A 144,179-nucleotide genomic window follows, 5' to 3' on the forward strand; every position below is an offset into this window, starting at 1 on the left:
AAAATCCTCAGTCCCAGCTCACTCTTGACAGCAACACTCTTGCATGTGGTTCCAAGCAGCAACAGTCAGCAAGCCAAGGGCAGGCTCCCCAGCAGAATTCACCCCATGCCCCCTGTGGCAGAGTTCCTTGTGCTGTTGCACTCCAGAGGTGTCGGAGCACCCCTGCCCCAGGAAAAAATGGACACACATCTCAGGGTTAAGGAGGTGATATTTTCTAGCAATTCCCTTGAAGGAGAACAAAGGGCAGCAACAGCTCAGGTGTTCAAGCAACAAATGAACCACGATATCTCAATTATGGGACTTGACAATGTTGGCATGGAGATAATTGAGGAAGTTCTAAAATACTCTCCAAGGAAGAAATGGGCTTTCACAGCCCCATTTGAGTCTTCTCAAATGATGTCTTCCCTCAGTCATTTTTTCTATGCTTGCCCAGAAGAATGCTATGGCATGGATGGCCAAAACTCTACCTTGACAGCTGAATATATTATCAACAGGAAACTTAGGAAAATGGACGGACTTCCAAGTCCCCATAGGTCTGTGCAGGAATCAACAGCTCTGTCTCTCTAGAAAATCCAGATGTGACAGATTATTTTTGAAAGGACTACTAAACAGTGTCTCCATATTGACACATTCATCTAATTTCTCTTTAAAATCCACCAAAGTATCTTTTCTGCAACACTTGTAAATGTATTTTACAAAACTTTTGCCATGATCTGGATATTCCTTGACTCACGAACAAGGTGAAACCAAAATCTACAGGCAGTCCAGGAGGTGCTTCAGCTGATATCTTGGAGCAGCCCATATGCATTCCTCTGTAACCCTCCAAAACAAGCTGATTTGGGGATGAAGTTTTACAAACTTCTACACCTTTGACAAAATAAGGTAAAGAGTTCAAATTGCAAGAAAGATTGAAAAACACCCCTATACCTATCATAAAGAACTTCAATTTTCCACAATATCCTCTTAACATGTCTACAGGTTCACAGTAGAGGTACTGCGCTTCAACCCTCAACTGAAAATGTTTATTTCAAGGGACATAGCAAAGGCTTGAAGAAAAGTATTGACCAGAAGAAAGCCACTCCAAATAATGTATAAACAACGAGAGAAGGAGATATCAACAGTGAAATTTCTTTACTGTAAAAGTTCAAAACTAACTTCTTACAACATCTAAAACTTCCTAAACATCTTTGAACTAATCCTACATTTTTAACAAATAACTCCTCAGTGCTATGTGCTAACATATCTCAACTATTCAATACTAACTAAAGTAATCCAAAAAGCCTAATCTTCTAGTTCAAATAAAAATCCAGAGGTCACTGATTTATAAGGCTGAAGCAGATGTCTGGTGCCAGGACTCCGCTACCTGCTTGTCAAATTCTGATATTCAGCTCTGAATATGGGACAGCTTTTTATGGAGGTACTGGCACCTGCTCTTCATTTCAGAGTAGCTGGGGCTACCCTGTGAAGGAGGAAGAAAAAGAAAATTAGGGCATGCAAGCATCTCTGCAGAATTTAGAATCTGTTGTCTTTTGATTTAAAAAAAAGCCTTGAGCCAGTCTCAGCAGTAACCATGGCCCTGCAGGTCTGGTCTCACACATACCTCTTGTAACTGCTGATAATCTGCTAGGATTTGATGAAGCAGCATCATCAAGATAAAACCATAAAGCATGTTTTACTACCACCATAAAATGCAAACCTAGGTAAAACACTAAAACTACTCTCTGTTTGACTCCAGAAATTTTCTTCCCTGTCAGCCACTACTCTTCCGGAATGTTTGCAAAAACAAGTCCCCAACTCCCAGCATCACCCAAAATCTGCAATTAAGCCTCTCGATAGGGAACACAAGGAGCTCATGCTCTGAGGCTCTGCTTGGGACACATCTCACCTTCCTGTTTGTTCATAAACACCTCAAACACAGTTTTTTGGGCAGGGCCTTGCAAAAACTCAGACCCAGCCCAAGCAGTGACTGAGCACATATGCCAATTCTGCCGTTTCCATTTGTCCCACTGAGCAGCTCCAGGGAATCCAAAACAGTGCTGTGATGAAGTACAGCCTTCACAGTTTAATCCTTCTTTACCTGGTAGGCTTTGGAGCCTCGATTCAGAGACTTCCATTGTTCATGAAACCATCTGAAATTCCTGCTGATCTTGTCAATCTGAGTATGTAAATCCTGGTATTCCTCATAGTCTGCATTGAAGTCATCCTTGTAGTGCTGGTGTTGCTCCCAGGAGACTATGGCTATATATTTTCTAATGGTAAAAAAATAGATCATTTCTCTATGAATGAACTCTGAGAGAACATTCTAATGTGTTCCTATTCCATAAAGCACATGTGTAGTTTTACACCAAGCACGTGGCAAATGTCAAGCACAGACCCCCAAGCTCTGAGTCAGTTCCTCTGGCCCTCACTGTTTCTACATGCAAGTTCATGTGCTTGAAGAGAATGTAGACAGGTGACTCTAGAAATCTGTCACATGTCTATGACACTTAATTACTACAAGTTTACATAGTAGAGGTTTTCTTCATTAGCAAGTGGAACCCATTCAGAATCATTGGGACTCATTTCAAATGTCAAAGGAACAACAGAGACCACGGCCTCAGGAAGAGAAGACCCATTGCTAAAGTATATTCTCTCTGTAGTTAGGAATACATTTGAATTTACATTTCCTTTTGAAAATCCATTTGTAATTCATTTTTGGCAGGGACTGCATTTATGGATTTGGTTGCACAGAGCTGGACTTCTGAGCTACATTTATGTCTGCCTGTCTAACAGCAAAGCAGAGGTGATGATAATATTTGATTCTTCTACTGGACAGCAGTTACAAAACTGAGCCTTGAACTGAGGCACTTGCAATACAGCCATTAGAAAAAAAAAAAACCAACTCTACACAAGTCTGAAACTACAACAACAAAATCCCAAACCACACCAGCTGCTCAGGAGGGCAAAACCCATTAATACATAAAGACACTGATGGGAGAAATTTTTTCTTCATTCCCTTCTCCCTCAAACTAACATGAGTTAATTTTGCAAAGATCATTATATAAATCCAAAATGATGTGGCAATGAAAATAACAGACACCAGTTCCTAACACTGACACATCAATGCTTCTGCTCCTCTGAGCCTGAGCCTCTGTCCTGCCTCTTTTGCACGACAAAAATTCCCTCCACATGGAAATGAATCCTTCAAAGCCTCCTGAGATTAATTGTTGCAAGCAGTAAATACTTGACACTCTGAAATTCAGTACCAAGACAAAAAACAGCTTGTGCCAGGGATGTGTCCCAGGCCAGATGCAGCTGCCTGGTGTGCTGGTGTGTTCTGGAAAGGAAAGTACAGATGTCTTTGCAGGTTTTGGCAGGTGCCTCAGAAGAAATAGCCTGGACTTGTGCCATGTGCCCAGTGCCATTTCCTAGCAAGAGCCCTAGCACAGGCCTCCCTCAGCTGCTCCCCTGCAGGGCCAGCCTTGCCCTGAGCCTTGCCACGGAGCATCCCTGGCTGTATCCAATGTGAGCCAGGGCCCTGCCGCGCCTGCTCCAAAGGCCACAGCTGCCCCAGAGCCCAAGGGCTGCAGGAGGCCTGACTGCCCTTGCCACCATCAGTGCTCTGACAGAAGCTCTGAGCCATTCCCAGCCTTTCATACCACACACACGCACACAGACACACACATGCACACACAAACACATGCACACACACACACACACACACATGCACACACACACACACACACATGCACACATGCACACATGCACACACACACACTTGTGCAGAAATGCTCTTTCTTGCCCACTGGCACATGGAATTGCTCCTGTTTTGTCGCCCTGTTTCCCAGACAATCCTGCCCAAGTCCTTGGAAAAACAGGTGGGATCCCTGACGTCCTGACTGGCAGCTGCAATCTCATCTTCAGACATGTGAGTCTCACTAATCACATCTCTGAGTGCCTCCATCCATGTACTCCATCACCAGCCAGCATTGCTTATCCTCAAGGTGGCTGAAAAAGGAAATAGGGGCATGGAGATCAATGTGCAATACAACATTGCTGTTTGGAAAATAGAGTGATTCTTGATTCTTCTTTCTGGATCCCTTTTTAACAGGGATAGAGAGAAGGAATTGTTTTTTTTTCCGGCACCTACTATTTTGTATCCATGGAACTAAGGCATATTCACTACTTTGCACAAACACATAGGCTAAGCATTTCTGCAGATAATTTTACTTTTATAAATCATTTCCACAGAATTATTTGTATTAGAATAAAGGTCTCTTAAAAGTCCCTGGTGGTCATCTGGGGAACATCCCATGTCTTAAACTATCCTTTGATGGTCAAAAGCCTCCTAAAACCAGTTGATTCCCCTTAAATACATTGCAGCGATCTTCTCAGAAGGCCCACTCTATTCTCAAGACTAAGATATCCACTTGCACACATCAATCATTGGTATGAGGGAATACAGGACTAAGAACTCTCTGGTAAAGTTTCAGGAATTCACAGGTTGTTACAGTCAAACATTTTTTTGACATTTTCCACTGCACTCCATTGCCAGCAGATGTCCCCACCCTGTTCCATTCCCCCTGCAGAACCCTGTACCTACTATCCATGGGCACCAGGGAAGGAGCAGCAGTCGCAGAGGACACGCACCCGCTGCGCTGGGCAGGAACCAAAACGCTCTCGAGTCACAGCTGCAGGCCTGTATGTGCACAGGATGCTCCGGCTGCCCCACTCCTCATCGGCTCTTGGCCTTTGGAAATGCAATTGCACTTTCTGCCTCCTGGAGAAGTACCACGGTTGTGAAAAAATTGGACGGTGTGCCGTGTTCCGCAGGCACTGCAGTGTGGAGGACGCGATGCCCTAATGATTGAGAAACAAAAGAACACACTTTTGTGACAATATTACGCAATAGGAGGTAATATCAAATCCGGTCTCTAACTGGAGGCCTCCAGGGGCAGATACGGAAAAATGTCCACCCCACATAGGGCAAATTTGGTTTTATAAGTTTTGAAAATTAGCATAATTGACAAGAATTCCCAATTAGAAGCACAATAATGAGGATATTTTCCCCCTTTTCAATCCACCTCCTCTGGAGCTCCTCTTTCTTGCTAATAGCGGTATGGGCTACACTCATTTTATGAGAAAGTGTCCTGACAATGTGTTTTAACCTTGGTTCCCAGAGGAAGCAAGATAGGATAGGAGCCTTAGGAATGTGTTTTGTCTTTCTGCCTATCAGGGGAGGAAAAGTACTGAAGTTACCTAGGAACTATGTAACCGTACAGCAATAGTCTATACATCTATGAATATATATGAAGGAAATAAAAAAACAAAAAATAATTTGGGTGGCAGAAGGAGAACCGTCACCAACTCCTAATCACATCACAACCACCATAATCAGAACTTTCCAAATTGAAGAAAAAAAAAAACCATTGGACAATTCAAAAAGTTAATGTAGAGTTTATTCAGAGGATGACAAGGAAGGGAAGCTTCCAATGGAGTTCAGGTTTAATAAAAGTTGTTATTCTGAGTTCTACTCAGGGCCTGAACTGGAGAGAGCCATCCTGAATTAGTCATCACCACCTCCTGAACTCCCTCCATTGATTTATTGCAATGATCAGAGGTGCCAGTCTCGAGAGAGGTTCAGCTGTCTTTAAATATGGATGTTGTCCAGAGGGAAAACAACAACAACAAAGGAGCCATTACTTTGCAAACTCAGCGCCTCACAGGATCAAGAGAGATTCCTTGGTTTCCAGAAATATGCAGAAATAGGACTGGACGGGACCATCTGCACCTCTGCCTTCATGACCTCGCTATCACAGGCCAATATGGCCCATAGTCCCACTAGTTCATTCATCAAGGTGTCTTCAGCAGCAGCAGCAGAAGCGCAGCTCAGAAAGCCACAGGCAGCAGTTCCCATTCCCTGTGAGTGCATGGCTGCGGGCCAGGACTGCCGGGGCCAGGGCGGGCGGAGAGCACGGGCAGCACCGACCCTGACGAGCCACTGCTCTGACACTGCCAGGGGGACCCCACTGAGACCAGGGGTCGGGAGGTGCCACTGAGCACTGAGATGGTTTTGGCCATGCAGCAAGGCAGCTCAGGCGCCTACCTGAGCCTTGAGTAGGCAGCAGCCAGCTCTGCCTGCAGCACCGTGTGGGCCAGAGAGCTGCTGTGCTTCAGACTCACAGCCAAGGCCACCCAGCAGGACAATTTCCACGTCAGAGCTGCAGAGACCTTTCCTCTTACCTTGGTGGATCCCAGGGAAAAATTCTGTACACTGTGACAGAGAATCTGCTTGTCCAAGAGACTGATGACTCCACGCACAAGGAGCTCAGCACATCCAGAGCTTGAGCAATCCCTGTGGGACCAGATGAGGATTCCATTGCAGCTGAGGGGACAGGATCACTGCCTGTAAAAGGACAATTCCAGTGAAGTACTAAGGCTGAACAACAAGCTCTGAGCCAAAGATGACCTCCAGCCAAACATTATATATATATTCACTCATTAGCAAAATATGGATGATCATTACCAGTATATGTATGAATCTGCTTGTCAGCGCAACAGGCATTTACCTCTCTACACTTAGAAGCCAGACAAGGCCACAAAATCACTGTCTGTTTTTTCCTGAAGTTATATGGTCAAAGTAAACTCCCTTGGTTCCTCCCTGAGCCCTAGCCAAGAGGAAGATGAAAGCAGATGTTCCCGCAATACAAGTTATGGTGGCTTGTTTATTCAACAGTATAAAATCTGTGCCTCTCACAGCAAAGGTGGCGACCATGCGTGAGGGTGGGCAAACTGCACAGGAGTTTCCAGTTCCTGGCAGTGCCTCTCCAATCCTTTGCTGTGACAGGGGCTCCCCAGGGGACGGGTGTGTCAGGATGATGGTCAAGTATTAGGGCCACTGGTGATGTACCTTTCCTAGTGTCTACAGACAATCTTTTACAGTAATAATTGGGTGCATTGCTTAGCTTATCCTTTTGTATTTCATTGCTGCTTTGCACTTCATTAAATGACACTTATTCCATAAGTTGGTGTTGGTGTCTTTGGTGCTGCCCCTGCCTGCTGGCAAAACAGCAACACATTGCCTTCAGAGCTGGACTTGGTGGAGGCACAAGATGGTGGCGGGGGCTGAGGCAGACACACACAAGACGGTGACCAGGGCTGAGGCAGACACACACAAGACGGTGACCAGGGCTGAGGCTGTCCCTCCCTGGGTGCTCTGCAGCCCCTGCCTGCCCAGCCCCAGCCCTGGAGCAGCACAGGGCGGGCAGAGCACACCTCCCCCCCCTTTCAGCCCTCTGTTTAAATGGACGTTTACAGACACCCAGGGTGTGGGGAATGGAATCCCCAAACACAGGTCCTTTGTTGAAGAGCTATTTAATTGTTAAAGGTTTAATTCTTAAATGCTAATGTTCCAAGATTGTTAAGGTATAATTGTTAAATGTTAATGTCCCAGGATTGTTAAGCTTTAATTGTTAAATGTTGATGTCCTAAGATTAACTGTTAGTCAAAGCTTGTACCCCTTCTGGAACCTACCCTGTCACTGTCTGCCCCTCCTTGGGGTATCACTTCTGCTGCTCCCAAGAGGCTGTGCGCCCAAGGCTACATGCAAATTCGAGACATCCAGAATTGTTTAGGAATAAAAGGACCCCAAGAACAACGAGCCAGTGTAAAACTAAAGACTGAAAATGACATTTTTGAGTCAGCAAAACAGTGAAGAACATCAAATCAGCAACCAGAGTGTTCTTTGTCTTGTTGCTATGACTTGAATAGCAGCTGATTACTATGACAGCCCTTGGCGAGGACTTGGTTTGTGTGTTTGATGTGGTGTGGGTGGGAGCCCTAGGGGAGCTGGGGGGCAGAGCTGAGCTGGTGTTGTCCTTCAGGCTGTGCTGTGGGAGCAGCATTGGTGTGTGTGACCTCCTGGGGCCCCAGGTGGAGCTGTGATCGGTGAAGGCTTTTGAAAGGGAGCTGGTTGTGGGCGGTTGGGGGCACCTCGGGGGCTCGTGGAGGAGAGCTGCCCCTGCAGAGGAGCTGGGAGCAGGCGGCTGAGCTCCCTGTGGGGACAGCTGGTGGAGCTGGAATGTGAGGAGAGGTGAAGGAGCACCAGGAGTAGGTAAGAAAGCGGTGATGGGAGTAAGGTGGGGGGGGCGGGTGGCGAAGAGTGGGACGGGGGCTGGTAGCCCGGAGCCCTGAAGTGAGGGAGGTGTTGTGAGCACTGAGGTTCAGAACTCCTGTAGGGAGGCCGGCCACGAGGGAAGTGAGAGAGGCCTAACAAGGCCCTGAGGAGTGGGTGACCCATCTCCTGGGGACAAAGGAAGGCCAACACACACTGTCTTTTCTATTCCCTCCACCCCAGGTCCCCTGGAGATCCTTAATGTAAGCTGGGAGGCAAAAGGGGTAAGGCCTCCCTTGTAAAGGCTACGTGGCTGGGTGGCTCTGAGCATGTGGAGGCCCAGCCATGAGTGAGAGTCACACACAAGGATCCATGCTGCTCCTGTAGGCCTGGTGTGAGTGAATTCCATCCTTGCCCTAATAGCGTGTTCCTGGGGAGAAAGGAAATCTGTGTGTAAAACTGAGTAGGTGAAGAGAGTTTTAAAGAGTCTTAATTCCTGCATTGGATGTCTAGAGGTTCCCGAGTTTAAGGAAAGGGTAAATTTTTAGTTCAACAGTTGTGTTGCGTGTCTGTAGTTTTCTGTTTGGGTAAGGGCACCTTAAAATTTTAGTAAAAGCCTGACTTGAGTTACTAGGTAGTGATTTTCTGGTTAGGCAAAAGGAATAGATACCAGAAAGCGTTGGAGAAAGGCAGAGAGTTGCCAGAAAGGAAACCGGAAGAAAGTAAAGAGTATTCCACCTAATTGCTCTCTTGTACAGATACTGCATTAATGGGACACTCGGGAGGCCACCAACGGTCTAGACCAAATAAAACTGATTTTTTATTGTCCAGAAGTCTGGTCTAACTTAGACCTACAAAGGGAGTGGCCTTGGTATGGAACACGGGATCCGTGGATGTGTTCTCAGTTAAATCTATTTAAGAACCTGAGAAACTCTGGACATGGAACAGTTTTCCTACACAGCCTGTTGGGAAAAAAGTGCCACAGTCAATGAAAATCAAGCAAACTACAAAAGCAAAAAGAAAGGGGGAAGATAGAACTAGTAGTAGATGGTGTCCCCTCGATTACTTATCTTTCTCCTTCTGGTTACTCAAAAATGCCTCAACCCCTCTGCCAGTTGCCCCAGGTCTCCCCTTGGGCACTTCAGTTCCCCCTTCAGTCTCTTCTGTTGAGCCCTCGGTGTCATTCCTTTCAAGACCCGCAACCGCTTTGATCCCCCTACTGCCTCCTCCTCACTCCCCTGTCCCAGTCTCAAATCCCTCACCCACTGCAGCAATTCCCCTTCTGTTCTCCCTGATGTGGGTGTAGTCTGCCTCCCTCAGACTTTCCAGCAGTACCCTCAACCATCACAAGTGCATCCTGCACTCACGAGCACTGTGGTCTTGTGCCATCAACTTCTCAAGTTAATGATTGTGAATGTCATTTTAGGTGGCCATAAAGAAAATTAATCTCCACCAACTGAGGAAGAGGGAACTAAAAGTTGATGAACTTATGGTCATCAAGAAGAATAGGAATCCCAACTAGGTCAAATATTTAGACTGGTGAGTTGTTGTGCTTTTGTTCCATGATTGTTTGTTTACGTACTGCAAACACACAAGGTAAAAACCCACTTTGGTCCCTGGCAGAAAAGACAGCTGTTATTATTAGTAAATTGTTATTGTTCTGCTCACCCTCACTATGGATGGGAAGAGAGTGGATCTTGTCTGCATGAGTTTTCCCTGGTCCACGTAGTTTAAATTTGCTAAAAATCCTGGATTAACCGTATCTTACTAAATCAATATCCTGTAAATTCACTGCCACCCCATTGTTTTGGGGCTTGGTTGTTTCAAGTGTCTTCTTACATGCAGATAAACTAACAAGGATTTCCCTTGGATTGTGTTCCCTCTTTTCCATTACTGTGCATGCCAGGGACACGGACACTAGGTGCTTTTTTCCAGAAACACACAGTGTGACAGGTTCTTGATCTGTTAGTAAACTGCATTTTTCCCTTACTGGTCATCTAACACAACTCTTTTTTCCCAGATGTGTCGTTTTCCTTAAGCCTGGTGGAACCTACAAAGCATCACCACAACTGCCTCTGCACGAAGCACTCCTCCCAGGAAAAGGAGCAACCAAACGTGGCCAGCACAGGCTCACACCTCTCATCCTCACTAAGGGAGAAGACTTTTTCATCCTTCTCCTTTTAGAAATCCTACCTTACCCAGAATAATTAGATAGCTATACAATAACAAAACAAATTCAGTTCAAGAAGCCTTTGCTTCCTAGTCCAGCCCCTTTTCTTCCCATCCAATGGGCTTACCTGAGCAGAGGGAGACCTTTGAGGCAACGATCTCCTGATCTCCCGAATCATTTTTTCTATTTCAATGCCTAGATCTGCCACTGGTGATTGCTCTTCCGCAGGTGCATTCTGTGCTGAGCTGGAGGCCATCGATGCTGCACAACCAGCACTACCAGGTGGAACACTGAGGGCTGAAGTGCCTGGGTGGGAGGCTGCAGGAATCCAAAAACATTGGTCAGGTTCCAGAATGAGGCTTTGGGACACAGAGCTCTATGGCTGCCTTGGATCAAACATCGCAGGAAGCACACAGGAAAACCAGGCAGAGAATCTTTTGGCCTTCTAGGTGCCCCTTCCTAACAGTCTTGACAATTTCTGTCTCACAATGACAGAGCAGTGCTGAAAACTACTTCAAGCGCTTGCTTTTCATGACCTTCTGGAAAAGCAAGGCTACAATTCTTTTCCTACCTGGCTCACCGGATGCTGGGAGCTGCTGCTCCCTGTGCAGCTGCTGGAAGCTGCAGGGCTGGATCCTGAGCACCTCCTGCTCGGCCGGAGGCAGCTGCTCCCCGCAGAGCTCCGGCAAGCGGCTGGGGGGCCCCTCCCGGCCGAGCGGCAGCGGTCGCTCCCCGTGGAGCCCGAGGAAGTGGCAGGGCGGCAGCCGGAGCACCTCCCGCTCGGCGGGCAGCGGCCGCTCCCCGTAGAGCTCCTGCAAGCGGCTCGGCCCCTCCCGCCGGGCCGGCAGCGGCCGCTCCCCGTGCAGCAGGTGGAAGCCGCAGGGCGGGCGCCGGAAGAGCAGCGGCCCCTCCCTGGGGGGCTGCTGGAAGCGGCCGGGCCGGGGGCTGCGCAGCTCCCGCCCGTCCGGCGGCGGCCGCGCCCTGGGGAGCTGCTGGGAGCCGCGGGGCGGGCGCCTGCGCCCCTCCCGCCCCGCCGGCAGCCGCTGCCTGTTGGCCGCGCTCCGGCGCCGCATGCGGAGGAGCAGGTCGGGGCGGTCGCGGCGAAAGCAGGGGTTGGCGTAGTGGAGCCAGGCGCCGGCATCGCCCGGCACAGCCGAGCCGAGCCAGCCCGGCACCTTGCGGAAGCCGTAGCGGTAGAGCTGGCGCACGAAGCTGCGGAACCGCGTGGCCCTGAAGGTGCGCGGGGCCGGAGGCCGGGCGGCGGCCGGGCTGAGCAGCTCCCGCTCGAACAGGCAGCGGTCGACGAGCAGCCCCTGGGCCCGGCCGTCCCAGCGCACGGACACGACGCGGGGGCTGTTCACCAGGCGCCACAGCTTGGCGGGGAAGGTGTCGGCGTTGAGCCCGGCGGGCAGCGGCAGCTCCGCCATCTCGCCCATCGCCGACTGTCGCCACAACGCCCGCGGCGCAACGGCCGCGGCTGCAACGGCGGCGCGCGGCCTGAGGGGGGCGCTGCGCTCGGCCCCGCTCGCGGCCCCCGCGCGGGCCGGACTTGGCGGGGACGAGCGCCGCAGAGCCGGGGCTGCGGGACCAGCGCGGGCGGGGCGGCTCCCGGGGCTGGCCGGGCACCGCAGGGCGGGCCGGGGCGGGGCGGGGCAGGGTGAGCTGCAAACCCTTTGGAGGTCAAGTGCGAGAAGGGGAAACGGAAAGAGAGAATGGAAGACGTTCTTTTTGCCCCTTTTTCCAGCCAGCTGATTGCTTCTTTCTCGCTGTCTCTGCCTGTCCTCAGCAGATTTGGCACATTTCTCACTCTCTGGAGATAGAAGCAGCAGCAGCAGGAAGGGGCAGCAATTTTGTCAGTATTTTCATCAGACCTAGAGTCCTGCCGCCTGGAAGGATGTTGCTTTAGCCGAGGCATTCATTGCTTACAGTGACAGTGAACTCATGCTGCTGTCTTCACCAAGAGGTTTTGCATTCTTCTTTCCTCAGAAATGTTTTCTTCTCTTTTTTTTCCCCACAATCAGGGGAGAGTTACAATGTAAAAATCCCTCCCACCACCATGTCTCTTCAATGTAAATGGCAAAGGTGATCTAGCAATGATCTGCTCAGTGTCACTTCTTCTTTTTATTTTAAACGCTCTCTTGAAATGGAAACATTTTTCAGAGCAGGGAAATATAGACCTATTTCTCCCATCTCTTTAAATTCATGCCCCTTCTTTTATGTCTTTCCATCATTTCACCATGAGGCCTCACGTGAGTATATTGGGTGGAATGGCAGAAGCTCACCCCCCACACACAGTGGGTATTTTCCTTATGTCCAGCTTGCCTGGAGTTCTGGCTGACACTGCCTTCTCTTGCCCTCCTTCCAGGTCCCTCTGTGAGGAGCCCAGCCCTGTCACTTCAGCCACTGCCCTGTGGGTGACATGCTGACACAAGGATTGTTTGTCCCATCACATTCTGGAGCAGTCTTTTGGAGTGAGTGTTTCCAAGATGCCCTGTCATCTTTTCCTCTGTGTGCTGGCTTTCTCAGAAAAATTGAAATGCGCTGCCTAAAAAATCTCTTCCCGTTTCATCTTAAATAGCTTCAAACAGAACCTGAATTACAAATGTTGCACCTTGGCTGGATGGTGTTGGTCTTTTTTTCAACGCAGTGTAAGAAACCTGCCAGAAAGTAAGCCAGCAACTGAATTACAACAAAATTCCTGATGAATAGGCCAGCAGGAGAAGAGGGGAGTTCAGAAAAGAGGGGACATCTGTCTTGATGTTGCATGGCCCTTATTTCCCACATGTCCCTCTATGTGCTGCTGCATCAAGCAAAGCCTCTTTTTTAAGGCTTCCTCTGTAATCTCTGTGAGTCATGAGACCCACAGGAATAGTGGCCCTGTGGCCTGCTGGAGATGAGGAAGCAGGTGGTTGAAAAGTGCATTGTCCATTGGAGTGTTTAGTCCCACCTGTAGTATAGTTGTGGTTACATGGACTTTTCCACAGTACTCTGTGGCTAAGAATGAGAAGTTACCTTTAGCTGTGTTTCAAGGATGCTGAAACTCATAAAGAAATTATTATTGAGAAGTTGTCAGAAACGATTGATCTTTTCAATATATCTGTGATACACTGGTGTGCGTTTCAGCTGGAACTCTCCTGTGTGCCCTAGTGCTAGCAGGTGAGATCTCTTTGCAGTGTAGGAAGACACAGCTTTCCCTTTCTGATTTGCACACAGCTCTGTCACTGCCTTCACCTTTTCATCTCCAATGCTTAGATAGTTTTCCCTCCAACACCTGTGCCAGCAGTATTCCTTGAGGTGATGGAGGCGTGGTGGGCATGCAGGATCCAAAGTGTTCCTGATTTTCTGGGAGCTAACTCTTGATCCCTGAATGAATCCTTTCCTGTTGATTTCTACATTAGACTTGTGGCAAAGGGTGTTCCTGCCTGTGTTTTTAGGTTACTTGGTCCAACCACAGCACCGTGAATTGGAAAAGCTGAAGAAAATAGTGTGTCTTTTTCTGACCACTTTAGCTGGAGTCTGTATCTGGGGCTTCCATTGCTGATGAAAGGGAGAACTCTTGGTAAGCTGATTCCTGGAAAGCAAGTGATGAGTCATTGAATTTAGCATGTATTTCATAGATTTCTGGGCTACAGAATGGGAAAGAGAATGTTCATTGTTTTCTTCCTTTTCACAGGTCGGCTCTTTACCATGGATGGGAAGATTTAGGCTTCAAATTTTACCTTTGCAGAACTGAAAATATTTGCATAGGAGATAGAATGCCATCAGAAAAAGGGGCAATCTTACTGCAACAGCAGGTACAGACTATGGTGAATGGAAGAGAGACAGATAAAAGTGATGAAGGGGTCTGGTATCTCTAGGCCTTACAGAGCAGAAACCATGGGGGAGGTGGACACAAGGTAAGTGCTCCATGGGCAAGAAGTGACTGAGAAACATGTGGTGAAATTCTGTGATAAGATAATGTTACCAGGTAATGTGATGTCATGAAGAATGTGTAACCAGTGGGAAATTGTTACCAAAATTAGAGCCCTCTGTGATTGCCCTACAAGGTAAACCCCATATAAACACCTTGTATACTCAATGAAACTGGCTTCAGGAGATGTTCCCCATCTGTCCATTCACTCACAACAGAGTAGCCATACTCTTCAGTCTAGTGAATTCAAAACACCTGAAACGAACACTTAGGGGGCCACCTTAGTCTCTGGACTTGAGCGTGTAGGGAGAGAGAACGTCAGGCCTGTTATAACAAAAACAAGACTGCAAACAAAAAGTCATGGTACATGCCTTGAAAATGCATCTCAGTTTTGGAACAAACTTGGCATGAAATGGTTCTTTGTTGAACTTCACCAGCAACTTCTGCCTCTTTCTCTGCTTCCTTACTTGGGTTTGTTTTGTCTGCAAACACCACTTCAGGTTGTTGTAGTGCCGCTCCCGCCTGACTCAAATGTCACTGTACATTCCCCAGTCTCAGCTGAATATCTCCATGAAGTGTTTTGTGTGATGACTGCACAAGTCTTGTTAAACCTGAAGCTGGGATGCTTTGGTTTGAGTCCCCCTGCCTGCTGGACATGCTGCTTAGGTCTGCCAGGATCGTTATCCCCCCTCAAGTGAGCTGAGCTAGTGGAAGTGTGTCAGGGACATTGAAGAGCCCAGGAAGCTCAAGTGGAAGAAATTCTCTTCATGTGTGCCCATTCAAGCTGGCTGTGACTCTGCCAGGGGGGAGTGGCATTTGTTGCCCGAGTAGCTCCAGGAGGACTGAAGGTCAGGATGAGATGTTGTGGTGAGGGCTGTGGCAAAGGAGCAAAAGTGGGATTTTTCAAGTAATAATCACATCGCATCCTGGCTGCTGTCACAGGTCGTTTAATCACTGCCCTAAGGTAGTTCAGAAGTGGTTGTGGAATACTGCCCTTGGTCTTGAAATGGTATGGAGTACTCTTCATCCAGATGGGTGGCTGTGACCCTGTGTGTTTATCAGGGACACGCAAACTGAGAGAGGCAGACAAATTCTGCAGGGCTCCTGGGATTCAGGTGTGCCCTCCTGCAAGATACATCTCGCTGTTCTTGTCCAGGAGTATCACCTTGACCATCTGCATCTTGCAGCTCATGCCAAGGGAAGTACGGGGGACCTGGACATTTCATGGACTCTGTTGGGGTTGTGGGTTTAATCTTCAAAAGAGCTGAGCTGTTCAAAAGAGCTGAGCTGTTCGTAGTTGCTATAAAGTTGTTTGTTGGAACGGCACATGGGTCTCAAAAAGGAAAGGGTACCAAGGGTTCAAGTCCCTGCTAAAAGCTTTTGGCATAGAGTCCAGACCAACATGGAGCATTTTTTTTGTTATGTCAGGGCATGGTTGCCAAATAGTTGTGGTGACATAAGAAGGTTGCTTTGGTGCACCCAAGACCTCAGTGCCAGAGCAGCTCTTGGGTGTGCCCAGCGCAGCAGCATCCTCCAGTTTGTCAGTGGGCAGCTGAGCACAGTGACAGGGGCCTTGTTTTTTCTGGTGTTTCTGAACTGTCTGCAAACTGCACAGGAGCGCTACAAAGATTGAGCAAGTCATTGCTGCAGTTTGCACGGTTTATGGCAGTGGTTGTTCAGGATATTACCTGACTAATGTGGCATGTAAGTAGAGATTTTCCGTGGGTATAACCTAATTTGTCTTTTAGATGTCTTTCTGTTCTTTCTTAGTGACTGGGTTGATTTTGAAACAGAAAGAGCATTAGGATGTCACTGGTTTGGTAAAGCTCCTTTCAACCTGTTCCCCTAAACACGGGGTGTCTGTAGCCAGGGGGCTGCGGGCAGCATTTGCAAGGGAACCTGCAGGGGTTGCATTCCCTCCCCGGGAGAGTCTGTGGCAGCAGAGTCTGCCATTTCCTCAGTTTGCTGGGTCAAGCAGGACAACTTTGAAAATGCAGACTGGAAGACCTTCTCAGAAGCCCTTCTAAAGACTTTGTGGTTCTCCCCAGCACTGAGCAAAAGCTGCTTTTATTCTGAATTGTGTCATGAAAGGATTTGACTATCTAACCTGACCCTTTACTGAGTGCTTAATAGCGATTGCCTTTACAATGAAGTGCAAACTGCAAAGCAGTGAGTGTCTGCTCCTGAAGCCTGGAGCTGCTCCTGAGCTGTTTCACAATAGAACTGCCATAGCTCAGGGGGATTTGGGGGAAGTTTTTCTGGGCAACTGTTTTCAGCAGCTTAGTGAGAATTAGTGCATCCAATTTATTTGAGGAAAAGGTACATGAAAGAGAAGAGAACAAAAGGTGCTTTATCTGGTGGACATGAGCATTGAGAGTTAAAAAACCAATTGTGTTCTCTTCCTAAGTTAGCATTCATTTACTGTCAAAACAGGCCAAAGTGTAGGCAGGACCAAAGATATTGTCCTATTCTCTTTCTGGCTGTGTGAAAGAGCTGTGTCTCCTGGAGGGATGTTGTGAAATGGAAATGCCCTCTGTTTGGCTTGAGCTGTTCTGAGGGATTCAGCAGCCCAGATTTCTCAAGGAATCTGGTTCATTTTTCCCTTGCCCACTGCAGGTCACCTGAGGCAGATATTGAGAGGTGAGTGAGAAAGGAAGATTTGATGTTCCTGGTGTTTAGGAATTGTGCAGCAAGCTGTGAACTTGACCTGTGGCAGTTGAGGGCCAGCTGAGTAGGCTGAAAGAAAATCCATTTCCATGTCTGCAGCAGCAACAGCAAAGGCATCGCTGGCTATTTCCTAATGCTGCATTTCAGACCTCTTAAGGAACTGAAATCCCAGTTTTGCAGAGAGAATGTTGCTTCCTGACAGTAGTCAGGGTGGATTATGGAATTCAGAGCAATTTGCAGTTCTGTTGAAGAAGAAGAAGAAAAAGAACAAAAACAAGAAGAAAAACAAGACAAAAACGTAAAAGGAATAGAAAAAATAAAGGAAAGAAAAGAGAAAATGAATAAAAATAAGGAGAAAAAGAAGAAGAACAAGGAGTAGAAAAAGAAAAATATGAAGAAGTAGCGAAAGAAACAGAATAAGAACAAAGACAAGAAGAAGAAATAGAAGTAGGACAAGAAAGAGAGGAAGAAAAACAAAAAACAATAACAATAAGGAAATGCAAATGAAAATGAGAAGAAAGTAAGTAAGCACCAGAGAAATCCTCAAGCAGTTGTGCTTGCTTTTCCCTTCATTAACCAAAGCACGTCAATTTTCCTGCATACTGTACCATCTTTTCCAAATCCTGTGTCTCTTCAAATCTTTCAGGCTTTCAAATCATCTGTACATTGTTGTGTCATGTCCCTGGGTGACCCGGCTAAGTTTAGGATGTGTTTTTCTCTGACTGCAGTTAGAATTGCCCACCAAAGCCTTGGGTGTTTCTTGGTACTTTAACAGTAGATGAGCTGCAGTCAGGTGTGTGGCTGGGATCCAAGGGCTGTGGTTGATACCGGTGCTGTGTTCCTTTACTGCAGGAGCAGGGCCATCCCTGACTTGCACAGTTCCAATGACAGTGAGCATTTCAGCTCCCCACCATGTCCAGAGGTTGAGCTCAGCTGCAGAAGGACGGGATCAAAGCCCCTTTGTGATCTCTGGGGTGTGGGTGAAGTGAAGGAAATTTTCCTCTGGCTTGAAAAGGAAAGTAACAAAGTCTCTGGTCCCCATCTGTTTCAGTGCCAGCAGCACCCAGCTGTTACTATTGCAGTGGGCATTTTCATGGAGAGTCCTAGGCCTCTTCCCATTGTTCTTTCTCTCTAGTTGAGATAGATTCTGCATCTGCATTTTTTTTTTCTAGAAGAGAACAAAATCTTGATTTTTGTTTAGTGGGAGCTGTGCTAAATGGACCAAGCACTGCAGAGATTCCTTTCGTGCCATAATGCTTGGAAATAGTATAGCTAGAGCACACTGCCCTTCCAAACAGCTTGTCAAGCTGGTGTGAATCGTCAGAGAAATGAAATGTGCTTTTGCTGATGTAGCTGCCACTAAGAAGGTCAGTCACTGAAATCAGCTGCCAAGGCAAGATCCCTTGAATGTTGGAAAAGCTGTGGCTCCTTTTGGGTTTGGGTGTTTTGGTGGTGTAGGAAAGTCATCTCTGCCTCTCTGCCAGGGCAGAAACTGCCACTGCAGAGTGGAGGTTAAACAAGGACATCTGGGAGAGCAATTACAGATGTGAAAGAAGCAGGTGGAGCCTCGTGTTTCCTTTTTCTGCAGCCTCAGCTCCTGATAGCCACCGGAGGGAGACCAAAGCTGCAGCAGCCCGACCTCTTCTCTCCTTTGCTGCGGCACCTCCTGAGCCGCTGCCTGCAGAGAGACGAGGCACAGTGCTGGTCTGCCAAGGAGCTCCTGCAGGTAAAATGTGAAGGGGCTGCAGGTGAAACAGTGTGCCAGGGATGGGTTCCTCCTCCTCCTCCACTGAATTCCAAGGCATCAGATGAGCCCCTCTCCTCCCCACCTCTAGTCTTGGTGCTGTTGAAAAGAAAAGGGCAGGGAATCCCTAGACTGGGCTGGGCTGGCAGGAAGCTGTAAAGGTCATCTGGTCCAAGTGGCCTGCAATGAGCAGGGACAACTTTCAGGAGGTCAGGTTGCTCAGAGCCTTGTCCCACCTGAGCTGGGATGGTTCCAGGGATGGGGCACCTCCCAGCTCCTGAGGCAACTTGTGTCAGTGTTGCTCCATGCTCCTAGTAAACAACTTCTTCCTTAGGCCTACTGGGACTTGATCCCCTTTTTGTTTCCAAATGGTAGCCCAGCAGTATTACACTGTATTGTAAGTAGACATTTTAAAGGAGGTGTCCCCCACTCTCTCAGAAACCACACGGAAGTTTTGGAAAGTGGCACTAAAGTCTCCCTGGGGCCTATTCTTCAGTTTGAATAACTCTAGGTCTCTCAGTCCCTCCTCAGGAGAGAGGTGCTCTGTCCTCTGACTGTTTCTGTTGCCCTCTTTTGTAATTTGGTGGTGGTTAAGTAGAGCAATGCTGGGTGCAGAGGCATGAAACAGTGTTGGAAGAAGCCAAGGAAGCCAGACCTGACTGAGCAGTCTGAGATTTGGCTGCGGGAAGGAGGGGCTGTGGTGGGCTCAGAGTGAGCCTCTGAGGGGCCGTGCTCTGTGCCCCCCACCCCACTCTTAGAGGTTTCTACCAGGCAAACAGGGACAGCTGAGAGGGACTTGTCCCAGCCCCATCTGCTGCCTGGCCTGGTCAAGCAGATAGGAACTGCCCCAGGGTTTCTGCCAGGCTGTGGGGCAGAGAGGGAACTGCAGGACCCAGTGCCACTTGGCTGTCCCTGCTAGGAAGGGAGGGAGGGAGGATTCCAGGAAGGAAGGATTCCAGGAAGGATTCCAGGAAGGATTCCAGGAAGGATTGCAGGAAGGAAGGAAGGCATCCAGCACAGGGAGGCACATGGCATGCAAACACTGCTCTGTCTCCATGTGGAAATTAGCATGATGCCTGTCTTCAAAGAGAGGCACCTACGTGAGTCTTTGGAGTTTCCTGAAAGGAAGAAACCTCAGAGACCGAAAGCACCATTTCCAGAGCCCTGGCAGAAGAAAAATCGCAGCGAGGTGAAGACAACCAGAATTAAGAGATGAGTGGGATTCTGGGCCAGGTTTGCTTGTGATGGCAAGGTCCTGCACACGAAGGTTGAGGTGCAGATGACCCCACTGGTCCTCTTGCTGCGTCTTTCTATGAACCACAGGAATCCTGATTGACCTTGTGAAGCACTGACCTTGAAAACTCATGGTTCATTGGTTTTCTGTTGTTTGTTGTTATTTGCTTTGTTTTGGTTTTGTTTTTTTCTTGTGGCCAGCATCCATTTGTGGCATCGGTCAAGCCTACTTCCTGCCTGCTGCCACTGATTGTTTCTGTGAAGAAGAGGATGGTGGAGAAGAGACTGTCATAATCACATCTGTATCATTTACTCCCCAGGCAGTTTACCGTTTTAGAGTAGGACTGTAGAGTAGGACTGCAGAGTAGGATTGCAGAGTATGATTGTAGAGAAGAATTATAGAGTAGCATTGTAAATAATGATATTTTCTGAAACGTCAACTCATCTGGACGATTCCTTTCTAGATCACCGTGTGTCAGAGACTGAAATATCCGAATTTTAGACTGAAACATTTTCTTGAAGGACTTGTAGAACTGTATTACAATAGCTGCACAGAATATCACCTTATCCTTTGGAGTGAGCCCCTGGATTGTTGCACAATGAAGATAAGATAAAACTCAGGAACTGGGGACATTCACCAAGCACAAGCTTAGCACCTTTGGGGAGGAGACAAAGCCACAAGGCTATCAGCTGCCAGACTCACACAGAGCCTCACCCCAAAGGATGGGCAGAGAGAGAAGCTTTGGGGGTGTGTTGGAAAGCCTCTGGTGAGAGGGTCATGATACGAACCCAAGATGAAGTGGCAATGGGAATGATAGACACCAGTTCCCAATACTGACACAGCAATGCTTCTGCTCCTCTTGGTCTGAACACCTGCTTGTCTTGGAGGACAAAAAATCCCTCCACATGGAAATGAATCCCTCAAAGCCTCCTGAGATTAATTCTTGCTAACAGTAAATATTGAACACAATGAAATTCAGTACCAAGACAGAAAACAGCTCGCGCCAGGGATGTGTCCCAGGCCTGATGCAGCTGCCTGGTGTGCTGGTGTGTTCTGCAAAGGAAAGTACAGATGTCTTTGCAGGTTTTGGCAGGTACCAGAGAAAGAAAAGCCTAGACTTGTGCCATGTGCCCAGTGCCATTTCCTAGCAAGAGCCCTAGCACAGGCCTCCCTCAGCTGCTCCCCTGCAGGGCCAGCCTTGCCCTGAGCCTTGCCACGGAGAATCCCTGGCTGTATCCAATGTGAGCCAGGGCCCTGCCGCGCCTGCTCCAAAGGCCACAGCTGCCCCAGAGCCCAAGGGCTGCAGGAGGCCTGACTGCCCTTGCCACCATCAGTGCTCTGACAGAAGCTCTGAGCCATTCCCAGCCTTTCATACCACACACACACACACAGACACTTCTCCCTGCCCTCCTGCTCTGCAAATCCCAGGGGGGATGCAGCACCAGAGCTGCAGCTGACCCTGTGCAACTGCACTGCAGGAAGGGAGGGCCCGTCCGGGACAAACCCACCTCGGGGTCCATCTCAGCTCTTAGCCTGGGAGATACAGCAAAACCTACTCCAAATCATCCTTTCAATACTGTAAACAGCTTCACATGGCACCCCACTGCCAGTGCCAAGGCTTAATTGTTATTTCACTCACCTCAGGTAGTCAGCTTGGTTGTTTGTTGCAGACCATGTGGACACAATGGAAGTCTCTTTTCTCTGTCCTGTAGAAAAGCAGAATTTGGACACTCTTCACCAGGAGATCTTTAAAAAGCGAAAACAGACCTCCGGGATGACCATGAAAAATTCCTTCAGAGCTTTGTTCTCACAGGAAATTATTCAGGAAACCCTACCAAACTTAACAATGGGGCAGACATAACATTCTCTACAGTAGCCAGTTCCGAGCTTTAGACAGAATGCATGGCCACTTTATTCAACAGGTTCTGCACTAGCACAGGATAAAGCCCAGCTCAGCTCTTCTGTTTTGAGGGCATGAGATGGCATCTGCACAACCATTCAAGTCTTACAGTAACAGATGCAGCTTCACAAAAGACAACAGCTTGAGAGGGACAGAGGGGGAAAGAGAGTGATGGCAAGAGAGGGCAGATGTTCACCAGGGCCACGGGAGGTGTTTTAGAGCAGCACTGATAGCTCTGGTGTCTCTGCAAGGACCACTTCATGTACAGAACTGCTGCAGCCTCAGGAAATGCAAAGATGCAAAGGCCACTGTGGACTTCAGTGCTGGGATACAAGAGGTGGGAAAAGTCCAGTGAGAAATGTGGAGGAGGCAGATGGGGAGAAGAAAGCTCGAACTGTAGAGGCAAAATATTTTAGATGGAATTTTCAATCCAAGTGCAGCTGAGCTTCAGCAATTTGCAGCTTGCTGTTAATGTAAGCTGCTGTGGGGAGAGTTTAAGGAGTTGAGTGGCAAAGATTTTAGCATAAATCTTCCTAAAGAGTCTAGAGCAAAAAGCATTGATTATGAAAGGCACATGTAATTATTTGGTGGAATAAAAAAAAGAGTAGTTTGTTGTAGACAGAGGATGATTTTGGCATTTGAAAAGATGGAGTGGTTTGTATGGCTTGTGCAGTATGCTTTGTGTGTTGTTATGCCCTGTCCCAGGTATTTGTGTAGGTTTATTTCTCATGGAGGGAAATAAAAGTGAAAAAAGAACAAAATAAAAAGGGTAAGAGCAATGATTGGGAATGCTTGTGGTAGGGAGGGCAAGAGAAGTGTAAATAAGAGAGGTTTTTCAGTGTTGGTAAAAAGGAAGTAGTGTTTTGCTTGTGAGTGAGAGAGTTTTTGTGAGGTTGGAGGTGTGAGTGCAGAGTGGAGGAAAAGGGAGGAGAGGAAAGGAAATGGCGAGGTGGTAAGGAATGGAGTGGGTTAGTGCAAGAGCAAAATGAATTGTAAGGACAAGGGAGATTTTTTTTTGTGTCTCCCCAAATGGCAGATGAGAGGTGAGCAGCTGGTTGACTCCCACTGGGTATTGATGGGCACAGTTTGTGACCAAGGAAGGAGCTGAGCTCCAAGCAGGTTCCCAGCAGGCTGAGCTCAGTCTTGAACCTGCAGCCAGTGAGCCAAACACTCAGGACACTTGGAATATCTCCGTGTGGGTGGCGATGGCTGTGCTGCCACCTCTGGCTGTGTCCCTGCATTGCTGCCATGTTCCCCAATGTCCTGTCTCTGCTGTCACTCCCACCTTGCTGCCATATTCTCCACTCCCCCAGCTCTCCATGCACCACAGCCCTGCCACGCTGACTCTGCTACAGCTGCGGGACAAGCCAAGTGTGCCATGGACCTGCCTGCCCTGCCGTGGCCCCGGACAGCTCCACCAGGAGCCCTGCACAGAGGACTCCACGCTGCACCAGCTTTCCTGATGGCACTTGTCACCGCGTGGGGGACCCAGCTTGGAGCAGCCTGGCCTTCAGGGACTGCACCCCATGGAAGAGTGAGCCAAACTGACACACTTTGTGGACAACGGAGGCATGCACTCACACTGGAGGAATTCCTGGACAGCTCAGCATCATCCTTTCTCAGCACTAGATTACAGGCCATGACTTTTGGGATTTTTCCCTTTTTAATTTCATTCAATTAATACTCATTTAACTCACACTCTGCAGAACGCTTAAGCGGAGCTAAAGTTCTGGCTTTACTCAGAAGATTATTATGACATGAGAGTGGGCAAATGATCAGGAAGGTCACTGTCCTGTCAAACCTCCTGAAGGCTTGGACCTTCCTGTCCATTTTGGATTTCCTTCATTCTGGCAATAACCATTTGTAATGTTTCAAACTTCCATTGCTATGGACAAGGAATGAGGTTGTGTGGTTTAGAAGAAGAACTGAGATTCCCTCCTGATATCTCCTGTCTTTGACCTACAGGAAGAAGGACTATGTCTTTTTCTCATGAAGAGTTTCTCAGGCTTCTGAAATACAGTGTAGAGAAAAAGCTTAGGGCAAAGATAGGACAGGAGATTAACTAAATCTATATGTACATAATTAAAACTTCTTTTTCTTCCCAAATAACCTTTGTCTCCAGCTATAAGAAATCTACACAGCATGATGCTACTTATCTTTCATCTGATGGCTGGACTTCACTGGTACAAGGAGGGCTCTTCCAGTATTCAATATTGGTTTTCTAGGGCTATTTGAGATGCCCTTGCACAGCCTGTCTGGTCTCCTGCAGAATGGTGTTTATACCTGTGTATTCTGTGTGATCCTCAGGCCATTCCAGCTGACTGGGTGAAGAGAGATGAAAGCACTGGATTAGACAACCCCACAGCTTCCATTTGGCTGAGGGGTCATTTCCATTCTGCACTGGGACCAAACAAGTGCCAAGACAAGCACAGCTTTAAGCTGAATGCACAGCAGCTCATGTTTAGTATTTAATGTGTAGTTTTTCAAACCAGTGTTCCAGTGAGAACACATTGGTGGCTTGTTTCATTACCTGGTTTCTTTCCTCCAACTCTGAAGTGCAGAGTGTGGGATTCAAGGCTCGCACAATGAAGACAGCAGGTTCTCCATCTGAGGACACACACATTGATCAAAAGCATCCCCAAGTTCAGGACTGTGGGGGGCAGAGACAAGGCTGTCCAGGCTGGCAGTGATGAGGTTGAAAAGAAGAGCACCTGGGTAGTTAAAAAGGACTTCAAGGCTCTGGGTCACTTGGTTGATGGGGCAGGAGCTCTTGTGGTGTTGTGCTCAGTTCCTTCACTGTGAGGGATGAGTGAGGAAATCAGAGAGGCAAAAGCCCAGTTAGAACTTGCTGGTGGCTGCTGTGAAGGATGATAAAAATATTTTTATGAATACATGAAGGGAAGAGGATGGGCAAGGACAACCTGGGTTCTTTATTGGATGTGGGAGGGAATTAGGTAGGCAAAGATGAGGAAAAGGCAGAGGTACTTGAACACCTTGTTTGGGTCACTTTTCAACAGTAAGAGTGGTCATGCTCAGGACAAGTGTCCCCTGGGCTGGGAGATGGGCCAGGGAGGAGAACAGACACCTGTGATCCAGGAGGAAGCAGCTGGGAACCTGCTGAGCCACTCACATGCTCACAGGTGTGTCTGGGAGCAGATGGGATCCATCCTAGGTGGATGAGGGAGCTGCTGGATGAGCTCCCCAAGGTGCTCTCCACCATTTATCATCAGTCCTGGCTCACCAGGAAGGTCTCAGAGGAGTGGAGGTGCCAATGTGACCCCATCCCAAGAAGGGCTGGAAGGAGGATCTGGGGAGCTCCAGGCCTGTCAGCCTGACCTGGGTGCCTGGTGAGGTGATGGAACAGATCACCTTGAGTGCCATCACAGGGCACCTCCAGGATGGCTGAGGGATCAGAGCCAGCCAGCGTGGATTTAGGGGGGGCAGGTCCTGTCTGACCAACCTGATCTCCTTCTATGTCCAGGTGACCAGCCTGGTGGATGTGGGAAAGACTGTGGATGTTGTGTGCCTGGACTTCAGCAAAGCCTCTGTCATGGTGAGCCACAGCATTCCCTGGAAAAGCTGCAGCCCACAGCTTGGAAAGATGCACTCTTCAGTGGGTCAAGAAGTGGCTGGAGGCTGGGTCAAGAGAGTGGTGGGGAGTGGTGCCACATCCAGCTGGGAGGCAGTCACCAGTGGTGTCCCCAGGGATCAGTGCTGGGGCCATCTGTTAACATCTGTTTAACATCTGCATTGTTGTTTCCTGTTTAGAATCTTTATTGAGGATGTGGATGAGGGCATTGAGTCCACCAGCAGCAAATGTGCAGATGGCACCAAGCTGGGTGTGAGTGTGCATCTGCTGGAGGGGAGGAGGGCTCTGCACAGGGACCTGGACAGGCTGGATCCAGAGGCCAAATCCAACAAGGTGAGCTTCAACAAGACCAAGTTCCAGGTCCTGCACTTTGGCCACAGCCACCCCTGCAGTGCTGCAGGCTGGGGACAGAGTAGGTGGACAGGGGCCAGGCAGAAAGGGACCTGGGGTCAGTGATGGACAGCAGGCTGGACATGAGCCAGCTGTGTGCCCAGGGGGCCAGGAAGGCCAATGGCCCCTGGCCTGGATCAGGAATGGTGTGGCCAGCAGGAGCAGGACAGAGATTCTTCTCCTCTACTACTCTGCACTGGTGATGCTGAACCTCCAGTGCTGTGTCCAGTTCTAGGTCCCCAATTTCAGATAAGGATAAATTTGTGATAAGGTGGTGTTAGGTCACAGCTTGGGACTTGATGATCTCCACGGTCTTTCACAGCCTGATTGATTCTGGGATTCTGGGATTCCAGGCCCTTTTTGTCCTTGAGTGGAAACTTGACTCTTCATGAAGAATGTTAATGTATAACCAATGATTACTTACACCAGGTAGTTAATCAGGATCACTCTTTGTTCCTTTATTGATTAAGAAGATGGCAGTTTGAATGTAAAACAAGGGAATTACTTAGGATTAAGCCCCCTGTTTTTTCAACAGCATTGAAGGAATGCTGAGTTTCTCAGCTTTGCCTAGAAAAGCCTGGAAAGCAGAACTATACTTTTGCAATACTAGATTGCAGCTTTTTTAATCTGAAACATTAGACCTCTATGATGGATTTTTCTGTTTTAGCATTACTATTATTAGTAGTAGTTTATTTTCTTTTCTTCCAGTTCTTTAACTGTTCTTATTTCAACCCATGGACTTTCCTTTCCTCTTCTCCCTGCGGGAGTAACTACCTGCATGGTACTCGGTTGCCTGCTGGGGTGAAACCATGAGAGCACAAATGACATTTCCTACTTTTCCCGTGCCAATTCAAAATACCCTGTAGTCAAATGTAAAACAAACAAAAAAAGTTCAAAGCACTTCCCATCTTTCATTAGAGACTTTATTGCTTTAACCTACATGTACATGAAGTATATGGTAGTGAGAGGGAGAACGATGAACATCAGTCATCTCTGGAAAATATGTTCCCACAACAAAACACTTTTTTTATATCAACTAAGAAAAAAAAAAACAGGCATACTTGAAAGGTAATTGGTGAATCAGGTCTCCTGTACAAAGTGGTATTTGTTAAATTCCACTGTCCTCAGAGTATTACTAATCTGGAACATGACAGACATAAAGCCTATACCTGAAGTCACTAAAATGTGATGTTATCAAGACTAATCTGCAAACTACTATTTTTTAAGACAGTATATTACAATATAAATGTGCTTTATACCTGTTTCTAGAAAATGTACTGCCATGAAACAAAAAAAAAAAAAAAAAAAAAGAAAAACAGAGGAAAAAAAGGCAGAAGAAAGAGGATGCCCAGAGTGTGGCATTTGTCCATCTGTCAATACAAACCTCATGCTGAGATTCTGCTTAAGGTACAGCAATGATCTGGCAGACAGATGAGGGCCAAGAGAGATGGTAAACTAGAGAGGAAGGAGCACGACCGTGCCACCCTGCCCCTTGAGCGTCCCAGAGCTGTAGGCATCAGCTTCTTGCTGGGTCAGTTGCTGCTGACCCCCTTTGTGGAGGCTGTGGGGTTCCCTAGGATGGGAAGCACATCTCGTAGTGGCATGGAATGTGGCTGTTTTTTTGGCAGGTCGTAGGGATCCTGGCCAAAGCGCCCGCCGCCGCTGCCGAACGCGCCCTGGACAACGCTGACCGTGGGCTCTGTGAGGAGAGAGAGCGTGCACACAACTTTAGGGAAAACACTGAGACTTCATTTCAGCTTCTGCTGCAGCAGGAAGATTCCTCGATGTGTTGAGTCCTCAAATGTAGCTGTACAAACACAGGTTGGTGTTTTTGCTTTACACTTGCAGCAGGGCCCTGACATGAGTGTCTTTACAGACAGAAACGAGACAGCATCTCTTCCTTTTGTGTCTTTAATGTCAGCAAATTCAAAAAACAAAACAAAACAAAACAACAATATACCAACTTGAATTTGAAGTTTTTACTCAAGGCTTGATAAAAATTCTTAAAAGCAGAATGGGTATGTTGATGGATTTCAGTGATCTCTACTTGCATGCAGAAAAGGAAAATATATCCTGTAGCACGGGACACAATTTATTCCAGCCCAAAGGTGATCAGGATAGCTACCAATCCACAGGACCCCAAAGTTTTCTGTAATTACAGAAATATGGTAACTGGCTAGGGCCCATATGAGTGGAATACTGTGTCTGTGGATGGAGTTGCCATTTTTTTCTGATCAAGAGAAGGCAAGAGACCTTCAACCCTGCCATCCATAATTCCAGCTGTGCTCAATCTCACCTAGAGCTGAACTCCATTGCAATCAAATGCCAAGCTTATCATATGCTGTTGTTCAAAAGAAGGCTTTCACACCAGGGAAATTCAGAAGTACCTGAGCAGAGCTGAAGGTACTTCAAACCCTGTTTGTGTGAATTACAGCAAAAGAGTAAAGAACGCTGTTGTTACAGCTTTTGAGCAGAACATGGACTCTAATCCCATCATTTTGTGTTTCCAGTGATTTTCACATCTTTTGATGAAACTGAATCAAGGAATAAAAAGCCCTGTGCTCTTTGTCCCCAAGCCCCAGCATCCAGAAGTGGATTTTGTTCCTACCAACTTCATACACGTTCTTGCTGGCCATAGCAGAGCCGGCGATCTGGGCGTAGGGGGAGTCACGACGTACTGGGGACTTGATTTCCACGTAGCCACATTCTGAACTCTGTGGCACCAGAGCTGGTGGGTCTTTGATAGTAGCACAGGGGTTCTCAGAGCTGCTCAGTGAGCTATGACTTCAATGGTATTCCGAGCTCTTCACCAGATCTCTTCACCAGATCTTCAGCAGGTCTCCAGCCTGCTGCCTGCTATGGGCATTGCTACCAAAGAAACCCAAAGAACACTTTTCTTTCAAGATGCGTTCTAAAAAGTCACTCAGAAGTGAATGTGTAAATGGAAACAAGTAGCAACACTTCAAAAATCTTTACAGCAATCAGTGAAACCATCTCAGCTCCTGTGCTCCTTAATGGACTTGATCTTGCCACCAGCAAATTACTTCTGTAAAATCCTGAGCATCTTCATATCTGGTTAAAATAGCTCCTAGTATTATTTAGAGATAGGCTGTAGAATCAGTTTTTAATAAGTCCTGCAGAGCACTTTCTTCCCCTCCAGGTGTTGAACTCAGGACACTTGAAATAACTGATCTGAGACTGTTCCAGAGCAATGTCTGGGCAAATGGCAGCATGGTTTCTAGGGATGGCTTGGGTGGTGCAAAGTTGCAGAATTTGAGTACACTAAAAGCATAACCAGCTTCTCCTAAGTTTTCTCTAAGGCACACACAGTAGACCTGGAATTGAAAGATCTGGTGGCTTGTGATATCAGGATTTAACTAAAGGACGACAAACTGGTTTCAGACATGTTTGCTCTTGCTGTGATTGCATGTGATTTTGTGGCGTTTGTGTTACTTCGTTCTCTGTGTTGATTCCTGATAGTGTTTTTTAGCATGAGACTTCCTTAGCTCATTCCTGACTCCATATCCAACATGAGACTGACCTGGTGGACCTGTCAGTGGATGAGTGCTCATGATTTTGGGATTCATTCAAATTGGGCTTTCTGTACTCATAGAATTGTAGAATGGTTTGGGTTATGAAAGACGCTTCAGATCGTGGAGTCCAACCGTTGATATAACACTGTCAAATCCATCACGTTAACTGTGTTCCTAAGTGCCAAATTTTCTCATCTTTTCAATCTCCTTGGGGATGATGATTCCACCACTTCCCTGGGCAGCCTGGGCCAATGCTTGACAGCCCTTTGAGGAAGGAATTCCTCCTGATGTGCAACATCTCAAAGCCTGTCTTGTTGTGAGGGGCCCAGAGCTGCCCTGAGGATTTGAGGTGTGGCCTCAGCTGTCTGACCTCCCATAATTCCAGTTACTCACCCCTGAATAATTCTAAGAAGTACTGCTGCCCTACAGTTTGTTTGTTTGTTTCTTTGTTTGTTTCTTTGTTTGTCTGGATAAAAACTACCTAGCAGAATGGTATCCCACCTTGACATGAAAATGTCAGATGCGCAGAGATCACTCCAATTCTCAATGCTCTGCTTCCAAATGTAATCCCTCTGGAATCAGGGTCACCCTGCTCCAGCCCCAGTGGCCTCAACACCTTGCACCTGAATTTACAACTCTGCAATTACCTGCAGTTACTGCAAATTTCTCTCAATAAATGTAAACAGCAGTGCCCGACAGATGTCCTCAGTGACCTGGCACCTTCCTGGTTACTGAGTCATTCCAACAGCTTTGATTGATATTGTGCAGAGACAATTTATTCCTTCGACTGTATTGTGGTACTCTGCCAGAAGCATTATAAAAGCCTAAAATGATTTTATCTATGCACTATCTAAACCACTTTAGTAGTTTTCAAGATGGAAGTGATATTACTTAAGGAGACTTAAACATAATTAATTTTATTCCTACCCCATTAGTATTTATGAGATCTCGTGTCACCTGTCCTGTTGTTTTCAAAAGTCTGATACTCGGGTCTCCAGCCTCGAGTTACCCAAGTAATCCTATTTGATTTTCTAGGAAATAGACACAATATCAACATTCATCCAGTCCTCTGGAACCTCCCTGCTGCTCAAGATCCTCCTGCCTTGGGCTGACCACAGCAAGTGTCTCTGAGGAGCATTTAGTGTGAGGTAAAATGCTCTAAGAAAATACAAAGCTGAATATTGAGCATGATGACTAATATCCCATTCTGAAAAAAAACACCAAAAAACCAACCCAAAGAAAACCCAAACCAAACACAACAGATCTGAGCCTGAATTGTGGCTTGACCAAGGCTGGGGAAGAGCAGGGAAAAAACCCAGTGCTGCATACTGTTGTTCCAAATTCCAGAGACTGATGTATGGAAGTACCAGAAATGAAGGTAATTCAATTTCCTGAATTATACTGCCACTGAAAGTCCTTTTAAAGACTTTCACTGGTCAGTGCAATCCAGCCTTTTTGGAACGCATGAGAGTGGAAAAGGATGAAAAGACAGCCTAAAGCAGGATGCAGCAACTCTCAGCATTTCTTGGGAATTTCTCTTCTTAAAGACAGTGCTCTGTCTTTTAGCCTCACACAGGAGGCTTCTCTGGGAAGATCTACTATTTACACCTGAAGTGGATCAGGTAATGGAAAAATAATTTTTAAACCACTGATTTCATTTTGTGGGGATTCAAAAAGCAAAAGAATATATGCAAACGTTCATTTATTTAATAAGAATTTGTAATTTTGTCCAAACAGACACTGTAAAAACCCCATTTTTTGGTGAAACTAAACAATACGGAAGTCTTTCCATAAAACTGAGATATTTTTCACATGATGTCTGCACTGGGCATCAAAAACTGTTACACCGTTCCTCACAAGGGGTCACTTTTTGATCTTGTCCTGCCTTAAGGGATGCATCCCACGTACAATGAATAACATTCACATTGTCCTCCTTCTTATATATATATATATATATATATCTCAAGCTGATTGATATAGCCACCATGTTTCCAGTCTGATGGCAGTGTTCCTGTGTAGTCCATGACAGCACTTTGTTTTCCAGGCTCCATTTTCTTCAGGTTCACAAACAGCTGGCTGGTTTTTGCCTATTCAAAGAAAGACTGAAATTGCAAGGAAGATGCTGAATTTCCAGGTGATAATTAGGAGGAGCAGAAATTAGCCAAATAGGAGTAGAGAATAGCGAATAATGTAAAATAAATTAAAGCCTGTCAGAGCAGTTTCCATGGTTTTCTCCTTTACCTTTGCCAAGGTCAATCTCTCCACGCTGGTGACATGAGGTGGGCTGGAGCACTGAGGCAGAGGATGGTAACTGGGGTTAGAGAAATAGTGGCTGTTGACATCCCCACCTTTGGTGTGAGGGATGGTTTCTGTAAAGAAAAGGAAAGGAAAATGAACAATGGCAAATAACACGGAATTTCTTTCTTAAGTTCTGTTTTTGAGACTGCTGCACTGATTTCTGAATCTGACCTAGAGTTTCTCAAAAAACAACCCAACAAGCATAAACCCAAATGGCTTCTGGGCATCTTCACCCTGAGTGCAAAGCCAGCCACAGGAGCCCCCTGTCCAGGGATCTCTGGATCCAGGCTGCAGACATCCGTCAGGCATCACTGAAAGGATCTCGGGGACTGCAGCTGGATCTTCCAGTGCTGACCAGCCCTGACTGCCCTCTAGGTGAACCTAAACCACACCTGCTGCAACTGGAGCACATTTCCCCTTCTTGCCCATCCTGGAGCATGGTTTGTGGGGCTTATTTTTCTTTCCCTTTACTTACAGAAGTTTTTCCCATAAGTTAGTACCCAACTAACTACTGGTACTTAAGGAAAACAAAAGAGTGGCTAAGGTGGGGGAGAGGTGTGTAGCATCTGACTACACTTCTTTTTTCTCTGGGAGCTTCTCTCCGAGGCAGGAGATACTGTGAGATTTTGGGGGATCCTTGGGGTGCAGGGGAAGGACAGGAGTGGGGGCAGCTGCTGGCTCTCTCACTCTCTCAGGGCTTTGGAGGAAGATGGTCGAGCTCAACCCTGCTTGGCAAAAGGAATTTTGCTACCATGGCCGGAACCCAGGTGGGAGCTGCCTTTCTTCTGCTGCTGGGCCCTGCAGCCCCTGCCCTGCTGGGATGTCCTGCAATTCCAGCTACAGCCACGCAGCTCCTGACACATCTGGTCCACCGCCCTGGGATTTCTCCTCATTCCTGATGTTCCAGCTTGGTGCTCCTCAGAGTCCTGCTGGGGCACCAGGATCAACTGCTCCAGGGGGGGTTGTGGAGCAAAGCTTCTCTTCCATCCTTTCCCATCTCGGCCCACAAGGCTGTCATGGGGGCCCTGCTTCTATTTGTTAGTAATTCCATAGTTGTTGTTCATTGTTTGCCTTCTTCGACATACCAGTAAACAACCGTGTCCTAGCTTGGGTTTGACAATTGAAATGTATTCACCTTCTGCTGTGAAATAGAATTAGGAGCAAAAGCAAAGCAGGCCCAAAACTTAAAAGTGTACAAAGAAAACTTTATGAACAACACAAAAAAAAAAAATACTAAATTCAGAATAGATCTTCAGACCACTCCCTCCACCCCCTTTTCACACCTTCTTAACAATATACAGAGACACTTCAGTCAATTCCTTACTTAAATAATCTTTTGCGGTTCACTTTAGGGAGAGAAGTTTCTTCTTGTTCAGCTATAGGCATCTTTTTCCAGAGAGGAAAAAAGAGCAGTTCTCTCATGATTTCACTGTTTTTCACAAACAGCAGCTGCTCAGGAATCCACAATGGTGAAACTCCTCCCAAAAGATTTTCAGCCAACCTTCATGGCGCCTCATCATTCTCCTTCCATCGAAAACCTCAGCTTTTTCTTCATTGACTTTGGTGTATCCTTTCTGCTCTTTTTCCTCTCACCCAAGGAAGGATGGAAGGTCTGTAAGGCTTATCTGAGCATTGGGAAAGTTAAAATGTCACACAGAAGTTGCAGGGCTTAGGCCAGGCCATGCTGGAGCTGTGTCAGGATCTCAGGCCGCCCAGGCCGCGCTGGGGGGAGCCGGACGAAAACTGCAAAGTGCAGCCAGAGGAGAAATGGGTGCCAAGGCTCTGGCTCCAAGGCTGCCCTCCGCTGCCAGCCGCACCCAGCTCCGGCCGCGGGCCGGGGGTTCTCCCTCTGCCCTGCCCAGCACACAAAGCCGTGGGGGGCTCCCCAAACCGGGCCCAGCTGCCTCCCCCCAGGCCGTGAGGGCGGCCGGGCGAGCTCGGCCACCCCAGGGCTGCTCCGAGCCGGGGCCGGGCAGGGCCACACCGGGGGAGGGCGAGGATCTCAGCAATGGGCTTTGCTTCTTTTTGGCTATCGGGGCCCCGGGTGGAAACGGGGCCCGGCAGCCTCCCGAGCCTGGGCCAGGACGGTGTCATCTTGTGAGAGGTTGGAAATTAAAAAGAGCTTTTCCCGTGGATTGCTTGCTTCAAATGTGATTCTGGGAAGCAAACTGACTTCTCCTATTGGTTTTTCAGGCTGTCAACAACTAAAGCAGCCTCCAACTGGTCCCATCAATTCACAGAGGGAGTTCTCATGGAGAAAAACTTCCTTGTATTCCCTGCCCCCAGGTGCCTTCAAGGCATAACCAGCACAAAGAGGTATGAGTGACACCAGACCTGCAGGGCCATGGTTACTGCTGAGTCTGGCTCTGGGCCTTCTTAAGGGAAAGGACACCAGATTCTAAACTCTGCAGAAATGTTTGCCTGCCCTAATTTTCTTCTACTTTCTCCTTCACAGGCTAGCCCCAGCTACTCTGAAATGAAGAGCAGGTTCCAATACCTCCACAAAAAGCTGTCCCATATTCAGAGAGGAATATCTGAATTTGACAAGCAGGAAGTAGAGTCATGGCACAAGACTTACGCTTCAGCCTGACAAAATCTCTGAGCTTTGGAATTTGTTTCAAATTTTGAGATTCGTTTTTAAGGATTACTTAAATTAGTAATTCCAGTAGCTTACATTTGCACTGAGCAGTTGATTATTTCTTTAAAATATAGGATTAGTTCAAAGAAGATTAGTAAGTTGAAAGAGTTGAAAGAAGTTAGTTTGGATCTTTAATAATAAAAAAATCTCACTGTTGATAACTCTATCTCTCACTGTTGTTCATACAGCGTTTGGAGTGGCTTTCTTTTGGTCAATTCTTTTCTTCAGGCCCTAGGCTTGTCCATTGAAATAAACTTTTTCAGCAGATGGTGGACGCCTACTACATCTGCTATGAAGTTGTGGACATTTTTAGAAAATATAGTGGCAAAGTGAAATTATTATTGTGATAATATAGGGGTGTTTTCTGAAATTTCTTTTTAATTTTAACTCTTTGCCTTATACTGTCAAAGGTGTAGAAGCTTGGGCAGACCCCTCCCAAATCACCTTGTATTGGAGGGTTACAGAGGAATGGCTACGGGCTGCTCCAAGATGTCGGCTGAAACACCTCCCTGGACTGCCTTTAGACCTCGGCTGCACCTTGTCAGTGAGCCAAGGAATAGCCAGATCTTTGCAAATCTTTTGTAAAACACATTTACAAGTGTTGCATGCAAGGTACTTCAGCAGATTTTAAAGACAAATTGCTTGAATGTGTCCATATGCAAACTCTGGCAGTTTTGTAGTACTCTCAAAAATAATCTGTTCCCACCAGTCTTTCAAGAGTGACACAGCTCTTGATTTGTGCCCAGACCTATGGGGTCTAAGAAATTTGATGTCTAATCCTTTTCCTAAGTTTCCCGCTGTTGATTTATTCAGCTGACAGGATAGACGTGTGGCCAGCAATGTCATAACTTTCTTTGGCAAAAGTATATGAAATTGACTGAGGGAGGACAATATTTGGGAACATTCAAAGAGTCTCTGATTGCCCTATTTTCCTTAGAGAGTATTTTAGAACTTCCTCAATTGTCTCCATACCAAAAATGTTGAAGAAATCTTGGAGCCTTTTGTGATTGAACACCTGTAACATCTTGTAAGCCTAATTGCATCCCAGTGCCACTCATCATTTCAGTGAAGAAAAGACTGATCATCACATCAGGACCATTTACAAGCAGCTTAGAGTAGGGTTGTTGAAAAGGATTGTAGAGTGGGAATTGAGACCACGATTGTAAAAGATAAAGTTTGTGGTAGCATTGGCCGTCCGGAGTGTGGCCAGCGGGAGAGAAAAGCAGAGAGCAGCCGAGGGCTGGTGCCCTGGCTGAGGATTCTTACTCTGGCGCCACTGCCCTGTAACTCTGGGAAAGGTCAGCAGTGTGTGCAGCACTCTGGGCACAGGGCAGGGAGCCGGGCTGCTCCGCAGGCTCCAGCCCAGGGCAGCGTCCTTCAGGCACGGCAGTTCTGCCAGGGGAACCCAGGCCAGCGGGAGGCACTGGCAGCTGGTCAGGTCACATCTGCAGGAGACACATCTGCCTCCCACAGCTCTGGCAGGAAGCGCCTGCAGTCCTGGAGTTCTGCACTGAGCCACAGCAAAGGTGGGACAAGCAGAGGGTTTTGCGGAAATATTCGGGGCCACCAGGCCAGCCTGCTCTGTGCTCTCTGGAGCACAGCAAGCACTGTGTGATGCAGCTCTGAGCTGCTGGCAGGGAGATGTTAGAAATGAACCAACTCCTAGATACCATCAAATGGGGACAAAGTCATCAAAGCAAACCAGAACAGTTTCTTAGTAGGGATTCAGCTGAGCCAGGAGTGTATGTGTGTCCCACACCGAAAGGCGAACACACACACACACACACACATACACACACACACATACACACACATACACACACACACACACACACAAATTCACACACACACACATACACACACACACACACACACAAACACACACACACACACACAAACACACACACACACACAAACACACACACACACACACAAATTCACACACACACACATACACACACACACATACACACACATACACACACACACACACACACACACAAATTCACACACACACACATACACACACACACACACAAACACACACACACACACACACACACACAAACACACACACACACACACACAAACACACACACACACACACACATACACACACTCCAACAAGATGCTTCTTTTTATTGCCTTTCCCAGCTGGGTCCAATCCCTGTCCCCTTTGCCACTGGCTGCATCCCAGGGAACTTCACATTCTCTTCTGACTATCTACTTTTCTGTCTGTCCCCTCCTCCCCTCTCACCCCACTTTCTTCTTGGTCCGGTGTTCAACCCTGCCCCACTCCCAGGCCACAGGAAATCCCAGGAAATTTAGTAGAACAAATCCAAACCACAAATAACAAAGCCTAGAACCAGCCACTTTCATTCTTTTTTCTAATACCCTTTCAGGTGAAGCAAAAGATTACCTGATATCTCACAGACAGAATCAGGGATGAGCCTGAGGCTTGTGCTTGAGCAGTGACCTGATTTGGAAGGGAGCAGCAGGGTTTCAGTAGGCAAATTGTGTTTTCATTATTAATTTTGGAAGGAATGACGCAGAATGCTTTCAGTCTGCAAAAGCATGTTTCAGGTGCCACTGACAGCAAGCAGGAAATGCAGCCAGTGGTGACTGCTGGGGTCAGAGAATGGCCCAGAGGCTTCTGTGTCCCAGGTGAAGCCAAGGCAGGTTGAAAGGTGCTGATGTGTGTGCGGCAGGTTTGGTACAGGAACAGAAGCATTCTTGGGTCTAGTCAGAGGCATCAGTGGCCAAAGGTCTGATTTCCTTTGCTTTAGTCCCATCTCAGTGCTCAGTTGCAGTACAGGCTGTAGGTGCTTGGGGCACTGCAATGTATGAATGCTACACAGTTACCACATATGGCATACCCAGAAACATTAGAAATGGATACACCTTTTATCATATTTTCAGTATTGGGTTGGAATAGTGTGATCCTGGATGGCCAATAGTATAAATGTTCAGTTGTCTGCTAACCAATAATATACATGATTGGTTCCCTATTAGCAACATCAGGATTTTCCCCCAAAGACATGTGCTTGTAAAACAATTTCTGCAAACTACTGGGCTGGTACTGCATGTTACATTTTAGAGACATTTTTACATCCATCCTGCCTTCACTGAGTAGCTTTCTTGTAAGCACTCTGCTTACAAGTTCTCTTTGTTTTCTATCTCCAAGTTACTCTAGGATCCCTTGAACAACAGGGTTTGTCCCACCAGGGGAGTTTGTGCTGCTTTGTGACAGAGGAGAACGTCCCAGGTGATTTTGTGTTTGCTGTAGGGAGGGTTGGGCTGCTTTGCATAAATTCACAGACCAATGCAGAACGTTTGCTTTGTGATGTCAGGGCACGGTTGCCACGTTGCTGTGGTGACATCAGAAGGTTGCTTTGCTGCACCCAAGGCCTCAGTGGCAGAGCAGCTCTTGCCTGTGCTCAGTGCAGGAGCATCCTCCTGTTTGTCAGTGGGCAGCTGCACACTGTGACAGGAGCCTTGTTTTTTCTAGTGTTTCAGAAGAGTCTGCAAACTTGCACAGCAGTGCTACCATGATTGAGCAACTCGTTGCTGCAGTTTGCACTGTTTATGGCATTGGTTATTCAGGATATTATCTGACTAGCCTGGGACGTAAGTAGAGATTTTCCCTGGGTGTAACCTAATCTGGCTTTTAGATGTCTTCCTGCTCTGTTGTAGTGACCCGGTTGATTTTGGAACAGAAAGAGCATGAGGATGCCACTGGTTTGGTACAGCTCCTGTCAACCTGTTCTGCTAAAGACGGGGTGTCTGTAGCCAGGGAGCTGCGGGCAGCATTTGCAAGGAACCTGCAGGGGTTGCATTCCCTCCCCGGGAGAGTCTGTGGCAGCAGAGTCTGCCATTTCCTCAGTTTGCTGGGTCAAGCAGGACAACTTTGAAAACGCAGACAGGGAGATGTTCTCAGAAGGATTTCTAAAAACATTACGGCTCTCTCCAGTTTTCTCAAATAATTTATTTCATTTTCCCTGCCCTCTACAGGACACCTGAGACGTGTATTCAGAGGTGCAGATCCTGAGGTGAGTGAGAAAGGAACCTTGGATGCTCCTGACGTTTAAGAATTGTGAAGGAATCTGTGAGCTTGGCCTGTGGTAGTAGGGTGTAGATGGCCAGCTGGGTAGGTTAAAAGAAAATCCATTCCCATACCTGAATCAGCAATTGCAAAGGCATCACTGGCTGTTTCCTAATTTTCCATTTCAGAGCTCTAAAGCACTCAAAGCTCAGTTTCCAGAGGGAACCTTGCCTGCTGATATTAAGCACAGGGAATATTGAATTCAGAGCCATATGAAATTCTGCTGAATCAGCCCATTTTAATTCTGTTGGAGTGACTTAGAATCACATTGCAATGGCAGTTTATCATTTGTCCTTAGTAGAGCAGGTTGTAGAGCTGAATAGGAGTAAGGTTATAAATGATAGGTAACTGCCTGTCCCTCATGCTGCTGTCTGTTCACAGAGCCCTGAACCCACAGCAGACTCTCCACTGACTCTCTCAGTTCCTGGAGATGTGGCCAAAGAGGAGCTGAATGACCGCAATCCTCCAGCTGTGTTCACAGCACAACCTGAATATTCCGAGCCGGTAAGTGCCAGTTCTGGCTGGTGCTGTCTTCAGTGCAAGACAGAGCTGGAAGATGCTGAGCAGCCAGCACTTGCTGTTGGTGGCTGAGGATGCTGAGAGCTGGAGACCTGCTGGGACATAGCAATTCTCCCCCAGCTAGTGAGAGCTGGAAACTGGGCTTTGGTCTGTCATGTTGAGGTACCAAAAATCTGGTGCCTCTGGGTGAGCATCGGGATCCTTGGCTCAGTGACGCTCTGTCTCTTGGTGTAATGGTTTAAGGTTTGCCAATTGTAATATATTTACCTTTTCTTGTGAAATAGGATTAGGAGTAAAAGTGAAGCAACCCTAAAACTTAAAAAAGGCAATAAAGAAAAAAAATTATTAACAACACAAAGAATAAAAATAGTAAATTCAGAACAGATTTTCAGGCCAGTTCCTCCTTCCCCTGTTGTTACAGAAGAACAACATACAGGGACACTTCAGTCAATTCCCTACTTAAATAATTTTCTTCAGTTTATTTTAGGGAGAGGAGTTTCTTTTGGTTTAGCTATAAGGTTCTTTTACCAAGAGAGGAAATCCCCAGTTCTCTCTGGAATCCACTTTTTCATGATTGACTGGCACCTGGGACCTGCTATCATGAATTTCCTCCCACTATACAGTCTTTTCAGAACTGAGTTGCGGGCCATGTTAAATAGTCATCAGGTATTACTTTTAAGGTTGAGCTACTCCAAGGCAAAAGTTCTCTGTTGCTCACTTCTCTCTGTTTATAGTTCATTCCCAGGAACAGAGATTCCCCTCCTTTTCCTCAGGGCAAAGGATTCTTCAAACACTTTACACCTTGCTCCACCTCCCATGTCTTTCTTTTTTTCCATAGTTTAAAGGAATTTTATTTGTGAATACAGTCCATGCCTACAACTTGCAAAAAGATATTTCAGACAACTTTCATGTCATTTCGTCATTCTCCTTCCATTTAGAGACTTGGCTTTTATTTCACTGAATTTAGTGTATCCTTTCTGTTCTTCTCCCTCTCACCCAAGGAAAGACAAAAGTCTGTAAGTGATATCTGAGCATTACGAAAAAAAATTAAAATCTCACACAGAAGTTGCAGGAGTTGGGCCAGGCCATGCTGGAGCTGTGTCAGGATCTCAGGCCGCCCAGGCCACGCTGGAGGGGCAGGATGAAAACTACCTAGTCCAGTCAGAGGAGAAATGGGTGACAAGCCTTTGGCTCCATGGCTTTCTTCCCGCACTGACTGCATTCAGTTCCAGCCGCGGGCCGGGGGTTCTCCCTCTGCCCTGCCCAGCACACAAAGCCGTGGGGGGCTCTCCCAAACCGGGCCCAGCTGCCTCCCCCCAGGCCGTGAGGGCGGCTGGGCAGGGCCCCGCCGAGCACGGCCACACCGGGAAAAGGCGAGAATCCCAGCAATGGGCTCTCCTCCCCTTGGCCGCTGGGACCCCTGGTTAAAACGAGGCCCAGCAGCCTCCGGAGCCCGCTCCCGCCTGGCCCTGGCCGCATTGGAAGCGGGCCCGGGCCAGGTCAGTGTTACCTTGTGAAAGGCCGGCAATGCAAGGGAGCTTTCCCGGGGTTTACTTGCTTCAAATGGGATTCACGGAGCGAACCGACTTTTCCAATTGGTTTCTCAGGCTGTCAACATCTAAACCAGCCTCCAAGTGGTCCCATCAATCCACAGAGGAAATTCTCATGCAGATAAAACTTCCTAGTGTGCCCTTCCCCCAGGGTAAAACCAGCACACTTGGCTTCTGCAGTGCTATGGCCAAAGGGCACATGTGGTAGCGCTGCAGATCACAGGGCTTTGTTTGTTTTCCCTTTCTGAAATGCTGTGTTTGGAGCTTGTGGAATTCCTCTGCCATTTCCTTGAGGAATTCTTCACATCCGAAGACTGGTTTTGCCCACCTGTCTTTTGGCTTTTGATAAGCTGCAAAGAGATGATTGTGCTGTTCGTGAAGCTGTGGGGGACATTCTTGTCCCTTGTGGCAAAAGAAACCAAGGGCATAATTCTGAACCCTTCTTCTGAGGCACAAACCAGAAAGGGCAAGTTTCTGTTGATACATTTTGTGGTGTAGTCTGCAGATGTGAAAACTCCATTGGAGTCTGGAGTTTAGGTGAAGCTGCAAGTCCTTGACTGCTGTCTTGTGTTGATAACTACAGGAAAGACATCTTGGAATTCCCGATGCTGTATCTTAAGACAAACATGCAACTTGTTCAAAAGGACCCAGGGGTTGCAGTCAACAGCAGCTGAACATGAGGCAGCGTGTGCCCAGGTGGCCAAGAAAGCCAAGGCCATCGTGGCCAGTGTCAGCAATAGTGGGGCAGCAGGAGCAGGGCAGTGAGCTGTGCCCTTTGCTGGGCACTGCTGCGGCCACAGCTCGAGTGCTGTGTCCAGTTCTGGGCCCTTCTGAAGCAGAAAGACATTGAGGGGCTGGAGCGAGCCCAGAGAAGGGCAAGGGAGCTGGCGAGAAGTGGGAGCACAAACCCAGTGAGGAGGTGCTTGAGGGAGCTTTAGCCTGGGGAAAGGGAGGCTCATGAGAGTCCTTCCAGGCACACTTCCATAAATGCCTGCGTGACAGTGCTCCTCACAAGGACCACTTCCATGACAAGAATCCCCTCACTGCACCCAGATGCTTTAGACACTGGACTAGGTGTCACTTTGATGGTTTGTTTTGTTGGGTTGTTGATTTGCTAGGAGGAGAAGATCTGTTTAGTTTCTTCCTCTGGCTAGCAAAGGCGCTTTATCACAACATTCTCCTGCACGAGAGGATGTAGTTTGGGGCAGGGACGTTGGTGCAGAAAGAGCTGCTCTGATGCCAGGCCAGCCAGCAGATCACTCTTGTGTTAACAGAACCCTTACCTTTTGGCAGCCTTGTGGTTCAGCAATTGTCAAATAATTCAGTCAGGATTGTATTTGGGAATTTAGCAGGAAATCAAGTCCCTTGCATTCTGGCTGGTGCTCAGAGATCAGAGGAGCTGGGAGGGACTGGGCTTCATTTCTGATTACAGCCACTTGAGCATTGTCAGTGTGGTTGTGAGCAAGAGAAGAACTTGCCCAAGCACTGATGCACAAGGAGTTCAGTTCCCAGAGCAGTAGTCTGGGTGTAATCTCATTCCATAAGGACCTACATGCTCCAGATTCCCCAGGGATGTGGTTTAATGAAGCAACAGGAGAGCAAGTTCAGGATTCCTGCTGCTGATGGGGGCACTGGCAGCCACGTGCTATGGTGTGTCATAATAGAAAATACAGTAAGACAAATTACACGAGATCTATTTATCTATCCGTCTATCTATGTAACTGTTCCATAACTGACTCTTCCTGGCTCTGGGCAGAGGCAGCTGGAGGTGCAAAGCTCACCCAAAGGCATCCCTTCAGAAGAAGAGGAGAGACGTGTTCTATCAACAGATCCTGAGCAGGCTGAGATGTTTCCCCTCCAGAAATGGTTGTTCTTTCCCCTCAGAGTTGCAATCCTCCTCCAGCCTCTTCTGCCCTGAAGCCCCCAGTTCATTCTTTGCATTTCTCCCCCTCCTAGTGACGTGGAACAATTCCATGTTTTAGGTGGTGTTTGGTGAATCTGGTCATACATGCATTACATGCCACATGATTTTCATCCTTGGCATCCCTAAGGATGTGAAAGTTCATTTGTTGATGGGGCCTTAAGAGGGTCTCTCTTAGAGCTGGTCTGAATTCTCAGTTGACAAAGAGGAAGAATAAACACCTTGGCCCTCCTCCAGATACTGAGGGGGCTGTAGAGGCGCTCTGACCTTCATCAGAGGAGCTGTGCATGCATCCTCATGTCCTGAATGAGCAGGATTTTGTGACAAGAGGGTAGATGTCAGAAAGGCAGGAATGGTGGGGCAGGTCTGAAGAGAACGTGAACTCCAGAAGTGTCTCTCACAAGGAGTGAGCCCACAGTGGGCAGGATGGAGCTGTGAGAGAGGGATGAGTGTCAGTCACGATGGAAAGACAAAATGGAAACGGCAGAAGTGGAGGGAGGCCCTCAGCAGACCCTTGAGAAATGCCACACCTTCCCTGTCAGCTGCCTGAGAGGCTGTTGGAGCTTCAGTCCCAGATGGACCCTGATTGTACTGCCAGTGTCACTTTGGAATCTGTGCCTCCCCATGGGCAGAGAACGAGCCAGGAGAGCAGCAGCAGCAGCACAGTGCTTTGGGAACGTGTGAAGCCATCAGTCTTTGAGACCTGGCCCACAAATGTTGTATGGGATGTTGAAAGCCTTCTTGTCTTGCTTTCTGTGCAGGTCCTTCTAGAGGAAGAGCACGAGCAGAGTGCTTTATCAGAGGTGCCACAGCAGACTCAGGGAGAGCTGTTCCCAGCCCAGGAGCAGGAGGTGCAGCTCAGGCCGCAGGTGGAAGAGGTACAGGAGAATGGCCAGGTAAGCCTGGCTCCCCAGGTGCCAGAATGACGGAGAGGAGCAGAGGCATAAAACAGAGCTCTTGGGACCGAGGCGGCCAGGAGTGCCACAGGCACTGAAAGCACAGGGCCTTGTGATGTGCAGAGATCAGCACTAGCACGGGAGGGTTACAATGGAAGCAGAGGTGGGTAGGGGAGCAGAAAGAAGTGGCTGAATGAATTTGGTTTTGAGGCTGAAAGAGGAAAAAGCTGAGCCTGGTGGCAGCTCCCTGTGACTTGCTCTGCATTTGTGTGTGCAGAACATCAAGGCAGAGCCTCCATCAGAGCTGCCCGAAGCTCCGATTGCCATCATGGCAGTAAGGGGAAGGCACAAGGAAGACATGAGAAGCATCCAAGAGGAGATGAATCTCCATCAGCAGACAGGCGATCAACAAAACCAGGTGAGTGCAAGAGTGGAAGACACTCCACTCGTGACAGATGTCTCTTGTTTTTTACAGAACCTCAAGGACAACCTGCATGCAGAGCTGCATGAAATTGAGGCTGGGATGAAGGCAAGAGAGAAGAGGCTGAGGGAAGAAATAAAACTTATCAGAGAGAAACATAATCCCCTGCTTCAGGCTGTACAAAAGCAAGTGAGTGGAACATCAATAGCCAGTGCAGTCACCCATCTGCTGGTCTCTGCCCTTCTTGCCTTTCCAGTGTAGAGTAGCAGTGGGTGGGGTGATGCCTCTGAGTGCCATCCTGCTGTAGGGTCCATCACAGCCACTCTGAAGGACTTCTCCTGGTGTGCCAAATCTCTGAAGCTGCCCTGCACAGTGAGGCTAGTCCTTTGGCCTTTATGTTAGCACTCATACAAATGGATTCCTGCTGGGCTGTTCCTGCATTCCTTTTTTCTTGAGGTATTTTTACAGAGGGGCATGGTGACCCAGATGGAGGATTGGAACAAACAGTCTGTAACCCTAGTAAATCTGTTCTCTCCCTTTCCTCACAGTCAATGACTCTTGGCTCACAGGGACAACCTGTAGTCTCTGACTGCTTTGTTCTGTTTAACTTGAGGTGGAATTGTTCACTTCTGATGTGCCAGCCTGTGAAGACTTCCAGCAAATGACTGGAAACAAAAAGCCCCGTGGTCGACGAGAGACACGGGAGCTTTCCCAATCAGAGATGCTGCAGGTTGGGCACGTCCCGAAGATGGTGCAGGGAAAGAGAACTGAGTGGGAGGAGGTAGAGCATTTTAATAAGTGTGTCAGCAGCCCTTGGAAGGAGAAAAGAATCCTTGGGGAGGAAGTGGAATGGTCATTGTGGCAGACATCCTTCAGAAAATCCATGAGAATGGAACATGAATGTGGTCATGAAGTCAAGTAAAAGCGGCCTTTGATATGGACCCATCCAGTCTGAATAGGGGACATCCAAATAATCCCTTTTAAGAGCCCTTCATGTGGCTGACAACATCTTCCTAAAATTTTGCGTTTGAAAAGGGATCTCAGGATCATCTCTGACAGCCAACTTTCTGACACAAACTCATTACTTGTCTCAGATCTACACAGGCACTGTCACTGAACCTGAAGCAGCAGCAGCAGCAGCAGCAGCATTGTCTAAAGGAGCCTTTGTTCCCCAGCCGGAAAAGTTGAGCCTGGGCAGTTTGTTCATCACCAGCACTGACAGAGCTGCTGCTCAGCAAGAGGAGGCAGAGGAGAAGTACTTGCAGCTACTGAGTACGTCTGGTGTATTTCTTGTCTGAGGGACAGTGTGTTGTGTGCATGTGTCAGCATAGCTGTACCAAATGTTCCTCCTCAGTCTGGTGTCACAGGGATACTTAGGACTCCCCACATGAACTGCTGTAGAAAAATCCCTCTCTGTGCTGGCCATCTGTACTGCAGAGCTGTCTGCCTGGTTGTTGTTGTTCCCCACCAAGCACAAAGGGTTCAGAGACCCAGACAGTGGGGCTGCCTTTCTTATCATCTGGAAGCAGAGATCTTTGCTTTAAAGTGAGTATCTTACATTTTGGTTTCTCTCAGGGAAAATAGTGAACATGGGAAACCCCATGATGAAGTACACTGAACTGGAAAATATTGGCAGTGGGTGAGTCCATCCGCAATTACTTCTACACAAGAATGAGGCAGGGGGTTTACTGATAGTAAATCTATCAATTGTGGAGTCAGGCAAGCTGCACACATATTCAGAAACTGGAGTTAGATTGTCCCACTTCTCAGTACCAGCCAGAATTTGTGAGCGTGGTCTGAACTCCTTGTCAAAGAGATCTCCATGCTTCCAAGGCCTTGCCAGCAGCAAGGAACAGGACCTGGAAGATTTCTTTCTTGTCTATCAAGTGTGGGCCATCTCTGTGTTAATTGCCTTAGCATTTTTGAATATCTTCACATCATACAGCCACAATAATGAAAGGAGAATAATCTTGCTTGCCTTAAAAAGCAACCTGCCCACTATGATAGCTGTGAGATAAGAGTTCTCAGGAACATTTCTTTCCAAGAGTTTGTTGAAGGAAATACTCCATGGTCAGGATAAGAACTGTACAGTTTAGAAACTGCAGCCTGAGATGAAAGAATCAGCTCTCTTTTTGAGCTGAGGCAGTAAAGCCCATCACTCCAGGAACAGGTCCAGTGCCCATGCACTTGAGAGGGAAATGCATCAGCTGCCTTCTGGCAGACACTTCCTGCATCCTGCAGGTTTTAGGCACTGCCAGCACAGATCTCCTGTCTGGGCTGGCTTTCACTCAGCGATCTAAACGGCTTCTCCTTTCTTTGCTTTGTTTTGTTTCTAGGACATTTGGGGAGGTTTGTAGGGCACTCGACACTACCACAGGAGAAGAGGTAAATGTCAACAGCCCCTGCAGACTCTGCAGCTCTTGAGAGCTTTCCCCTCTGGTGTGAGCTGTGGCTGGAGCTTTGGGTAGAGCTGTGCTGCAAAGGCACAAGAAGCCCAGACTGGTGCCAGCCTGCAAATTGCATTAGGGACAGTGTTTGTCCTTCTCAGCTGCCAGAAGGAAGGCGAGGAGGGCAGCGGTTCCTTTCAGAGAAGGACGCGCTCACTCGCTCTCAGCTGCTGAAACAAAGCTGGTGCCTTAGAGCATCTCACTGCTCTTTGGGGCTACAGCTTCAGAGCTCTATTCTCATTTCTGGCTGCCAGCAAATATATCTGAATGTTACTGGGAGTTCCTTAGCCACCTGCAGTGCTGCACTTGGGAACTGCATGTAGGCAGAGATCTGCAAGGTGTCCCTAAAAGCCCTAAGCCCTGCTTATAGCCCGGGATGTATCAACAGAGGAGCAAGCAAGGATTGCTTTTGAATCCTAGACAGAGCAGTAGAGAGTGTGGTCAGAGCTTTGTGGGTGATAGTAGAGCCATCTTTGTTCCCAAGTGGACAACACAAAATGTCAGTGGCCACATGTCCTGAAACTGGACTCCAATGGAGCCGAGAAATGGGCTGCTGGAATGTCAGTTCCTAATTCCTCCAATGTCTAATCACAAGGCACTTTGGCTCAGCTTGGCTGTGTCATTGCAAAATCACTCACTCCACGTGCACTGTGGTCTCGTGCCACCAACATCTGAAGTTATTGATTGTGAATGTCATCTTAGGTGGCCATAAAGAAAATTAATCTCCACCAACTGCGGAAGAGGGAACTAAAAGTTGATGAACTTATGGTCATCAAGAAGAATAGGAATCCCAACCTGGTCAAATATTTAGACTGGTGAGTTGTTGTGCTTTTGTTCCATGACTGTTTGTTTACGCACTGCAAACACACAAGGTAAAAACCCACTTTGGTCCCTGGCAGAAAAGACAGCTGTTATTATTAGTAAATTGTTATTGTTCTGCTCACCCTCACTATGGATGGGAAGAGAGTGGATCTTGTCTGCATGAGTTTTCCCTGGTCCACGTAATTTAAAAATTGTTCCAAAACCTGGATCAACAGTATCTTACTAAATCAATAGCCTGTAAATTCACTGCCACCCCATTGTTTTGGGGCTTGGTTGTTTCAAGTGTCTTCTTACATGCAGATAAACTAACAAGGATTTCCCTTGGATTGTGTTCCGTCTTTTCCATTACTGTGCATGCCAGGGACACTAGGTGCTCTTTTCCAGAAACACACAGTGTGACAGCTTCTTGATCTGATACTAAACTGCATTTTTCCATTGTGACAGCTTCTTGATCTGATACTAAACTGCATTTTTCCCTTGCTGGTCATCTAACACATCTCTTTTACCCAGATGTGTAGTTTTCCTTGAGCCAGCAGAGTCTGCAAACACTACACAGCCTAGAGGGAATGTCTATTCCTTTTATTCTGTTCTCATCACAAAGAGACCCAGAAACAAAGAATCAACCCATATCTTTTCCAAACAGCAACGTAGTCATGCATGTTCATATCCATGCCCTTGTTTCCTTCTTTCAGCTACCTTGTGGATAAGCAATTCTGGCTGGTGATGGAGTACATGGATGGAGGCACTCTGAGCAATGTCATTAGCTGGACCTTCCTGTCTGAAGATGAGATGGCAGCTGTCAGTCAGCAGGTCAGGGATCCCACCTGTGCTTCCAGGGCCTTGGGCAGGATTGTCTGGGAAAGTGGGGCTCAGAACTGGAGAGATTTCATGTGCCAAGCTTTGTTTCTGTGTTGCTAGAATGCTATGGGGAAGCTAGAGCATCTCAAGTCAATTGTCTACCAGTGCCCCACAACTCACTGTACTCTATTCCTGTACGCTTTTCTCCTGCTCTTGTATCCTCACTCTGTCTCTTTGTATTTGCTGTTCTCTACCCAACTTCTCTAAATGTTTACCTCCAGCCTGTGTGCACTGCATTCCTTGCCTGGGAAAGCAAAGGTGCTGCTGGCAGGATTTGAAACAAACGGCAAAGAGGAAAGAGAGACTCTTTTCTCACAGTCCTCAGCTGAAGAGGATAATAGTGCACCCAAAGTGCTGTTGGATTCTGAGCACATCCACTGCAGGAGCAGGCATTCTGGCTGGTCTGCAGGGGACGGTCTACAACAGCAGTTGCTGTTGCTCTTTCAAAAGCTGACGTGCCTTTCCTTAGAGAGGTCCTGCTCTGCTAGTCTTGGAGCAGCATGCTCTTCCTCTCAATGGCACAGTGTTCTGCCATGATTCCCTATTCCTGTGGAAAGGAAGTGATTTGGAGTTATTTCCTTTCTTGTGGGATAAAATCCCATCACTAATTTTTGCCCTCCTCTTTCTGTTTCCCTTCCCAGTGCCTGCAAGGCCTGGATTTTCTTCACAAAATGTGCGTGATCCATCAAAATGTGAAGAGCCGCAACATCCTTCTCAGAAGCGATGGCTCTGTCAAGCTGGGTCAGTATATTCTTGGTCAGAGGCAGCATTCCAGGGATGTGGGGTTTTGGGCTGCTATGAGTGACTGCCAGCTCCCCAAAAATGGTGCTGGTAGCAGTGCAGGGGCCCCTGCTCTGAGCTGAAGGCACAGTTGCAATGTGCACAGAGGTATGATAAGGAGCCACAAGCAGTCAAGAGTGGCATTGGTCTGTGTGTGTCTTTTCCAGAGGGAGGGAGATACTATCGAAACCTTCAGGGGAATAAAGGCCACTGCTGTGAGCAGCATTTAAAAACCTAGGTTATTTTTGGAAGTGGACATTTCCCTACTCCCTTGGCTAAATCCCCACTGACAGTTCTCCAGGACATTCATCAACAGCACATTCTCAGAGTGAGAGTGGGGAATTCTTTTGCCTTGTTTGCTAATTTGAGCTGGCTTTCATGGTGTGTTGTTTTCTCCACAGCTGATTTTGGCCTCTTAGCTCAGCTCAGCCCTGAGCAGAGAAGACAGGACTCAGTGGCCAGCACTTCTGGGTGGATGGCACCTGAAGTCCTGACAGGTCAACAATATGGCCCTAAACTGGATATATGGTCTTTTGGAATTGTGGGCATTGAAATGGTGGAAGGAGAAGTTCCCTACTGGAATGAAAATGCTGTGTGGGTAAGGTGCAAAGACTTCCTGATGCCGCTGTCTTTCTCACCTGTGCCATGTTGTGTGTGCCACTGGACAAAATCCCATTGCCATCTGCTGGCACCCCTTCCACCATGGTCCCCTTGTAAAATGTCCCCATAGTTCAGCACATCTGCTGTAGTTTTGGTTGCACCAGAAGGGAAGTGGCAGGAAGCCAGTTCAGCAACTTTGAGCTCCAGCTATGCCTGCTATTTCTGATTTGCTTTTGGAGCCCTGTTGGAGCTCTGTTTCTGAAGGAAGGGTTTTTTTCAGTGAAATGTTTAAATACATGACAAATATCCTTCACATTGGAGGTTGGATGATCCTAGTCTCAATTTTATAGTAAAAGTAAGAAAAAATGAAAAAAGAACAAGAAAAAAAACAGAAGGGGAAAGGGAAAGGGAAAGGGAAAAGGAAAGGGAAAGGGGAAGGGAAAGGACAATCAGCAAAGCAATCTCCAAGCAGTTCTGCTATCTATTTCCTTTTTTAACCAAGTACAGGATAAAAAGCTTGATGAGCTTTATTTTATGGCCACTGTGCTTAAGGGACCAAGAAGCACTCAGAGATGCCTTTCATGTAATTACCCTTGGAAATAGTAGTGTTAGATAATATAGCAAAGTCCCCCTTCCAAAAAGCCTGTTCAGCTGGTGTGAATCCTCAGGGAAACACACTTGCTTTTGCAAGAGGTCAGTCAATGAAATCACCTGCCAAGGCAGGATCCCTTGAATGTTGGAAAATCTGTGGCTCCTTTTGGGTTTGGGTGTTTTGGTGGTGTAGGAAAGTCATCTCTGCCTCTCTGCCAGGGCAGAAACTGCCACTGCAGAATGGAGGTTAAACAAGGGCATCGGGGAGAGCAGTTAGAGATGTGAAAGAAGCAGGTGGAGCCTCGCGTTTCCTTTTTGTGCAGCCTCAGCTCCTGATAGCCACCGGAGGGAGACCAAAGCTGCAGCAGCCCGACCTCTTCTCTCCTTTGCTGCGCGACTTCCTGAGCTGCTGCCTGCAGACAGATGAGGCTCGGCGCTGGACTGCCAAGGATCTCCTGCAGGTAAAATGTGAAGGGGCTGCAGGTGAAACAGTGTGCCAGGGATGGGCTCCTCCTCCACTCAAGTCCAAGGCACCAGATGAGTCCTCCACCTCCCCACATCTTCATCTTTCTATGAACCAGAGGAATCCTGATTGAGCCTGTAAAGCACTGACCTTGGAAAGTCACGGTTCATTGTTTTTTGTTGTTTGTTGTTAATTTTTGTTTTTTTTCTGCTGGGCAGCATCCATTTGTGGCATCAGTCGAGCCTACTTCCTGCCTGGTGCCACTGATTGTTTCTTTGAAGAAGAGGATGGTGGAGAAGAAACTGTGATAAGCACATCTGGACTATTTCCTCCACCAACCAGTGTATGATTTTAGACTAGGACTGTAGAGTAGGACTGCAGAGTAGGATTGTAGAATAGGATTGTAGACAAGGATTATAGAGTAGGATTGTGAATAAAGACATTTTCTGAAACCTCAACCCATCTGGAAGATTCCTTTCCTTCTCACCATGTGTCAGAGACTGAAATATTCTAATTTTAGACTGAAACATTTTCTTGAAGGATATTTAGAAGTGTATTACAATGGCTGCACATAATACCACCATATCCTGAATAGGCCTTTGGAGTGAGGCCCTGGACTGTTCCACAGTGAAGGTAAGATAAAACTCAGGAACTGGGGACATTGACCAAGCACAAGCTTAGCACCTCTGGGCAGGAGACAACAGCCACAAGGCTATCAGCTGCCAGGCTCGCACAGAGCCTCACCCCAAAGGGTGGGCAAAGAGAGAAGCTTTGGGGGTGTGTTGGAAAGCCTCTGGTGAGAGGCTCAGGGACCACCCATCCTCCCATGTGCAGACCAGCCCCGCTGTGGGGTCCTTCACCCAGGGGAAAGCTCATCCACAGCAGAGGGGCTGACAAAGCCCGTGTCACCAGCTGACATGAAGTTGCTTCATCAAATATATCCATTTCTTGCTTGCTTCCAATTTTTACTGTTTCCATGTTGGGCTTGATTCTTAATTTTTTTTTTTGAATCTCAACATTTGAGTCAAATTAGTCTGCAGTGATCTTGTCTTGATGTTTTAGGCTGGATTACATCTGAGTGAGTGCCATCAGAATTGAATTGTTCTTGTGAACAGTGGTGTGCAAATGCTTGGCCTGACCCAGCCCTGCAAAGGGGCAGAGCCTGCCTGGCCAGGGTATTGCCTGTATTCAGGATAGAAGGGCAAGGGAGATTTCCAGGCTTTGTTGTTCATCTTTACATGTGTGTTCCCAGACACGCATCTAAATTTTCACTGGTATGGCAATGTGTCAGTATTAAAAATCAGCCACTGATGGGTTTTTTTCTGGTCAAAAGCAAGCTCCCCAGATCCTTACAGGGAATTTTTTGCATAACTCATTCATTCCTTCCCCCCCTCCCCAAAAAAGGAAAAAGTTATTACAAACCAGCATGTTAGTTTATGAGGGTCTGTGCAAGTGCCATCTCGTAACAATCCAGGTGTAATATAATGCTGGTTTGCAGATGAATCCAGTAAAAGCCATATTTGAGATGTCTTTCCAGAGATGCTCGTAAGCAGGAGATTTGTAGTGGGTACTTGGACAGGACCTGTAGGGTTTTTTGGGAAGTGGGTAAATGTGTTTTGCTGGTGAATCACAGGCATCCACTACAGACCTGCAGTGTGGCATGAGCATGCTGGACCAACACCTGCCTCAGATGCAATGGGCATTTAATCATTGGCATTTTGCAGCACTTTTCCCTATGTCACATTCAACTATCTATGTAGAGGCTTGAGAGCTGGCCTGTAAGCCAAACTGAGTCAGTAGAAAAAACAGCAATTGATGAATTCCTAGCATATCCGTAGCAAAGAAGAAGACAAGGCCATTAGCATGGAAACTGGTTGAAAAAGGTACATGAAGGATTTTTGTAGTTAGACTAGGTACATAAGGAAATGTGTATACCTGCCTTATTAAATTGGTGTAAAACTTTTGCCAAATATATTGACACTAACTGCTCTGCACCAATGAATATAATAAGCCATTGAGGTGTAGACAACGCCTTAGGATCATGCTTTGTTCAGAGTATATAAAGAGGAGAACACGCAGAATTAGAAGGACAAAGACACCATTGTAACTCTGCTCAAGTGTGTGAGTGTGTGTGTGTGTTTGTGTGTGTGTGTGTGTGTGTGTGTCACGTCCAACCTGATGGTGACAACTCCCGCACGTGGTTTTAACAGCTGAAGATAGAATACCTGCTTTTGGCTACTCCTGCTTTGCAACCTAAGACACTTGTTAATTTACGATCTTTGCCTTGAGTGGTTGAAGGTGTAGAAGTTTGGACAACCCCATCCCCAAATCAGCTTGCATTGGAGGGTTACAGAGGAATGCATATGGGCTGCTCTGAGAGGTCAGCTGAAGCACCTCCCAGGACTACTTGTAGACCTTGGTTTCAGCTTGTCAATGAGCCAAGGGATATCCAGTTTTTTGCAAGTGTTTTGTAAAACACATTTACAAATGTTGAAGGCAAGGTATTTCAGTGGGTTTGAAAGAGAAATTGGGTGAATGAATTCCTATGGAAACTCTGGTTTGTAGTTGTCTCACAATTAATCTGTCATAGTCTTTCTAGAGAGCCACAAAAGTTGATTTGTGCACAGAGCTATGGGAACATGGAAGTCCAGTCTTTTTCCTAAGTTTCCGGTTGTTAACATGTTCAGCTGATGGGGTGGAGGTGTGGCCAGCAATGCCATAACCTTATTTTGGGGAAGGATATGAAGTTAGCTGAGGGAGGACAATATTTGGGAACACTCAAATAGGGCTGTGAATGCCCATTTCTTCCTTGGAGACTGTTTTAGAACTTCCTCAATTGTCTCCGTGACAACAACGTGAAGTCCCCATAACTGAGACATCTTGCTGCATTTGTTGCTTGAATGCCTGAGCTGTTGCTGCCCTTTGTTCTCCTTCAAGGGAATTGCTAGAAAATATCACCTCCTAAACCCTGAGATGTGTGTCCATTTTTTTCCTGGGGCAGGGGTGCTCCTACACCTCTGGAGTGCAACAGCACAAGGAACTCTGCCACAGGGGAGCATGGGGTGAATTCTGCTGGGGAGCCTGCCCTTGGCTTGCTGACTGCTGCTGCTTGGAACCACATGCAAGAGTGTTGCTGTCAAGAGTGGGCTGAAACAGAGGATTTTTCATGGTTAACCCTTCATGATTTCTCTCTCCTTACATGGCAATTCTTCTAATTCGATACAGCGTAAAGAAGACATATGTTCATGCTTCTAGAGGCTTCAGATTCTCAGTTGACCTTATTTTCCCATCTAGACCGTCAAGTGCTATAGCAGGCTCCTCTTGGGGAATTTCTACCAATGCACTTATCCCATCCCTTTTTATTGATGCAGGAGTGCTTAGGAGTACTTGAAATGGTCATATCCACTTTTCTTTCAGTGCCTTCTTGCTTTGCTTTCTGACATACACACAGTCCCCAGGTTGATGAGGTATGTACCTGACCTCCAAAGTCATCAGGGATGCTCACATCAGAAATCTGTCCAAAGATGAGAGCACTTTTCCCAAGGATGAGAGCACTTTTCCCAAAGGTGGTACGCACAGATTTAAACTATCATTTCCTATCACATGATTGTCTCTAGACAGGATTGGAACTTGGGAAGGTCTTCCACAGAGCATTTCATATGGGCTCACTTTTTACTTAGAAGCCACTTGAATTCTGATCCTTAATAGTGCAAGGGGAATGTGCTTTTGGCCACTTCTGAGTGGTTCCCTGGAAAATTTTATTCATTTGTGTTTTAAGATGCTGATTTGTTCTCTCATCTTGCTGCTGGGGTGAGACCTCCATGGATTAAGTCGGTCCCATGGAACTGGGAGTGTTCTGTATCTATTTTGTCCAATTTCAGCTATGAAATGACAATCTCCACCTGCTGACATTCCGAGCTGTGTGTATAGAGTGGCAATGTAAGCTAACAAAGACTATAAAGGGTAAACTTGCGACAAAACACCAGATGAAAAGCAAAGTAGATTGCCAAGATCCTCAGTGTTCCTTCCTGTTGCAGCTGATTTTTCCTTATGCCAGATCTTTTTATTTTCATAATTCTTCAACATTTCTCTGAAATGATGGCTTTGAGCTTATGTGTGCAGAGCTTCCCAAACGCCTTTGAAAAGAGACAAAGAGCAATTGACAAGTGCATGGCTTTTTCCAACCCAATCTTGTCATTTTAATGAGGAACACTCGACTTTGTGTGCAGGTTATTGGAGCCTTGGTGCCAGTAACCCCTCTAGAATGGAATTGGTTTTCCTTCTGACAAGAGTGCAGAAACTCATGCAAACTTTGTGCCCCTAGATTCAGACTTTATGAGCCCTGTGATGAGCAAGTGTCCTGGGTTGACTTTATGATGCTTGCATCCCCAGTTGTTTGTTCTCTTTGGATTGGCTATTAAGTTCTGCAACTTGAAGACTGGTTCCAAGAGTGAAGGGGGAGTGAAGAGGTGCACAGTTTGTCATCAGGGACTGCACTTGCTCCCCCACATTCCTACACACAGACTGTGCCTGCAGTGGACAGCAGGGGAGAGCTCTCCTTTGCTTTTACTTTGGTTTTGACTAGCTGAGGCAGAGAAGTTCCCTAGACTGTATGTTATTTTCCTTTTTCTTGGAATTGTTGGAACCTGCTCTAGACTGGAAAACTCAGAAGAGCAGCAGGATCTGGCACCTGTGGCACAGAATACCTGGCCTGGGCTGTGGCATTTCCCAGCTCTGGAGGGACTGAGAACAGCCTGAGTGAGCCGGGCTGCACCCCACAAAAGGGACTCTGCTGAATTTGTCATCTCATTTGTCAGAGCAGAGAGAGGTTTTGTTGTTTAGTGTTCTTCATTTTTGTGCTGGGGACTGCTTTGCCTGTTAAATAAACACCTCTTTTCCACTTCACTCCAAGGAAACCTTTTCCCAAACCAGTTGGAGGAGGGGCCGCTAGAGGGCAGTCTGTTTCCCAGAGGGAACCCATTCAGAGGTTTCCTTCCAAATGTTCCCTAATCCAGGACAGCAAGAAGCAGAGGATTGACCAGCAGCCCAATCAAGTCCTTCCAGCAGCTGCTTCCTTGATTCTGCCTTCCAGATTCCCGTTCCACTTCATCCCTGTCCCCAAGTGTCGGCTCCATTTGCCCCTGCAAACATGAGGTACCAAAAATGATAAATTTTGGAGCTCCAGAATCCCAGCACCTGCCATGGTGCCGAAGAAGAACCAAAAGTCCAATAGGAAGTAAATGCACTTGCTGAGGCTGAAGGAGTAGTGTCCTTTGGATGTTGATGAAAATATTGTTGGGCTGTGTTTCCTAGGTCCTGTGTGGATAACCATGGTGGAATGATTTGATTATTAAGAGAAGCCTCTGCCTGAATTAAGGTACAAGCAAGGCCATGTTCCAGAATCAATAGTACAGACGTATTTAGTAGTAAATGTGATCAAGAGATAGAAAGGAATAGGAGGAGAAGGGTGGGGTGGGAGGGAGAGCTGAGATGGACCCCGAGGTGGGTTTGTCCCGGACGGGCCCTCCCTTCCTGCAGTGCAGTTGCACAGGGTCAGCTGCAGCTCTGGTGCTGCATCCCCCCTGGGATTTGCAGAGCAGGAGGGCAGGGAGAAGTGTCTGTGTGTGTGTGTGTGTGAGTGTGTGTGTGTGTGTGTGTGTGTGTGTGTGTGCATGTGTGTGTCTGTGTGCGTGTGTGTGTCTGTGTGTGTGGTATGAAAGGCTGGGAATGGCTCAGAGCTTTTGTCAGAGCACTGATGATGGCAAGGGCAGTCAGGCCTCCTGCAGCCCTTGGGCTCTGGGGCAGCTGTGGCCTTTGGAGCAGGCGCGGCAGGGCCCTGGCTCACATTGGATACAGCCAGGGATGCTCCGTGGCAAGGCTCAGGGCAAGGCTGGCCCTGCAGGGGAGCAGCTGAGGGAGGCCTGTGCTAGGGCTCTTGCTAGGAAATGGCACTGGGCACATGGCACAAGTCCAGGCTATTTCTTCTGAGGCACCTGCCAAAACCTGCAAAGACATCTGTACTTTCCTTTGCAGAACACACCAGCACACCAGGCAGCTGCATCTGGCCTGGGGCACATCCCTGGCACACGATGCTGTCTGTCTTGGTACCAAATTTCAGCGTGTTATATATTTACACCTTGCAAAAGTTAATCTCAGGATTCTTTGAAGGATTAATTTCCTTGTGGAGGGAGTTTTTGTCGTGCAAATGAGCCAGGTGCTCAGGCTCAGAGGAGCAGAAGCATTGGTGTGTCAGTGTTAGGAATTGGTGTCTATCATTCCCATTTCCACTTCATCTTGGATTCGTATCATGAGGTCTATAAATTTTACTTTGGTTAACTTGAGGGAGAAAGGGTGTAGAAATTTTTCTCTCCGTCAGTGGCATTAATGTGTTTTGCCCTCCTTAGCAGCTGATGTGGTTTGGGATTTTGTTGTTGTAGTTTCAGACATGTATAGAGTTTACTTAATGGCTGCATTACAAATGCCTCAGTTCGAGATTCAGTTTTGTAACAGCTATCCACAAGAACAATCAAATATTATCATTACCTATGCTTTGCTGTTAGACAGGCAGATATAGACAGGCAGATATAAATGTAGCTCAGAAGTCCAGCTCAGTGCAACCAAATCCATAAACGTAGTCCCTGCAAAAATGAATTACAAATGGATTTTCAAAAGCAAATGTAAACTTAAAAGCTTTCCCTATATAGAAAGAAAATATAATTCAGCAATGTTTCTTCTCTTCCTGAGGCTGTGGTCATTGCTGGTCCTTTGACATTTGAAATGAGTGCCAGTGTTTCCTAAATGTGCTCTACTGCCTAATGAAGACAACCTCTACTATGTAAAATTTTGGTAATTAAGTGTCATAGAAATGTGGCAGATTTCTAGAGTCACCTCATTACATTCTCTTCTAGCACATGAACTTGCATGTAGAAACAGTGAGGGCCAGAGGAACTGACTCAGAGCTTGGGGGTCTGTGCTTGACATTTGCCACGTGCTTGGTGTAAAACTACACATGTGGTTTATAGAATTGGAACACATTAGAATATTCACTTAGAGTTCATTCAGAGAAAAATGATCTAATTTTTTCCATTAGAAAATACATAACCATAGTCTCCTTGGAGCAACGCCAGCATTACAAGGATGACTTCAACACAGAGTATGAGGAATACCAGAATTTACATACTCAGATTGACAAGATCAACAGGAATTTCAGACAGTTTCATGAATAGTGGAAGTCTCTGAATCGAGGCTCCAAAGTCTACCAGGTAAAGAAGGATAAAACTGTGAAGGCTGTGCTTCATCACAGCACTGTTTTGGATCCCCTGGAGCGCTCAGTGAGACAAATGGAAACTGCACAACTGCCATATGTGCTAAGTCACTGCTTTGCCTGGGTCTGAGTTTTGCAAGACCCTGCCCAAACCCGCTGTTTGAGGTGTCTATGGACAAACAGGAAGGTGAGATATGTCCCAAGCAGAGCCTCAGAGCATGTGCTCCTTGTGTTCCCTATTGAGAGGCTTAATTGCAGATCTTGGGTGATACTGGGAGTTGGAGATTTGTTTTTGCTAACCTCCCACAAGAGTGGTGGTTCACAGAGAAGAAGCACAAGAACAGAGTCAAGCAGAGGGGATTTTTAGTGTTTACCTAGGTTTGCATTTTATAGTGGTAGTGAAACATTCTTCATGGTTTTTTCTTGAAGATGCTGCTTCATCGAATCCTAGCAGATTATCAGCAGTTACAAGAGGTATGTGTGAGACCAGACCTGCAGGGCCATGGTTACTGCTGAGACTGGCTCAAGGCTTTTTTTAAATCAAAAGACAACAGATTCTAAATTCTGCAAAGATGCTTGCATGCCCTAATTTTCTTTTTCTTCCTCCTTCACAGGGTAGCCCCAGCTACTCTGAAATGAAGAGCAGGTGCCAGTAGCTCCACAAAAAGCTGTCCCATATTCAGAGCCAAACATCTGAACTTGACAAGCAGGTAGTGGAGTCCTAGCACCACACTTAGGCTTCAGCCTGATCAAATCTCTGGCCTTTGGATTTTTATTTCAATTAGAAGATTAGTCTTTGAGCCTTACTTAAGTTAGTAATGAACAGTTCTGTTAGCACACAGCACTGAGCAGTTGAATATTTGTTCAAAATGTAGGATTCGTTCAAATATGTTTAGAAAGTTTTAGAAGTTGATAGAAGTTAGTTTAGACCTTTAAAAATAAAAAAAAAATGTTCCCTGTTGATAACTCTATCTCTCATTGTTTATACAGCCTTTGGAGTGGCTTTCTTCAGGTCAATTCTTTTCTTCAAGCCTTAGGTTTGTTCATTGAAATAAACTTTTTCAGTAGCGGGTGGAAGCCAAATACCTCTGCTATGAAGTTGTGCACATTTTAAGAAAATATTGCGGCAAATTGAAATTCTTTATGATGAATACAGGGGTGTTTTCTGAACATTCTTATAGTTTAAGTGCTTTGCCTTATGCTGTCAAAAGTGTAGAAGTTCAGACAATCCCGCCCTAAATCACCTTGCCTTGGAGGGTTACAGAGGAATGTGTACAGGCTGCTCCAAGATGTCAGCTGAAACACCTCCCAGGACTATTTGTAGACCTTGGTTTCACCTTGTCAGTGAGCCAAGGAATATGCAGATTTTGGCAAGTCTTCTGTAAAACACATAAAGAAATGTTGCAGTCAAGGTACTGCAGCAGATTTTCAAGAGCAATTGGTTGAATCTGTCCATATGGAAACTCTGGCAGTTTTGTAGTTTTCTCCAAAACATGCTCTTCCAAACACTCTTTCCAGAGTGACAGTCATTGATTTGTGCACAGACCTATGGGGTCTATGAAGTTTGGTGTCTAATCCTTTTCCTAAGTTTCTTGCTGTTGATTTATTCAGCTGACAGAGTAGAGGTGTGGCCAGCAATGCCATAACCTTCTTCTGGGGAAGTGTATGCAACTGACTGAGGGAGGAGAATATTTGGGAACATTCAAAGGGTCTCTGAATGCCCTTTTCCCCTTAGGGAGTATTTTAGAACTTCCTCAATTGTCTCCATACCAATGGTGTTGAAGAATTCTTGGAGCCTTTTGTGACTGAACATCTGTACCATTATCTAAGCCTAGTTCCATCAATGTGCTACTCATCATTTCAGAGAACAGAGAAAGGAAGAGAGAAGACTGTGATAATCACACCAGGATCATTTACACGACAACAAGCTTAGAGCAGGATTGTTGAAAAGGATTGTAGAGGAGGAATGAGACCACAATTGTAAAGAAATAAAGTCTCTGGGACTTGAAGGTGCACTGTGATTTGACAAGTACTAGTCCCACCACAACAATTGATGCATTGCCTGGGAAATTTCAAAATGGCAAACTAAAAACACAATAACAAACTGGTGTTTCAGCCCAGATTGACCTGAAACCACCCAAATTATAAAAGCATTTTCACACCACTGTTCACAAGAACAATTCTGATGGCACTCACTCAGATGTAATCCAGCCTAAAACATCAAGACAAGATCTTTGCAGACCAATTTGAGTCAAATGTTGAGATTCAAATAAAATGAGTAAAAAGGCAACTCCAGATTGTTAACAGTAAAAGTTGGAAGCAAGCAAGAAATGGATATATTTGATGTAGCAACTTCATGTCAGCTGGTGGCACGGGCTTTGTCAGCCCCTCTGCTGTGGATGAGCTTTCCCCTGGGTGAAGGACCCCACAGCGGGGCTGGTCTGCACATGGGAGGATGGGTGGTCCCTGAGCCTCTCACCAGAGGCTTTCCAACACACCCCCAAAGCTTCTCTCTCTGCCCACCCTTTGGGGTGAGGCTCTGTGCGAGCCTGGCAGCTGATAGCCTTGTGGCTGTTGTCTCCTCTCCAGAGGTGCTAAGCTTGTGCTTGGTGAACGTCCCAGTTCCTGAGTTTTATCTTACCTTCATTGTGGAACAGTCCAGGGCCTCACTCCAAAGGCCTGTTCAGGATATGGTGGTATTATGTGCAGCTATTGCAATTCAGTCCTACAAGTCCTTCAAGAAAATGTTTCAGTCTAAAATTAGAATATTTCAGTCTCTGACACACGGTGATCTAGAAAGGAATCCTCCAGATGAGTTGATGTTTCAGAGAATACCTTTATTTACAATGCTACTCTATAGTTCTTCTCTACAATCCTACTCTCTAATGCTACTCTGCATTCCTACTCTACAGTTCTACTCTAACATTATAAACTGGCTGTGGAGTAAATGGTCCAGATGTGATTTTGACAGTCTTTCTCAAGCACCCTCTTCCTCACAGGAATGATCAGTGGCACCAGGCAGGAAGTAGTGTTGACTGATGCCACAAATGGATGCTGCCTACAAGAAAGAAACAACTCAAAAACCAATAAACAAATAAAGCAGCAAACAAAAAAAACAAGAAACCCCCATGAACTATGACTTTCCAAACTCAGCGCTTCACAGGCTCAGTGGGTATTCCTGTGGTCCATACAAAGATGCACCAAGAGGTGCAGCGGGGACATGTGCACCTCAACCTTCATGTGCAGGACCTTTCCATCGCAGGCAAACCCGTCCCAGAAGGGGTTTGCAGCTCACCCCGGGCCGCCCTGCGGTGCCCGGCCAGCCCCGGGAGCCGCCCCGCCCGCGCTGGTCCCGCAGCCCCGGCTCTGCGGCGCTCGTCCCCGCCAAGTCCGGCCCGCGCGGGGGCCGCGAGCGGGGCCGAGCGCAGCGCCCCCCTCAGGCCGCGCGCCGCCGTTGCAGCCGCGGCCGTTGCGCCGCGGGCGTTGTGGCGACAGTCGGCGATGGGCGAGATGGCGGAGCTGCCGCTGCCCGCCGGGCTCAACGCCGATACCTTCCCCGCCAAGCTGTGGCGCCTGGTGAACAGCCCCCGCGTCGTGTCCGTGCGCTGGGACGGCCGGGCCCAGGGGCTGCTCGTCGACCGCTGCCTGTTCGAGCGGGAGCTGCTCAGCCCGGCCGCCGCCCGGCCTCCGGCCCCGCGCACCTTCAGGGCCACGCGGTTCCGCAGCTTCGTGCGCCAGCTCTACCGCTACGGCTTCCGCAAGGTGCCGGGCTGGCTCGGCTCGGCTGTGCCCGGCGATGCCGGCGCCTGGCTCCACTACGCCAACCCCTGCTTTCGCCGCGACCGCCCCGACCTGCTGTTCCGCATGCGGCGCCGGAGCGCGGCCAACAGGCAGCGGCTGCCGGCGGGGCGGGAGGGGCGCAGGCGCCCGCCCCGCGGCTCCCAGCAGCTCCCCAGGGCGCGGCCGCCGCCGGACGGGCGGGAGCTGCGCGGTCCCCGGCCCGGCCGCTTCCAGCAGCCCCCCAGGGAGGGGCCGCTGCTCTTCCGGCGCCCGCCCTGCGGCTTCCACCTGCTGCACGGGGAGCGGCCGCTGCCGGCCCGGCGGGAGGGGCCGAGCCGCTTGCAGGAGCTCTACGGGGAGCGGCCGCTGCCCGCCGAGCGGGAGGTGCTCCGGCTGCCGCCCTGCCACTTCCTCGGGCTCCACGGGGAGCGACCGCTGCCGCTCGGCCGGGAGGGGCCCCCCAGCCGCTTGCCGGAGCTCTGCGGGGAGCAGCTGCCTCCGGCCGAGCAGGAGGTGCTCAGGATCCAGCCCTGCAGCTTCCGGCAGCTCCACAGGGAGCAGCAGCTCCCAGCCTCCGGTGAGCCAGGTAGGAAAAGAATTGTAGCCTTGCTTTTCCAGAAGGTCATGAAAAGCGAGCGCTTGAAGTATTTTTCAGCGCTGCTCTGTCATTGTGAGACAGAAATTGTCAAGACTGTTAGGAAGGGGCACCTAGAAGGCCAAAAGATTCTCTGCCTGGTTTTCCTGTGTGCTTCCTGCGATGTTTGATCCAAGGCAGCCATAGAGCTCTGTGTCCCAAAGCCTCATTCTGGAACCTGACCAATGTTTTTGGATTCCTGCAGCCTCCCACCCAGGCACTTCAGCCCTCAGTGTTCCACCTGGTAGTGCTGGTTGTGCAGCATCGATGGCCTCCAGCTCAGCACGGAATGCACCTGCGGAAGAGCAATCACCAGTGGCAGATCTAGGGTTTGAAATAGAAAAAATGATTCGGGAGATCAGGAGATCCTTGCCTCAAAGGTCTCCCTCTGCTCAGGTAAGCCCATTGGATGGGAAGAAAAGGGGCTGGACTAGGAAGCAAAGGCTTCTTGAACTGAATTTGTTTTGTTATTGTATAGCTATCTAATTATTCTAGGTAAGGTAGGATTTCTAAATGGAGAAGGATGAAAAAGTTTTCTCCCTTAGTGAGGATGAGAGGTGTGAGCCTGCGCTGGCCACGTTTGGATGCTCCTTTTCCTGGGAAGAATGCCTCGTGCAGAGGCAGTTGTGGTGATGCTTTGTAGGTTCTACCAGGCTTTGTTTGTTGGGAAAGAACAGAAGAGCATTTGAAGAAGGGCACTGAAGGCCAAGTGTCCCTTGCAGGGAGGGGCATGCGAGAGGTGCCTCTGCTGCAGCAGCAGATGTGGGCTCTGCCTCTTTGGTGTTGGAAGGCCAAGGCAAAGCAAGGGCTGGGCTGGAGCTGCTGCAGCTGCTGTGTGAGCCCTGCTGTGCGTGTAGGTGCTCCCAGAGCTGCGTTTGGGGATGGGCTGGAGCTGCAGCCTTCTGTCCTTTTGATTGACAGATTCAGTCTTTGCATTAGGAATCCCATTTCTCTGAACTCTTCCCCAACTTGCCTGGAGTGTTACAAAAGCCTTTTCACAGCTATTCCACGTGTTGTCCAAAGAATGGCTCTCTTTCTCTTGATGTGCTGATCCCACTGGCTGCAGTACATCTATGACTGAGGAAGGGCAGACTCAGGGCAGGGAGTGGGATTTTTTAGGTTTTTCTAATATTTAATTCTCCAGTGGGATGTCTTTTGTCTTCCATAAACTCAAACGTAGCACTTTTCAAGAGAATTTTATTCTGCACTAAAAGGAAACTTTGTAGGCTCTGAACCATCTTTAGAATCTTTAGGATTCTGATGGGCAGGCTATTGCAGAAGAGGCAGGTTGTTTTTTACTTTCGCCCTCCAGATTTACAGATTTTTGCCACTGGAAAATCTGATCGTGGAAATACCCTAGGTCACTAAATGTTTGCTTGGATCATACGTACGGGGCAGCAGCAGAAGGCTCCAAAAAAGCACCAGCTGGTGATGGATTGTCTGAGCGTTTGGGTCGGGGGTGATGAGAGTCCCTGGCAGAAATGTGTGCTTTTTGTGTGGGGTTGCAGCACAGAGCCCTGGGCAGTGCTGGGAGTGAGCTCTGCCCTTGCCTGTGGTGTCAACAAGGAGGGTCCCTGGCTCTCTGCTGGCTGATTTCGTACAGCTCATGGGATAAGGCAGGGTCAGCACCTGAGGGCACGTCCCCTCACTTGGTGTCTTGTGTTTTTCTGTGTTCATGTTTTGCCTCAAAGGTCATTTTGTAAGAGCTTCAGTTTCACCTTGGTCACCCAAATCCTGAATTGAAAATGCTTGTCATGTGAACCATGTGGGCAGTGTTCCCCCCTTGTTCTCCATGTCCCCTGGGAGTGGGGAAGGAGAGTTCCTGTACCCCTGATGTGATTCCAAGAAAATAGTGAATGATCTTTGGGTTGCTTTCTTTCTGTTTCTCTTTCAAGGGGAATATCAATGCTGCCCCTGAGTCATCAGGAGAGGACGCTCTGAACAAGGCTGCAGCAGAGGAAGCTTCATCTGGCACCGAGAGCTGCGGGAACAGTTCCCCAGAGCGTGAGGAGCCTGGTAAGGAGAGAGCCCCCATTGGATTAGGGAGGTGTGAGACAGCTGCTCTGAGCCTGTCTGTGACAGGAGGGGAGATGAGAAGAGCTGAGTTCTTGTCTGCAGGGTTGGTGCTTCTGGGTGCCTTTCGATCAAATCCTGCAGTGACACAACCTCCCTGAGCCCTGCCCTCCACGCTTCTCCAGAGGCTCTGACACTGAGTCCTCTGCTGGGGCAAGAGAGCCAGGAGTAAACCTGACCTCGTGGGAGTTGTGTCGCCCACAGGCCAGGTGTCCCAATTTTGTGCTGAAGTCCATGGATAAGTTTGCTGTAGAGTGACAAGGAAAGCCAGTCTGAGCCTGGCCCATGAAGGAAGAGGGGCGGGAAAAAAGAGCAAAAAGTCAGGAGAGAAGTCCAGATCACTGACTAAATGTAGTACCAGTCTGCTGCTCTCTTTCCTGAGACAGAAGAAAAAAGAAAAAGGAGCAAAAGATCAGAGGCCAATCAATTGAAAAATTGCAAATCCATTGACAAAAGTCAAAGGCTGAATGACCCCAAATTAGCAAGACCTGAGAGGACAGAGGGAACATCATAGATTCTATCTTTAGCAAGCTGGTCCAGCCTGCAGGCCTGGTAGGGAGCTCTTTCCCTGCCAGCTCTTCCTGCCAGAGCTGATGGTTGAGCTGGAGCAGCTGTTGCTCAGTGCAGAGGGCAGTTGGTAGAACTCAGCTCATGGAGCTGGTTCCTAACCCAGCTCACAGCACCCTTCAGCTTCAGCCATTTCAGTGAGGACTGAGGTCTCTGTGTCAGCACAGAAAAAGAACAAGGCTGGGCTTCCTTGTGGGAGCTGAGACTGTGTTTCAAGGTCTCAAAGGTGCTATTTGCACTATGAGCTCTGAGACTTTATCAAGATAAATGATAAAGCTTTCAATGCTTTCCACAGTTTTGAACACTTGGAAGGATCCGTGCTCTCTGAAGAGCAGGCTTTAAATTCCAAATGAGATTCTGCCTTTCAGACTGTCTTGAACAGTCCCGGATAGAAGGACAATTGGTGCCCAAGGGAAGTGTGCACAAGGGCCAATATTAACTCGGTGTTCCCTTTGCTTCCCAGATCCCATCTGATCCGCCTCTCCAGGAGGGCTGCCCTGTGTGGCAGGAAGAGACAGAGGAAAGGCCTGTGACCATCGGGCAGGTGAATCCCTCTGCCAGTAGACGTGTTTGTTGATATTTAGAGTTATAATGATATAGTTATAAATTTATGTTTCTAGATCTATATAGGTGTATTTATATGTCTATATAGTTGTATTTATAGATCTGTATAGTTAAATTTATATATATAGTCGTAGATATATGTCTTTTTATATGTGAATGTATAGTTCTAGATATGCCTAGATGCATTTATACATATCTAGAATAGCATTTACATATCTATAGCTATGTTTATAAATAGACATATTTGTATTAATATTTGGGAGTTCACTTAGAAAGCTTGATATCTGTATAGGTGCAGGTCTTTTCTTAAGCTCTTTCCCCCCTGGCATGCCGATTTTTCATCTCTTGTCTTTCCCCTGTGCCCCCTCTGTCCCCTCCTCCTGTGCTGGGTCCGAGCTGGCGGCCGGGCCGGGCGGAGCAGCAGTTCCAGCCCCGGGTGTCCCTGGAGAGGTGGGAGCTGCCGTGGCCCCAGGCACTGTCCCCTGAGGAGCTGCTGAGGGACGGTGAGACTGAGGGGGCTGAGGGGGCTGAGGAGGTGGTGACACTGAAGGGACGGTGACCTGGAGGTGCTGCTGGGGCTGAGGCTGTGGGGCAGCAGAGGGCAATGGTGGCACTGAGGTGACAGGGAAGTGGCACAGGCTGAGGAGGGTGGTGGTGGGGCCAAGTGGACGGGATGGCTCAGAAGGGACTGAGGGGGGGAGGGGACTGCGCGGCTCAGAAGAACCTGAAGGGGACTCGGCGTTTGCTGAGAGCATGGCGGGGCTGAGGGGATGGAGGGGGCCAGCAGGGAGCACAGAGGTTTGAGGGACTGCAGCTCTGGCAGGCCTTGGAAGCCATTGCTGAGCCTCCACTTGTGCCACAGCTGCAGTGAAGATCTGGAAGACAGCAGGAGCACTGACAGGAGGCAGCAGGGAGGAGCTGAAGGGCAGGAGCAAGAGGAGCGAGCAGGGAGCTGCTGCTGCCCCGCGAGAGCCTGGGTGAGGGCACAGGGCCGGGGAGGCAGGGTGGGGGTGAGGGTGCCGTGGGCTGTGGCCGTGGGCACTGCCCGGCAGGGCAGGAGCGGGCCCTGTCCGTGCTGGGGCTGCTCAGCGCAGCTGCCCCGGCCGGCACAGGGGCTGTCCTTGGGCAAGGCAGCTGTGCCGGCAGGGCCCGGGAGCTGTGCCGGCTGTGCCGGGCTGCCGGGGGCTGTGGGACAGTCCCGCCGCGGCTGCGCTCACCACAGCCTGGCCCGCTGGGCCTGCTTTTTCTTCCAACCTTCCTGGGGAGGTGCTGAGGTTTTCTGTTCGCTTCCCCGATGGAAGGGCAGGTGCTGCCAAGGGAAAGGGCCTGATCCTGACTCCGTGTTCCCTTTGCTTCCCAAATGTGCCATGTGCTGTCCCTGTCCAGGAGAGCTGCTCTGCACGGGAGGAGGAGACCGAGGGAGAGGCTTTGGAGCTGGGGCTGCTGGAATCCTTCTGCTCAGCGTCCTTGTTCAAGATAGATGGACTTGCACATAGATTCCGATTATTATACAGATATTTACATATGTTGGTTGCTATCTGTATAGCAATACTTTTATACGTCTTTTGTTTTATTTATGGACCTATGCTGTGCATATGTGTATGCATATGCATACATATATGTTTGTAATTGCATATATGTGTATATATGTATCTGAGTATACACGTATGTTGTTCTATCTGTTTTTAGTTGTATTTCCTAGGTATGAGCTGTGTGGGTATCTCTTTGTATAGATGCAATTATAGGTATAAGGCTCTTTCAATGGGTATATTAGTATTTGCATAGGTATATATGTTCTATGTTTGTATGTATAATACTCAATTTCTAGATGTCATTATATTTACCTATGTATCCAATTGTATAGCTGTGTATTTGTATTGATGCAGTTATAGGGATATTTAGCTTGGCACAGGGATATTTTTAAATTTATAGATAGGTTTGTTTTATATATGTGGTTTTCTATATTGTATCTAATATGTAATACTTAATCTGTATTTTTATCTGTATATCATTATAGTTTTATATCCATTTATATATATGTATATATGTATTAAATTAGTTGTATTGAAATGTGTGTGGAGTTGTAGAATGGTTTAGTTTTATCTATTTAGAGAGGGTATGCGTATTTTTATATTTCTCTATGGGCTGTGCACTTGTAGTATTATAAAGTAAATTAAGTTGTTAAATACTTAATTGATCTTTGAGTGTACTTATTTGTTGTGGAGGTTGGCAATAAATTAAGTTTTTTGTTAACTGGATTTTGTATATATTTCCATAGCCTTGTTGTCCTAATGTAATAAATTCCTTTTTTTAACCTTAACTGAGATTTGTATAGTCCTGTATTGTCAGCACGAGTGTCACAATTTGTAATAAATGACATTTTTCAGCTGAAATCAGTGCTCTTGTGTATTTGTCAATCAGCAGTGTGGCTGCAACAATCTGCAAGAAATGACATTTGTCAGCTGAGATGGGTGTTGTGTGATTCATGCTGTCCAAAGCAATGAGCAGATGTAAAGGGGATGATGCTGAAGCATTTTGATTGTGAAAATCTCCAGCCGTGCCCAGCACATGTCCCACGTGCACTCAGGCTGGACAAGGAAAGAGCAGATTTGGGATGGCAGCAGAGGCACACGTTCACCAAGAACTCCCTGCAAAGCCTGCTGAGAAACCTCTGGGAATCCACTGGGCACAGAACTTGTGCTCTGTGGATTTTCAGGTCATTCCATTGATGTTTGGTTCTTTATATACAAGCATCCCTGTATATAAATACACACACACACACATATATATATATATATATATATATACACACATGTAGGCAGTACTTAGTGAGCTGGAACATACTTGATTGTGGGAACTGAAATGGATCTTTCTATCTTTACAGAGGCTGCAGGGTTGTACAGTTCTGTCACCATCTTTGAACTGAAATTGGTCAGAGTATATAAGCATTGCAGTTGTAGCAATCTGGACTAAATTTCCCTTAGAAACTGACATGGACTTTGGGGCTCTTGTGGTTTCCATGCTGAGTGACCACATCAAGGTTTGTCCCTATTTCTGCACTGATCCTTATGCTTTGTGAGTGTGGGACAGGCTGTGGCAGCCAATTCCTTACAGGTCTGTCAATCGGTGGGTAATAGAACCTGTCTGAGGTTATTTTGTCTGTGAGTTGTGGTCCGTCTCTAGGACTTCCTCAGGCCGCACCCTGGCAGCGGAGTGGATTGAAAAATGTCACAAGATTATGACACATCCTCTTTCAACACGTATTTGCACTAAGCTGCATCCTAATCTTAGGAAGGAAAAGGATGGATTTTCTTTAGTCATGCAGTGTGGAATAAAAAGGTGTAGGAATAGCCACAAACTAAGCTGTAGGAACAGCTCTTTCCTACCACAGGAAAAGAGCTACATTTTTTTCTTGAAACACTTGAGTCTCCTTACTCTAATCATCTCTAATAAACATTAAGATAGACATTACTTTTATCCAAAAGCTGTGGTCATCCTCATGAATGACGTAGCACTCTGAATCAAGAAGAGAAGCTTCCACACACTACAAAGAGATTTGGACTGGTTTTAATTGCAGCTGCTCTTTGCTTTCAGACCTTCTTGAATGGTCACGCAGATCTCGGAAACAGCAGGAGCTCAGTTTTTCCTAGGTCTCTGTGGCCACAAGATTATCTGTGATGATATTCCAGGTACAGCTCCTTTCCCAGAGAAGTTTTCAAGTAAATTTTCATCCAAATCAGACCTAAGCAAGCTTCATGAAATCTTACATGGAGGATTTCTTGCTATAACTTTTGGTTTGGTTTTGAATTTTACCAGTGCTTAGAGGCATTCTACTTGACTGCTCAGTTCCATCCCATTCCCACATGTCTTGCTGCTCAGTATCACTGTCCCCAGCTGCTTAGGAACCAGACAGCAAAGAGCTGACCCCGTTCATTTTCTCCCAGAAGAGGCTGGGAATTGAACGTGGGTTTGTGTCCTGAGCCTAACACATGGAGCACTCTGTGCAGGGCCAGCCTTGCCCTGAGCCTTGCCACGGAGCATCCCTGGCTGTATCCAATGTGAGCCAGGGCCCTGCCGCGCCTGCTCCAAAGGCCACAGCTGCCCCAGAGCCCAAGGGCTGCAGGAGGCCTGACTGCCCTTGCCACCATCAGTGCTCTGACAGAAGCTCTGAGCCATTCCCAGCCTTTCATACCACACACACAGACACACACACACACAGACACACACACACACACAGACACTTCTCCCTGCCCTCCTGCTCTGCAAATCCCAGGGGGGATGCAGCACCAGAGCTGCAGCTGACCCTGTGCAACTGCACTGCAGGAAGGGAGGGCCCGTCCGGGACAAACCCACCTCGGGGTCCATCTCAGCTCTCCCTCCCACCACACCCATCTCCTCCTATTCCTTTCTATCTCTTGATCACATTTACTACTAATTACGTCTGTACTATTGATTCTGGAATATGGCCTTGCTTGTACCTTAATTCAGGCAGAGGCTTCTCTTAATAATCAAATCATTCCACCATGGTTATCCACACAGGACCTAGGAAACACAGCCCAACAATATTTTCATCAACATCCAAAGGACACTACTCCTTCAGCCTCAGCAAGTGTTTTTACTTCCTATTGGACTTTTGGTTCTTCTTCGGCACCATGGCAGGTGCTGGGATGTTGGAGCTCCAAAATTTATCATTTTTGGTACCTCATGTTTGCAGGGCCAAATGGAGCCGACACTTGGGGCCAGGGATGAAGTGGAACGGGAATCTGGAAGGCAGAACCAAGGAAGCAGCTGCTGGAAGGACTTGATTGGGCTGCTGGTCAATCCTCTGCTTCTTGCTGTCTTGGTTTTGGGAAAACTTTGAAGGAAACCTCTGAATGGGTTCCCTCTGGGAAACAGACTGCCCTCATAGCGGCCCCTCCTCCAACTGGTTTGGGCAAAGGTTTCCTTGGAGTGAAGTGGAAAAGAGGTGTTTATTTAACAGGCAAAGCAGTCCCCAGCACAAAAATGAAGAACACTAAACAACAAAACCTCTCTCTGCTCTGACAAATGAGATGACAAATTCAGCAGAGTCCCTTTTGTGGGGTGCAGCCTGGCTCACTCAGGCTTTTCTCAGTCCCTCCAGAGCTGGGAAATGCCACAGCCCAGGCCAGGCATTCTGTGCCACAGGTGCCAGATCCTGCTGCTCTTCTGAGTTTTCCAGTCTAGAGCAGCTTCCAACAGTTCCAAGAACAACGAAAATAACATACAGTCCAGGGAACTTCTGTGCCTCAGCTAGGCAAAACCAAAGTAAAAGCAAAGGAGAGCTCTCCCCTGCTGTCCACTGCAGACAACACAGTCTGTGTGTAGGAATGTGGGGGAGCAAGTGCAGTCCCTGATAACAAACTGTGCACCTCTTCACTCCCCCTTCACTCTTGGAACCAGTCTTCAAGTTGCAGAACTTAATAGCCAGCCCAAAGAGAACAAACAACTGGGGATGCAAGCATCATAAAGTCAACCCAGGACACTTGCTCATCACAGGGCTCATAAAGTCTGAATCTAGAGGCACAAAGTTTGCATGAGTTTCTGCACTCTTGTCAGAAGGAAAACCAATTCCATTCTAGAGGGGTTACTGGCACCAAGGCTCCAATAACCTGCACACAAAGCTCCTCATTAAAATGACAAGATTGGGTTGGAAAGAGCCATGCACTTGTGAATTGCTCTTTGGCTCTTTTCAAAGGCTTTTGGGAAACTCTGCACACATGAGCTCAAAGCCATCATTTCAGAGAATTGTTGGAAAATTATGAAAATAAAATGATCTGGCATAAGGAAAAAATCAGCTGCAACAGGAAGGAACACTGAGGATCTTGGCAATCTCTCCTTGCTTTTCATCTGGTCTTTTGTGGCAAGTTTATCCCTTATAGTATTTGTTAGCTTATTTTGCCACTCTATACACACAGCTCAGAATGTCAGCAGGTGGAGATTGTCATTTCATAGCTGAAATTGGACAAAATCGATACAGAACACTCCAAGTTCCTTGGGACGTAACCTATGGAGGTCTTACCCCAGCAGCAAGATGGGAGAACAAATCAGAGTCTAAAAAGACAAATTAGTAAAATTTGCAAGGAAGCCACTGGGATGTGGCCAAAAGCACTTTCCCTTGCACTATTGAGGATCAGAATTCAAGTGGCTTCTAAAGAAAAAAGTGAGCCCATATGAAATGCTAAGTGGAAGACCTTCCCAGGTTACAATGCTTTCTATAGACAATCATGTGATAGGAAATGATCATTTAAATCTGTGTGTATCACCTTTGGGAAAAGTGATCTCATCTCTGGGAAAAGTTCTCTCATCTTTGGACAGATTTCTGGTGTGAGCATCCCTGATGACTTTGGATGACAGGTACATACCTCATCAACCTGGGGACTGTGTCTATGTCAGAAAGCAAAGCAAGAAGGCACTGAAAGAAAAGTGGATTTGACCATTTCAAGTACTCCTAAGCACTCCTGCATCAATAAAAAGGGATGGGCTAAGTGCATTGGTAAAACTTCCACAAAGGAAGCCAGCTGCAACACATGAAGATCTAGATGGCAAAATAAAGTCAACTGAGAATTTGAAGCCTCTAAAAGCATGAACATATGACTTCTTTACGCTGTATAGAATTAGAAGAATTGCCATGTAAGGAGTGAGAAGTCATGAAGGGGTAACCATGAAAAATCCTCTGTTTCAGCCCACTCTTGACAGCAACACTCTTGCATGTGGTTCCAAGCAGCAGCAGTCAGCAAGCCAAGGGCAGGCTCCCCAGCAGAATTCACCCCATGCTCCCCTGTGGCAGAGTTCCTTGTGCTGCTGCACTCCAGAAGTATAGGAGCAGCCCCCGCCCCAGGCAAAAATGGACCCAAATCTTGGGATTTAAGAGGTGACATTTTCTTGAACTTCACTGGAAGGAGAACAAGGGGCAGCAACAACTCAGCTGTTCAATCACAAAATGCAGCAAGATATCTCAGTTATGGGGACTTAACTGTGTTGGCATGGAGATAATTGAGGAAGTTCTAAAATACTCTCCAAGGAAGAAATGGGCTTTCACAGCCCCATTTGAGTCTTATCATATATTTTCTTCCCTCAGTCATTTTTCTATCCTTCCCCATAAAAATGTTATGACATTGCTGGCCAAAACTCCACAGTGTCAGCTGAATATATTAACAACGGGAGAATTAGGAAAATGGCTGGACTTCCAAGTCCCCATAGGTCTGTGCAGGAACCAACAGCTCTGTCTCTCTAGAATATCTAGTTGTGACGGACTATTTTTGAAAGAACTACTGAACAGTGTCTCCATATTGACACATTCACTTAATTTCTCTTTAAAACCTGCTCAAGTATCTTCTCTCCATCACTTGTAAATGTGTTTGACAAAACATTTGCCAAGATCTCCATATTCCTTGGCACACTGACAAGGACAAACCACGGTCTACAAGGGGTCCTAGGAGGTGCTTCAACTGACATCTTGGAGCAGCCCATATGCATTCCTCTGTAACCCTCCAAAAGATGGTGATTAGGGGAAGGATTTGCCCAAACTTTTATACCTTTGACAGAATAATGTAAAGAGTTAAAATTACAAGAAAGACCAAAAATCACCCCTATACCTATCATAAAGAATTTCAGTTTTCCACAATATCCTCTTAGCATGTGCATCGCCTCATAGTAGAGGTACTGGGCTTCTACCCTCTACTGAAAAAGTTTATTTCCATGGATAAACCTAAGGCTTGAAGCAAAGAATTGACCAGAAGAAAGCCACTCCAAATAATGTATAAAGAATGAGAGATACAGCTATCAACAGTGAAATTTCTTTATTGGAAAAGTTCAAAACTACCTGCTTTCAACTTCTAAAGCTGCCTAAACTTCTTTAGACTAATCCTACATTTTTAACAAGTAATCATCTGCTCAATGCTATGTGCTAATATATCTAACTGTTCAATAGTAACTTAAATAATCCTAAAAGCCTAATCTTCTATTTCAAATAAAAATCCAGAGGTCACTGATTTATAAGGCTGAAGCAGATGTCTGGTGCCAGGACTCCGCTACCTGCTTGTCAAATTCTGATATTCGGCTCTGAATATGGGACAGCTTTTTATGGAGGTACTGGCACCTGCTCTTCATTTCAGAGTAGCTGGGGCTACCCTGTGAAGGGGAAGAAAAAAAAAAGTAGGGAATGCAAGCATCTCTGCTGAGTTTAGAATCTGATATCCCTTGCTTTTAAAAAGCCTTGAGCCAGACTCAGCAGTAACCATGGCCGTGCAGGTCTGGTCTCACACATACCTCTTGTAACTGCTGATAATCTGCTAGGACTCGATGAAGCAGCATCTTCAAGAAAAAACCATGAAGAATGTTTCACTACTACTATAAAATGCAAACCTAGGTAAAACACTCAAACTACCCTCAGTTTCACTCCAGAGATTTTCTTCTCTGTGAGCCACCACTCATCTGGAATGTTTGCAAAAACAAAACTCCAACTCCAGGCATCACCCAAGATCTGCAATTAAGCCTCTGAATAGGGAACACAAGGAGCACATGCTCTGAGGTTCTGCCTGGGACACATCTCACCTTCCTCTTTCTTCATAAACACATCAAACAGGGGGTATTGGGCAGGGTCTTGCAAAAATTAGACCCAGCCCAAGCAGTGGCTGAGCACATGTGGCAGTTACGCAGATTCCATTTGTCCCACTGAGCAGCTCCAGGGAATCCAAAACAGTGCTGTGATGAAGCACAGCCTTCACAGTTTTATCCTTCTTTACCTGGTAGACTTTGGAGCCTCGATTCAGAGACTTCCACTGTTCATGGAACTGTCTAAAATTCCTGTTGATCTTGTCAATCTGAGTATGTAAATTCTGGTATTCCTCATACTCTGTGTTGAAGTCATCCTTGTAGTGCTGGCGTTGCTCCCAGGAGACTATGGCTATGTATTTTCTAATGGAAAAAATCAGATCATTTTTCTCTGAATGAACTCGAAGACAACATTCTTATGTGTAGTTTTGCACCAAGCACGTGGCAAATGTCAAGCACAGACCCCCAAGCTCTGAGTCAGTTCCTCTGGCCCTCACTGTTTCTACATGCAAGTTCATGTGCTTGAAGAGAATGTAGTCAGGTGACTCTAGAAATCTGCCACATTTCTATGACACTTAATTACTAAGGGTTTACATAGTAGAGGTTGTCTTCATTAGGCAGTAGAGCACATTTAGGAAACACTGGCACTCATTTGAAATGTCAAAGGACCAGCAATGACCACAGCCTCAGGAAGAGAAGAAACATTGCTGAATTATATTCTCTTTCTATATAGGGAAAGCTTTTAAGTTTACATTTGCTCTTGAAAATCCATTTGTAATTCGTTTTTGGCAGGGACTTTGGCATTTATGGATTTGGTTGCACAGAGCTGGACTTCTGAGCTACATTTTTATCTGCCTGTCTAACAGCAAAGCAGAGGTAATGATAATATTTGATTCTTCTAGTGGACAGCTGTTACAAAACTGAATCTTGAACTGAGGCCCTTGTTATAAAGCCAATTTAAAAATACTCTACACATGTCTGAAACCACAACAAAAAAATCCCAAATGACATCAGCTGCTATGGGGGGTAAAACTCATTAATGCCACTGACGGAGAGAAAAATTTCTACATCCTTTCTCCCTCAAGTTAACCAAAGTGAAGTTTATAAAGCTCATAATAACAATGAAAGAGGAAGTGGCAAGGGGAACGACAGACACCGGTTGCCAATACTGACACACCAATGCTTCTGCTCCTCTGAGCACCTGGCTCATTTGCACTACAAAAACTCCCCAAACACATGGAAATGAATCCTTCAAAGCATCCTGAGATTAATTATTGCAAGCAGTAATTATTTAACACGCTGAAATTTGGTACCAAGACAGACAGCATCTTGTGCCAGGGATGGGTCCCAGGCCTGATGCACCTGCCTGGTGTGCTGGTGTGTTCTGGAAAGGAAAGTACAGATGTCTTTGCAGGTTTTGGCAGGTGCCTCAGAAGAAATAGCCTGGACTTGTGCCATGTGCCCAGAGCCATTTCCTAGCAAGAGCCCTAGCACAGGCCTCCCTCAGCTGCTCCCCTGCAGGGCCAGCCTTGCCCTGAGCCTTGCCACGGAGCATCCCTGGCTGTATCCAATGTGAGCCAGGGCCCTGCCGCGCCTGCTCCAAAGGCCACAGCTGCCCCAGAGCCCAAGGGCTGCAGGAGGCCTGACTGCCCTTGCCACCATCAGTGCTCTGACAAAAGCTCTGAGCCATTCCCAGCCTTTCATACCACACACACACACACACACACACTTCTCCCTGCCCTCCTGCTCTGCAAATCCCAGGGGGGATGCAGCACCAGAGCTGCAGCTGACCCTGTGCAACTGCACTGCAGGAAGGGAGGGCCCGTCCGGGACAAACCCACCTCAAGGTTCATCTCAGCTCTTAGCCTGGGAGATACAGCAAAACCTTCTCCAAATCATCCTTTCAATACTGTAAACAGCTTCACATGGCACCCCACTGCCAGTGCCAAGGCTTAATTGTTATTTCACTCACCTCAGGTAGTCAGCTTGGTTGTTTGTTGCAGACCATGTGGACACAATGGAAGTCTCTTTTCTCTGTCCTGTAGAAAAGCAGAATCTGGACACTCTTCACCAGGAGATCTTTAAAAAATAAAAACAGACCTCCGGGATGGCTTTGAAAAAGCCCTTCAGAGTTTTGTTCTCACAGGAAATTATTCAAGAAACCCTACACAAAGTAATAATGGGGCAGACATAACATTCTCTACAGTAGCCAGTCCCGAGCTTTAGCCAGAATGCATGGCCACTTTATTCTACAGGTTTTGCACTAGCACAGGATAAAGCCCAGCTCAGCTCTTCTGTTTTGAGGGCATGAGGTGGCATCTGCACAAACATTCAAGTCTTGCAGCAACAGATGCAGATTCACAAAAGATAACAGCTTGAGAGGGACAGAGGGGGAAAGAGAGAGACCAACATGGAGGTTCTAACAAGAAATAGAGAAAAAAGCTGCAGTTCTTCATATCCAGTGTTTTTATGACCACTTCCTTGCCCATTCCAGTTGGACACAGTTTGGATGAAACCAAGTGTGGATGCAAAGTTTCTGCACTTTTGTCTGCAGGAAAGTCACATTATGTTCAATACAACTTGTAAGAGCAGCTTTGCGGAGAGCATTTCATTCCCGAAAGTGCATTTGCTCTCATGATTCAGTCTACACAAAAGCTTCAGACCAAGCCCCAACTTGAAACACAGTCCAGAATTTTCCCTCACTAGCTGCTCAGGGTTTTGTAACTGGCTCCTGAAGAACAATGCTCATGTGTTTATAGATTCAAGCAGGAGCCCTTCCAAAGTCATCCCAAGGTTTGTTGGTATTGTGTGTATGTCCAGAAGAAATGTGGAAAGACCACCTCAAAGCACCTGTCCCTACAAGCACACCACCACTCTCAAGAGGCATCTGCACACTCTGAACATGCCTCCAGGCTAAATGCAACTAGTGATTTGCAAATTCAACTTCCAAAAGAGACAACACACAGAGAAAGCAACTGAACTCTGCCCTACTGGGCGTGTCTCTGGGATCAGAAGTCAAGTGTTCTTTGTGCCTTTCTGTTTAGCTTTTCAGTGTCATTTTCAGTCTTGTAAAGCTTTTGAAGAAAGAAATTCTGCAGCTAAGATACAGAGGAGCTCCTGGCAAAACCCAAACTACAACTTCAGGAACCCCAGCCCAGGTTTCGTAGCTTTTGGAGTTCCCATGAAAAGGCTGAGTTCAACGAACAATGTTGAAATCATTGCGATTTGATCTACATATTTCAGCAAACTAGTCTGCAATCAATGTGTAATGGGTTTCTGTCTTCAACATGCAGACTTGAAAACCTGCTGGTGGAAAAAGTGGTGCCTCAATCAACTGTTACTTTTACTAGAAATCAAACTAAAAGAAAACATCCATTCTCTGTGGCTTTCTAGTTCCTGGCTCCTCATTTTTAGCAGGTTTCCCCAACATTAATCCATGGGTCACATTTCTTTTTCTTGACTGGTTTTGCAATACAGAGGGAGAAGTTCTAAAATTGAATGATGTCTTAGATAAGGTTCCAGCAGCACAGATTCTGGGCTTTGCTCTTGCTGTCTTTTAAACAACAAGACTTACAATGTAATGCAAAGGCAGAAAACAAAGTCTTGATTTTTCAGGACGGTGCATGAGGGATAATGTAGAGCAGTAATAGAGAGCAGTGCCTTCATGTCTTCAGTCCCAGGTTTCCAAGCTCCCTTTTCACACAGTGCAAGAACACAATTCACTATTTCAGAGCACAGTCAAAGAGGGATGTTCCCATAAGATAAGCCATCAGAACAGGAATTTTAGAAAAGCACAGATGGCATGAAGAAATGCACTAAGCCATGACCTAACAGAGGTGAAGACTTGGAATTAGGAGACCAGACAGAAATGCTGTTGGAGGGACTGTGGGAAAGGAAAGGACAGCTTACATCCCTTACAGGCCAAGATCTAAGAATATCTGTGACCATCTGTATCTATGGGTACTCAAATCCTGGGCAGTATAAAGGTAGTACCTCCAGAGGGACTTGGGGACCCCCATCACCAACAAGACCAAGGCTGAAGAAAGACTGGCTGGATGACAGAGAATCCATGTGGTGCTGATATCTTCATACTTAACATCTCTCTCTCTTCCCCAAGCCCCACCTCTCTTCTCTTATTCTTTTCTAGCTCCCTACTTTGCATTTACTCTTAATAACATCTGCACACTTGAAAAGGATCTCACTTCCGCTCTAATTTGGGCAGAAGCTTCTCTACATAACCAAATCTTTCCACCACAGTTCTCCAGAGAGGACTTAGGAGAAGCAGCATATTAATACCTTCATCGAAATCCAAAGGATGAGACTGCTTCAGCCTTCCCAATTCATTTTTCTTCCCATTTGAACTGGGGACCTCCTTCTGCACCATGTCACACTCTGGGACACAAGAACTCTGGAAATTTTCATCCTGGTGCACCTCATGGGTGCAGGGGGAAATGGAGCCGACCCTTGGAGACATGTTCAAAGTAGAAAAGGATGTGGAAGGTAGCACCCAGGAAGAAGAGAGGCATGCAGCTGCTGGCTGGATGTGACTGGTGAATTGCTGGTGACCAATTCGCCTCTTCTTGCTCATCACAGGATCAGTAAAGTCAGAAGCCAGAGGGCGTTTCTGCAACAATACAAAAGTTGTTCATTCATTCATTCATTCATTCATTCTTTCATGATCAGGATCAGCTCCAGTTGGCTTTGTCTAGCTCCCAATTCCTGCTTGTACACACCAGGAAAAGACTCAGCTCTTGCTCGCACACACCTACATGATGCACTAAAGACACCCTTGGCTGGTTTAGGGTTTTACCCGTTAAAGACAAGATCAGGGCTTCATTCACCCAACCCAGGAGTACAGGCTGTGGTGGTTGGTTGTGAATTCTCATCAGGATGAGCAAAGACATCAGTCACATGTCAGGAAATTCTTTAGGTGCTTTTAGGTGGAATTGCCCTGACTCAAGCAGCCACTCCACTCTTTAGACTCAAAGCTGCTGGTTCAAAACTTCTTAGATTTGTACAGCAGACTTTTACAAGTGGTGACTTATGAGCCCTTCCTTTTCCCTCAGTGCCCTTCAATCATTTCTCAGCTCCTCCCAAGGACCTTCTCAGAGGTGCTGGCTCACAAACCTCAACACATGGCCAGAAGCTCCCCACTCAAACACAGCAAACTTGAGGGCTGAAGATGGAGTGGAACAGGACAGCCATGCTGTTCCCAGGCAGAGTGAGGGAGGAGAGAAATTAAGGTTGAGAAGGGAGTGAGGGAATACCACAGTTTTGTCATGCATGCAGTGCCAGCCCTTTGAGCCCTTCTCCAGGGAAAGAGTGGAAAGTGGCTGCTGAGCTCAAGTGTCCAGGCAGAGCAGGAAGTTGGCTCAGGACAGTGCTGCTCCAGCCCTGCAGGACCCTCTCTTCTGATCACAACCTTCCTGTCCAAGCAGTCACAATGCCTGAGGCACAGCATATTTTGCCCCTGGTTTTGCACATTCCCATCACAGCTTTATTCCCATCAGCAGAGGTCTGAACATTAATACAAAACAAAGAATGTGCAAAAATGCACCAAATACCTGAGCAGGTCTTGCTGGAGCATCTCTCTCAGAAGGCCCTGGAGATGTCACTTGGCTGGTGCTGGTGCGCTTCTGAGATGGAGTTGATTTGCTAGGAAGATGGTCAAACATTTCAGGTTACAAGGATTAAGTATCAACTGACATAGTTCTTTCCTTGCCAACAAAACAGACTTTCAGTGTCAGGACTCAAGGAAACTGCATGGGGCTGAGTTGAGAGAGCTTTCAGCTGGATATCAGGAAAACATTCTTGCCCCAGAGGGTGCTTGAGGACTAGAACAGGCTCTCCTGGCCAGTGGACACTACAGCAAGGGCTTCAAAAAGTGTTTGGACAACACTCTTGGGCACAGGCTGTGATTCTCGTGGTGTCCAGAGCAGGGCCAGGAGTTGGACTCCATGACCGTGATGGGTTGCTGCTGACTCAGCATATTCTAACAAGCTCAGCTTCATTTCCCAGGGTGTTTCCTCTGAAAAGTCTCTTTTCCTTCCTCTAAAGACTGAACTTACCTAGCTAGTATTAACTTCAAATTCTCCCTATCGATTTCAGTGTAGCCAGGCCAATCAGTCTGAAGGGTTGGAAATAGATGTTCCTTCAGACTGAAGGAATTATCCTTTAGGTTCAGGTTGGCTACCTACAGGCAGACATACAAGAAAAGAAACATCTATTATGGTTGTGTTATGCAAACTAGAGAAATCCAATTGGTCCTGACAGCTGTTTGTGAGCACCCAACTCAAACTAAACAATGTCCTTTGGTACAGAGATGAATTATTCCTCTATCACATGAGTTTCAAGCCATGTCAAACTTTCACCGACTTGAAACAACCAAGTATGTCTATTGATATCAGGCAAGTATTCCTTTGAAAACAACATTTAGTGCTGCAATGTGTAAGGAGAGGCTGTCAGGCCCAGTATCCCTCCCTCTTCACTTGGCAGAGCCAGGGTTCATTCCTGACAAGTCCTGTTGTGAGAAGGCAGTGCACATGGTTTGCTCTATTCCTTTGACAATAAATGAGGTTCATCCCTCCCTCTAGACAAATACAAAGTCTACTCAAGAAGCTAAAATGAGGTAGTAATACTTCAAGACCACTGACATGAATAGTGCTGGTTTAGATTTTATCACCTGTCACCTGCTCAGAGATCCTGCTGAGATGAAGACAGGAAAAGTCTCTCTCCATTTACCCCGACAATACATTAAATACCTCATCAACACAGCACCACCATGCCTCCATATCTGGCCTTTCTCTTTCTTTGAAGACATTATAAACACTGATGTTTATCTGATGGTCTGTGTTGATGTCTCTGTCCCCCCAGCTTAAAAAAAATGTAGAAGTAACAAAGATACCAAAATTGAGGATTTCATGTCTTAAAAGCAGAACTAAGGTTGTGTTGGAAGGGAAGTCAGTCTGTGAAGCCATTTGATAAGCAAGTCTGTGCATCCAAAATTGTATCCATTTGAATTATCCTCCCTGGACATTGTTCATAGCTGAAGAAGATGTATTCTTATGTGGTATATTAATGTTGGCATAATTCAACAACAGCCATGGGGAACAGGGAGGATTTTAAAAAGAGAAAAGTTTCTTATAGAAAGATTGAAGGAAGAAATATAAATTAAGGACAAAAGAACAACGTGGTGGAAAAAATTGCTGGAACAAACTGCACAATCTCACCTGCTGGAGGATCTTTCCAAGGGTACCCTTGTCCTTTTGCATGACTCCATCTCTCTGCAAGCGGGCAAGTAACTCTGGCTTCTTGTACGTCCTCAGAGCAAGCAAATGAATCACCCTGTCCCTGTAGGGTCGGCGATAAACAGCAGTGCAAGGATTGCCTTCACTCTCTGCAGCCTTCATGGGCATTGTTTTCTTCTTCTCGGGTGCAAGATATGAAGTGTTTGGCTGGGCACTTTTGTTTACCCAAAGGAAAGGAAAACAGAAATGAATTGTCATTGGGAGCAGGCAAGAGAGCTGATTTAAACTTACGATGGAATTCTTGGGCACAGAGCTGCACTTGCATATCCTTGTGAATCCCTTCCAGCTAAGCGTATTCTCTCATTCTGTGACAAAGCCCAATCCCTAACTGGTACTGCATGGAGCATGTTGCAAGGGTACCCTGTACCCTACCAGCAACCACACCTGACTCACCTGAGTTTCTCAGTGCCAGCCCAAAGCAAAACCATCCAGACCAAGTTCCACAATTATCTCACTACTGCCTGTTTTCAACCTCAATTGCTGAAATGTTCAATATTCCCTTTGGATCTATGTAAACTATCAGCAAGTGTTACACAAATCACCATTCACATGATATATAAACAGAAGATCCATAAAAACAAATTTGGAGGTTTAGTTTCATTTCCCCAAAATACCATGATGTTGCTGCCCTAAAATGCTCAGCACTCAGCTAAGGCAGAGCAAGAGCTGCACTTTCAGTGGCAGGGATGTCCCTGCAGGCAGGTGACTGCAGCCACAGCCAGGTGAGAGCCTCTTTTTCTCAGGGCAGCTGGCTGTGCCTAATTCAGCTGTCTGCTACAGGCAGCACCACAGAGTGCCTGGAAGGGGAATATCCACCTCATGTCTGCCTGGAGCCAGGCTCCTTGGGGAAACACTACTCAGAACAGGTTAATAACAGATGGCACCACCAGAGCACACTGGGCTTTGTGCACAGTTATGGAATCTGTGGGGAAGATGACATCATTACTTGCCTTTCACTTTCTTTGAAAAGGACCCAAAACTGTATTGTGTCTACCGTTACTTCTTACTGACCATGACAAAGAATGAAATCAAGTAACATTTTCCATCTTGACCTTATGAATTTCTGCATGGGACTTCCTCAATGTCATTTTTGGTCAATTTCCAAGGTTTAACACATAAACAGAGTGCCTAGCTACCCCAAAGTCCACTTGAAAACCAAAACATTAGTTACCAAGGCAGGTTACTTAAGAGCATTGGGTAGTCCCTACCTGGACCTCAATGCTCAAAATTCCAAACATTCCAAAATTCCAAAATTCCATCAAGCAGTATGGGGACAGGGAAGGACTGGCAGGCTTTCCAAGAGGAAAACAGGCCAATGGCTGAATGTAGTGACAAGAGAATGCAAGGCAGACCTCAGGGCAAACCACCTATAGCTGAGAACTCTGAACACACCACCTGGCCCAAGAATATGATGCAAGAATAAATTACCAAGTTGAAAATCTTACAGACGTTGAACAAAATATGCAAAGCAACCATACCTCCAAGTGGGTTATACAGTTTTACAACCTGCGCACTTCCAATGTGCAATGCCTCACTGGAACTTGGCTAAAAGGAAAAAGAAATGCTCTGTAAAACTTCCAGCCAGCACTCCATTCCTGGTGATTCACCAGGCCCTTACTTTTAAACAAGAGCTCTAGTTGAGAATTTTTGCTGTCCCATCACTAAAAACAGCTGCTCTGACACAATTCTCCCTCTGAAAGCAGCCGGCTACAAAACTGCCTTGAGACAGCGACTGTCACTTCACCTCCAATGCAGACAAGTGCTCAAGTAGCAAGTCATCCTGTCCCAGTTGCTGGAATTTATAGGCACGGGCTTCCCTTGAAATCAAGTGCCTGAGGACAACTGGACTGGCCAGAGCTCAGCTGACAAACCAGGTGAGAGTGGTTCCCAAAAAGATCACAAAGTTGGGACAGCACCCAGCGCTGGCATTGATTTGGTACTAAGGAAGCACATGCTGCAGTGAGCTCCAAGAAGAATTTCAACTGCAAATGGTGAATTTTGTCTGGAACAGGCACCAAAACCCTTTCTCTTCTCCGCAGCTCTAGGTGTATTTATTTGCATAGATGTGACATGGAAACAGTTTATCCCAGGTTAATGACATGTAACAAAATTTGGATTGCTTGGCTGAACTCATCATTTGCTACAGAATGTGACACAGGGAGCTCAAAACTCACTAAAATGTCTGTAAACAAAACCATATTTTTTAACAAAAACAGCCTACTGCCATGTAACTGCTTCATTCTAAAAGCAAAATGGGCTGAAAGTGAAGCTAAAATCTATTCATCTGGAATTTGCCTGGACTTTTATTTAAACAGGAATATCACTTGCAAATACCTGTGAAAGCAATATTCCACCGTCCTTTGGAAATCCCTCAACATTTTGCTTGTGACACTGTTCATCCTTCATCCATGGCACTGTCATTTGCACTAAGTATTGCCTCAAAACAATTCCACTGAGATTTCTGTTTCAATCATCAACACTGGAAGAGCTTAGGATAGGGACTGGACATCAAGGGGAGCAGGGAGTCACCTGAAATTCACATCCTTTTACGTCAGCTAAATGAATAAGTTTCTTCTAAGACCACCCGTGCATTTTATAGAAGAATGGGAACAAATATCAGAGGGGGCTGATGGGTTTCCACCAGCCTGGATTATTTATGGAGCATTTCATTACTTGTTTAGCCTATATTTTCTCCCACTTAATGTACTTAATTAACTTTGTAATTGCTTCTTAAATTAATCATAAACAGTATGGTAATCATATACACTGCTTTCCTCCTAAGCAGGAGAAACAAGAGGATCGTTACCCAAGAACAGACAGAATATTAATTATGAACAGAACTCGGGAACTTGCAGCCAATGAACACAAAGAGCTTTGCTGGTTCAAATGTATGAATACTAAAATGTTCTGGGGCTTATGGTGCAGGCTTTGTGAATTTGCCACTGAGCCCCCCCTTTCTGCCCAGAACTGTAAATATTTACCTCCACTCAGTGTGTGGATCAGCCTCTTGACCAACGGGTGTGAGATCCAACCAAGCTGGAAGAGCACTCGCTGAGCGCTCGGACACCTCCGCTCTCGCTGCAGCCACGGAAGGGTCTGACCGGTCCTGCCCTGTGCTGCTGACAATGGCCTCGTGTCCTTGCAAACAGGCAGCTCCATGTTCCAGGCTGGGTGGGATGTCACTGAGGAGCTGGATGGGACACACCCAGGGCAGAGGGAATTCCCACTGGGCACACATAGGAATGCACTGCCCAGTTCCCCAAGGGACTCAGCTCATTTCCAAGAGCAGGAAGAGGTGCTCCGGTCACCCCAGTTGCTGCAGTTGTGCAAAGCAGGGCTAATTAAGTGTTTCTGCACAAAAGTGCTGTACTTGGCTGTCTCCTGGGTGAAGGTGCAGCTGAACACCTCTCACTAGGGCAGCAAGGTGCAGCCCTACCAGCACTGCTCGATCCTGCCATGGGCCGGTCAGTCTGTGAGGCTTCCAGCACGTACCTGCTCACCCAAATATCATCTCTTTGACAAAAGCCCCTGGAGTTTTCCTCATCCCCTTCTCCTAAAAGGATACAAGCCAGCAGCATGCACAGGCCCCCATGGGCTCTGCAGGAGGAGCTGACATGGAAGAGCCAGTGCTGACCCTGAACACAATCACAGGCTGATAGTTGTGCTGACTGCAGGTGGCCATTGAAGTTATATTGACACATCTGGAAAAATAGTTTATAGTCAGTTTATGATCCTTTTACTTCCAGCTTCTCCTTAGCCAATCTTACTCCTGATTTCAGTCAACTGGCAGCAATAATACTCTCTTGCAGTCATTACAGGGAGAGGGAATAAAGCATGCCATTGAAAATGCGTTGAATATTTCCATCCAAGCTCCTTTTCCATATCACATGTACTCGAGGGATGGCCAGTTCACCTCAGACCAGGAGACACCATGGTCCTCACTGATAGAATAGGCTGGAAAATGAATGGGGAAAAAATGCCAGCTTCTGTGTCACACAGGTTATGTGTGGTTTAGAGCACAAAGGAAGTCACTGGTTATCCCTGAGCAGAATCTTAAAATAACAGGTGGTATTGCAAGATCAAAAGACATGGTGCTAAAGACAGCTCCTACCTTGAACCCTGCTATGTTCCTCAATCCTTCTACAAGGAATCACAATCTCCAAGCAAATATGGACAGCTTTGGGAGTGTCCAGTTCCCTGCTAAAGCAGCAATAATGCACTGCAAAGCTCACCAGTACACACAAAGACCCAGCAACATCAGAAATCAAGTAGCAGACAAAACTGCTAGAGAGGGGGCAGAATTTTGAATAGGCAAAAACCAGGCAGCTCTTTGTGAACCTGAAGGATATGGAGGCTGGAAAAGAAAGTGCTGTCATGGACTACACAGGAACACTGTCAGCAGGGTGGGAACATGGTGGCTACATCAATGAGCTTGGTAATAAAAAAAAAAAAAAAGGAAAAGAAAGAGGAGGAGAATGTCAGTGTTATTCATTGTATGTGGGACGCATCCCTTAAGGCAGGAAGAGATGAAAAAGTGATCCCTTGTGAGGAATGGTGGAACAGATATTGATGCCAAGTGCAGAGATGATGTGAAAAATATCTCATTTTATTGAGAGATTTGCTTCTTGTTTAGTTCCACAAAAATGTGGGTCTCTACAAGTGTCTGTTTGGACAAAATTAAAAATTCGTATTAAATAAATGAATGTTTGCATATATTCTTTTCCTTTTTGAATCCCTACAAAATGCAGTCAGTGCTTTCAAAAGTATTTTTCCATTACCTGAGCCACTTCAGGTGTAAATAGTAGATCTTCCCAGAGAAGCCTCCTGTCTGCTGAAAGACAGAGCACTGTCTTTAAGAAGAGAAATGCCCAAGAAATGCTGAGAGTTGCTGCATCCTGCTTTAGGTTGTCTTTTCATCCTTTTCCACTCTCATACATTCCAAAAAAAGGCTGGATTGCCCTGACCAGTGAAAGTCTTTAAAAGGACTTTCAGTGGCAGTATAATTCAGGAAATTGAATTACCTTCACTTCTGGTACTTCCATACATCAGTCTCTGGAATTTGGAACAACAGTATGCAGCACTGGGTTTTTTCCCTGCTCTTCCCCAGCCTTGGTCAAACCACAGTTCAGGCTCAGATCTGTAGTGTTTGGTTTGGGTTTTGTTTGGGTTGGTTTTTTGGTGTTTTTTTTCAGAATGGGATTTCAGTCATCATGCTCAATATTCAGCTTTGTATTTTCTTAGAACGTTTTAAGTCACACTAAATATTCCTTAGAGACACTTGCTGTGGTCAGCCCAAGGCAGGAGGATCTTGAGCAGCAGGAAGGTTCCAGAGGACTGGATGAATGTTGATATTGTGTCTATTTCCTAGAAAATCAAATAGGATTACTTGGGTAACTCGAGGCTGGAGACCTGAACATCAAACTTGTGAAAACAACAGGACAGGTGACACGAGATCTCATAAATACTAATGGGGTAGGAATGAAATTAATTATGCTTAAGTCCCCTTAAATAATGTCACTTCCCTCTTGAAAACTATGGAATTGGTTTTGGCAGTGCATAGATAAAATCATTTTAGGCTTTTATAATGCTTCTGGCATAGTTCCACAATACAGCCTAAGGAATAAATTCAGTCTTCACAATATCAATCAAAGCTATTTGAATAGCTCAGTAACCCGGAAAGTGCCAGGTCTCTGAGGACAGATGTCGGGAACTGCTGCTTACATTTACTGAGAGAAATTTGCAGTAATTGCAGGTAATTGCAGAGTTGTAAATTCAGGGGCAAGGTGTTGAGGCCACTGGTGCTGGAGCAGGATGACCCTGATTCCAGAGGGATTACATTTGGAAGCAGAGCATTGAGAATTGGAGTGATCTCTGTGCACCTGACATTTTCAGGTCAAGGTGGGATACCATTCTGCTAGGTAGGTTTTATCCAGACAGACAAACAAAGAAACAAACAAACAAAGAAACAATCAAACAAACTGTAGGGCAGCAGCACTTCTTAGAATTATTCAGGGGTGGGTAACTGGCATTATGGGAGGTCAGACTTGATCATTTAATGGTCCCTTATGACCCACCTTCCCTGCTCCTGCTGGAAAATGTGCAAGCAAATAGTACAAGTGCTTCTGCACCCCCATCCTGGGCAGTTCCACAGTCCTTAGGAGAGAATTATTCAGCTAGGGCAGAAATGAGTGCCAAGGCAATTCCTAAACATTGAGATGCTGCTGCCTAATCACTTTTGTTTTCTTTGATTTTAAAACTACTCTGTTTTTTTTGTATCATTGTCTCCTCAGGAGATTTGGACTTGATAGGGGATATGTGGGGAAGTCCCTGCGTGGTGAGGTTTTTCCTGATGTATTTAGGTGAAACTACATAGACATGCCTTGTACTTTTCTGAATTACCCTTGGTTTCTAGGTGAAGAGAATATAAAAATCATTCTAGACTAAATTTTTTAGACACCATACATGATTACATAGACAATCAATGCATGATTGGTTTGTTCGTTGGTGTGGGGCTTTTTATCTTTTTTCAGGGGAGGTTGTTGCTTCACTTTTTTTACTAAATTAAAAGACAAAACCACAAACCAAGGCATTTTAAGTGCCCTATGTGTCACAGAGATCGAATGTTTTCTGCCATGCTCAAGTCACAGCACAGCACGGTTCTAGACTGCAGAACACATGCTGCCTGTGCTGAAAGGCTGTAAAAGAGAGACAATTCCAACTGCAGCTGGCCTGGTCTGCATGAGCACAAACCTTCACTGCATGCACTGGAAAGGATAGGAAAGGAAGACCCTTGGAAAGGATATCAAAATACAGAGGCACAGACAGCAATGAAAAGCTTCCGAAATTCAGGGTAGTGGTCTGATACTTTGATCTTGTGAATGATGCAGTTTTCTCACAAGACTTTCCACTGTACCCCCCTGATGTGTGTCACTCACTGTTTGTGGTACCTAATCAGGGCATGCCAAGGGTGCCTGCCTGGATAGCCAAAGAATGGAAAAGGTACAGCAAGGTCCCTATGGATGATGAGTTAAACACATAGACAGAGGGCAGCTGGGTTGTCCCCTTGTGTACAATAGGCCACAATTAAATTGACAGAGTGATTTCTTACACCTGTTTTTTTCCTGCCCTCAGATCACAACAACCCCTGCAGCTCCACGCTGGGGGAAAAGTGTCTGGAAAGCTGGGACAGGCTCTGGGGGTGCTGGTGACAGCAGCTGGACACGAGCCCAGGGGTGCCCAGGTGGCCAAGAGGCCGCTGGCCCCTGGGCTGTCCCAGCCATGGTGTGGCAGCAGGAGCAGGGCAGGGACTGTCCCTGTGCTGGCCCTGCTGAGGCCACACCTCAAATCCTCAGGGCAGCTCTGGGCCCCTCACAACAAGACAGGCTTTGAGAAGTTGCACATCAGGAGGAATTCCTTCCTCAAAGGGCTGTCAAGCATTGGCCCAGGCTGCCCAGGGAAGTGGTGGAGTCATCATCCCCAAGGAGATTGAAAAGATGAGAAAATTTGGCACTTAGGAACACAGTTAACGTGATGGATTTGACAGTGTTATATCAACGGTTGGACTCCACGATCTGAAGCGTCTTTGATAACCCAAACCATTCTACAATTCTATGAGTACAGAAAGCCCAATTTGAATGAATCCCAAAATCATGAGCACTCATCCACTGACAGGTCCACCAGGTCAGTCTCATGTTGGATATGGAGTCAGGAATGAGCTAAGGAAGTCTCATGCTAAAAAACACTATCAGGAATCAACACAGAGAACAAAGTAACACAAACACCACAAAATCACTTGCAATCACAGCAAGAGCAAACATGTCTGAAACCAGTTTGTCGTCCTTCAGTTAAATCCTGATATCACAAGCCACCTGATGTTTCCATTCCAGGTCTACTGTGTGTGCCTTAGAGAAAACTTAGGAGAAGCTGGTTATGCTTTTAGTGTACTCAAATTCTGCAACTTTGCACCACCAAAGCCATCCCTAGAAACCATGCTGCCATTTGCCCAGACATTGCTCTGGAACGGTCTCAGATCAGTTATTTTCAAGTGTCCTGAGTTCAACACCTGGAGGGGCAGAAAGTGTTCTGCAGGGCTTATTGAAAACTGATTCTACAGCCTATCTCTAAATAATACTAGGAGCTATTTTAACCAGATATGAAGATGCTCGGATTTTGCAAAAGTAATTTGCTGGTGGCAAGATCAAGCCCATTAAGGAGCACAGCAGCTGAGATGCTTTCATTGATTGCTGTAAAGAATTTTGAAGTGTTGCTACTTGTTTCCATTTACATGTTCACTTCTGAGTGATTTTTTAGAAGGCATCTTGTAAGAAAAGTGTTCTTTGGGTTTCTTTGGTAGCAATGCCCATAGCAGGCAGCAGGCTGGAGACCTGCTGAAGATCTGGTGAAGAGATCTGGTGAAGAGCTCGGAATACCATTGAAGTCATTGCTCGCTGAGCAGCTCTGAGAACCCCTGTGCTACTATCAAAGACCCACCAGCTCTGGTGCCACAGAGTTCAGAATGTGGCTACGTGGAAATCAAGTCCCCAGCATGTCGTGACTCCTGCTACGCCCAGATCGCCGGCTCTGCTACAGCCAGCAAGAACGTGTATGAAGTTGGTAGGAACAAAATCCACCTCTGGATGCTGGGGCTTGGGGACAAAGAGCACAGGGCTTTTTATTCCTTGATTCAGTTTCATCAAAAAACGTGAAAATCACTGGAAACACAAAATGATGGGATTAGAGTCCATGTTCTGCTCAAAAGCTGTAACAACAGCGTTCTTTACTCTTTTGCTGTAATTCACACAAACAGGGTTTGAAGTACCTTCAGCTCTGCTCAGGTACTTCTGAATTTCCCTGGTGTGAAAGCCTTCTTTTGAACAACAGCATATGATAAGCTTGGCATTTGATTGCAATGGAGTTCAGCTCTAGGTGAGATTGAGCACAGCTGGAATTATGGATGGCAGGGTTGAAGTTCTATTGCTTTCTCTTGATCAGAAAAAAATGGCAACTCCATCCACAGACACAGTATTCCACTCATATGGGCCCTAGCCAGTTACCATATTTCTGTAGATACAGAAAACTTTGGGGTCCTGGGGATTGGTAGCTATCCTGATCACCTCTGGGCTGGAATAAATTGTGTCCCCTGCTACAGGATATATTTTCCTTTTCTGCATGCAAGTAGAGACCACTGAATTCCATCAACATACCCATTCTGCTTTTAAGAATTTTTATCAAGCCTTGAGTAAAAACTTCAAATTCAAGTTGGTAAACTGTTGTTTTGTTTTGTTTTGTTTTTTGAATTTGCTGAAAATAAAGACACAAAAGGAAGAGATGCTGTCTCGTTTCTGTCTGTAAAGACACTCATGTCAGGGCCCTGCTGCAAGTGCAAAGCAAAAACACCAACCTGTGTTTGTACAGCTACATTTGAGGACTCAACACATCGAGGAATCTTCCTGCTGCAGCAGAAGCTGAAATGAAGTCTCAGTGTTTTCCCTAAAGTTGTGTGCATGCTCTCTCTCCTCACAGAGCCCACGGTCAGCGTTGTCCAGGGCTCGTTCGGCAGCGGCGGCGGGCGCTTTGGCCAGGATCCCTACGACCTGCCAAAAAAAGAGCCACATTCCATGCCACTACGAGATGTGCTTCCCATCCTAGGGAACCCCACAGCCTCCACAAAGGGGGTCAGCAGCAACTGACCCAGCAAGAAGCTGATGCCTACAGCCCTGGGACGCTCAAGGGGCAGGGTGGCACGGTCGTGCTCCTTCCTCTCTAGTTTACCATCTCTCTTGGCACCTCATCTGTCTGCCAGATCATTGCTGTACCTTAAGCAAATCTCAGCATGAGGTTTGTATTGACAGATGGACAAATGCCACACTCTGGGCATCCTCTTTCTTCTGCCTTTTTGTCCTCATTTGTTTTTTGTTTTTTTTTTTTTTTGCTTCATGGCAGTACATTTTCTAGAAACAAGTATGAAGCACATTTATATTGTAATATACTGTCTTAAAAAATAGTAGTTTGCAGATTAGTCTTGATAACATCACATTTTAGTGACTTCAGGTATAGGCTTTATGTCTGTCATGTTCCAGATTAGTAATACTCTGAGGACAGTGGAATTTAACAAATACCACTTTGTACAGGAGACCTGATTCACCAATTACCTTTCAAGTATGCCTGTTTTTTTTTCTTAGTTGATATAAAAAAAGTGTTTTGTTGTGGGAACATATTTTCCAGAGATGACTGATGTTCATCGTTCTCCCTCTCACTACCATATACTTCATGTACATGTAGGTTAAAGCAATAAAGTCTCTAATGAAAGATGGGAAGTGCTTTGAACTTTTTTTGTTTGTTTTACATTTGACTACAGGGTATTTTGAATTGGCACGGGAAATGTAGGAAATGTCATTTGTGCTCTCATGGTTTCACCCCAGCTGGCAACCGAGTACCATGCAGGTAGTTACTCCCGCAGGGAGAAGAGGAAAGGAAAGTCCTTGGGTTGAAATAAGAACAATTAAAGAATTGGAAGAAAAGAAAAGAATAGAAAAGAAAAGGAAAGGAAAGGAAAGGAAAGGAAAGGAAAGGAAAGGAAAGGAAAGGAAAGGAAAGGAAAGGAAAGGAAAGGAAAGGAAAGGAAAGGAAAGGAAAGGAAAGGAAAGGAAAGGAAAGGAAAGGAAAGGAAAGGAAAGGAAAGGAAAGGAAAGGAAAGGAAAGGAAAGGAAAGGAAAGGAAAGGAAAGGAAAGGAAAGGAAAGGAAAGGAAAGGAAAGGAAAGGAAAGGAAAGGAAAGGAAAGGAAAGGAAAGGAAAGGAAAGGAAAGGAAAGGAAAGGAAAGGAAAGGAAAGGAAAGGAAAGGAAAGAAAAGGAAAGAAAAGGAAAGGAAAGAAAAGAAAAGGAAAGAAAAGAAAAGGAAAGAAAAGGAAAGAAAAGACAAGACAAGACAAGACAAGACAAGACAAGACAAGAAAAGAAAAGAGAAAAGAAAATACTAGTAATAATAGTAATGCTAAAACAGAAAAATCCATCATAGAGGTCTAATATTTCAGATTATAAAAGCTGCAATCCAGTATTGCAAAAGTATAGTTCTGCTTTCCAGGTTTTTCTAGGCAAAGCTGAGAAACTCAGCATTCCTTCAATGCTGTTGAAAAAACAGAGGGCTTAATCCTAAGTAATTCCCTTGTTTTACATTCAAACTGCCATCTTCTTAATCAATAAAGGAACAAAGAGTGATCCTGATTAACTACCTGGTGTAAGTAATCATTGGTTATACATTAACATTCTTCATGAAGAGTCAAGTTTCCACTCAAGGACAAAAAGGGCCTGGAATCCCAGAATCCCAGAATCAATCAGGCTGTGAAAGACCGTGGAGATCATCAAGTCCCAAGCTGTGACCTAACACCACCTTATCACAAATTTATCCTTATCTGAAATTGGGGACCTAGAACTGGACACAGCACTGGAGGTTCAGCATCACCAGTGCAGAGTAGTAGAGGAGAAGAATCTCTGTCCTGCTCCTGCTGGCCACACCATTCCTGATCCAGGCCAGGGGCCATTGGCCTTCCTGGCCCCCTGGGCACACAGCTGGCTCATGCCCAGCCTGCTGTCCATCACTGACCCCAGGTCCCTTTCTGCCTGGCCCCTGTCCACCCACTCTGCCCCCAGCCTGCAGCACTGCAGGGGTGGTTGTGGCCAAAGTGCAGGACCTGGAACTTGGTCTTGTTGAAGCTCACCTTGTTGGATTTGGCCTCTGGATCCAGCCTGTCCAGGTCCCTGTGCAGAGCCCTCCTCCCCTCCAGCAGATCCACACTCACACCCAGCTTGGTGCCATCTGCACATTTGCTACTGGTGGACTCAATGCCCTCATCCACATCCTCAATAAAGATTGTAAACAGGAAACAGCAATGCAGATGTTAAACAGATGTTAACAGATGGCCCCAGCACTGATCCCTGGGGACACCACTGGTGACTGCCTCCCAGCTGGATGTGGCACCACTCCCCACCACTCTCTTGGCCCAGCCTCCAGCCACTTCTTGACCCACTGAAGAGTGCACCTTTCCAAGCTGTGGGCTGCAGCTTTTCCAGGGAATGCTGTGGCTCACCATGACAGAAGCTTTGCTGAAGTCCAGGCACACAACATCCACAGCCTTTCCCACATCCACCAGGCTGGTCACCTGGACATACAAGGAGATCAGGTTGGTCAGACAGGACCTGCCCCCCCTAAATCCACGCTGGCTGGCTCTGATCCCTTGGCCATCCTGGAGGTGCCCTGTGATGGCACTCAAGGTGATCTGTTCCATCACCTCACCAGGCACCCAGGTCAGGCTGACAGGCCTGGAGTTCCCCAGATCCTCCTTCCAGCCCTTCTTGGGATGGGGTCACATTGGCACCTCCACTCCTCTGAGACCTCCCTGGTGAGCCAGGACTGATGATAAATGGTGGAGAGCACCTTGGGGAGCTCATCCAGCAGCTCCCTCATCCCTCTAAGATGGATCCCATCTGCTCCCAGACACACCTGTGAACATGTGAGTGGCTCAGCAGGTTCCCAGCTGCTTCCTCCTGGATCACAGGGGTCTGTTCTCCTCCCTGGCCCATCTCCCAGCCCAGGGGACACTTGTCCTGAGCATGACCACTCTTACTGTTGAAAAGTGACCCAAACAAGGTGTTCAAGTACCTCTGCCTTTTCCCCATCTTTGCCTACCTAATTCCCTCCCACATCCAATAAAGAACCCAGGTTGTCCTTGCCCATCCTCTTCCCTTCATGTATTTATAAAAATATTTTTATCATCCTTCACAGCAGCCACCAGCAAGTTCTAACTGGGCTTTTGCCTCTCTAATTTCCTCACTCATCCCTCACAGTGAAGGAACTGAGCACAACACCACCAGAGCTCCTGCCCCATCAACCACGAGACCCAGAGCCTTGAAGTCCTTTTTAACTACCCAGGTGCTCTTCTTGTCAACCTCATCACTGCCAGCCTGGACAGCCTTGTCTCTGCCCCACACAGTCCTGAACTTGGGGATGCTTTTGATCAATGTGTGTGTCCTCAGATGGAGAACCTGCTGTCTTCATTGTGCAAGCCTTGAATCCCACACTCTGCACTGCGAAGTTGGAGGAAAGAAGCCAGGGAATGAAACAAGCCACCAATGTGTTCTCACTGGAACACTGGTTTGAAAAACTACACATTAAATACTAAACATGAGCTGCTGTGCATTCAGCTTAAAGCTGTGCTTGTCTTGGCACTTGTTTGGTCCCAGTGCAGAATGGAAATGACCCCTCAGCCAAATGGAAGCTGTGGGGTTGTCTAATCCAGTGCTTTCATCTCTCTTCACCCAGTCAGCTGGAATGGCCTGAGGATCACACAGAATACACAGGTATAAACACCATTCTGCAGTACAGCAGGAGACCAGACAGGCTGTGCAAGGGCATCTCAAATAGCCCTAGAAAACCAATATTGAATACTGGAAGAGCCCTCCTTGTACCAGTGAAGTCCAGCCATCAGATGAAAGATAAGTAGCATCATGCTGTGTAGATTTCTTATAGCTGGAGACAAAGGTTATTTGGGAAGAAAAAAAAGTTTTAATTATGTACATATAGATTTAGTTAATCTCCTCTCCTATCTTTGCCCTAAGCTTTTTCTCTACAGTGTATTTCAGAAGCCTGAGAAACTGTTCATGAGAAAAAGACATAGTCCTTCTTCCTGTAGGTCAAAGACAGGAGATAGCAGGAGGGAATTTCAGTTCTTCTAAACCACACAACTTCATTCCTTGTCCATAGCAATGGAAGTTTGAAACATTACAAATGGTTATTGCCAGAATGAAGGAAATCCAAAATGGACAGGAAGGTCCAAGCCTTCAGGAGGTTTGACAGGACAGTGACCTTCCTGATCATTTGCCCACTCTCATGTCATAATAATCTTCTGAGTAAAGCCAGAACTTTAGCTCAGATTAAGCGTTCTGCAGAGTGTGAGTTAAATGAGTATTAATTGAATGAAATTAAAAAGGGAAAAATCCCAAAAGTCATGGCATGTAATCTTGTGCTGAGAAAGGATGATGCTGAGCTGTCCAGGAATTCCTCCAGTGTGAGTGCATGGCTCCGTTGTCCACAAAGTGTGTCAGTTTGGCTCACTCTTCCATGGGGTGCAGTCCCTGAAGGCCAGGCTGCTCCAAGCTGGGTCCCCCACGCGGTGACAAGTGCCATCAGGAAAGCTGGTGCAGCGTGGAGTCCTCTGTGCAGGGTTCCTCGTGGAGCTGTCCGGGGCCATGGCAGGGCAGGCAGGTCCATGGCACGCTTGGCTTGTCCCGCAGCTGGAGCAGAGTCAGCGTGGCAGGGCTGTGGTGCATGGAGAGCTGGGGGAGTGGAGAATATGGCAGCAAGGTGGGAGTGACAGCAGAGACAGGACATTGGGGAACATGGCAGTAAAGAGGGAATGAGAGCAGAGACAGGCCAGAGGGAAACATGGCAGCAATGCAGGGACACAGCCAGAGGTGGCAGCGCAGCCATCACCACCTGCACAGAGACACTGCAAGTGTCCTGAGTGTTTGGCTCAGTGATGTTGGATATGCCATGATGACTGCAATAGTGCAGGTTCAAGACTAAGCTCTGCCTGCTGGGAACTTGCTTTTGGCTCAGCCAGTTCCTTGGCCACAGACTGTGCCCATAAAATGCCCAGTGGGAGTCAGCCAGCTCCTGCCTTGCCTGCTCGCCTCTCATCTGCCATTTGGGGAGACACAAAAAAAAAATCTCCCTTGTCCTTACAATTCATTTTGCTCTTGCACTAACCCACTCCATTCCTTTCCCCCTCCGATTTCCTTTTCTCCCTTTTCCTCCACTCTGCACTCACACCTCCAACCTCACACAAACCTTCTGACTCACAAGTAAACCACTACTTCCTTTTTACCAGCGTCATCTTTCAACACTGAAAAACCTCTCTTATTTACACTTCTCTTGCCCTCCCTACCACAAGCATTCCCAACCATTGCTCTTACCCTTTTTATTTTGTTTTTTTTCACTTTTATTTCTTTTTCACTTTTATTTCCCTCCATGAGAAATAAACCCACACAAATACCTGGGACAGGGCATAACAACACACAAAGCGTTACTCCACAAGCCATACAAACCATTCCACTTTTTCAAATGCCAAAATCATCCTCTGTCCACAACAAACTGCTCTTCTTTTTGTTCCACCAAATAATTCCATGTGCCTTTCACAATCAATGCTTTTTGCTCTAGACTCTTTAGGAAGATTTATGCTAAAATATTTGCCACTCAACTCCTTAAACTCTCCCCACAGCAGCTTATATTAACAGCAAGCTGCAAATTGCTGAAGCTCAGCTGCACTTGGATTGAAAATTCCATCTAAAATATTTTGCCTCTACAGTTCGAGCTTTCTTCTCCCCATCTGCCTCCTCCACACTTCTCGCTGGACTTTTCCAACATCTTCTATCCCAGCACTGAAGTCCACAGTGGTCTTTGCATCTTTGCATTTCCTGAGGCTGCAGCAGTTCTGTACATGAAGTAGTTCTTGCAGAGACACCAGAGCTATCAGTGCTGCTCTAAAACACCTCCCGTGGTCCTGGTGAACATCTGCCCTCTCTTGCCATCACTCTCTTTGCCCCTCTGTCCCTCTCAAGCTTTTGTCTTTTGTGAAGCTGCATCTGTTACTGCAAGACTTGAATGGTTGTGCAGATGCCATCTCATGCCCTCAAAACAGAAGAGCTGAGCTGGGCTTTATCCTGTGCTAGTGCAGAACCTGTAGAATAAAGTGGCCATGCATTCTGTCTAAAGCTCGGGACTTGGCTACTGTAGAGAACATTATGGCTGCCTCATTAATAAGTGTTGTAGCTTTTCATGAGTCATTTCCTGTGAGAACAAAGCTCTGAAGGAATTTTTCATGGTCATCCCGGAGGTCTGTTTTTGCTTTTTAAAGATCTCCTGGTGAAGAGTGTCCAAATTCTGCTTTTCTACAGGAGAGAGAATAGAGACTTCCATTGTGTCCACATGGTCTGCAACAAACAACCAAGCTGACTACCTGAGGTGAGTGAAATAACAATTAAGCCTTGGCACTGGCAGTGGGGTGCCATGTGAAGCTGTTTACAGTATTGAAAGGATGATTTGGAGAAGGTTTTGCTGTATCTCCCAGGCTAAGAGCTGAGATGGACCCCGAGGTGGGTTTGTCCTGGACGGGCCCTCCCTTCCTGCAGTGCAGTTGCACAGGGTCAGCTGCAGCTCTGGTGCTGCATCCCCCCTGGGATTTGCAGAGCAGGAGGGCAGGGAGAAGTGTCTGTGTGTCTGTGTGTGTGTGTGGTATGAAAGGCTGGGAATGGCTCAGAGCTTCTGTCAGAGCACTGATGGTGGCAAGGGCAGTCAGGCCTCCTGCAGCCCTTGGGCTCTGGGGCAGCTGTGGCCTTTGGAGCAGGCGCGGCAGGGCCCTGGCTCACATTGGATACAGCCAGGGATGCTCCGTGGCAAGGCTCAGGGCAAGGCTGGCCCTGCAGGGGAGCAGCTGAGGGAGGCCTGTGCTAGGGCTCTTGCTAGGAAATGGCTCTGGGCACATGGCACAAGTCCAGGCTATTTCTTCTGAGGCACCTGCCAAAACCTGCAAAGACATCTGTACTTTCCTTTTCAGAACACACCAGCACACCAGGCAGCTGCATCAGGCCTGGGACACATCCCTGGCACAAGCTGTTTTCTCTCTTGGTACTGAATTTCATCGCGTTCAATATTTACTGTTAGCAAGAATTAATCTCAGGAGGCTTTGAGGGATTCATTTCCATGTGGAAGGATTTTTTGTCCTCCAAGACAAGCAGGTGTTCAGTTCCAGAGGAGCAGAAGCATTGCTGTGTCAGTATTGGGAACTGGTGTCTATCATTCCCATTGCCACTTCATCTTGGGTTCGTATCATGACCCTCTCACCAGAGGCTTTCCAACACACCCCCAAAGCTTCTCTCTCTGCCCACCCTTTGGGGTGAGGCTCTGTGTGAGCCTGGCAGCTGATAGCCTTGTGGCTGTTGTCTCCTCCCCAAAGGTGCTAAGCTTGTGCTTGGTGAATGTCCCCAGTTCCTGAGTTTTATCTTACCTTCATTGTGCAACAATCCAGGGCCTCACTCCAAAGGATAAGGTGATATTCTGTGCAGCTATTGTAATACAGTTCTACAAGTCCTTCAAGAAAATGTTTCAGTCTAAAATTCGGATATTTCAGTCTCTGACACACGTTGATCTAGAAATGAATCGTCCAGATGAGTTGACGTTTCAGAAAATATCATTATTTACAATGCTACTCTATAATTCTTCTCTACAATCATACTCTGCAATCCTACTCTGCAGTCCTACTCTACAGTCCTACTCTAAAACGGTAAACTGCCTGGGGAGCAAACGATCCAGATGTGATTATGACAGTCTCTTCTCCACCATCCTCTTCTTCACAGAAACAATCAGTGGCAGCAGGCAGGAAGTAGGCTTGACCGAAGCCACAAATCGATGCTGGCCACAAGAAAAGAAAAGAACCAAAAAAAATCAAAGAACAACAAACAACAGAAAAGCAATGAACCATGAGTTTTCAAGGTCAGTGCTTCACAAGGTCAATCAGGATTCCTCTGGTTCAGAGAAAGACGCAGCAAGAGGACCAGTGGGGTCATCTGCACCTCAACCTTCATGTGCAGGACCTTGCCATCACAAGCAAACCTGGCCCAGAATCCCACTCATCTCTTAATTCTGGTGTCTTCACCTTGCTGGGATTTTTCTCCTGCCAGGGCTCTGGAAATGGTGCTTTCGGTCTCTGAGGTTTCTTCCTTTCAGGAAACTCCAAAGACTCACGTAGGTGCCTCTCTTTGAAGACAGGCATCATGCTAATTTCCACATGGAGACAGAGCAGTGTTTGCATGCCATGTGCCTCCCTGTGCTGGATGCCTTCCTTCCTTCCTGCAATCCTTCCTTCCTGGATTCCTTCCTGGAATCCTTCCTTCCTGGAATCCTCCCTCCCTCTCTCCCTCCCTTCCTTCCTTCCTAGCAGGGACAGCCGAGTGGCACTGGGTCCTGCAGTTCCCTCTCTGCCCCACAGCCTGGCAGAAACCCTGGGGCAGTTCCTGTCTGCTTGACCACGCCAGGCAGCAGATGGGGCTGGGACAAGTCCCTCTCAGCTGTCCCTGTTTGCCTGGTAGAAACCTCTAAGAGTGGGGTGGGGGGCACAGAGCACGGCCCCTCAGAGGCTCACTCTGAGCCCACCACAGCCCCTCCTACCCGCAGCCAAATCTCAGACTGCTCAGTCAGGTCTGGCTTCCTTGGCTTCTTCCAACACTGTTTCATGCCTCTGCACCCAGCATTGCTCTACTTAACCACCACCAAATTACAAAAGAGGGCAACAGAAACAGTCAGAGGACAGAGCACCTCTCTCCTGAGGACGGACTGAGAGACCTAGAGTTATTGAACCTGAAGAATAGGCCCCAGGGAGACTTTAGTGCCACTTTCCAAAACTTCCGTGTGGTTTCTGAGGGAGTGGGGGACACCTCCTTTAAAATGTCCACTTACAATACAATGTAATACTGCTGGGTTACCATTTGGAAACAAAAAGGGGATCAAGTCCCAGTAGGCCTAAGGAAGAAGTTGTTTACTGGGAGCATGCAGCAACACTGGCACAAGTTGCCCCAGGAGCTGGGAGGTGCCCCATCCCTGGAACCATCCCAGCTCAGGTGGGACAAGGCTCTGAGCAACCTGACCTCCTGAAAGTTGTCCCTGCTCATTGCAGGCCACTTGGACCAGATGACCTTTACAGCTCCCTGCCAGCCCAGCCCAGTCTAGGGATTCCCTGCCCTTTTCCTCTCAACAGCACCAAGACTAGAGGTGGGGAGGAGGGGGGCTCATCTGATGCCTTGGAATTCAGTGGAGGAGGAGGAACCCATCCCTGGCACACTGTTTCACCTGCAGCCCCTTCACATTTTACCTGCAGGAGCTCCTTGGCAGACCAGCACTGTGCCTCGTCTCTCTGCAGGCAGTGGCTCAGGAGGTGCCGCAGCAAAGGAGAGAAGAGGTCGGGCTGCTGCAGCTTTGGTCTCCCTCCGGTGGCTATCAGGAGCTGAGGCTGCACAAAAAGGAAACAGGAGGCTCTACCTGCTTCTTTCACATCTGTAACTGCTCTCCCAGATGCCCTTGTTTAACCTCCACTCTGCAGTGGCAGTTTCTGCCCTGGCAGAGAGGCAGAGATGACTTTCCTACACCACTAAAACACCCAAACCCCAAAGCAGCCACAGCTTTTCCAACATTCAAGGGATCCTGCCTTGGCAGCTGATTTCAGTGACTGACCTACTTAGTGGCAGCTACATCAGCAAAAGCACATTTCATTTCTCTGACGATTCCCACCAGTTTGACAAGCTGTTTGGAAGGGCAGTGTGCTCTAGCTATACTATTTCCAAGCATTATGGCACGAAAGGAATCTCTGCAGTGCTTGGTCCCTTTAGCACAGCTCCCACTAAACAAAAATCAAGTTTTTTGTTCTCTTCTAGAAAAAAAATGCAGATGCAGAATCTATCTCAACTAGAGAGAGAGAGCAATGGGAAGAGGCCTAGGACTCTCCATGAAAATGCCCACTGCAATAGTAACAGCTGGGTGCTGCTGGCACTGAAACAGATGGGGAGCAGAGACTTTGTTACTTTCCTTTTCAAGCCAGAGGAAAATTTCCTTCACTTCACCCACACCCCAGAGATCACAAAGGGGCTTTGATCCCGTCCTTCTGCAGCTGAGCTCAGCCACTGGACGTGGTGGGGAGCTGAAATGCTCACTGTCATTGGAACTGTGCAAGTCAGGGATGGCCCTGCTCCTGCAGTAAAGGAACACAGCACCGGCATCAACCACAGCCCTTGGATCCCAGCCACACACCTGACTGCAGCTCATCTACTGTTAAAGTACCAAGAAACACCCAAGGCTTTGGTGGGCAATTCTAACTGCAGTCAGAGAAAAACACATCCTAAACTTAGCCGGGTCACCCAGGGACATGACACAACAATGTACAGATGATTTGAAAGCCTGAAAGATTTGAAGACACACAGGATCAGGAAAAGATGGTACAGTATGCAGGAAAATTGACGTGCTTCGGTTAATGAAGGGAAAAGCAAGCACAACTGCTTGAGGATTTCTTTGGTGGTTACTTATTTTCTTCTCATTTTCATTTGCATTTTCTTATTGTTATTGGTTTTCTTCTTCTATTTCTTGTTCTACTTCTATTTCTTCTTCTTGTCTTTGTTCTTATTCTGTTTCTTTCGCTATTTCTTCATATTTTTCTTTTTCTACTCCTTGTTCTTCTTCTTTTTCTCCTTATTTTTGTTCATTTTCTCTTTTCTTTCCTTTATTTTTTCTATTCCTTTTACGTTTTTGTCTTGTTTTTCTTCTTGTTTTTGTTCTTTTTCTTCTTCTTCTTCAACAGAACTGCAAATTGCTCTGAATTCCATAATCCACCCTGACTACTGTCAGGAAACAACATTCTCTCTGCAAAACTGGGCTTTCAGTTTCTTAAGAGATCTGAAATGCAGCATTAGGAAATAGCCAGCGATGCCTTTGCTGTTGCTGCTGCAGACATGGAAATGGATTTTCTTTCAGCCTACTCAGCTGGCCCTCAACTGCCACAGGTCAAGTTCACAGCTTGCTGCACAATTCCAAAACACCAGGAACATCAAATCTTCCTTTCTCACTCACCTCTCAATATCTGCCTCAGGTGACCTGCAGTGGGCAAGGGAAAATGAACCAGATTCCTTGAGAAATCTGGGCTGCTGAATCCCTCAGAACAGCTCAAGCCAAACAGAGGGCCTTTCCATTTCACAACATCCCTCCAGGAGACACAGCTCTTTCACACAGCCAGAAAGAGAATAGGACAATATCTTTTGTCCTGCCTACACTTTGGTCTGTTTTGACAGTAAATGAATGCTAACTTAGGAAGAGAACACAATTGGTTTTTTAACTCTCAATGCTCATGTCCACCAGATAAAGCACCTTTTGTTCTCTTCTCTTCTCTTTCATGTACCTTTTCCTCAAATAAATTGGATGCACTAATTCTCATTAAGCTGCTGAAAACAGTTGCCCAGAAAAACTTCCCCCAAATCCCCCTGAGCTATGGCAGTTCTATTGTGAAACAGCTCAGGAGCAGCTCCAGGCTTCAGGAGCTGACACTCACTGCTTTGCAGTTTGCACTTCATTGTAAAGGCAATCACTATTAAGCACTCAGTAAAGGGTCAGGTTAGATAGTCCAATCCTTTCATGTCACAATTCACAATAAAAGCAGCTTTTGCTCAGTGCTGGGGAGAACCACAAAGTCTTTAGAAGGGCTTCTGAGAAGGTCTTCCAGTCTGCATTTTCAAAGTTGTCCTGCTTGACCCAGCAAACTGAGGAAATGGCAGACTCTGCTGCCACAGACTCTCCCGGGGAGGGAATGCAACCCCTGCAGGTTCCCTTGCAAATGCTGGCCGCAGCCCCCTGGCTACAGACACCCCATGTTTAGGGGAACAGTTTGAAAGGAGCTTTACCAAACCAGTGGCATCCTAATGCTCTTTCTGTTTCAAAATCAACCCAGTCACTAAGAAAGAGCAGGAAGACATCTAAAAGACAAACTAGGTTATACCCACGGAAAATCTCTACTTACATGTCACGTTAGTCAGGTAATATCCTGAACAACCACTGCCATAAACTGTGCAAATTGCAGCAATGACTTGCTCAATCTTTGTAGCGCTCCTGTGCAGTTTGCAGACAGTTCAGAAACACCAGAAAAAACAAGGCCCCTGTCACTGTGCTCAGCTGCCCACTGACAAACTCGAGGATGCTGCTGTGCTGGGCACACCCAAGAGCTGCTCTGGCACTGAGGTCTTGGGTGCATCAAAACAACTTTCTGATGTCACCACAACTATCTGGCAACCATGCCTTGACATAACAAAAAAAAATGCTCCATGTTGGTCTGGACTCTATGCCAAAAGCTTTTAGAAGGGACTTGAACCCTTGGGAACCTTTCCTTTTTGAGACCCATGTGCCTTTCCAACAAACAACTTTATAGCAACTACGAACAGCTCAACTCTTTTGAACAGCTCAGCTCTTTTGAAGATTAAACCCACAACCCCAACAGAGTCCATGAAATGTCCAGGTCCCCCATACTTCCCTTGGCATGAGCTGCAAGATGCAGATGGTCAAGCTGACACTCCTGGACAAGAACAGTGAGATGCATCTTGCAGGAGGGCACACCTGAATCCCAGGAGCCCTGCAGAATTTGTCTGCCTCTCTCAGTTTGCGTGTCCCTGATAAACACACAGGGTCACAGCCACCCATCTGGATGAGGAGTACTCCATACCATTTCAAGACCAAGGGCAGTATTCCACAACCACTTCTGAACTACCTTAGGGCAGTGATTAAACTACCTGTGACAGCAGTGAGAACGAGATGCGATTATTACTTGAAAAATCCCCTGAAAAATCCCACTTTTGCTCCTTTGCCACAGCCCTCACCACAACATCTCATCCTGACCTTCAGTCCTCCTGGAGCTACTCGGGCAACAAATGCCACTCCCCCCTGGCAGAGTCACAGCCAGCCTGAATGGGCACACATGAAGAGAATTTCTTCCACTTGAGCTCCCTGGGCTCTTCAATGTCCCTGACACGCTTCCACTAGCTCAGCTCACTTGAGGGAGGATAAGGATCCTGGCAGACCTGAGCAGCATGTCCAGCAGACAGGGGGACTCAAACCAAAGCATCCCAGCTTCAGGTTTAACAAGACTTGTGCAGTCATCACACAAAACACTTCATGGAGATATTCAGCTGAGACTGGGGAATGTACAGTGACATTTGAGTCAGGCGGGAGCAGCACTACAACAACCTGAAGTGGTGTTTGCAGACAAAACAAACCCAAGTGAGGAAGCAGAGAAAGAAGTTGCTGGTGAAGTTCAACAAAGAACCATTTCATGCCAAGTTTGTTCCAAAACTGAGATGCATTTTCAAGGCATTTACCACGACTTTTTGCTTTGCAGTCTTATTTTTGTTATAACAGGCCTGATGTTATGTCTCCCTACACTCTCAAGTCCAGAGACTAAGGTGGCCCCCTAAGTGTTCGTTTCAGGTGTTTTGAATTCACTAGACTGAAGAGTATGGCTACTCTGTTGTGAGTGAATGGACAGATGGGGAACATCTCTTGAAGCCAGTTTCATTGAGTATACAAGGTGTTTATATGGGGTTTACCTTGTAGGGCAATCACAGAGGGCTCTAATTTTGGTAACAATTTCCCACTGGTTACACATTCTTCATGACATCACATTACCTGGTAACATTATCTTATCACAAAATTTCACCACATGTTTCTCAGTCACTTCTTGCCCATGGAGCACTTACCTTGTGTCCACCTCTCCCGTGGTTTCTGCTCTGTAAGGCCTAGAGATACCAGACCCCTTCATCACTTTTATCTGTCTCTCTTCCATTCACCATACTCTGTACCTGCTGTTGCAGTAAGATTGCCCCTTTTTCTGATGGCATTCTATCTCCTATGCAAATATTTTCAGTTCTGCATAGGTAAAATTTGAAGCCTAAATCTTCCCATCCATGGTAAAGAGCACACCTGTGAAAAGGAAGAAAATGATGAACATTCTCTTTCCCATTCTGTAGCCCAGAAATCTATGAAATACATGCTAAATTCAATGACTCATCACTTGCTTTCCAGGAATCAGCTTGCCAAGAGTTCTCCCTTTCATCAGCAATGGAAGCCCCAGATACAGACTCCAGCTAAAGTGGTCAGAAAAAGACACACTATTTTCTTCAGCTTTTCCTATTCACGGTGCTGTGGTTGGACCAAGTAACCTAAAAACACAGGCAGGAACACCCTTTGCCACAAGTCTAGTGTAGAAATCAACAGGAAAGGATTCATTCAGGGACCAAGAGTTAGCTCCCAGAAAATCAGGAACACTTTGGATCCTGCATGCCCACCACACCTCCATCACCTCAAGGAATACTGCTGGCACATGTGTTGGAGGGAAAACTATCTAAGCATTGGAGATGAAAAGGTGAAGGCAGTGACAGAGCTGTGTGCAAATCAGAAAGGGAAAGCTGTGTCTTCCTACACTGCAAAGAAATCACACCTGCTAGCACTAGGGCACACAGGAGAGTTCCAGCTGAAACACACACCAGTGTATCACAGATATATTGAAAAGATCAATCATTTCTGACAACTTCTCAATAATAATTTCTTTATGAGTTTCAGCATCCTTGAAACACAGCTAAGGGTAACTTCTCATTCTTAGCCACAGAGTACTGTGGAAAAGTCCATGTAACCACAACTATACTACAGGTGGGACTAAACACTCCAATGGACAATGCACTTTTCAACCACCTGCTTCCTCATCTCCAGCAGGCCACAGGGCCACTATTCCTGTGGGTCTCATGACTCACAGAGATTACAGAGGAGGCCTTAAAAAAGAGGCTTTGCTTGATGCAGCAGCACATAGAGGGACATGTGGGAAATAAGGGCCATGCAACATCAAGACAGATGTCCCCTCTTTTCTGAACTCCCCTCTTCTCCTGCTGGCCTATTCATCAGGAATTTTGTTGTAATTCAGTTGCTGGCTTACTTTCTGGCAGGTTTCTTACACTGCGTTGAAAAAAAAGACCAACACCATCCAGCCAAGGTGCAACATTTGTAATTCAGGTTCTGTTTGAAGCTATTTAAGATGAAATGGGAAGAGATTTTCTAGGCAGTGCATTTCAATTTTTCTGAGAAAGCCAGCACACAGAGGAAAAGATGACAGGGCATCTTGGAAACACTCACTCCGAAAGACTGCTCCAGAATGTGATGGGACCAACAATCCTTGTGTCAGCATGTCACCCACAGGGCAGTGGCTGAAGTGACAGGGCTGGGCTCCTCACAGAGGGACCTGGAAGGAGGGCAAGAGAAGGCAGTGTCAGCCAGAACTCCAGGCAAGGTGGACGTAAGGAAAATACCCACTGTGTGTGGGGGGTGAGCTTCTGCCATTCCACCCAATATACTCACATGAGGCCTCATGGTGAAATGATGGAAAGACATAAAAAAAGGGGCATGAACTAAAGAGATGGGAGAAATAGGTCTATATTTCCCTGCTCTGAAAAAATGTTTCCATTTCAAGAGAGCGTTTAAAATAAAAAGAAGAAGTGACACTAAGCAGATCATTGCTAGATCACCTTTGCCTGTTTACATTGAAGAGACATGGTGGTGGGAGGGATTTTACATTGTAACTCTCCCCTGATTGTGGGGGGAAAAAAGAGAACATTTCTGAGGAAAGAAGAATGCAAAACCTCTTGGTGAAGACAGCAGCATGAGTTCACTGTCACTGTAAGCAATGAATGCCTCGGCTAAAGCAACATCCTTCCAGGCGGCAGGACTCTAGGTCTGATGAAAATGCTGACAAAATTGCTGCCCCTTCCTGCTGCTGCTTCAATCTCCAGAGAGTGAGAAATGTGCCAAATCTGCTGAGGACAGGCAGAGACAGTGAGAAAGAAGCAGCCAGCTGGCTGGAAATGGGGCAAAAAGAACGTCTTCCATTCTCTCTTTCCGTTTCCCCTTCTCGCACTTGACCTCCAAAGGGTTTGCAGCTCACCCTGCCCCGCCCCGCCCCGGCCCGCCCTGCGGTGCCCGGCCAGCCCCGGGAGCCGCCCCGCCCGCGCTGGTCCCGCAGCCCCGGCTCTGCGGCGCTCGTCCCCGCCAAGTCCGGCCCGCGCGGGGGCCGCGAGCGGGGCCGAGCGCAGCGCCCCCCTCAGGCCGCGCGCCGCCGTTGCAGCCGCGGCCGTTGCGCCGCGGGCGTTGTGGCGACAGTCGGCGATGGGCGAGATGGCGGAGCTGCCGCTGCCCGCCGGGCTCAACGCCGACACCTTCCCCGCCAAGCTGTGGCGCCTGGTGAACAGCCCCCGCGTCGTGTCCGTGCGCTGGGACGGCCGGGCCCAGGGGCTGCTCGTCGACCGCTGCCTGTTCGAGCGGGAGCTGCTCAGCCCGGGCGGCGCCCACGGAGCGGGCGCCCAAGGGGCGGGGCCGGCCCCGGACTCCTTCCAAGCCACGCACTTCGGCAGCTTCGTGCGCCAGCTCAACCTCTACGGCTTCCACAAGGTGCCGGGCGATGTCGGGGGCTGCCTGCACTTCAGCAATCCCAACTTTCGCCGCGATCGCCCCGACCTCCTCCTCCGCATCAAGCGCCTGACCAGGGCCAACAGGCAGCGGCTGGCGGCGGGGCTGGAGGTGCGCAGCCGCCAGCCCAGCCGCTTGCAGCAGCTCCACACGCAGCGGCCGCTGCTCGCCTTCTCTGCCGGGCAGCCCCCCAGAGCCGGTGAGACGGGGTGGGAGCTGCGGGCGCCGTGGCCGCTGCTGCTCTGTGCCCGGCCCGGGGATGCTTGGGGAGCTCTCCGTGAGTGCGTGTGAGCCGAGGGGCTCGGTCGTGGTCAGGCCCAGCCGGAGGGAGCCTCCTGCTCCTCTGGGGCGCAGGGGAAGACACCTGGCAGTTGGGTTCCTGGCAGTTGCTTCCTGCCAGGGAATGGCAGCAGGACACTTTTCCCAGGCAGTTGAACGAACAGGGGAGAGCTAAGTAGGCAAGGAACTGGGTATTGAATAGCCCCAGAATATTTTTTTCTTTTTTCCTTCCTCTTCTTTCTCACCTTACTTGGCGGGGGGGGAGCTTTTGTCTTCCCTGACAGAAGTACACTTGCTGCCAAGGGAAACACACGCAAAGACCAAAAGTGACCCAGGCTTTCCTTTGCTTCCTTTCTTCTTCCCTCACTGCTGCATAGCTCCGTCATGCCAGAACTTTGCTGCTGCCTCAGCTGAGGACGCAGAGCTGCTTCCAGGCTCTTCCAGGGGACGTGCAGGTGCTCAGGAGTCTGAGGCTTCCCCACCACCTGCCAAGAAAGTCTGTGCCTCCTCTGGACTTTCTGGCGCTTTAGCAGTGGAAACATCAAGGGAGCTCCTGCGCAGATTTAATCTCCACCAGCTCACCATTCCGCTGGTTCACATCGAGCCTGAAGCTGCCTGCAGGGCCCTTGGAGAGAGCAGCAGCTGCACCTCTTCAGGGCAGCCCATCCCAGCCAACAGGGCTGCCTCACCTGAGGATGCAGAGGTGCCTCCAGGCACCTGCAGGACAAGTGCAGGTGCTCAAAAGCATCAGGCTTCCCCAGCACCTCCTGAGAAAGTGTTTGTCACCTCTGGACTTCTTGGCAAGTCCAGATCAGTGGAGGCAGGCACGTACAGATTTCAACTCCGGCCTGAGCTTATTGTTCCACCGGTTCCTGTGCACCAGCAAAGCACTTTGGTGACAGTTCCGGAGCGGAGCAGCTGCGCATCTCCTGGGCAGCGCTTGCCAACCTACTGCCCATCAGGTAGGGAAATAGTTTCTACCCTTGCTTTTCAGAATGGTCATGAAAATTAAGCTTAAAATATTTCCCTGCACTGCTCTGTCATGGGTAGATCTCAAGTGATAATGAGGAGGAAAGGGGCAGGTGTTCTAGGAAGTGGAACCATGAAAACAGAACCCATCTCTGTCTGCTTTTCCTGTCCTTGCTGCAGATTTGGAGGGGGTTCTGGGCATTTTCCAGACAGCCAATCTGTAGGGGTGCAAGGGCAAGGAAAAAAAACCCTTTGTCTACAACTGGTCAGTGCAAGGTAAATGGCCATCTTTCTCGGAATGAAGCCAAACTAGGAACACGATAGGGTATTGCAGTGTTTCTAGGTTGTCTCTCCTTCAAATAATGCTATTAAAATTCAGTGAGCTCTGTGTGTTCCCAGAACAGCTGAAGCGGCAGAATACAGCCTCACCCACAAGGCTGCTTTTTAGAATAAACTCACAGTTTAATTCAGCATGTGTGTCTGCAGATCTGGGCTCTTCCTGGGTGAATCCACTTTCTGTGGTTTGTTGTGATGAGAAACTGCGAAGCCACCAAATCCAAAAGCTAATGGGGAGATAGAAAAGGCAGTGATTGTCAAGTGTTTTTTTGTATGTGTAGATCAATTTTAGAATCCATCCTTTAATATACATATACGTCCTTTAGAAGAAAGACTTCTCAAGAGCTAGAAGTCACTCTTCCCATTCCCTGGGAAATTTGAACACAGGTCTGGAAGTGAGGTTGCTGTGTGCTTCTTGTGATGTTTCATCCAAGGCAGCATAGAGCTCAGTGTCCCAAAGCTGCATTCTGGAACCTGACCCATGCGTTTGAATTGTTGCAGCCAATCCAGGCACTTCAGCCCCCAGTGCTCCAGCTGGCTGTGCTGCTTATGCACCATGGAGAGCCCCCAGCTGGCTCTGGAATACTCCTGGGGAAGAAGAGTTGCCACCCCCAGATCTGGACATGGTGCTTGAGACACTGGAGGAGATGCTTTCATCCTCCCCACGTGAAAGGTCTCGCTGTGCTCAGGTAAGTGCACTGAAGAGGGATGAAAGGGACTGGATGGAGAGCTTTGGAAAGTTGTTACATGGCTGAGAAGCAAAGGCTTCTTGAATTCAGTTGTGAATGGCCAGGGAAGGATTTGCTTGCTGAAGGAAGGTTTCCAAGGGAAGGGGAATGAAAAAGTGTGTGCCCTTGGTGAGGATGAGAGGTGTCAGCCTGTGTTGGCCAAGTTTGGGTGCTCCTTTTCCTGGGCAGAATGCCTTCTGCAGGGGCGTTAGCGGTGAGGAAGTGGAAGCTTTGTGCATTCAACCAGGCTTTGTTTGATGGGGAAGAAGAGAGGAGTGTTTGGAGAATGCTACTGAAGGCCAAGTGTCCCTTGCAGGGAGGGGCATGCGAGAGGTGCCTCTGCTGCAGCAGCAGATGTGGGCTCTGCCTCTTTGGTGTTGGAAGGCCAAGGGAGAGCAAGGGCTGGGCTGGAGCTGCTGCAGCTGCTGTGTGAGCCCTGCTGTGCGTGTAGGTGCTCCCAGAGCTGTGTTTGGGGATGGGCTGGAGCTGCAGCTCTCTTGCCCTCTCAGTAACCTGGTGCCTGCAGTCCAGTTTCTGTCTGGGAAATCCTCCACTGGGCAAACTGGCCAGTCTTGCTCTCCATGTCCCAGAGCTGGGTCACCTTGCTGTTGCGCATGTGTGTGGGAAGAGATGTGTGTTGCCACGCAGTCCCTGCAAAGCTGCAGCCTGTGTGAGACTGTTCTGCAGAGGGCTGTGGAGGGAGGAGCACATCCCTGTGCCAGGAGCTGGCAGGACTCCTTCCTCAGCAGCCAATCTATGTGTTCAGTGTCACCGCCACACTCAACACTGTCAGCTTTGACAGCTTTTGGATCATGTTGGAGAAGTCAAATCTCTCTGGCTTTTCAAGGTTTTTGGGGTCCACATTTCTTGTTAGGAACAAGAGATGAAGTATGTGAGCCACAGAGTTGTTGGACCAGATGTCTTGTGTAACTGGTAGGAAGGGTTTATTTCTTTGTGTTTCTCTTTCAAGGGGAATATTTATGTTGCACCTGAGTCTTCAGGAGGGGAGCCTGTGACCAAGGCTGCAGCAGAGGGAGCTTTGCCTGGCGCCGCGAGCTGTGGGAACAGTTCCCAGGAACACGAGGAGCTTGGTAAGGAGAGAGCCCACATTGGTTTAGGGAGGTGTGGGACAGCTGCTCTGAGCCTGCGTGTGGCAGGAAGGGAGATGAGAAGAGTTGAGTTCTTGTCTGCAGGATTGGTGCTTCTGGGAGCCTTTAGTTCCAATTCTGCAGTGACACAACCTCCCTGAGCCCTGCCCTCCACGCTTCTCCAAAGGTTCTGACATTGAGTCTTCTGCTGTGGCAAGAGAGCCAGGAGTAAACCTGACCTTGTGGGAGTTGTGTCAGCCCCAAGCTGGGTGTCCCCATTTGGTTTCATAACTCAGCTCCCGGCAGCCTTCAGCTTCAGCCATTTCAGAGAGGACTGATGTCTCTGTCAGCACAGACAAAGAGCAAGGCTGGGTTTCTTTGTGGGAGCTGAGACTGTCTGTGTTTCAAGGTCTGGATTTGGGTGCGATTTGCGCTGTGAGTGCTGAGACTTTATCGAGATACTGCAGTGCTATCCACAGGTTTGAACGCTTGGATGGATCCCTGCTCTTTAAAGAGCAGGCTTCCAATTCCCAAGTGAGAGTCTGCCTTTCAGGCCATCTTTTACACTCTTTGATAGAAGGACAGTTACTTCCAAAGGAACAGATGGACACAGGCCTATATGAACTCAGTGTTTCCTTTGCTTCCCAGATATCCACCTGATCTACCTTGCCAGGAGGGCTGCCCTGCGTGCAAAGGAGGGAGCAAGGGAGAGCCAGTGATCATTGGGCAGGTGGAATCCCTCTTTTTATATGTAGATGTATAGGTGTCTATATAGTTATATTTATACATGCTTATATTTACATTTATAGATTTATGGAGTTATGTTAATGCATGTATATATATTTATAGACCTATATAGTTAAATATATATATCGAGTTATAGATGAGATAGAATCATGTCTATGCAATTATATTTATAGATTGGCAGAGTGCATTTATATATGCGTAGCAAAATATTTAAACATAGACGTAATATTTATAAGTACCGTAAACATAAGTAAGTATGTAAACTTGCAAGTAATAAGAAGTAATATTGATGAAGTTGCATTGTTGCATAGTTAAAGTTATATGGATATTTAGGTGGATAGATGGATATTTGTGCAGGCTTAGGCTGCATTTTTACTTTCTTTTTTCCCTGTCGGATGCCTTTCTCATCTCTTGTTTTTCCCCTCTGTCCCCTCCTCCTGTACTGGGTCCGAGCTGGCGGCCGGGCCGGGCGGAGCAGCAGTTCCAGCCCCGGGTGTCCCTGGAGAGGTGGGAGCTGCCGGTGGCCCCAGGCACTGTCCCCTGAGGAGCTGCTGAGGGACGGTGAGACTGAGGGGGCTGAGGGGGCTGAGGAGGCGGTGACACTGAAGGGACGGTGACCTGGAGGTGCTGCTGGGGCTGAGGCTGTGGGGCAGCAGAGGGCAATGGTGGCACTGAGGTGACAGGGAAGTTGGCACAGGCTGAGGGGGGTGGTGGCAGGTCTAAGGGGATGGGATGGGTCAGAAGGGACTGAGGGGGGTGAGGGAACTGCGGGGCTCAGAAGAACCTGAAGGGGACTCGGGGTTTGCCGAGAGCATGGCGGGGCTGAGGGGATGGAGGGGGCCAGCAGGGAGCACAGAGGGCTGCGGGACTGCAGCTCTGGCAGGCCTTGGAAGCCATTGCTGAGCCTCCTCTTGTGCCACAGCTGCAGTGAAGGCCTGGAAGACAGCAGGAGCACTGACAGGAGGCAGCAGGGAGGAGCTGAAGGGCAGGAGCAAGAGGAGCGAGCAGGGAGCTGCTGCTGTCCCCGAGAGCCTGGGTGAGGGCACAGGGCCGGGGAGGCAGGGTGGGGGTGAGGGTGCCGTGGGCTGTGGCCGTGGGCACTGCCCGGCGGGGCAGGAGCGGGCCCTGCCCGTGCTGGGGCTGCTCAGCGCAGCTGCCCCGGCCGGCACAGGGGCTGTCCTTGGGCAAGGCAGCTGTGCCGGCAGGGCCCAGGAGCTGTGCCGGCTGTGCCGGGCTGCCGGGGGCTGTGGGACAGTCCCGCCGCGGCTGCGCTCACCACAGCCTGGCCCGCTGGGCCTGCTTTTTCTTCCAACCTTCCTGGGGAGGTGCTGAGGTTTTCTCTTCGCTTCCCTGATGGAAGGGCAGGTGCTGCCAAGGGAAAGGGCCTGATCCTGACTCCGTGTTCCCTTTGCTTCCCAGATGTGCCATGTGCTGTCCCTGTCCAGGAGAGCTGCTGTGCACGGGACGAGGAGACCGAGGGAGAGGCTTTGGAGCTGGGCCTGCTGGAATCCCTCAGCGTCCTTGTTCAAGATAGATGGACTTGCACATAGGCAGCAGTAATTATATGGAAATAAACATATGTGGATTGCTATTTGTATAGAATTATATTTATACGTCTGTTGTTATATTAATGGACCTATGCTATGCATATATGTATGCATACACATACATATATGTTTGTAGTTACAGATATGTGTATATATGTGTCTAAGTAGATGTGTATATTATGCTATCTAGTTTTAGTTCTGTTTCCTATGTATACGTTTTTCTGTACATATTTATTTGTTTTGATGCAATTATAGGTAGATGGCGTTTTAAATAGGTATATTGTTATTTGCATAGGTCTATGTTTTATTTTTAGATGTGTAATAATCAATTTCTAGATGTCATTCTATTCACATTTGTATCCAATTGAATAGCTCTGTACTGGTGCAGTTATATGGACATTTAGTTTGGCACAGAGATATTTTTAAATTTATAGATAGGGTTTTTTATATATGTGTTTATCTATATTGTATTTAATATGTAATATTTAATCTATCTTTACATCTGTGTATAGTTATATGTTTATATGTATTTATATATATGTATATATGTATTAATTGAGTTCTATTTCAACGTGTATGGAGTTGTAGAATGGTATAGTTTTATCTATTTAGAGAGGGAATGCATATATTTGTACTTCTATATGGACTGTACACTTGTAGTAGTATGTAATAAATTAGGTTGTTCAACACTTAATTGATCTTTGTGTATAGTGAGTTGTTGTAGATGTTGGCAATAAATTAATCTTTTTGTTAACTGCAGTTAGTATTTGTATATATTTCCATAGCATTGTTGTCCTAATGTAATAAATTCCTTTTTTTAACCTTAACAGAGATTGGTGTCGTTCTGTATTGTCAGCACGGGTGTCACAATTTGTAACAAACTCTCTTTTTCAGCTGAAATCAATATTCTTGTGTGTTTGTCGATCAGCAGTGTGGCTGTAGCAATGTGCAAGAAATGACATTTGTCGGCTGAGATGGGTGTTGTGTGATTTGTGCTGTCCAAAGCAATGAGCAGGTGTAAAGGCGATGGTGCTGGAGGATTTGGATTGTGAAAATCTCCAGCCATGCCCAGCACAAGTCCCACGTGCTCTCAGGCTGGGCAAGGAAAGGGAGATTTGGGATGGCAGCAGAGGCACATGTTCAACCAAGAACTCCCTGCAAAGCCTGCTGAGGAAACTCCGGGACTCCACTGGGCACAGAACTTGTGCTCTGTGGATTTTCAGATCATTCCATTGATGTTTGGTTCTTTATATGCCAACATCCATATATACAAATATATATATATGTATATGTATATGTATATGTATATGTATATGTATATGTATATGTATATGTATATGTATATACATGTAGGAAGTACTCAGTGAGCTTGAACATAGGAAGGAAAAGGATAGCTTTTCTTTAGTCATGCAGTGTGGAATAAAATGGTGTAGGAATAGCCACCAACTAAGCTGTGGGAACAGCTCATTCTTGGTCTTAACAGGACATTGGGTACAAGAAAGGACCAGAATCGTAATGATTCACCTCCTGACTAAAAACAAAATGGTTCATGGTGTAAAACTACCTGGTGATGGAAATAACCAATGTCCCTGGGCTGGGGCAGAAGCCTGGGAGTCAGACACTTGGAAAAAGAGACCTGGCAAAGCCAGCCCAAGGTGCAGGCACGTGTTTGGCTCAAGGCAAGAGGGAGCTTGGACTGCCAGCACTGGAAGGCACTCCAGGCTAAGGAGCTGGCCGGTGGCAGGGAGCAGCTCCTGCTGGCACTGCAAGGGAAGGACTGGCAGCACGCAGGAGGAACGGGCACATTGCTGATGGACAAGGGAGCTGTTCCTGAGCTGCCAACAGGACCCCTCCTGGAACTGCAGTTACAGATCAGTACCCCATCCTGCAGGCTCTGCTTGGCTTTTGGAGCTCAAATCCACTGCCGAGAGCAGACCTGATTATAAATGGGATCAATGATAAGACTTCAGCGCTTGTTGCCCCACTATTAATACTGATTTTTTACTTTCTAGGCTATCTCTGCATTACGTACCCTGGGTGTTTCAAAAGGTAGTGCTCAGCATTTAGAACCATGTCTTCTCTCCTTTAGCAGATTTCTAGAACATTCATGCTTCTCTGTGAAGAAAGGGCAAATTTAAGAAAGGTTTTACAACAGCATGGTTCCATAGAACTTTAGTTCAACTTATTTTCTAAGGAACCTCTAGTATCAAGACACTTTGCTAAAGCAGTTAAGGGTGAGAATTGCAGGGCTGGTTTAGAATTGAATCCAAATTCTCTTTCAATCTTTGCAATATTTCCATTAAATCCGATTAATGTCCAGGAATCAAAATCTCGATTTCCCTTTTGTTCTCTTTCTTCCTAGTAAACAAGGCGTGTGTATATTTTTGATTTTGATTTTAATGCCAGTAACCCACTGAACTAATTGATACCATGCAACTTCTTTATCATTTACAATTACCCATGGTTCTCAGGAACACAACTGTTAAAGGAAGGGAAGAGAACAAATCCTTTAAAGCAATGACCTGATAGGTATTTTGCATCAGTTTGTAAGCCCTTAGGTAAATATACTATAATCTAAATACAACGTATATATGTACAGGTATGAAGTATCAGCTGAAGAAATGCTCTACATAAACAAGATCTCATCTACAGTTTTTGCTAGCTTCGTGTTTTGTTCTTTCTTAGTAAAATCAGGAAGAGAAATACTACTGTCCTTTCCAAAATTAATTGGTTTAAAAATTGACAAGTTTGATGAAGTTTGATTTAGGATCGTTCAAATAATAATTTTAATTCTCTCTTGCTGAAGAGAAACAAAATTGACACTTTGTGAATGGTAAACAATAGACATTATTAACAGGAGCGTTGCACAAAGTATCTTTGGGATATTGTAGAGCAGTTAATATGAAGATCTCATAAATGACGTAGATAAGAGACCTCGGTGCCGAAGATGAAAACTTCATTTGATAACAATAAAAAGAGCTTATCTAGCTCATCTTAATTATACTTAAAATGTGCTTTATATGGATTAGATGTATAGTGATTGAAAACTCATCACTTCTTTTATGTTGCCGAATAATTCATGCTGATCATTTTAGTCTCAGCCCACAGATTTAAAAAATAAACTCATTGCTGCAGCTTGCAGTATTGAAGCAGTGTCACTTGATTTGGCACTGAAGGGTCAGAAAGCGTTGTGAATGACAGAGATTGCCAGTGTCAGGTATTCCCAGGAGCTCTTGAACATTGCAGGAAAACATAGGTCTGATTTGCTGTCTGCCAGCAGATTTGCTGAGAGCAAAACAAATCTCAGAAATAGCCATGGCTATAAAGCAGAAGATGGGCCAGTAGAAGAAAACTTGGTTGACAGATATTGTAAGAAATCATAAAATGACAATTAAACCACATGATGCAGAATTATAAACACAAGTGACCAGTATCATTGTATCCTGTTTTGAAAGGCAGAAAAAGTCAGTTTCTGTCCTAGTTGATTATTGTACTCATTCATCTGGCAGCTGCTGAGGCAGCAGCAATGTAATTCAATCTTAAAGATTGGTTCTTGTTTAGACCACATTATAAAATTTCTTGATTATCCATGTGCAGCATGATTTATTCTATCAGCTAATATTTGTGCTCTTGGTAAGAGGACAGTGCAGCTGTGGATTGTAAGAGACATTTTAGATCCCAGAATTTATGCTTTCCATCTAGGAAAAGTAATAATAAAAAAAGTTTTCATCTTCTTCCCCTCTTATTATTTTAAGCCATCTAAACCCAGAATCACTTTGACTTCCATTTTTGTCTTTGCTCTTCTGGGCTCCTCCACGGTTGTGTATGAAGGCTTGTCAAACCTGTGATAACCAGATATCTAGAATTTAATTCCATGGTCTCAGCACAGCCCTCTGGAACCGTTTTAAATACAAAATGCCCATAAAGGACGTACGGATATGACACAAAAGCTGTGGAACACACAAGCCCTTTTGGATAGGCAAATAAAAAATGGCATCTACCTTTCAAAATGCTATCAAACACTCTCAGACAGCTCCACAAAGTTTCTCTAGTAGGACTGCATGTTCTTTGCATTCCTTATTTCCCCAGGGAAAAATGAGGTGTACTAGAGTTAGATAGTTCATCATTCAGGGCTGTCCTTGAGTTTCCCACGTACCTGTGCCTCCAGGGGAGCTGGGTGTCCAAACTGCCTTTAGGGCTGGTGGAGATCTCATCCTTGCTTCAGGTGCCTTAAAGTGGGCCTTTTGATCCACTGAATCTTCCCTGTCGGATCTGTTGTGCCTCATTTGCTGCTCCAGAAGTAAATGGGTCTCCCATACATACCTGCACCCCTAAGACATGGAGTGCAGGACAAGTGTCTTGGGTACAGAACATGAGCTGATGAGGTTGAGATGAGCTGCTCATATTCTTTCTGTAGAAATAGATATGGAAATAGAAATAGAAACAGAAATAGAGAAATAAATATAGAAATCAATTAATATAAAATATGTATATAAATAAATCTAGCTCAGCACTGAGGCATAAGGGGCTGCAGGAGATGTTTGGAGCTGCAGAGGTGCTCCGCTGGCACATCTGCTGTTAACTCCCAGGAGAAATCCAAGAAGCTTTGTTGAGGTCTCCATTGGTGAGAAGACAGCTTCTTGAAGGGCACTGACTTTGGAAATAAAGTAATCCCTTTGCTGAATCACTGTGATATTTATGAATGATGATAGCAAAACTCACATTAGGAGAAGTTCACATATGTATGTGATGTAGCAATAGAAAACCACAAAATAACACATGCAAATTTGCTTTTTGATTCTTTACTCTGAGCTTTCAACCCTTGTTGTCCCTACTTGTGTGACTACTAGAAGAATAGCAAATTGCTTTCCAGAAAGCCAATTTAATTTCAACAGCCATCTGGAATACCAAACTAAGACTTAAAGAGAACAGAAGAATGGTTGTGATTTATGAGTATGTATCTCATTTAGACGGGAGAAAACAGAGACTGAATACAAAGGATATGCTGATCACTTCAATCTTTTCTCTGTGATCTTCTCTCAAAGTATGCGGTTTCCAACCCACTGCAGTCAGCAAGAATCCTTTCACTCACCTCAACTGAACAAACTTTTGATCATAATATAAGGCACTTCTACATGGATATTTATTAAAGATGTGATAGCCAGTCTGCTGCATGACTGAGAGATGGGACTGCAAAGGAGGGGTACAAAAAGTAATCCAAGCAAGAAGCCAAAGTCCAAGCAGAAAGAAGTCAGATTTGAAGTTGAAATCAGAGTTGAAATCAGAATTGAAGACATTGAAGTCATTGAAGTTACTGAAGTTCTTGAAGTCACTGCAGTCACTGAAGTAATGTATTGTTCTCTCAGGTCAGCCTTCTAGACTGTTGCAGCCCCAAGCAGTCACATCCCCAGGCCAGAATGTCCCCCCAGTTACAGAATCAGCCTATTGTTCGCATTACTTGGCAGCCTTACAAAAACACATAATTCCAAAAAACCTGACAGCTGCACATGAAGCTCTTTGCTTCATATCTGTGCTTTCTTATTCCATGGTCTGTACCCAACCAAAGCCAGAAGGTCTCGACCAACTGGGCTCTCTGTTCCACACCCTACTTGTTCTCCTATACCAGCCCTGTCTTTTCTACACTTATTCTGGTTTTTGCTACTCTTCCTTTCAGTCAGTGACTTCTCAGCAGACTTCAGATTGCTTCAGAAAATACTTGACATAGTTTGACAGTATTTGATTCTGCCTGTATTTAACATCCTGCTTTAGTCAGCATTAAGTGTACTTCATGTTTTTCCTTACATTATTTGTACAGTCCCACTTAAAAGTAAATGTGAAAAAAAATGATTGAAAACTTGTACAAGTTGAATTAAAAGATACTGAGTTGTAGCCCTTAGGTGTATAAAATGGGTTAATATTTGAAACATGTGTTTCTGTGTTATTATTCTCAATTTTAAGCTAAATTTCTTTTTGATCTGTCTATTGCTTCATTGCCTTCCCTGAAGGGCAACCTTCTCAGGCAGGTCTAGGGAATACCTCAATGTAAACATCCTTTTTGTCTTTTGAAAACTGACTTTTCTCTTACCTGGAAATCACAGATCACATCAGGAGAGGATGTTTTTTCCAGTATCCTTTACCTGCTTTATCCAACACTAATCCGAGTCTATGCGGATTACCAGGTACCACGTGAAATGCAAGTTTGTCCATTCAGGCTTTACCATTCTGCAGTTCTTGAGGTTTAGAGAGGGATTATCCATCAGTTCCTTGGGAAAGCAGCTCTTGAGCATACCAGACCAAACAGCATCATCTCAAATCATGTTCTCCTGTGTGTTTGGTACATCCGCTTGCCCTGCAAGACACAAAATCCAAACTTCTGAGGTTTAAGTTATGATAGAATGGAAGAGTTGTTTGTATTGTTTAATGCTACTTTTGCCCATCCATTCAGGATGATAAGAGGAAGGACTCAGAGTCACTGGGATCATTCAGTTGTTTATTGCAACTTGAAGACTGAGACACGAGGTAAGAGAGCTACAGAGACAGGTACAACAGGCCTTTGCTGCAGTTGGTTACCTAAGAACTCTGCCTACAATGATTTCCTGTTACACATGTTTGTAGGCTGTGTTTAATGCAACCTGCAAGGAAAACATGAATTATTGATTGTGTTGTAACTTTACCTGTAAGGTGTTTCTAAAGACAGCTGTGCTAGTTTGTGAGGAATTTGTCTCCCCCACAATTCTCATGATAATATTAATTTGGGATATATGAACGTTATGTAATTTAATTGCTTTAAATGCTCCCACTAATTGCTTTTTTTTTAAAACCATAAAAATATTGATTGATTGATTGATTGATTGATTGAAACCTTGAAATGCTTATCAGACTGCCTGAGAATTCACAAGCACACTTTTCTGCAATGCTTCTACCAACACAGATACTGAGGCTGCTGTGGATGTGCAGGAGCTTTTCACAGATGTTGCACTCTTCCTGCTGGGCACAGGCATTAGCACAGAGGAATTAGCAAATGCATGTTTTGACACCACCCTGTTTGCAGTAGTCTAGGAACTGTGATTAACCCTGGTGCCACTGACAGGTCCCTGGCATGTGCTGATGCCTCCAGGTGGGGAGAAGAGACATCAGGCTCCTTGGCAGCATTCCCAAAAAGGCCACGGGACAAATGAGAAGATCACTCACACCCAGCTGGACTTTGCTGCGGGCTCTGAATTTGGGGATTGCAGGGATCAATCCAACAGAACACCCACACTTCTGCAAAGCCTGCAGCAGAGCTTTGCTGAGAATGCAGCACTGCCCACAGTGCCCGGGGCTGATGCTGAGCGAGCCCTGCATGGGCTGCTGCCCCAGCACCATCCGAGGCTGCCTGGTGACACAGCAGGAGCTGGTCCCCACTGGCGGGGGTTTATCCTGTCCCTGGAGGAGCTCTCAGGAACCCAGAGAGGAGCACAGGGCATAGAGCACGGGACGCTGAACTTCCATGTCCTTGTTGGTGACACTCTGGGACAGGCTCGGATCAACGGGCCGGAATGATCTGAGCAGCTCAGACGCTGGTTGTATCCACACCTGGGGCAAACAGAGCTGTAGGAAATGTATCACTGGCAGCTATTCTTTGTTTGGCCATTTTCATGGTGAAGAAAGCATTTGTATCTGAGTTTGGCTTTATTTGACTGTGTACTTTCTGGGAGCACAAAGCATATTTTTCACAAACATAAGAAAATTGATTGTTACCTTATGTGCATATGATGCTACATGTAAACCATCCTTATTTTAGATACCAGTGGCCTGCCTTAAAGAACCTATGACTTTGCATGTATTATTGCCATAATTCGGTATCTTTTGGAGGAAGCAGCATGGTTCATTTGAACTAAGGCCTTCCTTACAGTTAAGAGAAACAACAAGTTGTGTGAGAGCTCTGGTGGCTGTGAATGCATGAAGTGAAGAATGTTACTGCTATGGAAAGTGCACACTCTTGAAGTACACTCCAGAGAAAACAGCTAGTATATATGCTCATTTATGAAGGTAAGTACCAAAATTTGAATTTATCCTCTGTTATATTGAATCCCCAATACATTTCATGATTGCATTTTTCTCTGAATTCTTACATGCTGACTTCCCTGGCAGTGACATATTCTGTGCTAAGTGCTGAATTGGATAGCTTGGTTTGGGGAGATGCCTTTAGTTTATGGCACACAAGGGTCTAAAGAGGGTGTCTGGGTGTCCCTGTGCTCTGGCACCAGCTGAGGTGTGGAGCACTTCTAGGGCTGCCCCCAGGTGTGATGAGCTGAAGTTAAAGCAGAGCCTTCTGCTGAGCAGCTGCTACCACCTGACAATGGACAACAGGGCCTAATATAAGAAACAGAGGCTTCTTCATTTCTTACTGAGGCCCAGAGTCTGATAAAATGGGTTCTTCATCCTGCTGTGATCAGTGAATCTCAGGGTGAACTTCCACAAATTTCCCACCCTGTTTCCTTTATACCTGCCAGCCACATGTGCCATGATATCCTGTTGCTCAGCTTCCTTGAGAAAAGCTGTCATCTCTTTGGGACAGGCTTCTTCACTAATAGTTTGACTCAAAATTGGCTCACTGATGTCTCTCTAATTCCCAAGTTATTGCAGAGCTACAGCTGCCTTCTAGGGATGTACCCTGCTGCTCCTTTGATTCCTGTGGGGTCTTCTTTGCCTACCTTTTTCAGGAATGAGCTAGAACAAGCCATTAAATGTTCAAGGGAAGGATTTGTGTTTCCTACTTCATACAGGGTCATTTAATTTGAAAAGTTTTAGACTCTGATTTTTATGTAACGGGGGGCCAGACTTGAAATTCTGACCACTCTTTGGGCCAGAGTTTAAATTCTCTCAGCACACTCCTGTTTTCCACATCAAAGTTTTTACACACCAAAATAGTATGTTTCACTGAATTTTAGTAAAATATTAAATGGATGAAGAGCCCTCCAGTTAGTATTCTTGCTTAATGGAGATTCCATAGTGATCCAGAATGAAGCGTTTGATTTGCACACTCCTGGAAACTCCATGCCTTCCTTCTCCCCATTCAGCCTTCAATGTAAGGAATACCAAAATTTCTTACATCATGCTATTTGTTGCCAATGTGTTTGAATATCATGCATTTAGTAATGTTGTGTTAAAGTTATCTGATACAGAATCACTTCCCAACTTCAAAACCCACGCACTTAATGTTTGACTCCAACTGCACCACACATAGACATTTTTTTAACCTACTTTCTCTGCTATAATTGAGCAGTCCTTTCTCTCTTGGATCACTAATTTGCTCAAATAAGACTAAAATGTAATCATCCTTTGTCACATGATGCTCTAGTCAGTATATTTCATTTATTCCTATTTACTAGGTATCAAGACTTAATTCTCACATGTAATAAGTACATTCTTTCAGCTTTAAGAGGCAGAGGCCATGAATTCCATTGAGACTGGCTCAATACTTTTATCTTCAGAGTCACTCATGAACTGTTTCAAGTTTGCATAAACAATTAATGCAGCAGTGCCTCTAAGAGACAGGGAAAAGATGATTAGGAGCAAGCAAATCATGGCTTGCTTTGGCATGCAGAAGTCTTCACTTTAAAAAGAGAATTTCATTACATTTTGTATGTTTTGAAAAGGCAACAGGAGAAAAAAATATCTTTAAATGTTGGTAAGTTTCAGAGATAATTATGCAAATGTTAATGTGAGAATCTACAGAGTATCCTTCTTAATGACACATGTAGCTGTGCAGGTTTTTCATTCCTACATGGACATATTTGTGAAATAACTATCCATAAAGGATTTTTTTCTAAGAGTTTGCAGGAATGTTTTTATCTGATGTATCTTCCTGCTCTAAACTCTGTGTTTTGTGGAAAGAACACTAATACCTAGATAGCCTGGTTTCCTTTTGCAAAACTCTTCCTTCCAACTAATTTAAAACTTGTTCCCTGTTCTGCTTGGGTCAGCAGAGCAGTTCTAGTCTGTCTCCAGCTGGAAGCTGTCTTTCCCTTTCTTCTTCCTGGTCCAGAATCTCCTTTAATTCCTGCCTCCCACAGCTCTGCCCACTGACAAGTAAGTGCAGCACCAGTTCGTGGTCTGGATCCCTGTGCATTATTTGATGCCATTCTGCAGAACCAAGGGGAGATGTGTGGGCTGTGCAACTATTTGTGGATTTCTGTGTTTTTACTCCTACATATTGTCACAGATTTAATGCCACTTCTGCCCCTGAAGTCTGTGTATGTCCATTTATCTACTGCTATTGCTCAGAGCATAGTGTACCTTGTGCTTTTCAGCTGGGGCAGAATTCTTTTAGCAAACATCATGTGAATTTTTGAGAAGATAGGGTGTAAGAGAATTGAAGAGAGCTGCATCATACAGAACAAGAACAGTGTGCAATATGAGGAGAATCTGAGGCAGAGGGTATGTAGTTCTTACACACTGGATAACAGCTAAAAATGCCCATTGTTACAGAACACCTTGCAGACTGCTCCTGTGCTTGCTTTGTGCTCAGCCTGAGTTGACACATGCTGGTCTCTGAGCTTGTGTATAGACAAGCAAATTCCCACAGAGGGCACCGTGCAGCCTCCAGAATGCACAAGAACTTTAGGACACATTTAAGCATCACAGAAATATAAAAACCCCAAACCAAAATATATCACCATAACTAACTGAAAAAAAAAAGAAGTCTAATAAAAACCCCATGGAAATTTGTTTACAGGTTATAATAAATTGTCTCATGTCACCTCCATTCTGTTAGTCAAACTACTGTCAATGTTAATACAGATGGCGAAAGAGAGGTTTCAGTAAGATTGACAAAGTTTTGGTTTGGCCCCTCCTGCAACTGGTTTGGGAAAAGAATGAAGTGGAAAAAAATCTGTTTATTTAACAGGCAAAGCAGTCCCCAGCACAAAAATGAAGAACACTAAACAACAAAACCTCTCTCTGCTCTGACAAATGAGATGACAAATTCAGCAGAGTCCCTTTTGTGGGTTGCAGCCCGGCTCACTCAGGCTGTTCTCAGTCCCTTCAGAGCTGGGAAATGCCACAGCCCAGGCCAGGCATTCTGTGCCACAGGTGCCAGATCCTGCTGCTCTTCTGAGTTTTCCAGTCCAGAGCAGCTTCCAACAATACTGAGAAAATGGAAATGAACCACAGACCAGGGAATTTCTCTGCCTCAGCTAGTCAAAAAGGAAGTAACAGCAAAGGAGAGCTCTCTCCTGCTGTCCACTACAGACAGCACAGTCTGTGTGTAGGAATGTGGGGGAGCAAGTGCAGTCCCTGATGAAAAACTGTGCACCTCTTCTCTCCCCCTTCACTCTTGGAACCGGTCTTCAAGTTGCAGAACTTAATAGCCAACCCAAAGAGAACAAACAACTGGGGATGCAAGCATCATAAAGTCAACCCAGGACATTTGCTCATCACAGGGCTCATGAAGTCTGAATCTAGAGGCACAAAGTTTGCATGAGTTTCTGCACTCTTGTCAGAAGGAAAACCAATTCCATTCTAGAGGGGTTACTGGCACCAAGGCTCCAATAACCTGCACACAAAGTTGAGTGTTCCTCATTAAAATGACAAGATTGGGTTGGAAAGAGCCATGCACTTGTGAATTGCCCTTTGTCTCTTTTCAAAGGCTTCTGGGAAGCTCTGCACACATGAGCTCAAAGCTGTCTTTTCAAAGAAATGTTGAAGAATTATGAACATTAAAAGAGCTGGCATAAGGAAAAGTCAGCTGAAACAGGAAGGAATACTGAGAGTCTGGATAATCTCTCTCTGCTTTCCATCTGGGGCTTTTTGCCAAGTTTCAAACCACAGGATGCTTTATAGTCTTTGTTAGTTTACATTGCCACTCTATACACACAGCTCAGAATGTCAGCAGGTGGAGATTGTCATTTCATAGCTGAAACTGGACAAAATCTGTACAGAACACTCCCAGTTCCATGGGACGTAACCTATGGAGGTCTTACCCCAGCAGCAAGATGAGAGAACAAATCAGAGTCTAAAAAGACACATGAATAAAATTTGCAAAGAAACCACTGGGATGTGGCCAAAAGCATTTTTCCTTGCACTATTGAGGATCAGAATTCAAGTGGCTTCTAAAGAAAAAAGGGAGCCCATATGAAATGCTCGGTGGAAGATCTTCCCAAGTTACAATCCTATCACAAAAGTGACAGGAAATGATAATTTCAGTCTGTGTGTATCACCTTTGGGAAAAGTGCTCTCATCTTTGGGAAAACTACTCTCATCTTAAAACAGCTTTCTGGTGTGAGCATCCCTGATGACTCTGGAGGTCAGGTACATACCTCATCAACCTGGGGACTGTGTCTATGTCAGAAAGCAAAGCAACAAGGCACTTAAAGTGGAAATGAGCATTTCAAGTACTCCTAAGCAATCCTGCATCAATAAAAAGGGATGGGATAAGTGCATTGGTAAAACTTCCACAAAGGAAGCCAGCCACAACATAAGAAGATCTAGGTGGGAAAATAAAGGCAAATGAGAATTTGAAACTTACACTTGTAAAAGCATGAAAATATGACTCCTTTATGCTGTATAGAATTGGTTAGAAGAATTGCCATGTAAGGAGTGAGAAGTCATGAAGGGGTAACCATGAAAAATCCTCAGTCCCAGCTCACTCTTGACAGCAACACTCTTGCATGTGGTTCTAAACAGCAGCAGTCAGCAAGCCAAGGGCAGGCACACCAGCAGAATTCACCCCAAGGCCCCTGTGGCAGAATTCCTTGTGCTGTTGCACTCCAGAGGTGTAGGAGCAGCCCTGGCCCCAGGCAAAAAAGGATACAAATCTCAGGATTTAAGAGGTGACATTTGCTTGAACTTCACTGGAAGGAGAACAAAGGGCAGCAACAGCTCAGCTGTTCAATCACAAAATGCAGCAAGATATCTCAGTTATGGGGACTTAACTGTGTTGGCATGGAGGCAACTGCAGAAGTTCTAAAATACTCTCCAAGGAAGAAAGGGGCATTCACAGCCCCATTTGACTCTTATCATATATTTTCTTCCCTCAGTCATTTTTTTATCCTTGCCCAAAAGAATGTTAATGGCATTGCTGGTCAAAACTCCACAGTGTCAGCTGAATACATTAACAACAGGAGAATTAGGAAAATGGATGGACTTCAGAGACCCCATAGGTCTGTGCAGGAAACAATAGCTGTGTTTCTCTGCAAAATCTACTTGGGCCAGACATTTTTTGAAAGAACAATTGAACAGTGTCTCCATATTGACACATTCACCTGGTTTCTCTTTAAAACCTGCTGAAGTATCTTCTCTGCAACTCTTGTAAATGACTTTTACAAAACACTTGCCAAGATCTCCATATTCCTTGGCTCACTGACAAGGTCAAACCAAGGTCTACAAGGAGGAGGTGCTTCAACTGACATCTTGGTGCAGCCCATAGGAATTCCTGTGTAACCGTCCAAAATAAGGTGATCTGGGGAAGGGCTTTGCCCAAACTTTTATACCTTTGACAAAATAAGGTAAAGAGTTAAAATTAAAATACAGATCAAAAAACACCCCTATACCCATCATAAAAAACTTCAGTTTACTACAATATCCTCTTAACATGTGCATAGCCTCATAGTAGAGGTACTGGGCGTCTACCCTCTACTGAAAAAGTTTATTTCCATGGATATACCTAAGGCTTGAAGCAAAGAATTGACCAGAAGAAAGCCACTCCAAATAATGTATAAAGAATGAGAGACAGAGCTATCAACAGTGAAATTTCTTTATTGTAAAAGTTCAAAACTAACTTCCTTCAACATCTAAAACTTCCTAAACTTCTTTGAACTAATCCTACATTTTTAACAAATAATCATCTGCTCAGTGCTATGTGCTAACTTAACTCTTCAGTGCTAACTTAAATAATCCTAAAAGCCTATTCTTCTAGTTCAAATAAAAATCCAGAGATCACTGATTTATGAGGCTGGAGCAGATGTCTGGTGCCAGGACTCCAATAATTGTTTGTCAAATTCAGATATTTGTCTGTGAATATGGGACAGCTTTTTGTGGAGGAATCGGCACCTGCTCTTAATTTCTGAGTAGCTGGGGCTACCCTGTGAAGGAGGAAGAAAAAGAAAATTAGGGCATGCAAACAGCTCTGCAGAATTTAGAATCTGATGTCTTTTGATTTATAAAAGCCTTGAGCCAGACTCAGCAGTAACCATGGCCCTGCAGGTCTGGTCTCACACATACCTCTTGTAACTGCTGATAATCTGAGAGGATTTGATGAAGCAGCATCTTCCAGGAAAAAAAAAATAAAGAAAGTTTCTCTACCACCATAAAATGTAAACCTAGGTAAACTGTAAAAATAATCTCAGTTTGACTCTAGAGATTCTCTTCTCTGTGGGCCACCTCTCTTCTGGGACGCTTGCAAAAACAAATCCCCAACTCCCAGCATCACCCAAAATCTACAATTAAGCCTCTCAATAGGGAGCACAAGGAGCACATGCTCTGAGGCTCTGCTTGGGACACATCTCACCTTCCTGTTTCTTCATAAGCACCTCAAACATGGTATTTTGGGCAGGGCCTTGCAAAAACTCAGACCCAGCCCAAGCAGTGGCTGAGCACATGTGCCAATTCTGCAGTTTCCATTTGTCCCAATGAGCAGCTCCAGGGAATCCAAAACAGTGCTGTGATGAAGCACAGCCTTCACAGTTTAATCCTTCTTTACCTGGTAGGCTTTGGAGCCTCGATTCAGAGACTTCCATTGTTCATGAAACCGTCTGAAATTCCTGTTGATCCTGACAATCTGAGTATGTAAATCCTGGTATTCCTCATAGTCTGCATTAAAGTCATCCTTGTAGTGCTGGCGTTGCTCCAAGGAGACTATGGCTATATATTTTCTAATGGAAAAAATTAGATCATTTTTCTATGAATGAACTCGAAGAGAACATTCTAATGTGTTCCTATTCCATAAAGCACATGTGTAGTTTTACACCATGCACGTGGCAAATGTCAAAACTGACCCCCAAGCTCCGAGTCAGTTCCTCTGGCCCTCACTGTTTCTACATGCAAGTTCATGTGCTTGAAGAGAATGTAGACAGGTGACTCTAGAAATCTGCCACATTTCTATGACACTTAATTACTAAGAGTTTACATAGGACAGGTATTCTTCATTAACAAGTGGAACACATTTAGAAAATACTGGCAATCATTTCAAATGTCAAAGGACTAACAATGACCACAGCCTCAGGAAGAGAAGAACCATTGCTAAATAATGTTCTCTTTCTATATAGGAAAAGCTTTTAAGTTTACATTTGCTTTTGAAAATCCATTTGTAATTCATTTTTGGCAGGGACTGCTTTTATGGATATGGTTTCACAGAGCTGGACTTGTGAGCTACATTAATGTCTCCCTATCTAACAGCAAAGCAGAGCTAATACAAATATTTGATTCTTCCAGTGGACAGCAGTTACAAAACTGAGCCTTGAACTGAGGCCCTTGTAATTCAGCCATTAAAAAAAACATCACTCTAAACAAGTCTGAAATTACAACTACAAAATCCCAAATCACATCACCTGCTAAGGGGGGCAGAACTGATTAATGCTTAAAGATATTGCATGGAGAAAAATCTTCTTCATTCTCCTCCCCCTCCAATTAATATGAGTGATGTTTATAAAGCTCATGATATAAATCCAAGATGAATTGGCAATGAGAATGATAGACACCATTTCCCAGCACAGACGCACCATTGCTTCTGCTCCTCTGGGCATGAACACCTGGTTATCTTGGAGGACAAAAACTCCCTCCACATGGAAATGAATCCTTCAAAGCCTCCTAAGATTAATTGTTGCAAGCAGTAAATACTTCACACGCTGAAATTCAGTACCAAGAGAGAAAACAGCTTGTGCCAGGGATGTGTCCCAGGCCAGATGCAGCTGCCTGGTGTGCTGGTGTGTTCTGGAAAGTACAGATGTCTTTGCAGGTTTTGGCAGGTACCAGAGAAAGAAAAGCCTAGACTTGTGCCATGTGCCCAGTGCCATTTCCTAGCAAGAGCCCTAGCACAGGCCTCCCTCAGCTGCTCCCCTGCAGGGCCAGCCTTGCCCTGAGCCTTGCCACGGAGCATCCCTGGCTGTATCCAATGTGAGCCAGGGCCCTGCCGCGCCTGCTCCAAAGGCCACAGCTGCCCCAGAGCCCAAGGGCTGCAGGAGGCCTGACTGCCCTTGCCACCATCAGTGCTCTGACAGAAGCTCTGAGCCATTCCCAGCCTTTCATACCACACACACACACACACACACACACACACACACACACAGACACACAGACACTTCTCCCTGCCCTCCTGCTCTGCAAATCCCAGGGGGGATGCAGCACCAGAGCTGCAGCTGACCCTGTGCAATTGCACTGCAGGAAGGGAGGGCCCGTCCGGGACAAACCCACCTCGGGGTCCATCTCAGCTCTTAGTCTGGGAGATACAGCAAAACCTACTCCAAATCATCCTTTCAATACTGTAAACAGCTTCACATGGCACCCCACTGCCAGTGCCAAGGCTTAATTGTTATTTCACTCACCTCAGGTAGTCAGCTTGGTTGTTTGTTGCAGACCATGTGGACACAATGGAAGTCTCTTTTCTCTGTCCTGTAGAAAAGCAGAATTTGGACATTCTTCACCAGGAGATCTTTAAAAAGCAAAAACAGACCTCCGGGATGACCATGAAAAATTCCTTCAGAGCTTTGTTCTCACATGAAATTATTCAGGAAACCCTACAAAACAAACCCTACAAAACTCAATAATGGGGCAGACATAACATTCTCTACAGTAGCCAGTTCTGAGCTTTAGACAGAATGCATAGCCACTTTATTCTACAGGTTTTGCACTAGCACAGGATAAAGCCCAGCTCAGCTCTTCTGTTTTGAGGGCATGAGGTGGCATCTGCACAAACATTCAAGTCTTGCAGCAACAGATACAGCTTCACAAAAGACAACAGCCTGAGAGGGACAGAGGGGGAAAGAGACAGACCAACATGGAGGTTCTAACAAGAAATAGAGAAAAAAGATGGAGTTCTTCATATCCAATATTTTTACTGCCATTTCCTTGCCCATTCCAGTGACCTGAGGTTTGGATGAAATAAAGCGTGGATGCAAAGTTTCTGCACTTTTGTCTGCAGGAAAATCACAGTATGTTCAATACAACTTGTAAGAGCAGCTTTGCTGAGAGCATTTCATTCCTGAAAGTGCATTTGCTCTCATGGCTCAGTCTACACAAAAGCTTCAGCCCAAGCCCCAACTTGAAACACAATCCAGAATTTTCCCTCACCAGCTGCTCAGGGTTTTGTAACTGGCTCCTGAAGAACAATGCTCATGTATTTATAGATTCAAGCAGGAGTCCTTCCAAAGTCACCCCAAGGTTTGCTGGCATTGTGTGTATGTCCAGAAGAAATGTGGAAAGACCATCTCAAAGCACCTGTCCCTACAAGCACACCACCACTCTCAAGAGGCATCTGCACACTCTGAACATGCCTCCAGGCTAAACGCAACTGGTGATTTGCAAATTCAACTTCCAAAAGAGACAACACACAGAGAAAGCAACTGAACTCTGCCCTACTGGGTGTGTCCCTGGGATCAGATGTCAAGTGTTCTTTGTGCCTTTCTGTTTAGCTTTTCAATGTAATCTTCAGTCTTGTAAAGCTTTTGAAGAGAGAAATTCTGCAGCTAAGATACAGAGGAGCTCCTGGCAAAACCCAAACTACAACTTCAGGAACCCCAGCCCAGGGTTGGTAGCTTTTGGTGTTCCCATGAAAAGGCTGAGTTCAATGAAAAATGATGAAATCATTGAGATTTGATCTACATATTTCAGCAAACTAATCCGCAATCAATGTGTAATGGGTTTCTGTCTTCAACATGCAGACTTGAAAGCCTGCTGGTGGAAAAAGTGGTGCCTCAATCAACTGTTACTTTTACTAGAAATCAAACTAAAAGAAAACATCCATTCTCTGTGGCTTTCTAGCTCCTGGCTCCTCATTTTTAGCAGGTTTCCCCAACATTAATCCATGGGTCACATTTCTTTCTCCTTGATTGGTTTTGCAATACAGAGGGAGAAATTCTAAAATTTAATGACGTCTTAGATAAGGTTCCAGCAGCACAGATTCTGGGCTTTGCTCTTGCTTTTAAACAACAAGACTTACAATGTAATGCAAAGGCAGAAAACAAAGTCTTGATTTTTCAGGACGGTGCATGAGGGATAATGTAGAGCAGTAATAGAGAGCAGTGACTTCATGTCTTCAGTCCCAGGTTTCCAAGCTCCCTTTTCACACAGTGCAAGAACACAATTCACTATTTCAGAGCACAGTCAAAGAAGGATGTTCCCATAAGATAAGCCATCAGAACAAGAATTTTAAAAAAGCACAGATGGCATGAAGAAAGGCACTAAGCCTTGACCTAACAGAGGTGAAGACTTGGAATTAGGAGACCAGACAGAAATGCTGTTGGAGGGACTGTGGGAAAGGAAAGGACAGCTTACATCCCTTACAGGCCAAGATCTAAGAATATCTGTGACCATCTCTATCTGTGGGTACTCAAATCTTGGGCAGTATAAAGGTGGTACCTCCTGAGGGACTTGGGGACACCCATCACCGACAAGACCAAGGCTGAAGAAAGACTGGCTGGATGACAGAGAATCCATGTGGTGCTGACATCTTCATACTTAACATCTCTCTCTCTTCCCCAAGCCCCACCTCTCTTCTCTTATTCTTTTCTAGCTCCCTACTTTGCATTTACTCTTAATAACATCTGCACACTTGAAAAGGATCTCACTTGTGCTCTAATTTGGGCAGAAGCTTCTCTACATAACCAAATCTTTCCACCACAGTTCTCCAGAGAGGACTTAGGAGAAGCAGCATATTAATACCTTCATCAAAATCCAAAGGATGAGACTGCTTCAGCCTTCCCAATTCATTTTTCTTCCCATTTGAACTGGGGACCTCCTTCTGTACCATGCCAAGCTCAGGGACACAAGAACTCTGGAAATTTTCTTCCTGGCGCACCTCATGGGTGCAGGGGGAAATGGAGCCGACCCTTGGAGACATGTTCAAAGTAGAAAGGGATGTGGAAGCTAGCACCCAGGAAGAAGAGAGGCATGCAGCTGCTGGCTGGATGTGACTGGTGAATTGCTGGTGACCAATTCGCCTCTTCTTGCTCATCACAGGATCAGTAAAGTCAGAAGCCAGAGGGTGTTTCTGCAACAATAACAAAGTTATTTATTTATTTATTTATTCATTCATTCATTCGTTCATTCAGTCGTTCATTCAGTCGGTCATTCATTCATCTATGATCAGGATCAGCTCCAGTTGGTTTTGTGTAACTCCCAATTCCTGCTTGCACACACCAGGAAAAGACTCAGCTCTTGCTCGCACACACCTACATGATGCACTAAAGACACCCTTGGCTGGTTTAGGGTTTTACCCGTTAAAGACAAGATCAGTGCTTCATTCACCCAACCCAGGAGTACCGGCTGTGGTGGTTGGTTGTGAATTGTCATCAGGAGGAGCAAAGACATCAGTCACATGTCAGGAAATTCTTTAGGTGCTTTTAGGTAGAATTGCCTTGACTCAAGCAGCCACTCCACTCTTTAGACTCAAAAGCTGTTGGTTCAAAACTTCTTAGATTTGTACAGCAGACTTTCACAAGTGAGCACCTTATGAGCCCTTCCTTTTCCCTCAGTGCCCTTCAATCATTTCTCACCACCTCCCAAGGACCTTCTCAGAGGTACTGGCTCACAAGCCACAAAACACATGGCCACAAGCTCCCCACTCCCACAGCAAACTTGAGGGCTGAGGATGGAGTAGAACAGGACAGCCATGCTGTTCCCAGGCAGAGTGAGGGAGGAGAGAAATTAAGGCCGAGAAGGGAGCGAGGGAATACCACAGTTTTGTCATGCATGCAGAGCCAGCCCTTTGAGCCCTTCTCCAGGGAAAGAGTGGAAAGTGGCTGCTGAGCTCAAGTGTCCAGGCAGAGCAGAAAATTGGCTCAGGACAGTGCTGCTCCAGCCCTGCAGGGCCCTCTCTTCTGATCACAACCTTCCTGTCCAAGCAGTCACAATGCCTGAGGCACAGCATATTTTGGCCCTGGTTTTGCACATTCCCATCACAGCTTTATCCCCATCAGCAGAGGTCTGAACATTAATACAAAACAAAGAATGTGCAAAAATGCACCAAATACCTGAGCAGGTCTTGCTGGAGCATCTCTCTCAGAAGGCCCTGGAGATGTCACTTGGCTGGTGCTGGTGGGCTTCTGAGATGGAGTTGATTTGCTAGGAAGATGGTCAAACATTTCAGGTTACAAGGATTAAGTATCAACTGACATAGTTCTTTCCTTGTCGACAAAACAGACTTTCAGTGTCAGGACTCAAGGAAACTGCATGGGGCTGAGTTGAGAGAGCTTTCAGCTGGATATCAGGAAAACATTCTTGCCCCAGAAGGTGCTTGAGGACTAGAACAGGCTCTCCTGGCCAGTGGTCACCACAGCAGGGCTTCAAGAGGTGTTTGGACAACACTCTTGGGCACAGGCTGTGATTCTTGTGGTGTCCAGAGCAGGGCCAGGAGTTGGACTCCGTGACCGTGATGGGTTGCTGCTGACTCAGCATATTCTAACAAGCTCGGCTTCATTTCCCAGGGTGTTTCCTCTGAAAAGTCTCTTTTCCTTCCTCTAAAGACTGAACTTACCTAGCTAGTATTAACTTCAAATTCTCCCTATCGATTTCAGTGTAGCCAGGCCAATCAGTCTGAAGGGTTGGAAATAGATGTTCCTTCAGACTGAAGGAATTATCCTTTAGGTTCAGGTTGGCTACCTACAGGCAGACATACAAGAAAAGAAACATCAATTATGGTTGTGTTATGCAAACTAGAGAAATCCAATTGGTCCTGACAGCTGTTTGTGAGCACCCAACTCAAACTAAACAATGTCCTTTGGTACAGAGATGAATTATTCCTCTATCACATGAGTTTCAAGCCATGTCAAACTTTCACTGACTTGAAACAACCAAGTATGTCTATTGATATCAGGCAAGTATTCCTTTGAAAACAACATTTAGTGCTGCAATGTGTAAGGAGAGGCTGTCAGGCCCAGTATCCCTCCCTCTTCACATGGCAGAGCCAGAGTTCATTCCTGACAAGTCCTGTTGTGAGAAGGCAGTGCACATGGCTTGCTCTATTCCTTTGACAATAAATGAGGTTCATCCCTCCCTCTAGACAAATACAAAGTCTACTCAAGAAGCTAAAATGAGGTAGTAAAATTTCAAGACCACTGACATGAATAGTGCCGGTTTAGATTTTATCACCTGTCACCTGCTCAGAGATCCTGCTGAGATGAAGACAGGAAAAGTCTCTCTCCATTTACCCCGACAATACATTAAATACCTCATCAACACAGCACCACCATGCCTCCATATCTGGCCTTTCTCTTTCTTTGAAGACATTATAAACACTGATGTTCATCTGATGGTCTGTGTTGATGTCTCTGTCCCCCCAGCTTAGAAAAAATGTAGGAGTAACAAAGATACCAAAAATTGAGGATTTCATGTCTTAAAAGCAGAACTAAGGTTGTGTTGGAAGGGAAGTCAGTCTGTGAATCCATTTGATAAGCAAGGCTGTGCATCCAAAATTGTATCCATTTGAATTATCCTCCCTGGACATTGTTCATAGCTGAAGAAGATGTATTCTTACGTGGTATATTAATGTTGGCATAATTCAACAACAGCCATGGGGAACAGGGAGGATTTTAAAAAGAGAAAAGTTTCTTATAGAAAGATTGAAGGAAGAAATATAAATTAAGGATAAAAGAACAATGTGGTGGAAAAAATTGCTGGAACAAACTGCACAATCTCACCTGCTGGAGGATCTTTCCAAGGGTACCCTTGTCCTTTTGCATGACTCCATCTCTCTGCAAGCGGGCAAGTAACTCTGGCTTCTTGTACATCCTCAGAGCAAGCAAATGAATCACCCTGTCCCTGTAGGGTCGGCGATAAACAGCAGTGCAAGGATTGCCTTCACTCTCTGCAGCCTTCATGGGCATTGTTTTCTTCTTCTCGGGTGCAAGATATGAAGTGTTTGGCTGGGCTCTTTTGTTTACCCAAAGGAAAAGACAACAGAAATGAAATGTCATTGGGAGCAGGCAAGAGAGCTGATTTAAACTTACGATGGAATTCTTGGGCACAGAGTTGCACTTGCATATCCTTGTGAATCCCTTCCAGCTAAGTGTATTCTCTCATTCTGTGACAAAGCCCAATCCCTAACTGGTACTGCATGGAGCATGTTGCAAGGGCACCCTGTACCCTACCAGCAACCACACCTGACTCACCTGAGTTTCTCAGTGCCAGCCCAAAGCAAAACCATCCAGACCAAGTTCCACAATTATCTCACTACTGCCTGTTTTCAATCTCAATTGCTGAAATGTTCAATATTCCCTTTGGATCTATGTAAACTATCAGCAAGTGTTACACAAATCATCATTCACATGATAAACAGAAGATCCATAAAAACAAATTTGGAGGTTTAGTTTCATTTCCCCAAAATACCATGATGTTGCTGCCCTAAAATGCTCAGCACTCAGCTAAGGCAGAGGAAGAGCTGCACTTTCAGTGGCAGGGATGTCCCTGCAGGCAGGTGACTGCAGCCACAGCCAGGTGAGAGCCTCTTTTTCTCAGGGCAGCTGGCTGTGCCTAATTCAGCTGTCTGCTACAGGCAGCACCACAGAGTGCCTGGAAGGGGAATATCCACCTCATGTCTGCCTGGAGCCAGGCTCCTTGGGGAAACACTACTCAGAACAGGTTAATAACAGATGGCACCACCAGAGCACACTGGGCTTTGTGCACAGTTATGCAATCTGTGGGGAAGATGACATCATTACTTGCCTTTCACTTTCTTTGAAAAGGACCCAAAACTGTATTGTGTCTACCGTTACTTCTTACTGACCATGACAAAGAATGAAATCAAGTAACATTTTCCATCTTGACCTTATGAAATTCTGCATGGGACTTCCTCAATGTCATTTTTGGTCAATTTCCAAGGTTTACCACATAAACAGAGTGCCTAGCTACCCCAAAGTCCACTTGAAAACCAAATCATTAGTTACCAAGGCAGGTTACTTAAGTGCATTGGGTAGTCCCTACCTGGACCTCAATGCTCAAAATTCCAAACATTCCAAAATTCCAAAATTCCATCAAGCAGTATGGGGACAGGAACGGACTGGCAGGCTTTCCAAGAGGAAAACAGGCCAATGGCTGAATGTAGTGACAAGAGAATGCAAGGCAGACCTCAGGGCAAACCACCTATAGCTAACTCTGAACACACCACCTGGCCCAAGAATATGCTGCAAGAATAAATTACCAAGTTGAAAATCTTACAGATGTTGAACAAAATATGCAAAGCAACCATACCTCCAAGTGGGTTATACAATTTGACAACCTGAGCAATTCCAATGTGCAATGCCTCACTGGAACTTGGCTAAAAGGAAAAAGAAATGCTCTGTAAAACTTCCAGCCAGCACTCCATTCCTGGTGATTCACCAGGCCCTTACTTTTAAACAAGAGCTCTAGTTGAAAATTTTTGCTGTCCCATCACTAAAAACAGCTGCTGTGACACAATTCTCCCTCTGAAAGCAGCCGGCTACAAAACTGCCCTGAGACAGCGACTGTTACTTCACCTCCAATGCAGACAAGTGCTCAAGTAGCAAGCCATCCTGTCCCAGTTGCTGGAATTTATAGGCACGGGCTTCCCTTGAAATCAAGTGCCTGAGGACAACTGGACTGGCCAGAGCTCAGCTGACAAACCAGGTGAGAGTGGTTCCCAAAAAGATCACAAAGTTGGGACAGCACCCAGCGCTGGCATTGATTTGGTACTAAGGAAGCACATGCTGCAGTGAGCTCCAAGAAGAATTTCAACTGCAAATGGTGAATTTTGTCTGGAACAGGCACCAAAACCCTTTCTCTTCTCCGCAGCTCTAGGTGTATTTATTTGCATAGATGTGACATGGAAACAGTTTATCCCAGGTTAATGACATGTAACAAAATTTGGATTGCTTGGCTGAACTCATCATTTGCTACAGAATGTGCCACAGGGAGCTCAAAACTCACTAAAATGTCTGTAAACACAACCATATTTTTTAACAAAAACAGCCTACTGCCATGTAACTGCTTCATTCTAAAAGCAAAATGGGCTGAAAGTGAAGCTAAAATCTATTCATCTGGAATTTGCCTGGACTTTTATTTAAACAGGAATATCACTTGCAAATACCTGTGAAAGCAATATTCCACAGTCCTTTGGAAATCCCTCAACATTTTGCTTGTGACACTGTTCATCCTTCATCCATGGCACTGTCATTTGCACTAAGTATTGCCTCAAAACAATTCCACTGAGATTTCTGTTTCAATCATCCGCACTGGCAGAGCTTAGGACAGGGACTGGATATGAAGGGGAGCAGGGAGTCACCTGAAATTCACATCCTTTTACGTCAGCTAAATGAATAAGTTTCCTCTAAGACCACCCGTGCATTTTATAGAAGAATGGGAACAAATATCAGAGGGGGCTGATGGGTTTCCACCAGCCTGGATTATTTATGGAGCATTTCATTTCTTGTTTAGCCTATATTTTCTCCCGCTTAATGTACTTAATTAACTTTGTAATTGCTTCTTAAATTAATCATAAACAGTATGGTAATCATATACACTGCTTTCCTCCTAAGCAGGAGAAGCAAGAGGATCGTTACCCAAGAACAGACAGAATATTAATTATGAACAGAACTCGGGAACTTGCAGCCAATGAACACAAAGAGCTTTGCTGGTTCAAATGTATGAATACTAAAATGTTCTGGGGCTTATGGTGCAGGCTTTGCGAATTTGCCACTGAGTCCCCCCTTTCTGCCCAGAACTGTAAATATTTACCTCCACTCAGTGTGTGGATCAGCCTCTTGACCAACGGGTGTGAGATCCAACCAAGCTGGAAGAGCACTCGCTGAACGCTCGGACACCTCCGCTCTCGCTGCAGCCACGGAAGGGTCTGACCGGTCCTGCCCTGTGCTGCTGACAATGGCCTCGTGTCCTTGGAAACAGGCAGCTCCATGTTCCAGGCTGGGTGGGCTGTCACTGAGGAGCTGGATGGGACACACCCAGGGCAGAGGGAATTCCCACTGGGCACACATAGGAACGCACTGCCCAGTTCCACAAGGGACTCAGCTCATTTCCAAGAGCAGGAAGAGGTGCTCCGGTCACCCCAGTTGCTGCAGCTGTGCAAAGCAGGGCTAATTAAGTGTTTCTGCACAAAAGTGCTGTACTTGGCTGTCTCCTGGGTGAAGGTGCAGCTGAACACCTCTCACAAGGGCAGCAAGGTGCAGCCCTACCAGCACTGCTTGATCCTGCCATGGGCCGGTCAGTCTGTGAGGCTTCCAGCACGTACATGCTCACTCAAATATCATCCCTTTGACAAAAGCCCCTGGAGCTTTCCTCATCCCCCTCTCCTAAAAGGATACAAGCCAGCAACATGCACAGGCCCCCATGGGCTCTGCAGGAGGAGCTGGCATGGAAGAGCCAGTGCTGACCCTGAACACAATCACAGGCTGATAGTTGTGCTGACTGCAGGTGGCCATTGAAGTTATATTGACACAACTGGAAAAATAGTTTATAGTCAGTTTATGATCCTTTTACTTCCAGCTTCTCCTTAGCCACTCTTACTCCTGATTTCAGTCAACTGGCAGCAATAATACTCTCTTGCAGTCATTACAGGGAGAGGGAATAAAGCGTGTCATTGAAAATGCGTTGAATATTTCCATCCAAGCTCCTTTTCCATATCACAAAATCTTGTCTTTGTCTTCAAGACCATGTCCATATCTGCCCATGTCTGGTGTCCTGGCTGCCACGCTCACAAGGGCAGTGTAGTTTGGGGAACAGTAAGGAAGGAAGTAGTTTGTCAAACACTAGAGCCCAGATCTATAAGACAACTATGTCCCTGCTTGGGAATGCCTGGATGGTGGGAATTATGGATCCCCAGTTATGGACTATTGCAAAAGCCTTTGTATGAACCACCAAAGGAATCCAAGGAGGTAATTCACTGGATTATGGAATGTCCATCAACCATTCAATACCTTAACAAGACATTGCTGACCACACCTGCTCAGGAGTTACCACATTTGACTCAAACCTTTGCACTGTTCATCCCTGAGTGCCTTTGCCTTGCACAGCAGCTCCATATTTAGCTCCAAGACTGGGAATGAAGGAATGAACCCAGTAGAAAGGAGCATATTTCTCAAAAGAACCCTAAACTAGTTACTCAAGGGATGGCCAGTTCACCTCAGAGTTGGAGCCACCATGGTCCTCATTGATAGAACAGACTTGAAAATGAATGGGGAAAAAATGACAGCTTCTGTGCCACACAGGTTATCCCTCAGAAGAATCTTAAAATAACAGGTAGTATTGCAAGATCAAAAGGCATGGTGCTAAAGACACTCCTACCTTGAACCCTGCTAAGTTCCTCAATCCTTCTACAAGCAATCATGACCTCCAAGCAAGTATGGACAGTTCTGGGAGTGCCCAGTTCTCTGCTAAAGCAGCAATAATGCACTGCAAAGCTCACCAGTACACACAAACACCCGGCAACATCCAAAACCCAGTAGCAGACAAAACTGCTAGAGAGGGGGCAGGACAAAGCATCTTGTTGCCAGTTCTATCCAAAGTTGTCAACCTTTCCAAATCAGTCCCAGAACACCAGGATGAAAACAATCAATTAGCAAAATCCCTACATGTCGGATTTAGTGGGGAAGGGTGGTGGCTGACAACAAATCAACAAATTAGTGTCTCAAGCAATAATGACACAAGCTATAGAAGACAAACATAGAGAAACCCATTAGGGTAGTGAGGATTCAGAGGACAATTTGGAAAAGCTGCTACTTAGTGTTAGGCTGACAAGGAATGGGACAAGTGCAATGTAGAGTCTGCTTACAGAACAATGCACAGTTTTACAAAACATTGCCATTAGAGATCACAAAAAAAAAAAAAAGAAAAGAAAAAAAAGAAATAATGCAGGAGATGACTGCCAAAGAGATTTTTCCAAGTTACCTCAACACAAAAGAATATAAGTATATATTAGGTTTAGTAGACCCACTTTCTGTGGCCAGAGGCTTTTCCTTTTCATACACACAAAGCTAGAGAAGTACCTCAAGTAATAATAAGAGAAATAATACTCAGGTTGGGGATCCAATTGGGAATGTCATCAAATAGAGGTTCTCGTTTTGTACCTGAAACTGTACAAAATCTATGCAAAACACTCCCAGTTACATGGGACCTACTTTGCTAATGGAGGTCGTACTGCAGTGGCAAGGCTGAAAGAACAAATCAGAGTCAAAGAAGATGAAAAGATTGACCCAGCTCCCCAGAGGGAAGCCAGCCCCAAGGCATGAGGAACTAGATGGGAAATTAGATTCAACTTAAGACTGTGAAGCTTACACTTCTAAAATCATGAAAATATGACTTCTTTCTGCTGTGTAGAATTAGTTAGAAGAATGGCCAGGCAAGGAAAGATAAGTCATGAAAGGGTAACCATGAGAAGTCCTCCGTCTCAGTCCATTCTTGACTGCAACACTATTGCACACTCTGCCAAGCAGCAGCAGTCACCAGGCCAAGGGCAGGCACCCCAGCAGAATTTACCCATTCATGCTCCCCACAGCAGAGTTCCTTGTGCTAAGGCACTCCAGATGTGTAGGATTACCCCTGCGCCAGGCACAAAAGGACACAGATCTCAGGGTTTAAGAGGTGACATTTTCTTGAACTTCACTTGAAGGAGAAATGAAGGCCAGCAACAGCTCAGGTGTTCAAGCACAAAACACCCCAAGATGTCTCAGGTATGGGGGCTTATCATCCTTAGCATGGAGAGAACTGAGGAAATTCCAAAATATTCTCCAGGGAAGAAAGGGGCATTCATTGCTCCCTTTGAGTGTACCCAAATATTGTCCTCCCTCAGTCATTTTTCTATCCTTCCCCAAAAAGAAGGTTATGGCATTGCTGACCACACTTCTACCCTGTCAGCTCAATGTATTAACAACAGGAAACTTAGGAAAAAGACTGGACTTCAGTGTTCCCATAGGTCTGCGCATGAATCAACTTTTGAGGCTCTCTACAAAGACTGGGTGTGACAGATTATTTTGGAGACAACTACAAACCAGAGTTTCCATTAGGGATACATTCACCCAATTTCTCTTTCAAAGCCACTGAAATATTTACAAGTGTTGAAGGCAAGGTGTGTTTTACAAAACACTTGCAAAGATCTGGATATCCCTTGGCTCATTGACAAGGTGAAAACCAAGATCTACAAGCAGTCCTGGGAGGTGCTTCAGCTGACCTCTCAGAGCAGCCCATATGCATTCCTCTGTAACCCTCCAATACAAGCTGATTTGGGGATGGGATTGTCCAAACTTCTACACCTTCTACCACTCAAGGCAAAGATCGTAAATTAACAAGTGTCTTGGGTTGTAAAGCAGGAGTAACCAAAAGCAGGTATCCTATCTTCAGCTGTTAAAACCACGTGCGGGAGTTGTCACCATCAGGTTGGACGTCACACACAAACACACACACACACACACACACACACACACACACACTCACACACACTCACACACACTTGAGCAGAGTTGCAATGGTGTCTTTGTCCTCTTAATTCTGCGTGTTCTCCTTTTTATATACTCTTAACAAAGCACGATCCTAAGGCGTTGTCTACACCTCAATTGCTTATTATATTCATTAGTGCAGAGCAGTTATTGTCAATATATTTGGCAAAAGTTTTGCACCAATTTAATAAGGCAGGTATACACATTTCCTTATGTACCTAGTCTAACTACAAAAATCCTTCATGTACCTTTTTCAACCAGTTTCCATGCTAATGGCCGTGTCTTCTTCTTTGCTATGGATATGCTTAGAATTCATCAATTGCTGTTTTTTCTACTGACTCAGTTTGGCTTACAGGCCAGCTCTCAAGCCTCTACATAGATAGTTGAATGTGACATAGGGAAAAGTGCTGCAAAATGCCAATGATTAAATGCCCATTGCATCTGAGGCAGGTGTTGGTCCAGCACGCTCATGCCACACTGCAGGTCTGTAGTGGATGCCTGTGATTCACCAGCAGAACACATTTACCCACTTCCCAAAAAACCCTACAGGTCCTGTCCAAGTACCCACTACAAATCTCCTGCTTACGAGCATCTCTGGAAAGACATCTCAAATATGGCTTGTACTGGATTCATCTGCAAACCAGCATTATATTATACCAGGATTGTTACGAGATGGCACTTGCACAGACCCTCATAAACTAACATGCTGGTTTGTAATAACTTTTTCCTTTTTTTCGGGGGGGGAAGGAATGAATGAGTTATGCAAAAAATTCCCTGTAAGGATCTGGGGAGCTTGCTTTTGACCAGAAAAAACCCCATCAGTGGCTGATTTTTAATACTGACACATTGCCATACCAATGAAAATTTAGATGCGTGTCTGGGAACACACAGGTAAGGATGGACAACAAATCCTGGGAATCTCTCTTGCCCTTCTAGCCTGAGTACAGGCAACAGCCTGGCCAGGCAGGCTCTGCCCCTTTGCAGGGCTGGGTCAGGCCAAGCATTTGCACACCACTGTTCACAAGAACAATTCAATTCTGATGGCACTCACTCAGATGTAATCCAGCCTAAAACATCAAGACAAGATCACTGCAGACCAATTTGAGTCAAATGTTGAGATTCAAATAAAATAAGTAAGAAAGCAACTCCAGACTATAAACAGTAAAAATTGGAAGCAAGCAAGAAATGGATATATTTGATGAAGCAACTTCATGTCAGCTGGTGACACGGGCTTTGTCAGCCCCTCTGCTGTGGATGAGCTTTCCCCTGGGTGAAGGACCCCACAGCGGGGCTGGTCTGCACATGGGAGGATGGGTGGTCCCTGAGCCTCTCACCAGAGGCTTTCCAACACAGCCCCAAAGCTTCTCTTTGCCCACCCTTTGGGGTGAGGCTCTGTGCGAGCCTGGCAGCTGATAGCCTTGTGGCTGTTGTCTCCTCCCCAGAGGTGCTAAGCTTGTGCTTGGTCAATGTCCCCAGTTCCTGAGTTTTATCTTACCTTCACTGTCGAACAATCCAGGGCCTCACTCCAAAGGCCTATTCAGGATACGGTGGTATTCTGTGAAGCTCCTGTAATACAGATCTAAATGTCCCTCAAGAAAATATTTCAGTCAAAAATTAGAATATTTCATCCACTGACACACACTGAGAAAGAAAGGGATCTTCCAGAGGGGTTGTCGTTTCAGAAAACACTGATTTACAATCCACTTTTTCTTGTGCCCCCCAGCCTGTTGCTCTTGCACAGGTGAAAGCTACAAGGTTTGTGAGCTCTGGCCCATCAGGCACTTAGCAGCTTCATGGTTTCTCACAGAAACCTAGAGTTTCCAGCTGGCATAAAAAGACTGGGAAAGCAGCTCAGACTTTTCCCACAGGCTTTATTATCATCTGTGTAGGGGTCAGGCTACAAATCCAAAGATGGGGGAATCACACATGGAATTTTACAGGGTTTGGGGGGATCACAAGTAAACCAATGAAAAACAGGGTTAACGCATTTTGGCCAACTACATTATCTTTTGTTGGAATAACCAATGATAAAAGAATCAAACCTAACCAATAATATTCCAAAAAGAAGAGCAGCTTACGTATTTTCTAACACAAGTCATTGTAAACAAGTAGTTTCTCTTATCTCAAAGAAAGTGCCAGGTGGCCCTCCCAGGGATGTCTGCAGAGGGACTCATCTCCTCTATACAATCCTACTCTACAATTCTTCTCTATAATTCCTACTCTACAAACCTACTCTACAATTCTACACTACAGTCCTATTCTAAAATCGTAGACTGGTTGGTGGAGGAAATGGTCCACAGGTGATTATCTGTCTCCCCTCCACCATCTTCTTCTTCACAAGCAGTGGCACCAGGCAGAAAGTAGGCTCGACTGATGCCACCAACAGATACTGCCCAAAGAAACAAAGAAGAAATTACCAACAATAAACAAGGAACAATGACTTTCCAAGGTCAGTGCTTTACAGGCTCAATCAGGATTCCTCTGGTTCATAGAAAGATGAAGATGTGGGGAGGTGGAGGGCTCATCTGATGCCTTGGACTTGAGTGGAGGAGGAACCCATCCCTGGCACACTGTTTCACCTGCAGCCCCTTCACATTTTACCTGCAGGAGCTCCTTGGCAGTCCAGCGCCGAGCCTCATCTGTCTGCAGGCAGCAGCTCAGGAAGTCCCGCAGCAAAGGAGAGAAGAGGTCGGGCTGCTGCAGCTTTGGTCTCCCTCCGGTGGCTATCAGGAGCTGAGGCTGCACAAAAAGGAAACACGAGGCTCCACCTGCTTCTTTCACATCTGTAACTGCTCTCCCAGATACCCTTGTTTAACCTCCACTCTGCAGTGGCAGTTTCTGCCCTGGCAGAGAGGCGGAGATGAGTTTGTTATACCAACAAAATCCCCAAAACCCAAAGCAGCCACAGCT

Source organism: Cinclus cinclus, chromosome Z, assembly GCF_963662255.1.
Source record: "Cinclus cinclus chromosome Z, bCinCin1.1, whole genome shotgun sequence".
NCBI classification, from domain to species: Eukaryota; Metazoa; Chordata; class Aves; order Passeriformes; family Cinclidae; genus Cinclus; species Cinclus cinclus.